The 144,179-nt window shown below is 40.2% G+C and overlaps 1 protein-coding gene and 1 pseudogene across 2 annotated transcripts in view; one reads left to right on the forward strand and one right to left on the reverse strand.

Moving 5' to 3' along the window:
* The first annotated feature begins 2,433 nt into the window (after positions 1-2,433).
* LOC114688135 lies at positions 2,434-50,454 on the forward strand (annotated as a pseudogene).
* A 74,741-nt stretch (positions 50,455-125,195) lies between these two features.
* LOC119088154 (zinc finger protein 431-like) overlaps positions 125,196-144,179 on the reverse strand; it is a 21,976-nt gene continuing 2,992 nt past the window's right edge. Inside the window, exons 2-7 of one of the 2 annotated variants that reach the window (XM_037206547.1) lie at positions 129,116-129,242; positions 128,661-128,721; positions 127,566-127,657; positions 126,417-127,397; positions 126,139-126,341; positions 125,196-126,059 (exon numbers count right to left, since the gene is read on the reverse strand). In XM_037206547.1, the coding sequence (XP_037062442.1) occupies positions 125,727-126,059; positions 126,139-126,341; positions 126,417-127,397; positions 127,566-127,657; positions 128,661-128,721; positions 129,116-129,242 (1,797 nt within the window). In that variant the 3' untranslated portion in view covers positions 125,196-125,726. Of the gene's footprint in view, positions 127,658-128,660; positions 128,722-129,115; positions 129,243-144,179 lie in introns of both variants that reach the window. The other variant, XM_037206546.1, reaches the window with a different exon arrangement.

A 144,179-nucleotide genomic window follows, 5' to 3' on the forward strand; every position in this document is an offset into this window, starting at 1 on the left:
GCTACCACTATAGCAATGTTGTGAACTTGGATTTCAAGACAACAGGGACTCACATCTCCCACAGCCCAGGACTTGGGGTTCACATGCCTCATGGAAGAAGATACCTTGAGCCTCAGAGGTGAGATTATCCAGAGGCCGACAGGCTTATTCTGGTCTGTAGAAGATAACAAGAGTCAGTTTCCTCCACCATAGACTTGTATGATCCATATGCCATTGTACACTCAGTCCTTAGATGTTTTTGTAACCCTCAAACTAAGGTCTCTGCCTCCTAAATTTTGTGATCACAGGGTTGGGACACCATATCTGACTTTGGTGACTTCTTATTCAACCTTACTGAGTATCATGGCATGAACATGTAGAAATTCAAAAGGTAAGATTTTAAAAGTAAATAAAAGAAGATTTATAAAAAGTAACCGTGGTGGTTGATCACACTGTATCCATAGTCAGGAAGCAGACAGTGATGAATGTTGGTCATTATTACATAATTCAGTACCAAATCCATGGTATGGAATGGGGCTATCACTTTTGGAAAGAAAAAGAGTCTTCTCATCTCAATGAACTTAATATACAAGATAATCTCTCATAAGCACACACCAGAGAATAACAGGTTCTAGATAAGCCCTCACAGGTATGGCTGGAGGAGTGTCCCCTGGCTGATTCTAGATCTTATCAAATTGAAAATCAATACTAACCATCACACAAAGTTCATAAAATTTGCTATGTAAACTGCATGTGTAGACAGGGACAATATTTTTTGGTGATATCTCAAAAGCCAATGGCCATGTTAGAGGGCAAAGTATATAAAAATCTTTTGAGTATAGACTTTCTCCTTTCCCAGATGTAAGCAGCAATTTGCTGAGAATCTCCAGGACAGGATTATGAACTCCATGTAGAGCAAGGCACAGTGCAGAACCCTTCTGACCCATGTTTTTACTTCATTAAATCAGAATCCTACCCAAGCCACCTCAGGAACTGACAGATGATCTTTTTTACCAAAGAGAAGGAAAGGGGGAGACAGAGAAACAGAAAGACAGAAGGAGAGAAAGAGAGAGAGAGACAGAAAGACAGAAGGAGAGAGAGGGAGGGAGAAAGGGAGAGAGAGAGGGAGAGAGAGAGAGACTCCTTAAGAACCCATTGAAATGGAACTGACAAAGTCAACAGAACTGTAATCATGGCTTTGTGTCAGTTCTTAAGTGTGGCTCTCCCTCACCAGACCACACTATCCAAGTCCTTTCTTTCTAATAATATCTGTGCTAAATCCATGATAAACATCTATTTTTAGCCAAGTGTGGTCACATGAGGGAGAGGCAGGTGGATGTCTGTGAGTTCTAGGTCTAGCCTCTCTACGATATACTGAGTTCCAGATCAGGGTTAAAAAAGTGAGATTGTGTCTCAAAACAGACTCACTCCAAAAAATCTCTATTTGATAAACTTTAGGGTTGAGAGAATGGGTTAATAGATAATTTACTCACCTTGCAACTCTCCCTTTACTTCTGCATTATAAAGCCAGTTGCAACAGTGCATGCCAATGCTTTTCAGGTAATTTAAAGGTAGAGAGGAGAAACCCTGCAAAATATGAATATGTGATAGCAAACTAGAGACCGTGTGTCTAATGTGCCGATGGGAAAGACCCAACGACTAAAGTTATTCTCTGAATTTTTACACCCATCCCATGACACACATGCACACCTTTCCATACCAAATGAACCAACCCATACAAACTGTCAGAAGTAAATATATAATAAAATTACAAGTTGTATGATGTGGGCACAACTTTTATTCCAAAACTTGGAAGGCAGACCCAGGCCAAATTCTCGGAGTTTGGGGCCAACCTTGTCTACATTCTGAGTTCAAGGAAAGCCACAAATACATAGAGAAAACCTGTCTCAAGATAAAATTCTAACTGATTTTTTTAATTTTATAATATAATTTAATTTTACATATCAGCCACGGATTCCCTTGTTCTCCCCACCCCCACCCCGCGCCTTCTCACCAGACCCTGCTCCAATTCCCATCTCCTCCAGGGCAAAGACTCCCCTGAGGATTGTCTAACTCTGATTTTTATTTACTCATCCTGAAATCCTTTTCCAAAGTGCACTGAGGTGCCCCAGCTTGACCTGAGCAGAGGTCCCTATGAACACCCAGTTTGCAGCAACACAGCATGAGGCTGTGTCTCTGGGTCTTTCATCTTTCACAGAACTGGTATTTTTATCTGACCATTCTCAAGTCTCACTAAATCGTTTTAGGAGAGACCACTTGAGCAATAAATGGGAGTACAGAGGCAGGAAGACCACTGGCAGTTTGAGGAAAGCATGTGTTATATGCTTTCACACACATACACACATGCACGCACACATGCACACGCACACACACACAGGCACGAGTGAAAGAAGAACAAAACTAAATAAAGAAGAGCACAGGAGATTCAGGACGATGTCATTTCCAGTGTCACCACTGGTCCCTGTCAAATTAGTCTCAGAAATGAACGTAGCCAAGCACGGTATGTAGCAGAGCCAGGCAGATTTTCTTGAATTCAAATCAGCTTGGTCTACATAGGGAGTATGATAATAAGACGTGTCTTAATAAAACACACACACACACACACACACACACACACACACACTCACAAATATAGTTTAATATAATTTTGCATTTTGTTTGTTACAGGATCTCATTAGAAAGTTCCAGCTGGCCTAGAACTCACTATCTATAAACAGCTTAATAAATAATATATATAGAATATTTTAAAATAAATTCCAGTAAACATTTTCTTCTATACCATTGGCTTATTATTCAAAGTACTGCAATTTTCTACACAAGATGGAGCTTCCAAGGAATTTCCTGTATATTTACTTATATTTCAAGAGAATTGGAAGTGGGAGAAATTTTAGTTTACATTCCTAGGTTGTTTTCTGCCATCCAATCATTCTATAAAATCAATATCAATTTTTCTTGAACTTTTTCTAATTTAAAAATATTTTAACTAGTTTGTTTGAAAATTGAGTTGTTTGCACATTTTGTTGTATGCTAAGATTCCAACTGTGGAGGCTGAAATAATGCCTATTAAAATAAATATTCCAGCTGCCAGTAACCCAATGAATTTTTAAGAATGTTTTCTAAAATAGTTAGAAATGTTTCAAGTATCATATTGAAATTTTTGTAATACTGCTCTTTTTTTAATTTTACTGGGATCAAAAAATAAAGGAGGTTGTTGACACACAATTATAGTATAATATGTTGTTCAATCAACACATTAACTTAAATAACTGTTATTGTATGTTACATGAAATAAAGAATGACTATACTGGATTACTGAGTTTTCTATTAATAACACATGAAGAGCAACACCACAAGGTTATGTGTGATATGATTGTATCAAACGTAAAATTAGCAGCATTCTCATATTTTCTTTCTAATGGGTAATAAATCATTTACTGTCTTAACTAGGGTGTCTATTGCTGTGAAGAGACACCATGATCATGACAACTCTTATAAATGAAAAACATTTAATTGAGGTGACATACATTTTCAGAGATTTAGTCCATTATCATCATGGTACAACATGGTGGTGTGCAGGCAGACATGGTGATGGGGAAGGAGCTGGGTATTGTACAACTTGACCCACAGGAAAAGGAAATGGTCTGGGAATTTGGGAGTGACTTGAGCATATATGAGACCTCAAAGCTCACTCCCACAGTGACACACTTCCTCGAACAAGGCCATATGTAGCTAGAGTTTTCCTGCCTGGCCCACAGTCAGGACAAATCTCTGACACCTGCCAGTCCCACAGCCGCTCAGACCCAACCAAGTAAACACAGAGACTTATATTGCTTACAAACTGTATGGCCATGGCAGGCTTCTTGCTAACTGTTCTTATATCTTAAATTAATCCATTTCTATAAATCTATACCTTGCCACTTGGCTTGTGGCTTACTGGCATCTTCACTTGCTGCTTGTCATGGCGGTGGCTGGCAGTGTCTCCCTCCTCCTTCCTGTTCTCTCAGTTCTGCTCACTGTTAGTCCCACCTATACTTCCTGTCTGGCTACTGGCCAATCAGTGTTTTATTTATTGACCAATCAGAGCAACACATTTGACATACAGACCATCCCACAGCAGCCATACCTACTGCAAGAAAGCTGCACCTCCTAATAGTGCCACTCCCTTTGAGCTTATGAGCACCAATTACACTTAGACTACCACAGGTACTAAGTATTAATGTTCACAAGGAAGTATGATACGTTCTCCTGTGTGAAAAAACAATGAACCCACAGTATTGAGAAAGACCAAAAGTATGTTTGGTTCCATACCATAATTTATAAGACCATGAAATTTTCAGTGGATCCATCCAAGGCCCCATTGTTGCTGGAGTGCTTCTCTCCAGGTTCCCCAAGCCCTGCAGTCCCACAATCCACTTATAAAATAATCACTCAGATGCTTATATTACTTATAAACTGTATGGCCGTGGCAGGCTTCTTGCTAACTGTTCTTTTATCTTAAATTAACCCATTTCTATAAATCTATACTTTGCCACGTGACTGGTGGCTTACCAGAGTCTTTACATGCTGCTTGTCCTGGCGGTGGCTGCAGTGTCTCTCCTCAGCCTTCCGCTTCCCAGAATTCTCCTCTCTCCTTGTCCCACCTACTTCCTGCCTGGCAACCTACTTCCTGCCTGGTCACTGGCCATCAGTGTTTTATTTATATAGAGCAATATCCACAGCACTTCCCCCTTTTTTCTTTTTTTAAAAAGGAAGGTTTTAACTTTAACATGGTAAAATTACATATAACAAAACAATTATCAAGCAAGAATTGCAGTTACAATATTAAAGAAAATGTCCTATCTATCTTATATTTGTGAGTTTAAGGTTTTATATCTAACTTATCTTTTCTCATAATTGAGGAAACTACAACTATCTAGTCTTCAACCATCTCAAAGACCTGAGAAGGAACATAAAGGTACCTGAGAAATGGTAGATGGATGCAAGCAACTTTCGGGAATCTTGCAAAAGTAGACCAAGAAAGCTGGCAGCCTGGACAGTCACCTAATGTTTCTCAGCATTGTTGGTGCATTCAAATTGGCTACAGGCCTAGAGTATCTGACAGACCATTTTCAGAAGCAGGAATTCTGAGAGACCATCTTACCCTGTCTTGGCAGAGTACAGTGGTTGCTTTCCTTGTGTCCCGCTTGTCCAGAAAGGACAGCATTGCATTTGTACTGTCAGCCATAAAGGCAAGGGCAGTTCTTTGCCCAGTAGGCCATTTTGTGCCAAAAAGACAAACTTCCAATGGAAATGTCTTAGAAGCCCAACATTCTCTCGGGATCAATTGGTGCAGCCAGGAGCAATTGTGTCTCATGTCAACAGAATTTTAAGTTATTTAAATGCCATTTTCTCTAGGTCTATTAAGTGTTTGAAGATTACCTATCTATCTGAAATATATCTATGTAAACCTAGAAGACTTAACTAACATGGCTACAGATATGATTATCATAGATGACTAATTATTAATCTATTTTTTAATTATCCATTACAATTTTAAATGAGTTACATAAACATAACCTCAAACAAGAATAGAAATATATATATATGTATATATATATATATACAGTATAACAAAATTAACTTCAAGTTTGTATCAATAAACTAAAATTTATACCAATGTAAAACATTTTAAACATAAACTAAAATCTATACCAATGTTAAACATTTTAAACAAGTTGTTCTTTAAAAGTAGGTTCATTAATCTACCCTTTTATCTTATCATCTCCATATCCTCCTATATATCTATATCATATCCCCTTTTCTTTTTTAGAAAAAGATCACATTTTTAATCAACCTGTTTTAAATAAAAATACTGTTTTTTTCTCTGTCCCACGCCAGAGGGCTCTTCTGATTTGGGACACAAGAATCTCTTAATCATTTTTTTTTAAGCAATATGTCTAGGTTTAGAGGGGGAGTGAGCCAATTCCACCTCTAAAGCCAGCTTGATATATTTGGGAATTTGGGCGTAGCATCTCTTACTACTTCCTGCTGGAGGGGTCGCTGTATCTTATGGGGGCGCAAAGAAAATTTTAGGCCTATGGGGTAGTCTGTGAGGCTGTATTATGTGAACCAGTTGCCTTGAAACCGCTAGATGTTGGATCATCTGGGCCATGGTGTCATCGGAGACCTTTGGGGGGGGGGGTCTTGGCTGGTGAAACCTGATGTATCTTAATCTGGAACAAATCCACAGCCTCTGGCTTTCTGTGGAAACAAAAACAGAACCTCTTTTCCAAAGTAACATATCCTTATATCCAAATTTTGAAGTCAAGGTATCTTTAAAATTTACATTTTGGCATAACTGAACAGCTTTTATAATCAAATGTTTTTCTTTAGTTACGAATATCAAAGACAACATAATCCAGATTTTATGTGTGATAGCCACCTTTACGTGGCTTATTACCTTTGCTGTTTTTTTTTAAACACTTTATTTTTAGATACTATTTGTTTATATAACGGTATATATATATTTTTTAAGCCTACGTACATTTTTACATGCATTATAAACTATTTCATCTGAATCAGTCTTATTGTGAACTTATTGCTTTAAACTGTAGCCTTTTAAGCCTGAAACAGCGCTGTGGCTGCTGGCTCCGCCCCCTTCAGCTTTTCAACATGGCAGTGGTACGTTTTCTCCAGCTCTGGGAGTCATTAAGTCTCAGAAATAGTGGGTCTACGCTTTTATCAAAGCAGCGTGTAGCCCAGAAACCTCTTTTTTTAAAAAAAAAAATACTAGTAAAGACTAAATCTACCACACAGCGTAATGTGCCGCTGGCAGAAGCCTCATGATAGATTATATGAAGTATTTGTCTTACATTTCACCCAGTGTAGGAATAATAGCAAGGTTGCTCCTTGTCTTCCAAATTGAACATAGTGGAAATAAGGCACTTCCGTGACACTGGTTATGTTTTCTGAGATGCCTGTTTTAATCCAATACCTTGCACAGGGTAATTTTATTGTACAGGTAACTGTTATTTTTCCTGTTTTTTCATTTCATGAGAAAAAGCCATGCCATTATTAATTCCAAGGCATTCTGATGTATTATTTGTTATTCATGGCCAGCCATATGTGAATCAGAAGCCTTACTATAATGAGCATAGTAAAAACATACATGTCTTTAGACATGTAAAAATAGCATAGTCAGGAACTCCACTATACCCAAGGCTGCACCTGATAACCAGAATTCAATGACATCACTCACTCAGGATAACCAGACACAGTCTTAGAACCCCATGATGTCCACTGGACAGTTTATAAGCAAAGACCAAGAGTAATGCTCTGCTCTCCAAATCTGGAGATATGCCACCTTGAACTTCATTGTGGCTGGAAAGTCTCACCCAGGATCCTCACTCTCTAATTAGAGACATCTTTTAAAGACTGGAACAGACCTTCAACCAAAATACTCTACATAGGTCAACGGTGCTGGAGGATGTCTTTCTGTACACTGTGAATATATGTTGTTCCCATTGGTTAATAAATAATCTGCTTTGGCCTATGGTAAGGCAGTTTAGGGGCAGGTGGGAAATCCAAGGAGAGAGACATGAAAGAGAAAGGCAGAGTCTAGATAGATGCCAGCCTGCTGCCTAAGGAGCAATATGCCAGCAGACTGATAAAGCTACCAAAGACATGTCCATACATAGATTAATAGTTGTGGGTTGAGTTAAACAATAAGAGCTAGCTAGCAAGAAGCCTGCCATAGGCCATACAGTTTGTAAATACTATTAGTCCCCTGAGTGACATTTTATAAGTGGCTGCAGGACCATAGGGCTGGGTGGGACAGGAGAAAACTTTTGACTACACAACAGTATTGGGGAAATAGGCTTAGGACCATAGCTAGGAATTCAGACTGTGAACCCTGTGTGATGGCCATCAGCACAATAAAGTATAACATTTGTTACACTAACTATGCAATCCACCTTCTTGTTCATGATGTTTCTCTTTTCCTAGGAAATGCCTTTCCAGACTTTCTTTTAGTCTGACTCAGAGGACCTGAGAATCCTGTTGTGACTTCAGCCCTGAGGAAATGGGCATAATGGGGAGTGCTTCTCTGCTACACTGGAGGACTGCTCTAAGATCATGACCAGTGGAGACAGCAGGGCAGCCATCAACTGAAACCACAGGGCCCTGGAAGAGGAGACCTGATCCTCCAGAGGAGGTATCATACAGGATCTGGGAACCCAAAACCACAGCTGGCAGGGTGGACAGACCCTGAGATCTGAAAGATCTGCAAGATCTCAGGTGATGAAGAAAACATGATCAGTAGATATGCTAAGATAAGGTGAGGGAAAGGAATCTAATAAGAATCTATCCCTAAACAAAGTACTGCAGAAAACTACTGAGTGTTGAGAGAAGGAGGATTAATTTTCCCAGGCAAGAGCCTCCCAGTTGGTTACCAAAAACAAAGTGGTCTGTCTTGTATTCATATATATATATATATATATATATAAAAAATAAAAAAAATATATGTATAAATATATATATATATATTACCAAATGAACTCAGCAGCTTATATTTAAATTTTTATGTGCATAGACATATAAAAGTAATAACAGAAAATAAGAGACAACCAATTTGAGATGGAGTAAGTGGGGGCCATGAAATGATTAGAAACAGGAAGGAGAAGGGAGTTGTTATGTGTTTATATTTTAAATGTTAATCATGGGAAATAGAACTAAATAGTGAATTTTCAAAAAATAAAATACAAATTAAGAACAAACAAAAGTGTTTAACATACTTAGCTATTGAGGAAAGGCAAATTACAACTTCTCTCTAATTTCATCTTACCCCAGTCAGAATGCCTAAGATAAAAAAAAAAAAGTGACACATGCTGTCATTGATATGAGGAAAAGAAACTCCATTTCAAGTCTTGAGGGAATGTAAACTGATGCAACCATTTTAAAAATCAGTGTGGCAGTTATTCAGAAAGGTCACTCTAGATATGCCATATGACCCAGCAATACCACTTCCATATATATACAAAAGGGAGTCCACATCCTCTTCTAGAGACATCTGCTAGTTCATGTTTATTGTGATTATATTTATAATAACCAGGAAATGGAAGCACCCTAGATTTGCATCAACTGATGAATGAATAATGAAAATTGTTAGTCATACAGGGTAATGTCATCCAGATATTGGGGGAAAAAATGAAACTATGGAATTCACAACTAAACAGATGGAGCTGGAAACAGTTATTTTGATAAAGGTAACCCAGACCAAGAAAGATAAACATCACATGTTTTCTGTCCCTGTGGAAGTTGGTGTTAAATCTTCAGATATGTGTTTCAATTGCAAGACCCATAACGTTCACGAAACTAATGAAGTGCCATGGCAACAGCTATGAATAGAGCAGAGATAGAATGCACAGATAAAAAAGGAAAAATGGACCAAGTGAAATTAAACTGGGATGGGAAGTGGAGGTGGGCTACCAGACGGTGAAGGGAAAGAATTAAATAAAGCCAAAGACCTTTTGAAAAAGACATGGAAATTGATTATACTTTAATATTATTAACATACACTCACACACAGAAAGTCACAAACATATGCACAGAAAAGAAAATAGAGAGAGTAGAGAGAGAGAGACAGAATTAAAATGGAGTTACTCTTAAACAGAGGAACAGTGCCCCTACTAGACAACAGAGGATAACACATAAAAACTCTGTGCTGTGTATAAGTTACTTCTGCTATAGTTCTTGCCAATTAGGTCCTAAACACCTCTGAAATATTACATTGTATTGTTATTGCTCTTGATTATCCTCAAGAACATGATGGTGAGACGCTATTGCTGAAGCCACCATATGCTTAAGTATAAAGCATGGTAAAATCAAACTGGAGCCAGGTGGTGGTGGCACACGCCTTTAATCCCAGCACTCGGGAGGCAGAGGCAGGCAGATCTCTGTGAGTTCGAGGCCAGCCTGGTCTACAAAGTGAGTTCCAGGAAAGGCGCAAAGCTACACAGAGAAACCCTGTCTCGAAAAAAAAAAATATCAAACTGGAAAAGATACAGAAGCTTTATCTCCATTGACTTGCTGTCATAGTGCTGGATCATGCTATGCAAGCATGTTATCATCAGCAAGGAGACAAGTTATCATCAGTCTTGCCCAACTGCAAGTGCTTCAAGCTACAATAATGACCAACCTGACAAAACATACCCACCAGTGCAATAGTAGCACAAATATGGGATAAAGCAACTTCTTCCTGACTGTATCTTAGTCCTTCTCCACAGGATACATACACATATCTGGTGCTACTATCAGACTAAGAATCTAAGGACAGACAAGGGCTTTAGGGAAGAATGTACTGCTATTATGCTGCTAAGGGGACAAAGAATTAAACTGACTTAAAATAATTTACCATTGTATCCATAGATCAATGGACCTCTCATCCCTCAAGTTAATGCTTCTAATTAAAGTAGATTGTGATTTACATGGTGATACATATCTGGCCAAAGTGCAGAGAATAAAACATTATTGGGCAATGCTCAACCTAACACATGTATATCTCAATCCCCTCCTCAGTCCCAGGGATCATTTTGGAAGATGTAGCAGGTAGAACACAAAGCCTCCCTTCACCATGCCCACATCTCCTGTGGATCTCACAGACCATCCTATCTAAATCTCTCTCCCCACACTCTGCTGCACTTGGGAGGCAGAGACAGGAGGATCTGTCTGGGAGTTCAAGATCAGCTTGGTCTACATAGCAAGTTACAAGAAGTCAGGGCTTCATAGAAAGAATGTGTCAATAAAAACAAACAAAAACAAAACAATGTCTTTTTATGCTATAGATGAAACTCAAAATGATTCTTTTAAGTCAGTAATATTAAGTGAAAAAACAATTTATTCACCCTCTCCTCATAGTAGCCAAAGTACTCCAAGTATTATACTTTGACAATATTACTTTTATGGATACAAGAGCAGACTAGTTCTATGAATCAGAACTTTTCAGAACATACTGTTATGTCATACAAATTACATTAAAAATTGAACAAAAAAATCCAGTCCTGTGTAAATTTATTCACCACACATATCCTTAAGTTTCTTTAAATACTAATACTGCTTTGGAAAGTCTCTCTCTCTCTCTCTCTCTCTCTCTCTCTCTCTCTCTCTCTCTCTCTCTCTCTCTCTCTCTCCCTCCCTCTCTCTCCTCTCTCTCTCCTCTCTCTCTCTCTCTCTCTCTCTCTCTCTCTCTCTCTCTCTCTCTCTCTCTCTCTCCTCCCTCCCTCCCTCCCTCCCTCTCTCTCTCTCTCTCTCTCTCTCTCTCTCTCTCTCTCTCTGTATTTATGTTTGTGTGTATGTGTTTGTGTTTATTTGTGTGTTTGGGGGTGTGTGATCCATGTGTGTTTGTGTGATGTGTATCTATGTGTGTTTGTGCATGATTGTGTGTCTGTTTATGTTACTGAGTATATTTGTGTGTATGTGTGTGTTTGTGTATAAGTTTAGTTTATGTTTGAGTGTGTGTGTATTTGTGTGTGTGGTATGTGTTTATGTGTGTGATATATGTGCATTTGTGTGTGCTTCATGTGTACTTGTGTATATATGTGTGAGAGAAGTGTGTGTGATGTCTGTGTCTGTTTGATGTGTGAGTGTAGGTACATGCTATACCTCATGTGTAAGGGCCAATGGACAACTTTCAGGACGTGGATCTCTCTACCATGGGTTCCCAGGAACAATCATATTGTGCTTATACAGCAATGTGCATTGCCCTGATGAGTCATCTTAAGATCTCATAAATACATGTAAATAAATGTAATAAAACAATTGCTGTCACCTAAAGCCTGTGTAAATATACTGTCTTGTGTGACTGCTTTTCAAGCATACTAGAACTAGATGGTTAAACTGATTCTCGGCTTACTATCTATATAGATTATTGATTGATCATTCTTTAAATACATATTATTGGTTACGAATATTGATTATTAAATGTGAATATAAATTATTGATACAAATATTGATTAAATATCAATATTAATTATTGAATCATTACCTATCATTCTTTCAGTCCTCTCCAGACTTTTAATTTATTCATATTAGTCACTATCCTAGGGAGATTTACCAATTCTTTTTCTTCTTCTTTTTTTTTTTACAATTCTTTTTATTTATTTATTTATTTTTAGCAAATACAATTTCTTTAATAAGTAAAGATTGAAACAACAAAACCCCATATTTTACTTATAACCATTTTCAACTATGTAACTAAATATTCCAAAGTAGCAATATTTAGTGTAGGCATAGGGCATGAATTTGGAATCTTGCTAAGGCTATTTTATTAATTTACAACTTTTTTTTTTTTTTTTTTTTTTTTTTTTGGTTTTTCGAGACAGGGTTTCTCTGTGTAGCTTTGCGCCTTTCCTGGAGCTCACTTGGTAGCCCAGGCTGGCCTCGAACTCACAGAGATCCGCCTGGCTCTGCCTCCCGAGTGCTGGGATTAAAGGCGTGCGCCACCAACGCCCGGCTCAACTTTTTTTTTTTACTTGGAAACATTTCCATATAATGTTTGACACAGAAATCATCAAATAGAAGTATACAATGTTGACAGGAGGCAGTACATTTATAATTTATAACCCCAAATGTATTTATAAATTACAAATGGAAAGATCTACAAATGAAATTATGAAGGTTCACCAAAGTAATTTAATCTGTGAGTTTCTCATTCATTTTTATGTCTTAATAATATTCTATTGTATGAATAAGCCACATTTTATTTCTCTCCAGTATTTGATAGCTATTTGAGTTGTTTTAACTTTTTTACTATTAGCAACACACTGCTTTAAACCTTCATGTACATGTTTCATAGGTGCACATTTTCAGTAGTTTAAGGATATATTCCTAAGGGTAGAATTGTTGAGTAACAGAGTAACAATGTTTTGCATTTTGACCAACCACCAAACTGTTTTGCCAAAGTGGCACACCATTTTACAATCTCACCAAATCCTTGTTTTTAAGGCTCTGATTTTTGTACAAAAGCATTCAATCATTCTGTCAGACCAAACCAGGAAAAGTAAGCTATAGTTCAGAGCTGTTCTATTCCATTTACTATGCAAAGCCATTCTTGGCATTTGCAACTCTCAGCCCTTTTGAGTATTCTTGCAGTGTTCACCTTTTCCTCCACCACTTTTTTTTTCTTCTTTTTTTTCTGGTTTATTTCTATCTATTACAAATGTATAAAAAATCCTCCATCAACGCTGCTGATAGCAGCAGAACCTTGAGAAATATACCTTTGGTTTGCCTCAGAAAAGGAACACATATTGCACTGTAAAGTTTATAAAATTGGCACAAAACATTGTGATAATGTTACAATATCAGTTTTAAGAGTTCAGTGACTAATGGGGAGCCGGTGGGGTACATGCAGAACTGTGAAAGCGATCTCACTTAGCCAGCTGTACACGTAGACTGTTAATCTACATTCAGATCATTTCTGAACTAAGACTATCATCTCAGATTATCTGTTGAGGTCAACCAGGAAACCCTAGAATATACCTTGATTTTTGCAAAAAACAAAATAGGGGGAGGGGTTTCTTCAGCATTTCAGTCCACGAGTAACAGTATCCTAACAGGCAAAGTGTTCTCTCACTGTCAACATAGAATGAACTGCTGCTGGAGGTCAACTTGGGCTTTAATTTGCATTAGCACTTACATGCATAGTAGTCCAAGTTGTTGACCTCATGACTTTAAAAAGTAACTCTAAAAAAGTAAAATGGTCCTCTGGGGAAGACTAAAGAAAGACATCCAGCCACAGTTGTAAAAAGTCTCATCAAAACAATATACCCTTTTATGAATTACGCCTCAATTAAAAAAAAAAGTAGCCCCAAATAAGAAGCAGCTCTGAAAAAGAAAATATAACTTAAGATATTTGAAAAAAACAAGGTGAATACAGGTTCAAAAATAATTAAGATACATTTTCTTAAGGCTACCTAGAATTAGGCTTTAAAGAATTCTACCATTTCAAGTTTACCACTAGTTATTAGATACCTATTTACAAACAAGATGTTCACCTTTTTTGTTCCTTTATCAAGAGAAAAATCTACCTTCAGACTATGAGGATGGTGATGGGGAGGGACTAGAAAACAAGATTCAAACAATCCCATACAAATATCACATTTTTCAAATGGAAGAACTCCAAACTGCACTAGAAGTTCCAATCACTAAGACACTTTCCATTGAAATGATTTAAGTACAACTACATGGCACCAAGGTTTAGGCCTAATATAGGCCTGACAACCAAGTCCTTGTTTTCTGGAAGAAAGGCCTCAAAAGTCCCACTCAATTCCACACAACAATACTTCAAAGATCAATTAGGTTTTCCTTTCCTTAATATTTTTGTTTTTGACTTCTAATCTTAAAGACTAGATTAAAACTTAGCTCATTTCCCAGAAGGCATTGCTTCCCTTTGCTCTATGAAAGAGTCCACCAAGACCTCTTCCTCAAAACCATCTAGCCCCCAGCCTCTAGCCTGTGCTTGTGATGCATCTTTCTCAACATCCTGAAAAGGTAATGTAGGTAAAATATGCTCATAAACATTAAAACTAGTTGTTAGAAAGACGTAACTAGCTTTATAATTTAAGTTTTAAAACATAAATACTTTCAGCATGATCTGCACTGACAATGATTGTCGAAGCCTAGAATTCAACATTTACAAATTCTCATTCACACACAAAACACACTATTATCACACAACTTGTGTCTTGAGAGAATCTTCTGCTTTTTAAATCTTTGGCCTCCCAGTCAATCCCAAGTTCAACCAACTTTTCCGAGTTCTGGTAGTTACCTGCACCACTGAGGCATTGCCACAAGACTTCTTCTCTTTTGAAACATCCTTTTTCTATAGATATTAGGATAGCTATGCCAGCTTGTTTCTTCTGTGGTATATGTTGGTGTGGGATTATCTATTGCTTGATTTTTCATGGATGTGTTTAGCTTCTTTGGGTTGAATTTTCCCTTCTAGGGCTTTCTGTAGGGCTGGGTTTGTAGACAGGTATTGATTAAATCTGGTTTTATCCTGGAATATTTTGTTTACTCCGCCTATGGTGATTAAGAGTTTTGCTGGGTATAATAGTCTGGGTTGGTATCCGTGGTCTCTTAGTGTCTGCATGAGATTTGTCCATGATCTTCTAGCTTTCATAGTCTCTATTGAGTAGTCTGGTGTTATTCTGATGGGTTTACCTTTATATGTTACTTGGTCTTTTTCCTTTGCGGCTCTTAATATTTTTTCTTTGTTCTATGTGTTTAGTGTTTTGATTATTATGTGGCAAGGGGACTTTTTTTTTTTTGGATCCAGCCTATTCGGTGTTCTGTAAGCTTCTTGTATCTTCATAGGTATTTCTTTCTTTAGGTTAGGAAAGTTTTCTTCTATGATTTTGTTGAATATATTTTCTGTGCCTTTGAATTGGTATTCTTCTCCTTCTTCTATCCCTATTATTCTTAGGTTTAGTCTTTTCATGGTGTCCCAAATTTCCTGGACGTTTTGTGTTACGACTTTTTCGTCTTTAGTGTTTTCTTTGACTGACGAATCTATTTTCTCTATCGTGTCTTCAGTGTCAGAGATTCTCTGTCCTATCTCTTGCAATCGGTTGGTTATGCTTGTTTCTGTAGTTCCTGTTCGTTTTGTCAGGATTTCTATTTCCAGCATTCCCTCAGCATGTGTTTTCTTTATTATCTCAAATTCATTTTTCAGATCTTGGAATGTTTCTTTCATCTGTTTAATTGCTTTTTCTTGGCTTGATTTGATTTCTTCCCATTTTTTTGTTCGTTTTTTTCTTCCATTTCTTTAAGGGAGTTTTTTATTTCCTCTTTAATGGAGTTTTTCATTTCCTCTTTAAGGGAAGTTTTTATTTCCTTTTTAAGAGAGTTTTTATTTCCTCTTTAAGGAAAGTTTTTATTTCCTCTTTAAGGTAGTTTTTCATTTCCTCTTTAAGGAAAGTTTTTATTTCCTCATTGAGGGAATGTTTTATTTCTTCTTTAAGGGCCTCTATCATCTTCTTAAAGTCATTTTTAGGGTTGATTTCTTCTGTTTCTTCTGTCATGGTATGTTTAGGTCTTGCAGGTGTAGAATCACTAGGTTCTGATGTTGCCATATAGGTCTTTATGTTGTTGCCTATATTTTTGCACTGGCGTTTACTCCTTTGTGCGGTGCAGGTGGTGTCTGTGTCTGTGTCTGAGAGTGCCTCTCTTGTTCTAATTTTTAGTCTTGGTTTAGTAGGGGTTCTTGGTTAAATTGGTGCTATTGGGCTGTTTCTTCAGGGACAGCTGATTTCAGTCGGTGAATTATATACTTCTGATTCTGGTGATCTGGTTTGGTGGCTGGGTAGCTCTTTCTTCTGTGTTCCCAGGTCACATTTTGTTCATTTGTCAACTCCTCAGCTGATCTTCAGACTTCAAACTGTAGGCATCTGAATCCTCTCCCAGATGGGTTTCAGCTGAGCAGGGTAGTCTCACCAACACCTCCAAGTTGTTGGGTTTCACAGGATCAGCAGTTGGGCCCTGGGTTGTCCCCAGACGGAGTGTCCAGACTCGCCCTGGTTCCGACCCACGGAGATAGCCTCTTCCCCAGGTGTTGGGGCTAGGGGTGTCCCCGTTCCAAGCTGCGTCTTCCCCTCTCCATCCCCGGACCTGTCCACCCCTGTGGCCCGCTGCCACAGGCCCACCTGAGTCCACTTGTCTCCGTCGCAGGGCCTGTATGTCCCTGTCAGCTGCCACTGGGTCTGTCTGCCTCTGCGGGAGGCCAACGGGCCTGTATGTCTCTGCCGGCTACCACCCCGGGCCTACCTACCTCTGCTTGTCACTGCTGCCGGGCCCATCCACCTCTGCGAGCTGCCACCGGGCCTGTATGTCTCTGCCGGTTGCCGCTGGGCCTGTATGTCCCTGTCGGCCACTGCCACCGGGCCTGTCCACCTCCGAGAGTTGCCAACCTGCGTCCGCCTGTCTCCGCCGCGTGGCCTGTCTACTTATGTGGGCCGCCGCTGGGCCTGAATGTCCCTGTCCGCTGCTGCCCCCGGACCCGTCTACCTCCGCAGGCCGCTGCCACAGGCCTACCTGTGTCTGCTTGTCTCCGCCATCTTGAATCTCTCCTTTTTTTTTTTTAAGAATTTTTTTTAAACTTTATTTTATGTGCATTGGTGTGAGGGTGTCAGATCCCCTGGAACTGGAATTACAGACAGTTGTGAGCTGCCATGTGGGTGCTGGGAATTGAACCCGGGTCCTCTGGAAGAGCAGCCAGTGCTCTTAACTGCTGGGCCATATCTTCTTTTTTTTAATTTAATGAAAAAAGGAGATATTGAGAGCTGCTGGTAGCAAATGGTCGTAGGAGTAACAACAGGGGACCAATAATGTTCAAAAGGCCAACCTAAGAGAAATAAGGGCTCTGGTAGAGGACTAAGCCGTCACTCTAGACGTGTTGAGGTTATGGCCTTTTGAATGAATTGGCTGTTTCTTGTTGTAAACTTCTTATGCAATAACACCTATGATGTCTTTCCATTACCATGCATATTCATAAAAATGTCATATCATGATTATATCTCAATATGATGAGCACATGTATCTGTGGGCGTTCAGGAGGATGACTTTTCATTTAGTTGTATAATTTTTATATATAGAAAATATACTAGGATATTTTCATAGCCAGATCCATTGTTCCATGGGACTCTAGACAAAAACTGCTTTGTTCCTTTTGCTCAGACTAATGCAGAAAAATAATAATCTCTCCTCTAAGACAAACTGCATGAATTTAGCTCATTTTTATCTCAGAGTAAGTTCAAACTAGATTAAAGGCCCTTGTATAGAGATAAGTTTAAAACATTACAGTTATGCACAAGGTCAGAGTCGCAGGTGTCTACCAAGGTTACTAAGACCAAACACCCTAAGAAAAGCCTGCCAATTCTTTGCTTGCCAAGTCTGCTGATAAAAAGCTATGTCTCAGAGTTTGTCACACTGGGCAGTGTGCCCGTCCCTCTGGTCCTGTGACCTTGGAAACTACTATAGTAATGTACCATAGTAATGGCTGTGCTCCTTATTGTCTATTCTAGGATTATTCTATGAACTTGAGGGTGTTGGAACTTTTCTCAGGATTGCAAGGAGTCTCCTGTTGGAAATGTAAAAAGTCAGGCAAGAGAGGAGATAAGAAGGAGAGCTGAAAGGAAGCTGTAGATTTAGATAAGAGGTAGAAAAAAGAGAGAAGAGCAGAGAGATTAGAGGCAGAGTTGAAGCTTTCTTAGAACTATAAAGTGATGGACAGAAAGAGCATTGTGTGAATAGATTTATTGATATACCTTCAGATAAGTATATTGATTCATATATAAGTAGATTTCCCAGCTGGTTGTAGATTCTTCTGAGGACTCTGGGAGGTTATTTGGGGCTGGACCCCAATAGCTTTCATTACCTGGGCATCTGCAGGGTGTTCCTGGGTCAGCTGCTCAGCCTTCTGAGGACCAGTGCTAAAGAGCAGAAGGGCCAGGAGCTAGATCCTGCAGCTGGAGCCCCTTTCACACTGGCCTATATGAGCAGCAGTCACTAGGGGATTGCTGGGAGGAGCTGGAGCAGGACAGGGCCAGGCTGCTCTCCACTCCAGATCACCTTGTCATGCAAAGGTGTTCAACAGTGTTGCTGGGGCACGTGTAGACACTTAGCACCCTGCAGTGTGACCTTGACATAGTGGGCAGTAAAGGCTATGGGAAAAGGCTTCCCCAGAGCTAGACCAGGGCTCTGTGCATCTGGACTCTAGTGTACTCTTGCTGGTCTGGTTGCTCCTCTTACTATGTGACTTTTCTGAAAATGCTCCAGTGGATGATGGACCAAATCTTCCAGGAGGACTTCTCTGAGGATGAGGTGTTGCTAGCTGTGGGGTACCTATGGCAGATGTCTCAGCTCATCCTCCTCACCCAAAAGGCTGCAGATCCCTTACTCATGCATTCCAGGCTCCTTGCATCAGGGCCCCTCTATGAACATCCTAGAGCTGTCCATTTGGTGACCTTTGAACTCCCATCTTTGCTGGAGGCAGTTGGGAGCACTAGAGCATAAAACCAGATCCCTGAGTCACATGTTCATGCTCACTGCTATTCAGTGGAACCTGGGAAGTCTGGGGTCCTCCTGAACTGCTCTTGCATCCTGGGATGGTGAGGTGGAAAGTTTGGATGTTTTTCAGAGCTGGTGTGACCACAGTTATCTGCCCTGAACACCTTGGAGAGAGCATATTGGTCTCTGCCAATCTGAAATCTGAGCCCAGTCAAGGCTAACTCCAAGGCAGCCCCTGTGAGTCTGTAGTGGCCTGCTTACAGGGAGGCAGAAAACTGTACTGGCCATGACCCATTAGGGTCCTTCCTAGTCAGAAGCAGGGCCATGTCCTGTGTCACTGGGGCTTTGGACACTTCAGGATAAGCTTTGCATACTTTTGTTTTAGTACACTAGCTGCTCTGTAGAGCCCCTGCCCTACATCTAAAGCTGGCTAAGGGGTGGAGTCTTAGGCAATGATTAAGCAGTGTGTGGCTAAGCTGTTTGATCCTTGCAAACCTGAAGCTCATTGCTAGGAGGTGGAACCTGCAAACCATGACTCATCCCTCATTTGTACAGGGCCACTTGTGCTGCTCCAGTCTCAATTTGTCAATGACCCTCCAACAGTCTGCTCCTCTCCATCACTCTGCTTTCCATTTCTCACCTCACCTCGACCTGAACACTCAGCTTTTCTTTCAGGAAAGCACTGCTGCCATTAGATTGTATAATAGTTCATTTTATTATTCCAAAACCTCCCAGAAGATTGAAGAAAATGTTCTTTGCTTGGCCATTACTGTGCAAGTCAGGCATAGAGCCACATTTATGAATTACCACTCCCTGGAGGTTGTCAGGAATATCATTGGTTTGAGGCTTAGTGGTGGCACCTAAGGACTGTCCAAAGGCCACTGGTTATCTTGGCTTCATCAGCCTTTGCAGGATATGTTGGATGAGCTGTAGACACTGAGTCAAGAAGTCCAGCACATTCAGTCCTTGCCCTGTGGGGACATCAAGGGACTACATGGTCCTCTTTCTCAGTCATAGGCTGATCTCTGACTGAATGCATGGCATCACATGTTTTGGGATCTGAGATCAGTGAAAAACACCAGAGAGAGCTGGCCAAGGGGTGGCTGTGACTGGCATCCCCTCAGTCTGCAGGGCATCCTGTTAGATTGCCATGGCCTGGGAGGGAAGTGCTGCAGGTTCTGAGTCTGGGTGTAACACTCTGAGTGAGGTCTGTTGTTGGAGCCCATGGTTGAGTGGCAGCATTGGCAACCTGAATCAGATCTGAGATTAGAAACCTGAAGCCAAGGTTCAGGGAACCAGAGGGACAGGAGGAATCTGAGGAGAGCAATGGCGTGGGACACTGGAGCCAGCTGTGGGACCCTGGACTAGAGTCAAGTGAGCTTAGTTAATCAAGGGTCAGCTACCACCTGCAGCATCAACATTGTCTCTGCCAACAGTGTGGAGGTCTGGACTTCTTTGCTGGAAGGGTTTCTCCTGTGCTGCATTTCAACACCTTCCCCCTACAAATTCCTCAGCTACCACTGAAGACTCAGAGCTCTGGCTGCTGGCTGCCTATACTGTGGTGAACAACATTCAGTCCAGCCCTCATCTCTCATTCCTCAAGCTCACATCAATGTCCATGTTGGAGATGAACTGTGAGGCAATGTCCTTGCAGCTGTAGTGGACTGCAGAGGCAGACATTTCTGCATCCTAGTACCAATCATGTTCACTGTGTGTGTGTGTGTGTGTGTGTGTGTGTGTGTGTGTGTGTGTGTGTAGGTGCCAGCTGGAGAGGCATGCTGCATCGATGTCATGGTCACCACTCCCACAGACTTTCTTGGAAATGACAATAATCAGGTGGGTCACCTAGTGCTCCAAGCCTCCTCTAGCTCCTTAGCCTGGTGCTAAAACACTTATTTGGGGGTTTTGTTGCTTTGTTTTGCACAAGTCCTCACTATGTAGTTCTGGCTGGTCTGGACATCACTATATAGACAAGGCCAGCCTTGAACTCAGATCTGCCTGGCTCTGCCTCCTGAATGCTGGGATTAATGGCATACACTTCCATGCCTGGCTTACCTGCTTTCTTTGCATGATACAGAGATGACCTCGTTGCCAAATGCAGTGTTGCATTGGTTGGATCATGCAGCTATAATCAAGCCAATGGTCTTGTAGTTGGCCTTGATAGGTTGTGGCTGTACCTGCACTCTCTGAGACATGTCTGTCCTCATTGTATGTCTGAGAACACAGACACTCTCAGCTTGTGCTACTGGTGAACATTTGTCCTTGCTTCCTGGCACATGTCTGCACTGTCCTGGTTGCCAAAGTGGGATCTAGTTCTTCTGGGTTCTTCTTCCTCCAGCCATCTCCAGCCCCCACTCCCACCCCCATCCCAGGTGTGTCCCAGTCTCACCTTGGACAGAGTCATATATCAGAATCGGTCTACGGCTAGGAGTGTCTCAGGTCCTAGATGGCCTTCCAGCTGTCCCTTTTGGATCCTAGTGGCTGTCACTGTGGGTACCCCCATCCCCAAAGAAACAGAATCTGGACAGATTTGAACCCCAGGCCTTCTTGGACCTATAAGTGATCTTGGGTACCTGGAGAGCAAGGGCCCCAGGGTGGCCAGGCCTTGTATGCTCACTTTCCCCTAAGATGATGATGAGGTTTTTGGCTGGTGTTTAAACAGGCTTCCACTTTTTGGCAACATCCAGGGCCTCTGCTGCCTTTTGGTTGCAGAAAGCTGGGTTCTTCTCCTCCACTAGTCAGCAGGGAGAAAAGAGGTAGGTGTCAGCGGGAAGTGTGTGTTTGTGAGTGGGTACAAGAAGGTAGGGTGCCTCCTTACCTTGGATGGCCCCAAAGGACAGCTGTAGCCTGAAGCCCTGCAGCAACAGTACTCACGCTCCCTGCATGGACAGAGCTGGTGGAGGGATGGCAGTAGACGAGGAGTTGGGACTTGAATAGTTCTTGCTTGAAAAGTTCAGTGTCCCTCCCTAATCCTCAGGTCCACCCTAACCCCAACCCTCCTGCTCTGGAAAGGAAGCCTTGCTGCATGGAAAGAAGTGGCAGGGTATGGCCTGGCTAGCCTAGCCTGGTCCAGGACTCCTGACAAATGCTATGGTTTCCTCTCCCCCTTCAGGGCAAGAGGCAGGGAACTGCTTTCCTTTGTGAGGATCTTGTGTCCTGAGCTGCTAGGACCACTGAGCTTTCTGCTCATCTATCCTTCTTGGTGCAGAGAGCCAGATGGACCTGGATATACTCTATAGACCAGACTGGCCTTGTACTCAGAGATTCAAGTGCCTCTGCTGCCTAAGTACCAGTATTACGGGCTTCACCCACCACCACCTCACTATGAAAGCTATTGTAATAAATTCCCTATCATCTATCTATCTATCTATCTATCTATCTATCTATCTATCTATCATCTATCTATCTATCTATCTATCTATCATCTATCTATCTATCTATCTATCTATCTATCTATACATGTATACATACATACATACATACATACATACATACATATATATGGAGAGAGAGGGAGAGAGAGAGAGAGACATTCATTTATGTATGTTCTGTTTCTCTAAGAACTCTAACATCTCAGGAAAAAAAAACAGCACTGTTTTCAACTTAGCCAGTGCCTTAGTTTGGACTATTGTTATGAAAAAACATGGAAGAAAAGCAGCTTATAGAAGAAAGGATTCACATCATGTTAAACTTCCATTAAGCAATCAGTTGCTGAGAAATGTCAGGGTTCAATTTGAAGAAGGGCAGGAACCTGGAGGCAGGAACTGAAGCAGAAGCTATGGAAGGGTGCTGCTTATTGGCTTGCACCTCTTATCTTTTTCAGCCTGCTTTCTTCTAGAACCCAGGACCAATAGCTCAGGGATGACACTTTCCTATTGATCTGGTCTCTAAAAATTAAACCATTAATCAAGACAATATTCTACAGACTTCACTATACTACAGGCCAGTCTTAGGAAGGTATTTTCTCAATTAGGATTCCCTCTTCTTAGATATGGATTTGCTACTCCTGGAAGTAAGGTCTTTGGTCTTAGTTACATTTCTACAGCTTTAGTAAAACACCACAACCAAGGAGACTTATAGAAGGAAGTGTTTCTTTGGATCTTAGAGATACAGAATTATTAGAGTCCTTCACAATCACAGCAGAGAAGCAGGACTGCTGGTAGGCAGCACAACTAAAACAGGAAGCTGAGACCGAGGTTCTTGTCTTGGACAGCAAACATGAAGCAGAGAGAGTGCACTGGAAACGCTTCATGGGTTTTGAAACCCTAAGTTCCAACCAATGACGTACTTCCTCCAGGAAGGTCAAACCACATAAACCACCAAACAGTGTCAAGAACAGGGTATCAAATATTGAGATGCCTGGAATATGAGTGGTATGCCATTCAAACTACCACAATGAAAGACTTCCTCCTTTTCATCTCCACCAAAGGACAATGAAAACAATCAATAATCAATCAATGATCAACAATTTAATGCTATTCACTCAGAGTTCCTTTTGGCAGCTTCTCAGCTCTCATTTTTCTTTCTAATGTGTCCTTGAAACTTTGCAATATATATGCAGTTAGAATCATATTTATGTAAGATGCAAAGAATCTAGATTATCCATTCTATACAGAGACTTCTTGTAACAGGACTGAGTTTGCATTGTTAAGCATGAAGAAACTAAAGCTGGTGCTTAGCTGGTTTCAGCATTATTTATTCATTTATAAGTAGAGTTGTGCACACATATTCAGGAAGTCTCTTTTCATCATTTAAACCCGTGTGGAAATACTCACACAAACACACCTAGAGATTCCAGTGTTTCTGTGAGTGTGTGGTATGTGTGTGTGTGTGTGTGTGTGTGTGTGTGTGTGTGAGAGAGAGAGAGAGAGAGAGAGAGAGAGAGAGAGAGAGAGAGAGAGACAGACAGACAGAGACAGAGACAGATATAAGACACAGAGAGAGGGATAGAGAGAGAGAGAGAAAGAATAAGATAAAACACAAATTTAATCAGTTTAACAATAAATATTGGCCAAAGGTTTGATATATATCTTAGGTTTAAGAGGACTCTTACAGAGTACCTGAGTACCCTATCACCCAAGTCTGATGTTCCATAACTACCTGAATTCTATGTTCCATGTCATCTGATAACCTTTTCTAGTGCTACTGGTAACAGGTTGGGGCCCTAGCCACCCCCCCCTTTTAGTTAGCTATTGCCTTGCTTGGTGACCTTGACCAGATGTCTTCCCTATGCTGATTCCCTGCCAGTTTCCTTCCTCCTGAATGCTCACTGGAGGTTCTTTGTTTGTGTATCCTGCATTTGGTGTAAACAACTTAGATGTAAGAATATAGAACATCAGTAGCAAACTTCTGCTCTCCAGGGTTCTGCCATTGTACTGTAAGCCTGTATTTAAGGTTTCCTCCTTCTTTCAATAAACAGCATTGGGCATTCTGCTGAGACTAATGACCCGCTGTTATTGTCTCTGTTTTTTGATCCACAACCCTATGCTCGGACATGGTGAATGGGTGGTGATAGCGTGGACGTTACCACTACAGTAACAGGCACACAGTTACTCATAGGGCCACACGCGCGTGCGCACACACACACACACACACAAACACACACACACACACACACACACACACCATTAAAAGTAAAAATAAAACATTATTCATTGCAATGAGATCATTTAAAGTTTTCCCATTTTATTATAATATATTATATTCACCATACTATTAAAAACATGTTTATAACACTCTTAGCCCTTTCACAGTCTCATATAATTTTTATAGCATCTTTTGTTTTCTCACAATTCTGTAATTCACATTTTCTTTATATTGAGTTTATGATGTCAAATATGATTGAAACTATGTCAAGTAACAGAGCATTCTGTTTTTGCCTTGTGGTCTTACCCATTTCTATTGTTCAAATTCTCATTGAGAATTTTCAGGAGGTATTTGGGGAAGATACATCAGCAGGTTCCATGAGCAACCATGCATAAGGTTGAAGAGTCTGATAAAATGAGTGTTGCCAGTGATGACAACTATGGCTGGCAGAGTGAAAAGATCTGTCTGGAGAAAGGTCCTACCATAAGGGGAAGTTTTTAATAGTCATCAAATAAATGACAACTGACATCAATTCCCTGATTTAAAACAGCTTTAAATAACATCACAGAAGTATTAAGATACATTATGTTATTACAACGTGGGAGAAGTTTCTTAAACCATTCTTTAACTATACATATACATAAACATTTATATATACACACATACAGATATATACATATGCATACATATATATCATATGCATGTATAAATATATACATGTAGTACTGAAATGCTCCTACTAAAGCCCTTGATCCCAGAATATTACCTGTTATATTTTTTACCTTCCCTATCTCTGGTCCATAGGCCACACATGATATCTGGTTTGTTGAAATTATTAATTTTTGAAGAGATGATTTAGAAATGATGCTTTGATTTAATATTCAAAATTCTGGAGGATAAAGTCCTGGGCCAGTGTCTACAAACTGTGCTATGTTTGTCCAAAAACAATATTGTTGGTTTGAACTCCTATGATAGATAAATCTTATTAAATGCTTAGCATTGGTGTAAATATTAAATGACACAGGATCCACTACAGCGAACACATTAATATTATAAATAGGCTAGCACATCCCCAAGTCAATAGACACCACATTCAGGGGTAGGTAAAGAGTCCACACAGTCATTCACTGTGCACTGTGGAGATGGGGGTCATAGATGGCTTTCCATGGCTTGATAATATTTGTTTGATTGATTTGAGGAAATGTACAGAAAAAACTATTTTATCTGAATTGAAGGGAAACTAAGTTTTGCTGCTTACTGGGGCTGGTGCATGGCCTCTGTTTAATTACATCTTCACAAGCTTTCTGTTTTCCTTCATTGCCTAAGTGTGGCTGTCCTGAAACTTGCTCTGTAGATCAGGCTGGCCTCAAACTCACAGATCTACCAGCCTCTGCTTTCCCATTGCTGGGATTAAAGGTGTGCCCCACCACACCTGGCTCTAAGCTTTTCTTTAGTTCCTTTGCACAAGTTGGAAACTTAGCTGAGTGGGATCTTGCCCTGATGTCACCACTCCCTTTATTCCTTTTTTTTTTCCTTCGAGACAGGGTTTCTCTGTGTAGCTTTGCGCCTTTCCTGGATCTCGCTCTGTAGACCAGGCTGGCCTCAAACTCACAGAGATCCGCCTGCCTCTGCTTCCCTTCTTAATACATCTATCTCCTTGAACACAGAATTTAGCTCTATTCCACTTCCTGGTGCTCTTTTCCTTCTCAAAATTTTTGTTTTGTAATTTACCCTGGTCAACTTGGTCCCTTTCATTTTAAATCTTCATTAGAGTCTATATTAGGCCATTTGGAGATTTTTCTGCCAATGGAATTAATCCAAAACTTTTTATTTTAGCCTCAGGAAGACTCTTTGGACAAGGGGGAAAGACAGCCATTCTCTTCACCAAAGTATCACAAGAACAATTTCTAGACAACATACTAAAACTCTTCTCTGAAACCTCTTGAGCCAGCTCCTGACATTTCAAATCATTATCAGCACTGTTGTCTTCCATGCTCCTACTAGTATGTCCCATTAAACAGGGCTTAAACCATTCTACTGCTTTCCAAATCCAAACTACCAAAGTCCAAATTCATCCAAACAAACACAGTCAGGCCTATCACAGCAATACCCCAGTCCTGGTACCAACTTCTGTCTTAGAGATTTTTAATGTTGTGAAGAGACACCATGACCACAGCAACTCTTAAAAAGAAAACATTTAATTGGGGTTGTTTGCTTACAGTTGAGGTTCCATCCATTATCATTAGGACAGGGAGCATGGATACATGAAGGCAGACATGGTGCTGGCTATATCTTGATCAGAAGGCCGCAGGAAGTCAACTAACTGTAACACTGAGTGAAGCTTGAGAAAAAGACCTCAAAACCTACACCCACAGTGACCCACTTCCTCCCATAAAGCCTAACGTCCACATCTCTTATAGTGCCACTCCTTTTGGGGGCCATTTTCTTTCAAACCACCACACCCATTGAATCAACTAAGCAGGACTCACATAGGCTCACATTGACAGAAGAGGCAAGCACAGGGTTTCTATATGACTTCACCAGGAAGTCTGCATATATGTTATGGCTGTTATCTTCATGTTTTTGTGTTATAATTTTTTTTTACATGTGCTTGAATTGGGTTTCAATGTATTGAATTGAGAAATTTGCATTTATATTCTTAGGGGATTTAGTCTATAATTTTATGTTGGGTCTTTGTGTTGTTTTGGTATCAGGGTAAATGTGGCTTAGTAAAGACTCATGAAATGTTCCTTCAGTTGCCAATTTGAGGAGCATTGGCATTGCTTTCTTTTTTAAGGTCTGGTATCATTCTGGACTGAGTCCATCTGACAGAATTCCATTTCCCCCAGCATAAATGAACCACCATTATCATCCAATATCAATTACCTAAGAAGCAAAATAAACTAGCTTATAATGAAGAACTTCAACAAGTTTAACAAAATTCTCATAGGCCTGTTGGCTCTGTTGGACTGTCCTGAGGGGATATGACTTACATCCTATCTAGTGTTTACACTTGAATGTGCTTTGACATAGTATTCTGTAATTTCTTAAAACATCCTCTCAATTTGTAGACTTCACTGCATTATGTATGTGCTCATAATAATCCAGATGTGGTTATGCTGTTAATTAAAAGCATCTGCAACATCAGTGTCCAGGATGATGATCTCTAAACACTCTTCAATAAGGTAGCTATTTGCCAGCAGTTTGGGTATGAGATTGATTAGCTCTTTCTAAATGAAAAAAGATGATAAGGACAGCAGTCATCAATCATGATCAACTGTTGAAGAATGAATTCAAAGTTGTTTGTGCCATGTTTTGGCCCATGCCTTTAATCCCAGAACTCAGGAGTTAAAATGCAGGCATATCTCTGTGAGTTCAAGTTGGGCTACATAGTGAGATCCTGTATCTGAAAGTTGTTGTTTGTAAATATCTAATATAAGATACAGGGACTCAAAATTAAAGAATTTAGAACACTTGCTAAATGTTTTTCATGTGAATAGTAAAATGATAATCACTTTTAAGTCATACTGAAGGAACATCTCCCAAAAAGCCTGAACAGAGAAATAAGAAGCATGTCAGGTTCAAAGAAGATTAAGATTTTCGTAGTGAATTACTCTAGTTGTTCCTACCTACCCTAATTAAAATAAATAAAAGTAAAAAGTTTGGTATTCTTAAAAGTATTAAGGAAATCGGCCGGGCGGTGGTGGCGCACGCCTTTAATCCCAGCACTCGGGAGGCAGAGCCAGGCGGATCTCTGTGAGTTCGAGGCCAGCCTGGGCTACCAAGTGAGCTCCAGGAAAGGCGCAAAGCTACGCAGAGAAACCCTGTCTCGGGAAAAAAAGTATTAAGGAAATCAAGTGCAAATAGTTATTTTGTTTTAAAATTTGTTTCTTAATATTATGGAAAGTCAGAAGTAAGTATTTCAAAGCAATTCCAACTATGATAATATATCAAAAATGTTGCTTATTGAGAGCAGCTCCTATTTTGGCTTGCGTGCATTTATTACAGCTTAAGAAGTTCTTCTAAGTCCCTATCCTGAAAGGCATTCTCTTAGCAACCCTCAGGAGCAGCCTGAGAGTTGGACTCTCAAATCCCCTATCTGGCACCAGAACCAGGAAAAGGCAGGGAGACAATTAAGGAGACTATCTGCAAGAAGGGTGGTGGTCCCCTGGGAGGTCAGCCCCAAGAAGCACCATCTGGAAGCATTCCAGAGAGACACTCTGCACTGGGGACTGTAGAGAGAGTGCTCACTGGTTGGATGCTGCAGAGCCTTTGAAAGGGTGAGTAGTCTGTTTTCTTGAGCCTCCTTTAAGCATTCTCTTTGTATAGTTTCTTCCCTCAGAATGGGTCCAACGGAATCTAGGAAGAGTGCTTACCCTGTAATAACGGATCCCAAAGAAGACAACCCAAGAGGAGACTGATAAATCAGGCATAGGAAAATGAACCTCTGAAAGGGAAACTGACTTGGAGGAGGAAGCAACAGAGTATCATAATCCCAAATGTCCCCCTCCACGAGAAACATAAAGAGAAACAAAGGAACCTCTGAGTCTCCTTGACTTTATAGGTCAGATTCAGCGACCCACAATGGCACGCAGAGATTTTATACCCTCCCTTCATGAGAGAATCCCGCTGCTATTTCCTTTGGGACATAAAAAAGAGGCAGCAAGGTACTACTGTAAGGATTTGATCCTTAATTACGTCATCAGCCTTCACCAGCTTCCCAGACTAAATAGAAGGTGAGCCCTCTGTGGGCTCTCTATCCCCTCTCCTCTCTGCTCCTTCCTCCCTTCGGCTCTCCCCTCTCTCCCTCCCCCCTCTTTTGTGTCTGTCTCTGTCTCTGTCTCTGTCTCTGTCTCTGTCTCTCTCTCTCTCTCTCTCTCTCTCCCTCTCTCTCCCCCCCCAATAAAGCTCTAAAAAGGTAACCATGGCTATGATTGTTTTAATCAGCACGCTGCTCCGACTGCATGGTCGCTGTGGGCGGCGACCAGCCACGAGGGGCAGCGCCGCGGCATAACCAACAACTACAATCTTATTGGGCTTCCTCTGCTCTACCTAACTATAAATCACTCCACGTGACCGCCTGAGAACGTAAATAAAACTGGTGGGGTTTGCCACAACAATCAGAGCTTCCAGCAAAATGATTCACAGGAAACAAAAGGGTTAACTTTCAAACTGCTTGTTCTCTGGAGCTGGAACCGCTCTTCATTTAAATAACAAAACAAGCTTCCCTAAGGGGCTATTGGAAAGCATTGGTTGGCATTGGCTACACTGGCCCAGACACTTAAGCTGGTTTGAAAACTCAAGAAAAGATTCCCTAACTCTCAGACCCAGCACCCCCCCTCCTCCCCCTCCCCCTCCTCTCTCCCCCCTCCCTTCTTCCCCTCTCCTCCCCCCCTCCCCCTCCTCCCTTCCTTTCTCTGTGGGGCGTTTACCCACCACCCCCACAGTTCCCCAGAGTTTTCTTGAGTGTGAGCAGCAGGAAATATTAGATAGAAGGATTTATTGCGGAGAATCTTGCGGAGATAAACAGAAAATAAAGGATAGCCTGGAGAGGGCCTGGAACCTATTCCAATGGCCGGACTGTCTCTGCCCCAGGGTTTTTATAGAGATGCCAAGGGGTGGAGCAAAAGACCTCCTCCCCCAGCACAGCCAAGTGCAGACCATCTCAGACACCTGCACTCAGGCCCATGGTCCTAGTCAGTCTCTATGTGGACCTGCTGGGTAAAGCCACAAGGAACCAGAAAACGGCCTCCCACACCTCTCCCCCTGCTCCTCTCCCCCGTCCCTTCTTTCCCCTCTGTCTCCCCTCTCTCCCTCTCCCTCTCTCCTTCCCTTTCCCTATCTCCTCCCATCCCCTGCCCTCCCCTCCCCTCCTCTCCTCTCTCTTTCTGGGTTAATTGTTACGACAGAGCTGTTTATTTACAAAAATCATGGCCCTGTCCAGTAACTTCCGGTTAACTCATTCAAACCAAGTCCCTGGGGGAAGGGACGCTTTCCCTATGAGTTGGAAAATTCTAAAGGTCTTTCGGTTTGATTGGAGATGTCCTCAGAACTGAAAAACCTTGCTGCATAGATGCTTACTCTCTTTGCATTTCCGCCTTTTTCTTCCAACTCTGACTGCCTGTCTGCATCTCCAACATTCCCTCCGCCCCCCTCCCGTCCCAGGTGGCTGGCTGGCCTAAACAGGCACCCTGCTGCTGCAGCCACTTAAGTTAAACTCTCCAGTTCTCATCAGCTCTAGAAATCTTTCCTCTTAACAATTTAAAAATAAAATTTCTCCCCTCTTCACTCATGGAACAGCTATTTTTGTTTCTTTACTGATTCATGATTAAGAGTCTTTGTTTCCATACTAAAAGAATTTCAACTCAAGCTTATTATTTTTAAGGCTAAATCTAGCAGGATGAAACATAAAGTTCTAAATTTATAGAGACAACTAACTTATAAATTGTTAAAAATAGGTTCACTAAAGTTGTAAACTATTAAAGATAACTAAACAATACAACTTAATGATTAATCATCTAGCTACTAACTTATAAACTGTTAAGGATAAGTTTACGTAATTTATAAACTATTAAAAATAATTAAAAACACAATGTAATGACTAGTCATCTACCCAGTAACTTAAACTATAAACTGTTAAGGATAAGTTTTACTTAAGTTATAGTCAATTAAAGATAAATAAAAGGATACATTTTGTTGCTTAATCATACTGGAAATGATCATATTCTCTATTCAAATCTATATCTATAAACATGCTAAATATTGATATGGTCAATTCCTTTCTTAGTTTCCTGGCATTTAAGAATGTTTAAGCTTCTCTCTACAGATAAAACTATGCCATGCCTTAATTGCTACCAGGGCTCTATTTTAATTATATATACTTTGGAATCAATCGCCTTGCTTTGATAAAAAAGGCAGAGTCTACCAAATTTACAGAAAAATTTTAGACCTAAATTTAACAGCCAAAGGCCTATACTGTTCCTTATGACAACTAAAATCTGTAGTCACTGCCTCCAGTAAAGCTGTGGTTATATGTAACAAACATCCTTCCCAAAGCTTCACCTGCCTTCTCAACTTCTCTCATTGAACAAAAATCAAGTAATTGGCCTCATTTCCTTGGGTTAATGCCAATTCTGAGAACAAGTTGTCTTGCTACCAGATCCCAAATAAAAAATAAGCTCACCATACAGGTTTCAAAGTAACTTATTCTCTTACAATGACTTCCCTCAATAATCAATCACTTATGTTTCTTGGCAAGTTAAGAAAATGTTTTAGGATGTAAAGTTTTTGTAAGGACATTAAGGTTTGAATAAGTGATTTATGGGTCTGAGATGTAAGATAAAAATAAAAGACTTAAGATATGGGGATATATAAAGGCTTAAATGTGAAAAATGCTTTGGGACAAGTTGTTTGGATATGTAAATGCAAGTTATGAGGGTCTGAGGATGAAAAGGCTTCGATGATGATGGGAAAAAGTGATTTGAGATGTATAAGGAAATGAAACATGTTTCAGATTTCTTTCTCTTGCTATTCTGCTGTTATATTGAGACTCCAAAGGTTCCTAGTTTTAACATTAATTAATAAAATTCTGATAAACTATTACTCTAGCACTACTACCATTATCACAGCCACAGGCTTGGGATTTTAAATTCTCTTTGGTTGTTTTTTTTTTTTTTAACTATGGATGCTTCTCATTATGTTGAGGGCATATGACTAGTCTACATTCATCCAATTTTTCTGGATAGAAAAAATGCTTTTAACCAAAATAAATTTTAGGTTTCCAAACTTTTATTACGACTCAAAATATGAGTCTCCTTGCCTCTTCTACAGCATAGATTTCAATACAGACTACATATAATAATGAACATATCTGAACTTTTTGTCTCTTTAAGAAGTTTCTTATAAGCTTCAGGAGTTCTAAACACACCAATGCCCGCAGGTCGAGACAGACTTCCGAAAAGTACTACCAAGCTGTGGTTTGTTTTCTCACCTGCCTATTTTTTTTTCTGGGGTAGTGGGGCCGGGGATTCCTCTCTCCCTGGCCTGGAATGCCCCTTTCTCATCTGCCAAAACCATGCACTTAAAAGTTCCAAATGTACACCTAAGTCCAAAATTTCCTCTTTAAACTTCCTTAATTTAAAGGAAATTTAAAGTTCTGCCCATTAATATATATTTGTTCCAGTAAATTCCTAACCATTGAAAAGGTTACATAGGCCCCATCATCTTCTCTGCCACAAGCTCACTGCAGCCCTGCACCCAGCCCTCCAGCTCACACTCCAGGGGCCCCCAATGCACTCTCCAGGCCATGTCCCAGCACTGACTGATCCATTTGCTGACTGCACCCTCCCAGAGCAGACCTTCCAAAGCTGCCTACACCTCTCACAGAGCCTGGACAAGTGAAACAGTCTGCTCTTGCTGGGCTTCCATGCATTCCAGCCTTCAGAAGGCCCGGCCTTGTGCCCCTGCCAGCATGGAGTAACCATGAGCAATTTCTACACCCCTTTGTCATTCTCCCCTGCTCCTATACTATAGAATTCCCCAGCTCAGTGACTGGACTGCCCTTAAAAATGTCCTATTACAATCATATAAATTCTGCCGATGAGCCGGGCGGTGGTGGCGCACACCTTTAATCCCACACTCGGGAGGCAGAGGCAGGCGGATCTCTGTGAGTTCAAGGCCAGCCTGGGCTACCAAGTGAGTTCCAGGAAAGGCGCAAAGCTATACAGAGAAACCCTGTCTCGAAAAAAAATAAAAAAATAAAATAAAATAAAAATAAATAAATAAATTCTGCCCATGGTCCTGTTATGTATATTTTATCAGACAGTCTCCATATGTACTTCTGACAATTGTTCTGTTATGAAAATCTTGCTGTGTATACTTTGAGACAAATTGGTACTGCCCCTTTTATAGCCAAATGGTTTACTATTGTTTAGTTACAAATTTGAGTTACGGGTCAACTTTAGCTACAGCCTTGGTGGTATAGATGCACACTGCTTTTCAGGTAACTCTTTATCTAAGAATGCTTCATTAAGCATTCTTAGTTACTCAAAACAAATTAATTAAAGATTAATATACAAAAGTGTATATTCTAAACAAAACTATTCTTTTTTGATAACTCAAACATAATATTTAGACACACTTAACAATATCATATCATACTATTATAGATTTTTATGTTACTCCTCTGCCCTTTCATGAGTCAAAATATTCTGGGATCATAAACAACTACACCTACAGGGTGTTTACACTAGTTCTCAGCTTGCCATCAATATAAATTATTCTTATTAATTTCAGAATTATTACAATATTGTTTGTCATTCTTCCAATCATCTTCAGACTTTCAAATTATCCACAGTACTCACAGCCCTTAGAGAGATTTACATGCTTCTTTTTTTATTAAAGAAAAAGGGGGAGGTTCCAGAGTCTGTGGGAGTATACAGCAGGTGATAACTAGTGTTGAGCAGGTCGATTCTTCAGAGAAATAACTCTCTGATGGGAAGCCCCACTTGGCAAGGCCGTGGGGTCACTGATTGCAAATGTCCTGTCGCTTCTGTCTGTAGTTTTTCTCATGTGCCACTCCATTTTTTCCCTAATAACAGCTGCCCGTGTTTCCTCCACTGCATGCAAGTATATCTCGTGAGTATATTCCATCTTATGGGCACATATATCTGTGGATGATTAGGAAGATGACTTCTTATTAAGCTGCATAATTTTGATGAATAAAAAATATATTAGGGTTTGCTTCATAACTTGATCTATTATTCTACGAGGACTGTAAGACACTTAAGCCCTGTTTTATATCACTAGCTCTGATTGGCATAAAGACAACAATAATTACTTCTCAGTTTTAAAACAAGCCACATACAATTAATTGATTCAAAGCCTCAAGAGCAAAATGAAGCTAGACTGAATGTCTTTGTAAATGGATCTTAAGTTAAAACTTTACAGATATGCACAAGGACAGAGTTGCAGATGTCTAACCAAGGTTATTAGCACAAAGCATCACAAGGTTCTATGCCAATTCTTCCCTTGCTCAAAGTCTGGCTGATAAAGACCTGACTCCCTGTGCAGTTCTCTCAGCAGTTTGTCTCACCAGGCATTGTGCTCCCAGTCTCAGGTCACAGTCTTACAGCAGGAACCTTGAAATCAGGCGTTGCCATGGTTACTCATCCCCCTCAGATGTGGCCTTTCCCCAAGAGGGAAAGCCTCAGAGAACCACTGCCCACAACAATAAAAATGCCACATATGCCATTACCTATATCTCTGATAAGACCAGACACTATGTAATTTGGGTTGGCTATAGTGGAGACAACATTTTCCTTACCTTATCTGGGCCATGCAGACAGGTGGATCCAGCAAGTACCTGGCCACAGGTCCTGAGATTGCCCCTACTGTGAAAACTGGAGAGAAAATGGGCTTCGTACTGGATACCAAGACTGCTGGGAAGGAGAAAGTGGCCTGCATGATTCTGAATGTCACAGAGGCTGAGGTTGATGTCATCGAAAATGAAGATGGCACCTATGACATTTTCTACACTGCTGCCAAGCCAGGCACCTATGGGATCCACGTGCTCTTCTGTGGTGTTGATATTCCCAACAGCTTCTTCACAGTCATGGCCACTGATAGAGAAGTCATAGCCATGGAGCAGGCCCAGGTAAATGCATGTCCTTTAGGTACTAGGTGACTGAAGAGGCCTATGTTCCAGTAAGTGCATGGCCTAGGCTTTAATCTTTTTGAATGCCTGATTTCTATAGGGAAAGGGGGCTGGCTAAAGAAACCCACCCTGACCCTGGAGCCCAGAACTAGGGCAAGATGGCTCAGATAAGGCCAGTGAAAGAAACACAGTTTGGCTCAAATCAGAGCCATCTCTGCCCCTGACCAACTGACTTGTGAATCCAACCAATCACAAAGCAGGACAGTAGAATCCTGGCCCTAGGGCCCAGGGCCAGGGAAAGAAACACAACCTGCATTTGGGACCTGAGCCAGAAAACACTTTATCCCCAAATCCAGAACCAAGGAAACATGCCTTGACTCTGAAACTAGTGCCAAAATAATATTCTTGGTCCCTAGAATCAGAGTCAGTGAAAGAAATGTGTCCTGACGGTAGAGGTAGTGTCAAAAAGCCAAGAAAGGCCAGTGAAAGAAACACAGTTTGGCCCTGAAATCAGGGTCATCTCTGTCCCTAGCCCACAAACCTGGCCAATCCCTGGGCAGAAAAAAACAACCAATCATGGGTTGACTCCACCCCTAGGACATCCTATATAAACCACACTGCCTGCTCAGTTGTGAGCTATTCTCTCCACCCTGGTAGAGGCAGCTACTCTCCTAGATTCCTCCTTCCCAAATAAATCTCTCTCTCAAAAGAGTTTTGGGTATGAAGACCTTCATTCACTGGTGCACGGAAGAACCTTGCTGAGACAACCCATAGTGGATTGAGCAAGGGGGAGCTGAACAGAAGAACATTGCTGAGATGTCCCTCAGTGGACAGAGCAAGAGAGAGCTGAAAAAGTAACACTTTTCTCCTGAGTGGGAGGATATTGCTACATTTTTGCAATTTCTTAGGCTAGAGAAGCAGAGCTCTGCTAGGAAGTCCCCTTAAGGGGGGGGGGGTGACCAAAGCTCAGCTGTAAAGGCTCTCCAAGAGAGAAGCAAGATTGCTATATCCTGGGGGGAGACCAGCCCCCATCACACCAGGTATAGCTTGACTTTCCTGAACAGTCAGGATACCCTGCATTTCCTGAACAGTCAGGATACCCTTCCCTGCTGAAGCAGTTCCAGGCCTGACTTTAATGAGAAGTCAGAATAATTTCCCTTCCAGGTTTGGGTTGCTTCTTTGCAGTTCCAGCCATCAGAGCTGTGCTAAACAGCTTTAGGTGTCTGGGACACCTTCAGGGCAGAGCTGCTCTGAGCAGCTTGAGGTGTCCAGGATACCTCACCCTCCAGGGCTGAACTGTCTCCTTGCAGCTTCAGCCATCAGAGCTGTCCGAAGAAGGAAGCTCAAGGTGTTGCTTTCCCTTTCCCCAGAATTGCAAAACTCACGTTTTGGTGTCAAAATCTGGGACCAGATCTACAGAGTTGCAACAAATTTACTTAAAATTTCATTTGCTGTCAGGAAAGGAGAAATCACAGAAGAGGTGTATATGTCTCTGGGAAGAAAGCTACACCTGAGATCATGGACAACAAAGATAGCACGGTCACTGTCAGATATGCCCACACTGAAGTCAGGCTTCACAAGATGCACATCAAATACATGGGCAGCCACATCCCTGAAAGCCCTCTCCTGCTCTGTGTGAACTACATAATAGTGGGAGCCTTTCTGCATATGGTCCAGGCCTTGTGTATGGAGTAGCCAACAAAAAATGCCTCATTTACCCATTGTCACAGAAGATGCAGGAGAAGGTGGTTTGAATTTTGCTACAGAAGGACTGACCCTCAAAAGTAGATATCAGCTGCATTGACAACAAAGATGGGACATGTACAGTGACCTACGTGCCCACCCTGCCTGGTGACTACAGCACCCTGCTCAAGTATAATGACAAGCACAAGCTACTCACATGTGAAGCTAGGATCTGTTGTTCAAATTTCTAAAGGTCTTTAAATAAAAATCTGATAGTTGATATTGGGGTGAAAGTTGAAAGATCAAGGAAGCAGAGCAAGCCACAGCCACCACCTCTTACCAACTCCTCAGCTTGAAAGAGCTCCAGCTGAGAGAGCTTACTTAGTCAAAAAGCCTTCAGCTAAAAGAGGCTTCCTCAGCCAAAAGCACCTCTAGTCATAAAGCCCCTATTTCCTGTATCCTTATGCCTTATGTAACTTTCTCCACCCACCCATCACTTCCTGGGATTAAAGGCATGTGTGGTTCCCAGTGCTGGGATTAAAGGTGTGTTCCAACACTGCCTGGCTCTGTTCTCTCTCCCAGACTGAGTCAATCTCATATAGCCTTTAAATTCACAAAGATCCAGATGGATCTCTAACCCCCTCCCCAAGTGCTAGCATTAAAGCTGTGTGCCACCATTCTCTGGCCTCTATGTTTAATCTAGCGGCTTGTTCTGTTTTCTGATCTTTAGGCAAATTTATTAGAATACACAATGTATCACTACATTTCCCCTTTTTTTTGTCTAAAATAATAAAGGAACATTATAACTAACATAAGAAAAACTAGATACAATAAGTACAGTAAGTATATACCATATATACAATCAATAATTACATTAACAATATCTAGACTATTGACATTTGACAGATTCAGAGAAAATACTCCATTATTTATCCTATTTGGTGAATCCAAAGTGTTGTACCTAATTTACTTTCTACTCTTCTTACACTTCTTTATATACTAATTAGTTGGTAATAATAACTTTCAAGGACTAGAAATTTGCATTACATTGTTAAATGAACTATATATTTACAATACCTTGAACAAGTTTAGAAATATATATACAGTATATTCTAATAAAATCAATCTCAAATTTGTATCAATATACAAAATTTGTATACAACATACAAAAATCCAATCCAATGTAAAATATTTAAAACTAGTAGTTGCTTTTTTTTATTTGTTTGTTTTTTGTTTTTTGGAGACAGGGTTTCTTTGTGTAGCATTGCGCCTTTCCTGGAACTCGCTTTGTAGACCAGGTTGGCCTCGAACTCACAGAGATCTGCCTACCTCTGCCTCTCTCTGCCTCTGCCTCCTGAGTGCTGGGATTAAAGGCATGGGCCACAACTGCCCAACCCATTAGTTGCTTTTTAAAAGTAGATTCAACCTTTTTATCTTATCATATTCATATTTTCTTTTCACAGTAGATTCAATAATCTACTCTTTTATGCTATCATTTTTTAGAGTAGATTCAATAATCTACCTTTTTATATATATCCTCTTTTTTTCCTTTCCTTTTCTTTTTTTCAAACAAGAACCCTGAATCTAATTTCCTTTGTTCAGCCATTTCCTGACTATTAACAATAACAACTTCTAATCAACCATCCTAAACAATGACAAATATCCATAACTTATTGAATGACCAAAAACCACCCACCCCACCTCTTGCAAATGTGGGTGTCATGTTCTTTAAATTACTTCCAGCTGTCTGGGGGCAAAGGCATTTTTAGGGGATCCTGAAAAGACATATTTTGAGTTAATTGTCAAGTCTTAGGAGAGGTAGCTGTATCATTGTTGTCCAGTCTCTGTATAATGCAAAAGTACAGGGCTTGTCTCAAGTTCTGGGCTAGAGTAGTCTGAGAAGCTGTATCATCTCAGCTAGCCATCTCAATATTGTCCTGAGCAGTTTATAGTCCAAAGCCAATCTTTTGGTGGTGTTTGTCAGTTTGGTGGTGTTATCATAGTCCTGAGGGAATCATCATTGAAGGGTCCCATCATCTTTTTGGAGAGTTCAAAGTCATGATTAGGCATGGTCATGGTTCACTATAGAAAATCTTTTTCTTGGGACAAGTTTTATGCATGATTTATTGTTTTTCTTCAGTTGTCTCATTTGTCCAGTGGTCTTCAGATTCCTTAGCCTCCATTCTCCTGAAAGACAAAAACAAAACCCTTCCCCAACCCTAACTTTGGGGAGGTTCCTAATCTAATTTTTATCAATTTTGATTTATAGTTCCTCCGATTTTTTGTTCTCTTCTATAGCTGTTTTATCATCCATAGCTGCATAGTTTTTTTTTTTTTTTTTTTTTTTTTTTTTTACAATAGGCATTAGGTTCTTTAATTGCTCTGGGAAGAAGTTTCTTCCCGGATGATAGGAAAGGACTAAACGGATTTGACATGGGAGGTTCTTCAAGAGGCTTCTCAGGGCATTTGCCAATGGCAAAGGCAAGGGATTACTTCATCCCTTGTTAATCTACATTCATCAGTACAGTGTCTACCTTTGCCAAACCTTCTGCATAATCTAGAGTGACGGGGAGTTCTATTGGGATTATTCCTTGAAAAAACATTATTTTTAGGAGTGCCTTGTTTACAGTCCCTTTTTAGGTGACCTTGTTTACTGCATTTGAAACATTTGACATTACTATTTTTCTTTAAACCTCTGGAAATCACCTCTCCTACCCAAGCATTATCACAGTCACGAGATTCAATATTTATTGTATCTTGGATCCATTTCTACAAGGGTGCTGATCTTGCCTTTAATGACCTAATTACCCTTTTGCATTGTTCATTGGCATTTTCAAAAGCCAGAGATTCAATTATTATCTGTTCAGCTTCTGAATTTGTTATCATCCTATTCACTGCTGAAGTCAGTCTTTGTAAGAAATCAGTGAAGGTTTCTTTTGGGCCCTGTATAACTTTTGTAAATGACTCAATTTTCTTTCCTACTTCTTTAATTCTTCCCCAAGCATTCAAGGCTGCTTCATGCAGTGTAAAGTCAGGGTGTGGTCATCATATAAATAATTGTCTTTGTATATCATCATAATCACCTTCTGCAAGAAGTTGATCTTGGTCAATTTCAATACCTGGAGCTCTACTCCATTGTTCAATGGTCTTAGCCTCATCTTTCCACCAGGTCCTCCATTGTAATTGGGGACCAGCCTCTAAAACTGCTGTAACCAAATCTCTTGAGGGATAATTCTATTACAAGTTGACCACAAATTTAACATCTGCTTCACAAAAGATGACTGGATACCATATGAAACTATTGCTTCTTTGAATCTCTCCTCAAATCTAACATTTGCACAGGAGTCGAGTCAGCTCTTACACAGCCTTAAGGATAGATATCATTTGGCAGTTCCTGTAAGGTTACTGGATAGATTAATGTTGGCTGTTTGAAAGACTTAGGCTGTTTCTCTGTAACCTTATAATGCAATGCTGAGATTGGTTCTCCTTTTAGGGTCTGAATATTTCTATGATCTGTTTTAACAGGCTTTCTAAAACTTTTATCTTGGCATTCATATTAACCTACTTTTTTAATGATAAAGCAGAAATGATCAAACAAATAATATTTATAATTAACATTACATAAATCCCATCAACATTAATTATCCTCTCATTTAATTGTTCCATTTTCAGACTGTCTATCATTGTATTATCAAACAGAGACCAAATACATTGTAAAAATGTTTCCCCTTTTTTAATGTGGGAAAAAAACTTTCTTTTAACTAATTCCTCCCTTTAAGAAATCCCAAGTGACTCACGAAATCTTCTTACAATGATGATTCAGATGATGGTGTGACAGGAGCCTGAGGAGTGGTCCTAGAGAAAGCCAAAACCCACTGGGAGAGGAAAGAAGTAAAAGAGTCAGCCATCTGCATAGGGAAAATAAGAAAAGTAGCTAACTCCTGCCGTTTTGAGAGCCCAAAAACCTATGATGTTTGCTGCAGAAGGACTACAACAAAAACTTAGCCAGCAGGATAGGGACTCTTGTGTAGATGTGGTGGAGATTCTGACCACATATAGCTCCAGACTGAGTGAATTCATACCCCAAAAGATGGATGCCAGATGTAACTCAAATCTTAAAATGGTCTTATAATAAAAAACCCAGAGCCTGATATTGGCGTGAAATCTGAAAGATCAAAGAATCAGAGCAAGCCACAGCCACCACCTCTGACCTCACCAACTCCTCAACTGGAAAGAGCTCTAGCCAAAGGGGCTTTAGCTGGAAGAGCTTCCTTAGCCGAAAAGCCTTCAGCTGAAAGGGGTGTCCTCAGCCAAAAGCACCTCCAGCTGAAAAGCCTCTAGGAACCTCTATTCCCTTGTCTCCTCACACCTTATATACCTTTCTCCACCTAGCTATCACTTCCTGGGATTAAAGGCATGTGTGCTTCCTAGTACTGGGATTAAAGGTGTATCCAAACACTGCCTGGCTCTGTTTTCTCTTCTGAACTGAGTCAATGTCATGTAGTCCAAGGAGACTTTGAACTCACAGAGATCTAGACAGATCTCTGCCTCCCAAGTGCTAGTATTAAGGTGCATGCCACCACTGTCTGGCCTCTGTGTTTAATCTGATGGCTTGTTCTGTTCTTTGAGCTTCAGGCAAATTTGTTAGGGTACACAGTATATCACCACAAGGATCAGCTGCCAACTTCCTTCTGGACATCAGTGAGACTGGCGTTAATACATGACAGTCAATATCAAGCCCCATCTGGACATGACAAGCCCTGTCTGCTGAGGAAGCTGCCCCAAAACCACATTGGCATTTCTTTCATCCTCTGAGAGGTGGGTGAACATCTAGTCAACATCAAGAAGAGTGGCAACCACATTACTGGAATCCCATATCCATTTTCATGATCCAGTCTGAAACTGACAATTTGTGCTTGCACCCAAGTCTATGTGACCAAGGCCGGTCAGAAGGCCAGACTTTAGAAATATCTGACTTTATTGTGGACACAAGAGATGCAAGTTATGGTGGCATATTCTTGGTGGTAGAATGATCCAGCGATGTGGACATCCAGATAGACTACCTGAAGGACATTGTCCACAAGGTATCCTACCTCCCCACTGTGCCTGGGGTCTACATCATTTCTAACAAATTTGTGGATGAACATGTGCCTAGAAGTCCATTCACTGTGAAGATCAGTGGTGAGGGAAGAGTCAAAGAGAGCATCACTTGGACCAGCCAGGCTCTATCTATGGCCATAGTTGGCAGTATCTGTGATGTGAACTTGCAGATTCCAGAAAACAGCAGTGACATATCTGCCCATGTCACCAGCCCCTTGGTCCATGTCACCCAAGGTGTCTGTGGGGAAGAACTCTCACTGTGTCCAATTTGTGTCCCAGGAGATGGGCATTCACACAATCAGTGTAAAATACCATAGCCAGAATGTAACGTGAAACCCCTTCCAGTTCACATGGGCCCTTTGGTGAAGGAGGTGCTCATAAGATCCAGGCAGGAGGCCCTGGCCTGGAGAGGGGAGAAATAGGCATCCCAGTTGAGTTCAGCATCAGGACCTGAGAAGCAGATGCTGAAGGCCTCTCCATTGTTGTTGAGGGCCTAGAAAGGCAGAGATTACATTTGATGACCATAAAAATGGGTCATGTGGTATTTATTATATTATCCAAGAGCCTGGTAACTATGAGGTGTCTATAAAGTTTAACCATGAGGCCATCTCTGATAGACCCTACCTGATGCTCATCATCACATCTAGATGGCACTCAATGCCTCACTGTTATGAGCCATTAGAATCAGGATTGACATTTAACCAGTCAGCATCCTTTGCTATAAGGCTGAATGATGCAAAAAGAAAGCTTGATGCAAAGGTGCATAAACCCTCAGGAGCAGTGGAGGAATGCCATGTGTCTGAACTAGTGCGAGACATATGGTTGGGATCCCTTTCAAAGCGCATGTTGGGGGGCCTGGCCAAACAGGGAAGGAATCTTGCTCTAGTGTCAGCCTAAGGTGCTGGGCTTGAGGAGGGTACTGCAGGTATCCAATCAGAGTTCTTCATCAAAACCACTCAAGCAGGCCCAGGGATATTATCTGTTGCCATTGAAGAACCACCAAGGTCAACGTGGATTGCCAAGGAATCCCAGAAGAGTACAAAGTTGAGTACACTCCCGTTGTCCCTGGAAACTACCTGACTGGTGTCAAAGATGATGGGCCCACCCACATCATGGGTAGTCCATTCAAGGCCAAGTTGACAGGCCAGTGTCTTGTCAGCCCAGGCTCAGTCAACAAGACCTCATCCATCTTGGTGGAGCCAGTGGGCAGGTCTTCAACAGAAACTGGCTATAGCATCATGCCCAAGTCATTCTCAGATACCAGTAAGGTGACCTCCAAGGGGCAGGGCACTCAATGGCCTTCATGAACCATAAGAGTTCTTTCCTAGTGGACTGCAGCAAAGCAGGAGTCCAATATGCTGTTAGTCAAGTAATGATCTAAGCCTTAGACAATCAGATTTAAGTCTTATGTTGCAACATGGGAGGTAATATTTCAAGACAATAGTCTGGAATATGGTCCTCCAAACAAAACAGCTACCATGATCAGATTATCTGTGCCCACTTGCAAGAGATCAACAGGAGAAGCCTGTGGACTGCTGACATTTCCTCAGAAGAGGGATTGAGGATGGTCATTAGACTCTCACTTGAGATTCCAGCCACTCTGTGAAGACATCTGCATGCAGTTCTGCCTTGATTACATAACTCATTGCATGTACATAACTTGATTTCACTGGGTCTATCATGATGGCATATCCTTAGGGTCTTGGGAGGTTCTAGAACACCTGTCTTGTAATATCCACACCCACCCCAACCTGTGCCATTGGGATGATTGGTTACAACAGCCTTCTCTGGCTTATTACAGCTGCATAGGATGCATCTTGGCATCAAAGTTCTTGGCCATGTAGTTTTGGAAGCCAGGAGAATACTTATACTGTTCACAAGCATTCAGATGGTGTTCAGATGCCCACGTCACTTGATGTTGTTCAGACCTTCATGTTGTGATAGAGAAGCCATGGAGAGGCAGAATGTGGTCAACAGATTCACAAAGCCATCCTCATCGACAGCCCAGGACTACCAGAGCTGTAGCTGGAAGTTTTCATATGTCCCCCTTGGCCTGCGGTCAGGACAAATCTCTCACCCACAGTCCCACAGCCTTTTATAAAATAATTGCTAGAAGTTTATATTAATTATAACTGTTTGGCCATCAGCTCAGGCTTATTCTTGACTAGCTCCTATACTTAAATTAACCCACAATTCTTAACTATATGCAGCCACATGTCTTGGTACCTTTTCTCAGTTCTGCCTTGTCATCTTGCTTCCTCTGTGTCTGGCTGGAGACTCCTGACTTAACCCTTCTTTTTCCCAGAATTTTCCTCATCTGCTTGCCCCACCTATATTTCCTCTCTGGCTACTGGCCAATCAGCATCGTATTTATCGATCAATCAGCAACACACATTCACAACATATAGAATGGCATTCCACAGCACAGAGCTGGTAGGAAGGGGGCAGTCTCTGTCATAGTCTACTGCCTCTAACAGCTCTCAGGCCTCACTGGAGATCTTTGTGCCACCCATAGCTGAAAACTCAAAAGTCTTAGGGGTCACTGGCATGCAGCAGTACTTGGTGGTTCCTAGTCTGTTAATTGCAATAATGTAAAGTATGAGAACCTCCAGCTTTGATCAGGGGACTTTTAACTCCCTGTTATTAGTGACACACAATGTAAATCATTCCAGTGGAGGTGAAGTGCAGTGCTAGTACTGAAACCTCATTAGTCCCTCGGTGCTTCCTTCCCACTCAGTGTGAAAACAGAGGGCGCCCAGAACAGCAGCTTTAGCCTTGACCATCTCTGACACATTAACAAACTAACCATCAGAAATCCTTGACTCTGGGTCTGCTCTTTAGGAACTTAGAGAAGCAAGATAGGCCCATTGCTGACCAGAAGCTCCCAGTTCCTGAGCTCCACTCCTGGAAGAGCCAGCCTGAGCCCCACATCCTCCAAGAAACACCCATCCCCTGCCCAGAACTCACTGCCTTCCCCATGACCACTTATTTCCCAGTGTCTGACACTGAGGCTGAAGGCCAGCTTCTTTCTACTTCTCTCTGGTCTCTTTATGCTCTCCATTCTCTCTCCAAAGCATCCTGCACAGTCTTGCAAACATGTTTATGGATTAATGGTAAAGGCACTGAACAAATGCCCCACTGGCATTTGGTGTTGTCACAACACTGGTGACATCATAGGAGATTCCAGGGCTCTCCAAGATACAATAAAATGTTTCAGAAAGAGACTGCTGATGCTATATTGTATAGTCCTTGACTCCCTGCTAACTAGCTCACCCCAAACTGACCTTAATACAAGGTATGAAAAGGCCAGACAAATATCTAGCCTAGATACATAAGTCAAAAACTAGGCCTCACTAGACCTCACTTCTGCTTCTCAAAAACAAAAAGCCATTAATCACTGAAGCTCCAGATAACAGGGACAAGGGGAACAGCAAGTACACAGGCTTAGACAAATAACCAAATAAGGACAAAGCCTGAAAACATCCAGGCTTGTCCAAGGATAAAAGATCATAACCCTGACCAGAGTCCAGCTAACTTTTAGTCAATAGACATTAATAACAATAATTGCCACCTGCACAAACCAATTATACCTAAGACAAAGTAACATCTTTAGGCACTCCCCAAAATTAGGCTTAAAAGGACCCCATCACCCCTTGCCGAGGTCACTGCCATTCTGACTTTTGGCTGGTCAGAGGGCCCCAGTATACTAGTAATATAAATGGTCTTGCCAATTGCATACATGAATGGTGGCCCTTTGTGGTACTTCTGCAGGACCCAGACAGGTGCCCTTTCAAGTAGACTCTCCAGGGTCAACCCTTGAGTATCTCCTCCTCCCAAAGCCAGAGAACTAACTCTGTGCTCCATTAGAAACATTTTATCTGTGGGGAGTTAACGGTTCATTTTCAAAACAGTGCCCAGGATTTACCTTTTTTCTTCTTAAGACCCATACTCTATAGGATGAGAAATAAAAGATCCTGAAAAAGTAGGTCAGGATGATGCAGTTGAGGAAAGATGCATCTCCTGAATTGAACAAGCCCCTGGGGAAGATCAGTGAACTCTTACAGTTGTGAGTCCGTCAAACCAAAGAGAAATCACATATGTAAAGATAAAAATTTTCCTGTAGAGCTTCAACAGAGCTCATGTCAGCCATAAAGCTGTTGATGACAATGTGAGGAGCTGTTGACAGGTTTTCCTGGAGCCACCTGAGCTGAGGTGAGTCCTCAGATGTCAAAGCAAACACTCCCAGAAAGCTTATGAAGGTCCAAATCTGCAATCAGGAGACTAAAGAAATGAACAGTGGCAAGTAAGAGACCAACCTGGGCTGTGTAGAGGCACCAGGAAGAAAAAGAACACACACACACACACACACACACACACACACACACACACACACACACACCAGTGCTCTGTCAATCAAGAGGAGAACATGATGTAGTTCTCTGCTGTGGTGTTTCAAACATCAACAAAAGCCAAATTCCCTAGTCTGAACCACTGGTGACAATTTCCATGCTATTTTAAAGGTGGCCTTGCTATTTCTGGGTACAGTATCTATTAGAACGTGAAAAGGACAGGCAAAGGGCAGTCATCAGGAGAGGCTCGGGGTTCATGCAACATAAAGTTTTATTTAAGCCACACCTCACCTTTTTACTTATCCTGAGAGGCCCTGTAAAGAGGAGCTGGCCCATGATCAGCCTGGAGTACATGTTCTCCAGATCTCTGGATTTTTCTTTTCTCCAATGTGTTTTCCTTGGAACCTAGGCCTGAGGAATGCTGCTTGGTGATCTGTTTGTTTTCAGATATTGAAGCCCTAACCCAGTAAAAGGTGTGACAACTTTATTTCTGAATATCATCTCGTAGAGTGCAGCAAGTTGAGGCTACACTGGAATGGAGGAGCAAAGCATTTGCCTCAACTGTTATGAAAAGTGTCTTTATTGTGAGTGTTACAGCTCTGGAGGGAACGGTATCCTGACTTACAGGGAATTCAGGCTGTACCTGAAGCTGGGGTACAGGGGTGGAGGATGGTCTCCGTGCAGTGTGTGTCAATCCTGGTCCTCTCCTAGAGAGAGCCATTACAGCTGAGCTCTGCTCAGTTCCCTTATGGGAACTTCCTGGCAGAGCTCTATGTTTCTCCTTCTGCTCCAGCCCCAGTTGTTACTTCTGCTTCACTCTGCTAAAGGGAAAATCCCTGCAGAAATGTAGCAATCTCCTCTTGCTCCAGGGGAAAAAAAAATATTACTTTTTTTTTTTCTACTCAGCCTCCTTAAGGGAACATCCACTGAAGAAGATTTTCACCCCAAACTCTTTTAAGAAATAGATTTATTGGTGGCGCATGCATTTAATCTCAGCACTTGGGAGGCAGAGGCAGGCAGATCTTTGTGAGTTTGAGGCCAGCCTTGTCTACAGAGTGAGATCCAGGAAAGGCACAAAGCTACACAGAGGAACCTTGGCTGGAAAAAACAAAACAGAAAAAAAAAGAAAAGAAAAAAGAAAAAAAGAGAGAAAGAAGGAAGGAAGGAAGAAAGGAAGGAAGGAAGGAAGGAAGGAAGGAAGGAAGGAAGGAAGGAAGGAAGGAAGGAAGGAAGGAAGACTTATTTGGGAAGGAGGCATCCAGGAGAGTGGCTGCCTCTGCCTGTGCAGGAAAGGACAGCTCACAACTGAACAGGCAGAGGGGCTTATATAGGGCTTCTTAGGGGCGGAGTTTCTTCAGGGAGAAGATTTTCTGCTCAAGCATTGATTAGTTTTCCTGTCCAGGGATTGGTTGGTTTAGTTGGTGAGGAGCAGAGTTGGCTATGATTTCAGGGCCATACTGTGTGTCTTTTACTAGGCATTTTCACCTTGTGCCTCCGATTTTAGAGGCAGGGAGTATTTCTTTCACTGGTCTGGTTATAGGGCCAAATTGTGTTTCTTTTGCTCAGGTTTCAGGTTCAGGGTGTGTTTCTTGGGTTTTGGGTTCAGGGCTAAAGTATTTCATGACACATCACACTTTCATGAACCAAGTCCCAATCCCAGAAGATACAGTTATCCACCCCAGCCAAATATACACAGAAAACCCTCTTGTATCTTCCTGTCACGTATCCCACATACCCGAAGAATCTTAATGTTCTTCCAAACACCCTGAGGTCCAGCTGACAAGGCACGGCACCTCCCCTCACAACACTTCACCTCAGCCCACCCTTGGCACTTGGGTTGTGTTCAGAAAGGGGACTGACAGATGAGACTCTGCTCAGCTGGTGTCAACGTTCAGAGTTGAGACTCACCCCTCTGTGGATGTCAACTTTCATCTCTACAGGGTGGGGAGTGTCTCCCTGGTCAGCTGGTTCCTTCTCCCTCCTTTCACACGCTTCAGGTGACCCAGAGGACAGCCTCCTCACCCTACAGGATACAGCTTTGCTTCAGAGTTGTCAAGTCTGCCTCAGAAGCCAGGGGGATATCAGCAGAGTTCACACTCAGGTGATGTGAAGATTCCCAGGTTATCTGCCTGTCACACTAGAGCCTTGCTGTTGCTGGAGATGACATGCAGGGCCAGAACATGGTCACCAGACTAAGCAAACCATCCTGCTTGATATCACCCCTGGGCTGACAGGAAGGACCCCTGCTCTTTACCTGTCCACTGCCTCTTAAAGCCATTCAGAATGTGAGCTGAGTAAATGTGTTACCTCTGCTTGTACATTTGCTTAGCAAAGAAAACTCCTGTACCCACAACATAACTTCTCATCTCGTTGGCTGCAACAGATTCCTCTTCTAAGTGCCTACTCTTTTGTAAAAAGCAACTTGTGCCTTCCATTTGCTCAAAGTCTCCTCTCATTAGTTCATATCTCCAGAGATTTTATTAAACCATTGGAAAATGGGCTAATGCAGACATCATCTGTGTTTAACTTTATTGAGTGATGTGCCCTAGCAACTACAGCCATTTATGTTACCTGCACTTTTATTTTCTAAATAAAATACAAAACAAAGCAGATGTGAGCTTTCAGAGATCTGCATTGACATCAGTTATAAACATCCCAAAAGAATTGTCTGCCCGGTCCTTCTCTGTATTTAAAAGAGGAGTCTGATGTGTTCTGTGAACATTTACCATTAAGTCTGAGCAAATTCCTCCTGCATGAGGCTTGCAGCCCTCACCTCTGGCTGAACTTTGGACATCCTTCCAGGAACAGAATTTTCTCAGATAACAACTTAAATAAAAATATGCATATAAAACTAAATTATCACAATACTTAAAATAAAAATGTTAGCCTGGTATCAACACTGTTACATGAACATCAGCATGTTTCCACATAGATAGGAAGCATTAATATCTGAAAGTGTGCATGTGCACAATGTATCCATACTAATTCCTCTGGTGGTTAATGAATGAACTGCCCCCATTAGAAATGTAACATCTGCTGAATGCACAGTGCAAGGAACACTGAACTTGGGATATTCTGGCACTTGTCATTCAAAGTATAAAAGATGCAACTTTGGACACATTACTGGATACATTAGTAAAACATTCACTGTATGATTGCTCTTGCAGAGGACCCAGCTTCTATTCCACAAGGTAGCACCCTAACTCCAATTCCAGGTGATATTATGCCATCTTCTGGTCTTTTGGGATACTGCAAAAAATGTGCTGTACTGATGGACATGCAGGCAAAATAGCAACACATATAAAATAAAAATGAAGATTTTTAAATGTGTCGAGTATTATGTTTTTACTGACACCCTCACAACCTATTCTCATGCATGGGTTCATGTGTTATGTCTTTTCTGGTAATTTTCTTCTTGTTGTATTTTGAAACTTGGTCCCTCTCTGTATTCCTGACAGTACTGGAACTCATGTCTGTAAACCCGCTGTCCTCAAATTCACAGGTATCCAACTGACTCTGCCTCCAGGAGCTGCATGAAAAGAGGGTACCACCATGCCCCACCTTTGGGGGTAACTTTTTTGTTTTGTTTTGTCTTTTGAAACAGAATCTCACTAGGTAGCCCAGACTGTCTCGAAACTTGCTATGTAGGCTAGGCTGGCTTAGGACACAGAGATCCACCTGCCTGTGCATCTCAAGTGTTGGAATTAAAGGCATGTAGCAACACATCTGCCATAACTGCCCATGTATTTTTATTAGAAAGAAGAGAAGCTACATTCATAGGCAAAAGCTTCAGCACTATGGACTTAACCAGTTAATTCTTTTATTTTTCAGATGGACTGTGAGGTGGGTTCCAGCCCCAAGTCAGACTCTCAGTGCTACAGTGACGAATCCCTCATTGGCATGAGGAGTCAAGGAATTCCTGCTCATTCACCTCAGTTCAAATTTGATTTTCTGTCTTACAGGTTGGAAAAGAAGTATATCTTATACTCATCAGCTTTGATTGTGGTCAGCACCATTGGGCAGCTTGTGCAGAATGAGAAGTAGCTGTGCCCAGGAGAAGGTCATGTTTCTCACAGACAGCATGGATTCAGTGAGCATGGCAGCTGCTGGGCTCCTGCAGTGTCTCCATGCAGGAATGGCAGAGTCTCAACACACTCAATAGGAAGGGCAGGAACCCACACAAGCTGAGGAGCAAACGCTCAGGCTTGTTCACTGTGCTGTGAACACATGACTGTGCAACCATGCCAACCTTGTGTCTTTTAAGACTTCCAGACAGTATATTTAGGGCTTGTTCTGTCTAACTTCCTATGATATGTTCTTATTCCCTGGCTTCTGTTAAAACCTTCTTCCAAAATATCTTCATACTCCAAGGCTCCCAGCAGGTGTGCATCCCAGCAAGCAGCCCAACCAACTTCCAGATTGGCCCGTGGTGCCCTCCATGCTGGCTCACACTGAGATCTCTGGCTGGAAGTTACACTCCCATGCTTTGCTCCCAGCCTTCAGGCCCTTGGTCATCAAGGAATGTGGCCACTCAGCAGTGTCTGGACCACTAGACACCCACAGTTTTCCTGGTGTTCCATGCTAGACTTTGGCTGGGGTCCATTCAGTCCATGATGCATTCCTAGAGCCACCTATTTTTTTTTTTCCTTTTTTCTTTGCAGTGTTGGGAATGGAAACCAGGACCTTGTGCATGGTAGACAAGCCTACAGCCCCACACTGGAAGATTCCAGGCAAGGGCTCCACCCACTGGCCACTCTATAAGCCCTTTGCTAGAGGTGTCTGTCTGGTGTTTTGTGTGCACTGTACATTAGCTCCATGGTCATGGCTGGTTCCTAATGTTTGGGGGTTGGGGTACAAACTCTCATAAGCTTCTTCTTTTGGGATCCAGGATAAAAGGTTGGCTACCTTATCCCAGACAGTCATAGGTTGTGTTTGTTTCGTGCCTAGAACTTGGCTCCTAACAAGTGGGAATTGAGGGTGCATTCAACTCGTTTATTGATGGCTTTCTGCTGAAGCCCACATTATCGCAGAAGTAAATACACCTGCCAGAGCCTGGGGTGCCATGAGATACGGCATGGGGAGAGGTTCAGTGCAGGTGGTAATATCTGGACAGCAGGAAGCCATCCCCACACCTCTAGGGAGCAGAATGGGCAACCACCAGCCCTGCTTGGAGAAGCTTCCAGTAAAGGGGATTAGGAAGATGTGATGTCATGCATGCTGGGCTGTGGGTGGCCCTCAGTCACCATTGCCCTGGCCTCCAGAGCCCACAAGTTCTTTCTCTGAGGCCCTGACCCTGCAAGAACCTGAAGAAACTCCGGAGCTGGCATTGTGAACAGTGTGTGTCCTGCACGTGGAGGATGAGAGCTGGAAGGGGCTCAAGGTCTTGGAGGGCACTGGTGGCATGGACTGCCCCTTCTGCCTGGGCACACACAAGGTGGTGTTTATCCTCATCTCCAAGGATTACACGTCAGTGGCACCTTCTGTCAGGCCGAGCAGATCCACATCCATGAACATTTACTGGAGCCCTGAGTGCTTGATCTCCATACCTGTGACCCTCAAGCCCAGCACTTTGAGCCCTTGAACCCTGTACCCTGAAACCCTGAGCCAGTGAGCCCCTTATCATGAGCCCCACACTCTATCCCCAGAAGTTCACACCTTCAAAGCCCTAAAGAAGCATAGCTACACTTTATTTTTTTGAAAAGGCTATTACAACCCATAACTACCTTCCTATCATGTGTCCAAGGGCAGCCATGGCCTATGGGTGAGTGCCACTAAATCTGCTGCAAGAGAATACTCCTTAGCTTAATTTTCTGTTTGGTTGGTTTGAGGTTTTGTTATTTATTTATTTTAAAATTTATTTTGTTCTTGTCAATGTTGTGATATTTGCTAAGGTGGTATATACTGAATGACCTTTTTTATTCCCTATTAAGTTAAATGACTGTATTTTTATGAATGAAAAAGCATCTATCTGTACACTTAAGCCCATCTTTTTATTCATATATTGTGTCATACCTCTGTAACCCCAAAATGCACAAACAGAAGTATTTATGTAAGTTTCAGGGGGTTGGGCTCACTTGTGACTTCCCCATCAGCCAAGGCTACATAGTACAATAGTGTCTTGGGGGGATATGGCATTGCCTATTCCACAGATACCTACCTTATGATAGAATCCATATCCATACTGTATCTCTAACTTCATATACTTAGCTAATCCTAAAATACAGTATATTACACACAAATGTATATGACAAGATCAAGCAGACCAGCTAATCAAAAACATACCTATATTTTCTAATACCTCTCAGGAAATAAGAATGTTCTGTTCCTAGGTCTCTGGGATGTCCAGCCTCTGGTTACTGGCCCTCCAGGAAGTGTCAAGCATGGGCTCCCCTCACGGCATGGGTCTCACGTTTGACCACTTGCTTGGCCACTGCCACAAGTTCTGTGCCACCTTTTCCCCAGCACATCTTTCAGGCAGGACAAATGGTAGTTAAAAGTTTTGTGGCTGGGCTGGTGTGGTGACTAGGTCAGGCTCTGTATTCTCCCATTCCTAGGAGTCTTCTCTGGATAGAACCAAATACAACTGGCAAAAAAAAAAAAAAAAAATCATTGAAATGATTCCATGATATTCTGCTCTACTTGCTATACACGTAGACCTATTATAATCATCATCAGAGAGGCTTCATCCAGCAAATAATAGGAGCAGATGCAGAGACCAGGGAGTGTTGCAGAAGATGGGGAGGAAGGATTGTAGGAGACAGAGGGGTCAAGGACACCACAAGAACACAGTCCACAGAATCAACTAACCAGGGCTTGTAAGGCCTCACAGAGACTGGACTGGGAATCAGGGAGCTTGTACAGGTCTGACCTAGGTCCTCTGAATATATTTTTTGGATGTGTAACTTGGTGTTCTTGTGGGACTCCTAACAGTGGGAGCAGGGGTGTCTCTGACTCTTTTGTCTGCTTTTGGGATCTTTTTCCTCATACTGGGTTGCCTCATTTTATAGCCTTGCTATGGAGTCTGTGCTTAGGCTTATTGGAACTTGTTATGCCATGTTTGGTTGATATCAATGGGAACCCTGTTCTTTTCTGAAGGAAAAAAGAGGAGTGTAGTGGATCTGGGGGAGATGGGGCCAGGGGACTAGAGGAGGGAGGGAGTGAAACCTGGGTCTGTGCATGATGGTATACAGACCACACTCTGATGATTTCTGAATGGATAGAGACCTAAGGGAGCAGCAGTGACACTGTTATGACAACAGAGGGGAGACAATGTCTCTCCCCTCTCCCCTCCTGCTTGCTGAGGCACATTCCAGGACCACCTAGCACTTATCCATTCAGCTTGAATTGCTGTCAGCCATGAACAAGTCTGTCTTCCTCTGCCCTTAATTTGTTCATTCAGCTGACAATTACAGAAATGTCTCCAAAGTCTCCACAGGCAAGGAGGGATATCACTTAAGACAAAAATTCAAAAAGGAGAAGACACTAAGCATGGTAGTGTGGTGACATACCTCTGATCCCAGCAACAGGGATCAGGAGTCTGAGGCCAGCCTGAGCTACATGAGACCATATCTAAAACCATAATAAAAATGAACCTGTCTTCTTAATGGTGGGAGGGTTGCTAGAGCAATCTGTGGAAACATGGCCTGGCTCAGCCCTGTGTGCTCTCAGGACATGGCTTTCAGATGTAGGATGTAGGAGTTGGGAAGCTGAAAGCTTTTTCTGTTTAATAGACCAACCTAGATTTCCTACAGAGGGAGGCAGATCCTTCCCTCACCACCCAGCACAACCAAGGCCATGGAGACACTTGCTGGGCCAGGGGCCATAAAGGCCTTAACTATAAGGTGGTAGAAACTCTCCTAGCTTGAATACAAGCAGTCAGTCAGAAGGTTATTTGACTCTTTCTAGTGGGAACTTCATAGTACCCTGGCTCACTTGAGTCTTACTGATAAGTAGGTAGTCTTACTGACCAGTGTGCTGAAGCAGACTTATTATCCCAGAGAGCCTGGCCAGGGAATCTGGGCCAAGGCCCAGGTATCTGAATGTCAACAAGACTGAGAGTCACATACATAGTCTGGGGACATATCACTTTTGTGCTGAAGTAAGGTATATCTCATTGTCTAGGAAGCCCTACTTACTTGTAAGAACAAAATGGATGCAGACTAGATGAGAATCCCTCATTCCTTTGAAATGTAAATGAACTTTTCTACTTGGGAGCACTCCAGAGATTCAGTTTATAAATTCCCTTGGAAAAATCCTAGGAAGGTACCTTGAGGAGGGAAAAAGCTGGACTTGGGGTTTGGGGATTTGTGGCTTGAACAGGTGAGTCTTTACTTTCTGTCTTTGTTTCTGTCTCTGTCTCTGTCACCCCCCCCCCACCTCTGTGTATGCATGCGTTTTGGTTTAGTTTGGATTTTTTTTTTTCAGTTTTGAACACCGTACCAAGAGCCTTGAACATGATAGACAAGTGTTCTACCACAGAGCTGAATTAGCATCCTGCTTCTCCTTCACCACATTAATTGGCCTTGGCATGATTCAGTTTCCCCATGGTTCAGCAGACAAGCTGATAAAACACATATGTCAGAGAACTGAGAGTCATTGCCGGAAAACTGTTGAGACTGGACTAGCACTGATATTTGAGGTCCCCTGTGCTCCTCTCTGCTGGATGACAGTCTGAGTGAAATTCTTCCTGGAGGGAGAAGCTTCCTTCAAGAATAAAGGAGGCTCAGAGAGGCAGGGTACAGATCTCAATCCCTGAACCCAGAAATAATGACATGGGAGGACAGAGCCTTGTCCCCAAGCCACTTCATGGCTAGGGAGGAAAGAGGAATGCAGCTGCTGCCTTGCACCCCAGTGGTGGCTGCTCTGATAATTATCGGTGCTGTCCCAAACCCCCAACCTGCCACCACACTCTGGGTCATCAGAGAATGTTTGCGAACTTTACTAGGTTTGCTTCTGACTAACATGGACAAGCAGGTCATACTTTAGTGAAAGGATCATGATGAGGAGGTGCCAGGGCATTAAAAAGATGGAGAAGATAGAAGACAGAAAAGATGAAACCTTCTTTGTTAGGTCTTACACAAACTTATGCCAAGCAGGTTTATTAAGAACTACAGCATCATATAGACTATTGAACAGGGGGAAATGGCTAAGGTCTGCAGTGAGCTAAGTCAGACAATGTCAGCAAAGAGAACTTGGGCTACCTCAGACACAGCTGCCTAAGAACTGATAACCACAGTCCAGGGGGAGGAGTTAGTTTCCCATAAACCACAACCTTGAGTCCTTTGAGACACTGGCTCCAGCCCTACACCAGCCTTGCTGCGTCTACTTCTGGTAAAGACAGAAATAAAGTTCTACTTGTCCTTTCCTCAGGGCCTCTGGGTAGGTCTGGATCCCCACATCTAATGCTCCATTTTGTAGTGGCTTCCTTTCCTATACTCCTTCTAGGGTTTTTAGTTACTAGTTATTTTTATTGTCATTGTTGTGCTAGGGATCAAACTTAAGGTCTCTTATATACCAAGTCCATACTTCACCACTAAGCTGCTTGCCTTGTCCCACAAAGATGGCCTCAATGGCAAACAATTTTGTTCTTTCATTTATTCATATGTTCCTTGAGTAATTTCAAAAATCCATTGGTACATAACATGTACTGCATATCCCACATACCCATTCCCTTATTCCTTTCCATCATTCCTTTTGACCAGTTCATGTTTTGTTTTGTTCTTAACACACCTAAAGGGACAATGGGAGGGGGATAGAGCAGAGAATAAGACAGACAGTCCCACCCCAACACTTACTACCTGAACACAAGCTAAATGGAAAGATTTCAGTTCTGAGGCTGTAACTATTCCCACAAGAAACTGAAATCATCTGTGCAAACCTTCCTACATGCCGCCTGACTCTAGGCCGTGTTTCGCTCAGGGAGACCAGCAGAGAACCTGTCTCAGACTGACCACCAGTCTGATACCACTGTCATCATCGCCTCTGTTTCACACACAAGAAATCTGAGTCATGGAATCTAGATTAGACAACATTACCCAGAGGCACAGCCACATCTGATGGGAATGGCAAAGGTCAGAAAGCCAGCACAGCTGCTTGTCAAAGACCCAGCAAACTGAGCTGCACGATGGCTGCCATGCCAGTTCTGCTTGTGATCTCCACCTGTTGCCTACTTGGGGACTTTTAATATTTGTACAATTTGGGGATATTGGATTGAAGGAAATTTTCTTTTGAATCATTTGTAGCCAAACCTTAAAATGTCTTATTATAAAAACAAACCCGGAGCCAGGTATAGAGGTGAACGCTGAAAGATCAGAGAAACAGAACAAGCCACAGCTAACTTCAGCTTGCCAATTCCTCATCTAATCTTGTCTCCTCAAACTGGATGCCTCTTTGTCCTCATCCAAATGGATCTCAGCTGAACTGTTGCTAAAAGCCTAAAAGATTAACAAGGCTCTAGTTCCTGGTCCTCACGCCTTATATACCTTTCTGCTTCCTGCCATCACTTCCTGGAATTAAAGGCTTGTGTCACCATGCTTGGCTATTTCCAGTGTGGCTTTGAACTCACAGAGATCCAGATAGATCTCTGCTCTGGAATGCTAGGATTAAAGCATGTGCTACCACTGCCTAAACTTATGTTTAATGTAGTGGCTGCTCTGTTCTCTGACCCCCAGATGAGTTCACTGGGGTGCACAATATATCAACCACAATCATTTATGCCTTTTCCCATGATTACTGCTTCTAAGCTTCCCAGGAAAGTCTTGAACATATTGTCCCTCCCACTTTTAGGGAGATATCTTTATCTACTTGAAGGTCTTTTTTATACCTTGGAGGTTGTGACACATAAAGAAGCCAGAAATCTCTTTATGAGGCTATGAGATTTTTTGAAATATCTGTCCCTGTACTTAATCAGGAACAAGATAGTCAAAACAAAGTAAACTTTAAAAGGTCAACAAGAGTCAGTGGGCCAGAGGAGTTGGCCATAGATCAGATTACAAGCCTCTTCCTACTATACTTCAGGCAATTAAGTGGCATATACAGCAAAAAAGTTAGATTAGCTGAAGTTACCTCTGCCTGACATAGAAACTTATATTGATGGGCAAATAATGATGTAGAAAGATGATAAAAGAATGAGATGTCAGGACCTCCCTTTCTTAGAAAAGTTAGCTCATGCAGAGCCACTGTTCTATCATATGACCAAAGAATAAAAGAATTCCAGGATTAGATATATAAACAAAATTTATAAAGACATAAAATGTAAGCATTTTATTATGCAAAAATTTGAATAATAACTGCAGCAGCTTTGGTCTGAGGATTTTTCTCGGGCACTCTGGCCACTAAGAGTTAATAATAGCACGTGGCAATCTGCCTGGGATGGTTTGGAGATTTTGTATTGGTCTAGCATCCTTAAAACACAAAAGCTACTAGCCTGACAACAGGCTGTCATATGCCTCTAGATTATTAAAAAATGCATTATGGAGCTGAGTAAAAATGGTTATAAAATATAACTGTTTATTAATGACAATTAGACTTGGGGAAAATAATTGTAAAAAATGACTGTTCTGTCATGGTTTATCAATGATGATTAAAAGATTTGCAAGAGGAAGTGAAACATGTCCAAACAAAGTTGATATGATCTATGTTTTGGAACAACGTGAATCTATCCCTGCTTACTGAATTCTGTATAAATAAAGAAACACTCTGGCCGTTAGTCAGTCATGCTACAAGATTCTCTGGGCCACAGTGCCTAACTCACTTCTTCCCTTGCTGACACCTTGCACCCTGTCTGAACTTGTCACCTGCTGAAACTGGCCCCTGGCAGCCCAGTTGGTCTATTGCAAAGCCAGCATTTCAGTCAAGCACTCGAAGCATCAGAAGTTGCCTGTACAGTGCTGTGTTAGTGAGTTTCTGTGCCTGCAAGATGCTGGGTATGGTCAAGGGCTTTGGAGAAGTCCTATTACTTAATTTTTCTAAGGACTCTACTGAAGAGTGATGTGTGCCCCCATGGTGGGTGGTACAAGGTGGTACAAGTGGATGCTCAGGAAAGGTGAGTAAGCAGCTGAGGGACAGAGGCAGCGCATGTCTAGTCTGGTTCCCAAACACTTTCTCAGAAGGAGAGAAACTGCATGGGGAGCTAGGCATAGGACTGGAGCCAGCTCTGGAGTGTGGTGTGTTAAGAGGAAAGACAGGAAGATGGTGTGAGGCAGAACAAGGGGATGCTGGAAGAGGGACCATGGAAGGACCTCTGAGGTGGTTTCAGGTTAATGTGAAAGAGCAGTGTTTTTCATTCTTATGACATTGCCTGTGGAAAGCAAGGAAGGGTGTCAGATATCCTGATGCTGACTTACAGGCAGCCATGGGCAGTCTGATGCAGGCACTGGGAACCAAACTTAGTTCCTCTGCAAGAGCAGCTTCCACACTTCATGGCTGAGTCATTTTGCCAGCACAGAGAATCATTTTCTATGGTGGCCATTGTCAGAAGCTAGGTTGTAAAATGCCAGCCATGGAGTGCTGTTGACAGGTCCCAAGATGAATCAATGATTTGTTCCCATGAGAAGACAAGAAAGGACAAAGGAGGACCTCTGCAAATGTGAACCCCAATCCTGAGTGGATGTAAGGAGGGAAGGCTGGCAGAGCATATGTGGACAGAATGTGTGTGCCCCTGTGTGTGTGGATGGAGGATTCTAACCTGGAGTGGCTTCTCTCATGGAAGAGAGACCCTCATCTATCCTTTAAGAATAGAAGGGAAGAACAGTGGGTAAATTGAGAGAGAGAGAGATTCCTAGGCAGTTGAAAAGTGAGGGGTGGAGTGGTTTAGCAGAGGAGATAACATCTTCCCCTTCATACTTCTCACTGTGATTGGCAGGTGTGCTTTTCCTAGAGCTTTCATAACACCTGAAGACAAGCTGGGGATTTACAACAATGAAGGCTTCCTGGGTCACAGTTCTTAAGAACAGAAGTCCCAAACAAAGGGCTTGCAAAGTGGGTTCCTTTTGGAGCCCAAGAGGGGAAATCTCCCGGTTTGTACATGCATTACTTGTCTCTGCTTACTCCTCATATGCTGTGTGCTCCATGGGGTTTGAGTCCAAATATCCATTTACTTTGTGTATATGTTCACACATTCATGTATGAGTTTGTAGGTGTACTATGGAGTATGTGCATGTGGTGATCAGAGGGCAACATCCACCTTCCATCATATTTGAGGCAGGATTTTCCACATTGTTGGTTTATGTACTTTGTACCCTGGGTTAGCTGGCCCTCCACCTTCTGGAGAGTCTCTTGTCCTACCTCTAGTCTAGCCATAGGAATAGTGCTGAGATTATAGATATGCTATTGGGTCTGGCATTTACATGGGTTCTTGGAAATCTGACCTCAAGTTGACAGACTTGTGCACCTAGCACCTTCTGAACCATCTCCCCTAGACAAAACTTCCTTCCATTAGGACATATTTATTATGTGTATGAGGAGAGGGTTGTATGTGTATTTCCACAGTGTACATTTGGATGTGAGATGACTAGCTGCTTAAGTTCTTGCTTTTGCTTTCTCAAAATTATAGACTGTGACCTGGAATTCAAAGTCAAATAAACCCTTTTCTCTCCTCAATTGATTTGTTTGGGATGTTTCATCACACTAACAGGAATGTAGCCAGTACAATGGGGAATCACATCAGCAGAACAATGGTATAGGAACAGACCAAGAAGTTTTGGAAGATAACAAGGATTTCAGTTTAATAAAGTGTAAGTTGTAAACCAAGTTGATCTGAAGCATTAGGAAAAAGTGGATAGTACTTTGTCAGACAAAAGGTGTGTCAGGGCAAGAAGTAAGAAGCCACAGTACCCCAGCCGGTGGAAACACTAGCTGAGAGCTATTGAGCAGTCTCTATGTGATATATGGGCACATGTGTTCAATATATTTCAAAGGTGTTCTTACTGTGCAGGCCTGTAATCCAAACTACTTGGGACACTGAGGTGAAGAATCAAAGGTTCAAGGCTTTGGGGGCTGGAAAGATGGCTCAGTAGTTAAGAATATTTGTTACTCTTCTAAAAGACTGGAGTTTGGTTATGAGCACCCATGTTGGGCAGCTCACAATTGCCTGTAACTCCAACTGCAGGGAATCCAATACCCTCTTCTGACCTCCTCAGGTAACTATGCAGGTACAATGCACACACACACACACACACACACTTAAATAATAAAATAATGATTTTTTTAAACCCAAAGCCTACCTGAGCTACAAAGGGAGGTTCTGTCTCAAAGTAAAAACTTCTTATGAAAGTCACCACAGGAGTTGGAGCTGGGTCTGTGGCTCCACTGGTAACTGCTTACCAAGGATGACTGAAGCCCTGGGTTCAATCACTAGCACCACATAAACTAAGTTTGATGGTGCTCACCTGCAATTTCAGCATTTTTGATGGGGGGTGGGGAAGCAACCATTCAAGCTCATCCTTAGCTAAATCAAAATTCAAGGCTAGCCTGAGTTACTTAAAACCCTATCTCAAAAAGTGCTTGAGATATAGCACAGGGATTAAATGCCTTCACAGGTGTGCCTTATGGTGATATATTGTATATCCTAGTACATTTTCCTGAGGATCAGAGGAAAGAACCAGCCACTAGATTAGACATAGAGGTTAGGCAGTGGTGGCATACATCTTTAATCACAGTACTTGAGATCTCATGCCTTTGCTTGGGAAGTACATCTGACTTTAATCCCAGGAAGTAATACAGAAGGGCTGAGAAAGGTATATAAGGTGTGAGGAAACAGGAACTCACACTCTTTTTTTTTAATATATATATTTTTTATTTTACAATACCATTCAGTTCTACATATCAGCCATGGGTTCCCCTATTCTCCCCCCTCCCACCCCCTCCCCTTACCCCCAGCCTACCTCCATTCCCACCTCCTCCAGGACAAGTCCTCCCCCGAGGACTGCAATCAACCTGGTAGACTCAGTCCAGGGAGGTCCAGTTCCTTCCTTCCAGACTGAGCCAAGTGTCCCTGCATAAGTTCCAGGTTTCAAACAGCCAACTCATGCAATGAACACAGGACCTGTCTCACCTATTCAGAGGGCCTGATCCAGCTGGGGGCTCCTCAGCCTTTGGTTCATAGTTCATGTGTTTCCATTCATTTGGCTATTTTTTTCAATAATTGAGTAAAACTGAAATTTATTGTATGCCACAGTCGTCCTAGGGACATCCATGCTATATATATATAGCCTCTATGGTTCTATGGGTTGTGGTCTGATTGTTCTTTATTTTATATCTAGAATCCACCTATGAGTGAGTACATACCATAACTGTCTTTCTGGGTTTGGGTTAGCTCACTCAGGATGATTTTTTTCTAGTTCCATCCATTTGCCTGCAAATTTCATGCTTTCATTATTTTTCTCTGCTGAGTAGTACTCCATTGTGTATATGTACCACATTTTTTTCATCCATTCTTCCGTTGATGGGCATCTAGGTTGTTTCCAGGTTCTGGCTATTACAAATAGTGCTGCTATGAACATAGCTGAGCATGTATCTTTATGGTATGAATCAGCATTCCTTGGGTATATGCCCAAGAGTGGGATGGCTGGGTCTTGAGGTAGTTCGATTCCTAATTTTCTGAGAAACCGCCATACTGATTTCCACAGTGGTTGTACAAGTTTACATTCCCACCAACAGTGGAGGAGTGTTCCCTTTGCTCCACATCCTCTCCAACATTGACTGTCATTGGTGTTTTTGATCGTAGCCATTCTAACAGGTGTAAGGTGGTATCTCAGAGTCGTTTTGATTTGCATTTCTCTGATGATTAAGGATGTTGAGCATTTCTTTAAATGTCTTTCAGCCATTTGTAGTTTTTGATTTGTGAATTCTCTGCTTAGCTCTTTAGCCCATTATTTAATTGGCCTGTTCAGTACTTTGATGTCTAGTTTCTTGAGTTCTTTATATATTGTGGAGATCAATCCTCTGTCAGATGTGGGGTTGGTGAAGATCTTTTCCCAATCTGTTGGCTGCCTTTTTGTCTTATTGACTGTGTCTTTTGCCCTGCAAAAGCTTCTCAGTTTCGAGAGGTCCCATTTATTAATTGTTGTGCTCAGGGTCTGTGCTGTTGGTGTTTTATTTAGGAAATGGTCTCCGGTGCCAATGCGTTCAAGAGTGCTTCCTATTTTCTTTTCTATTAAGTTTAGTGTAACTGGATTTATGTTTAGGTCTTTGATCCACTTGGACTTGAGTTTTGTGCATGGTGACAGAGATGGATATATTTGTAATCTTTTACATATTGACATCCAGTTATGCCAGCACCATTTGTTGAAGATACTTTCTTTGTTCCATTGTATAGTTTTGGCTCCTTTGTCAAAAACCAGGTGTTCATATGTGCATGGATTAATGTCAGGGTCTTCAATTCGATTCCATTGGTCCATATGTCGGTTTTTATACCAGTACCAAGCTGTTTTTATTACTATAGCTCTATAGTAGAGTTTGAGGTCAGGGATGGTGATGCCTCCAAGGGTTGCTTTATCGTATAGGATTCTTTTAGCTATCCTGGGTCTTTTGTTTTTCCATATAAAGTTGAGTATTTTTCTTTCCAAGTCTGTGAAGAATTGTGTTGGGATTTTGATGGGGATTGCATTGAATCTGTAGATTGCTTTTGGTAAGATTGCCATTTTTTACTATGTTAATCCTACCTATCCATGAGCATGGGAGATCCTTCCATTTTCTGATATCTTCTTCAATTTCTTTCTTTAGAGATTTAAAATTCTTATCAAAAAGGTCTTTCACTTGTTTAGTTAGTATTATCCCAAGGTATATATTATAATATTTGTGGCTATTGTGAAGGGTGATGTTTCTCTGACTTCTTTCTCAGCCCTTTTATCATTTGTGTATAGGAGGGCTACTGATTTTTTTGAGTTGATCTTGTATCCTGCCACTTTACTGAAGGAGTTTATCAGCTGTAGGAGTTCCCTGGTAGAGTTTTTGGGATCACTTATGTATACTATCATATCATCTGCAAATAGTGAAAGTTTGACTTCTTCCTTGCCAATTTGTATCCCTTTGATCTCCTTTTGTTGTCTTATTGCTCTAGCTAGAACTTCTAGTACTAAATTGAATAAATATGGGGAGAGTGGACAGCCTTGTCTTGTTCCTGAATTTAGTTTTATCGCTTTGAGTTTCTCTCCATTTAATTTGATGGTTGCTGTTGGCTTGCTATAAATTGCTTTTATTATGTTTAGAAATGCTCCTTGTATTCCTAATCTTTCTAAGACCTTTATCATGAAGGGGTGTTGGATTTTGTCAAAGGCTTTTTCAGCATCTAAGGAGATGATCATGTGGTTTTCTTCTTTCAGTTTGTTTATATGGTGTATTACATTGACTGATTTTCGTATGTTGAACCATCTTTGCATCCTGGGATGAATCCTACTTGGTCTTGATGGATGATTGTTTTGATGTATTCTTGGATTCGGTTTGCCAATATTTTGTTGAGTATTTTTGCATCAATGTTCATGAGGGAAATTGGTCTGTAGTTCTCTTTCTTTGTTGCATCTTTGTGTGGTTTGGGTATCAGGGTAATTGTAGCCTCATAAAAAGAGTTTGGTAGTGTTCCTTCTGTTTCCATTGTGTGGAACACTTTGAAGAGGATTGGTATTAGTTCTTCTTTGAAAGTCTGTTAGAATTCTGCACTGAAACCATCTGGTCCTGGGCTTTTTTTGGTTGGGAGACTTTTGATAACTCTTTCTATTTCTTTAGGGGTTATTGGTCTATTTAAATGGTTTATCTGGTCTTGATTTAATTTTGGCATTTGGTATTTATCCAGAAAATTGCCCACTTCTTCCTGGTTTTCCATTTTTGTGGAGTACAGGTTTTTGAAGTATGATCTGATGATTCTCTGGATTTCCTCACTGTCTGTTGTTATGTCTCCCTTTTCATTTCTGATCTTGTTAATTTGGGTGCTCTCTCTTTGCCTTTTGGTTAATTTGGCTTGGGGTTTGTCTATCTTGTTGGTTTTTTCAAAGAACCAACTCTTTGTTTCATTGATTTTTTCTATTGTTCTCTTGTTTTCTATTTCATTGATTTCAGCCCTCAATTTAATTATTTCCTGGCGTCTATTTCTCCTGGGTGAGTTTGTTTCTTTTTGTTCTAGAGCTTTTAGTTGTGCTGTAAATTCATTGGTATGGGATTGCTCCATCTTCTTTATGTGTGCATTTAGAGCTATGAATTTTCCTCTTAGCACTGCTTTCATAGTGTCTCATAAATTTGGGTATGTTGTACTTACATTTTCATTGAATTCTAGGAACTCTTTAATTTCTGTCTTTATTTCTTCCTTGACCCATTGATGTTTCAGGTGGGCATTATTCAGTTTCCATGAGTTTGTGGGTTTTCTATAATTTTTGTTGTTATTGAGGTCTAACTTTAAGGCATGGTGGTCTGATAAGACACAGGAGGTTATTCCATTTTTTTTGTATCTGTTGAGATTTGTTTTGTGTCCAAGCATGTGGTCAATTTTTGAGAAGGTTCCATGGGGTGCTGAGAAGAAGGTATATTCTTTTGTGTTAGGATGGAATATTCTGTAGATATCTATTAGGTCCATTTGAGTCATAACATCTGTTAGGTCCTTTATTTCTTTGTTTAGTTTCAGTCTGGTAGATCTATCTTTTTGTGAGAGTGGTGTGTTAAAATCTCCCACTACTAATGTGTGAGGTTTGATGTGCGTTTTAAACTGTAGTAGTGTTTCTTTTATGAATGTGGGTGCTTTTGTATTTGGAGCATAAATGTTTAGAATCGAGACTTCATCTTGGTGGATTTTTCCCGTGATAAATATGTAATGTCGATCCTGGTCTCTTTTGATTGATTTTAGTTTGAAGTCTATTTTATTAGATATTAGGATAGCTACACCAGCTTGTTTCTTAGGTCCATTTGCTTGGAAAGCCTTTTCCCAGCCCTTTACTCGGAGGTAGTGTCTGTCTTTGGAGTTAAGGTGTGTTTTTTATATGCAGCAAATGGATGGGTCCTGTTTTCTTATCCATTCTGTTAGCCTGTGTCTTTTTATAGGTGAGTTGAGACCATTGATATTGATGGATATTAATGGCCAGTGATTGTTAATTCCTGTTATTTTTTTTTTGGTTGTGTTGTGTTGTCCTTCTGTGGTGTATGTTGGTGTGGGATTATCTATTGCTTGATTTTTATGGATGTGTTTAGCTTCTTTGGGTTGAATTTTCCCTTCTAGTGCTTTCTGTAGGGCTGGGTTTGTGGACAGGTATTGATTAAATCTGGTTTTATCCTGGAATATTTTGTTTACTCCGCCTATGGTGATTGAGAGTTTTGCTGGGTATAATAGTCTGGGTTGGCATCCGTGGTCTCTTAGTGTCTGCATGAGGTTTGTCCATGACCTTCTAGCTTTCATAGTCTCTATTGAGTAGTCTGGTGTTATTCTGATGGGTTTGCCTTTATATGTTACTTGGTCTTTTTCCTTTGCGGCTCTTAATATTTTTTCTTTGTTCTGTGTGTTTAGTGTTTTGATTATTATGTGGCGAGGGGACTTTTTTTTTGGATCCAGCCTATTCGGTGTTCTGTAAGCTTCTTGTATCTTCATAGGTATTTCTTTCTTTAGGTTAGGAAAGTTTTCTTCTATGATTTTGTTGAATATATTTTCTGTGCCTTTGAGTTGGTATTCTTCTCCTTCTTCTATCCCTATTATTCTTAGGTTTGGTCTTTTCATGGTGTCCCAAATTTCCTGGACGTTTTGTGTTAGGACTTTTTTGTCTTTAGTGTTTTCTTTGACTGACGAATCTATTTTCTCTATCGTGTCTTCAGTGTCAGAGATTCTCTGTTCCATCTCTTGCAATCGGTTGGTTATGCTTGTTTCTGTAGTTCCTGTTCATTTTGTCAGGATTTCTATTTCCAGCATTCCCTCAGCATGTGTTTTCTTTATTGTCTCAAATTCATTTTTCAGATCTTGGAATGTTTCTTTCATCTGTTTAATTGCTTTTTCTTGGCTTGATTTGATTTCTTCCCATTTTTGTTTGTTTTTTCTTCCATTTCTTTAATGGAGTTTTTTATTTCCTCTTTAATGGAGTGTTTCATTTCCTCTTTTAGGGAAGTTTTTATTTCCTCTTTAAGGGAGTTTTTTATTTCCTCTTTAAGGAAAGTTTTTATTTCCTCTTTAAGGTAGTTTTTCATTTCCTCTTTAAGGAAAGTTTTTATTTCCTCTTTGAGGGCATGTTTTATTTCTTCTTTAAGGGCCTCTATCATCTTCTTAAAGTCATTTTTAGGGTTGATTTCTTCTGTTTCTTCTGTCATGGTATGTTTAGGTCTTGCAGGTGTAGAATCACTAGGTTCTGATGTTGCCATATAGGTCTTTATGTTGTTGCCTGTATTTTTGCACTGGCGTCTACTCATCTCTTCTTCTGTGCAGTGCAGGTGGTGTCTGTGTCTGAGAGTGCCTCTCTTGTTCTAAATTTTAGTCTTGGTTTAGTAGGGGTTCTTTGTTAAATTGGTGCTATTGGGCTATTTCTTCAGGGGCAGCTGATTTCAGTCAATGAATTATATACTTATGATTCTGGTGATCTGGTTTAGTGGCTGGGTTGCGCCTTCTTCTGTGTTCCCAGGTCACGTTTTTGTTCATTTGTCAACTCCTCAGCTGATCTTGTTTCTTCAGACTTTAAACTGTAGGCATCTGAATCCTCTCCCAGATGGGTTTCAGCTGAGCAGGGTAGTCTCACCAACACCTCCAAGTTGTTGGGTTTCACAGGATCAGTAGCTGGGCCCTGGGTTGTCCTCAGATGGAGTGTTCAGATTCGTTCTGCTTCCGACCCACAGAGATAACTTCTTCCCCAGGTGTTGGGGCTAGGGGCGTCCCTGTTCCAAGCTGCGTCTGCTTGTCTCTGTCCCTGGGCCTGTCTACCTCTGCGGACCGCCGACGGGCCTGTATGTCCCTGTCAGATGCCGCTGGGTCTGTCTGCCTCTGCAGGCCACCACTGGGCCTGTATGTCTCTGCCAGCTGCCGCTGGGCCTGTATGTTCTGCGCTGCGCTGGCCTGTATGTCCCTGTCGGCCGCCACTGCCGGGCCTGTCTACCTCTGCAGGAACCCCCCGCGGGCCTACCTGCATCTGCTTGTCTCCGCTGCCATGCCTGTCTACCTCTGTGGGCCGCTGCTGGGCCTGAATGTCTCTGCCGGCTGCCGCCGGAACTGAATGTCCCTGTTGGCCGCTGTCGCCAGCCCGTCTACCTCAGTGGGCTGCCGCTGGGCCCGTCTACCTCTGTGGGCCGCAGCTGGGCCTGAATGTCCCTGTAGGCTGCTGCCGCCAGGCCGGTCTACCACTGCGGGCCGCCTCCGCGGGCCTACCTCCGTCTGCTTGTCACCGCCGCCATGCCTGTGTACCTCTGTGGGCCACCGCTGGGCCTGTCTACCTCCGCGGGCCGCCGCCGCAGGCCTACCTGCATCTGCTTGTCTCTGCCGCCGTGCTTTTCTACCTCTGTGGGCTGCCGCCGGGCCTGAATGTCCCTGTCGGCTGCCGACGCCGGGCCATCTACCTCTGTGGGCCGCCATCGCAGGCCTACCTGCGTCTAGGAACTCACACTCTTTAGGCTGAATATTTCATAGAAGTAAGAACTAGTGTCTGGTTATTCTATTTCTCTGGTCTTTCAGCTTTCACCCTGATATCTGGCTCAGGACTTTCAATTAGTAATACTTTTAAAAATTCAAACAGTGTCTCACAGAGATTCAATACCACAGAAACATATTACCATCTCTGTAGGCAGAAGTTTCTATCCCACCACAATCCCAAAATACCCAGCAGCCACTTTCCAAAAAATTGACTCAGAGGCTTAATATTATTTATTAATGCTCAGCCAATAGCTGAGACTTATCACTAACTAGCTATTCCATTTAAATTAACCCATAATTCTTGTCTATTTTTTAGCCACCTTTTCTCAGTTCAACATTCTTATCTTGCTTTCTCTGCATCTGGCTGGCAACTGTGTCTCTTCCAGAATTCTCCTAGTGTGGTTGCCCTGCCTATACTTCCTGCCTGGCTACTGGCCAATCAGTGTTTTATTAAACCAATTCAACTGACAAATCTTTACAGTGTACAAGAGCATTCATTATTCCACAGCATTTTCCCTTTTTTATCTAATCAAAAAATAAGATTTTAAATTTAACGTAGTAAAATTACAATAACAAGACAGTTATCAAACAAGAATTACCATAACAATATCCAATTCATTTCATTTGACAAAATTAGAGAAAATACTTAATTATCTATCTTATCTTGGTGAGTCTAAAGTTTTGTATTATAGCTAAAGAAAACTATAATTATAACTATCTAGTCTTCAACTTCATCAGACCTCAGAAGGATATAATATTACCTGAGTAAACAGGAAGTACATTTCAAGCAACTTCTAAAACTCTAGAAATTGCAGAGACATCTGGCTGCCTGGGCAGTCACAGAAAGTTCTTTTGTAATTTTGGGGCATCCATCTTAACCCTATAGGCCTAGGATATCAGTCAGACTTTTTGGTGAAGCAGGAAATTTTAAGGACTGTGTCACCTATGTTGGCAAAGGTTGTCTGTCATTTTCTTTTGTGTCCTGCAGAATAGCTGACAGACTCTTCTGTGAAGAAGAAATTTTGAAGGACTGTCCTGCCTTGTCTTGGCAAAGTTCAACACTCTTTTTTCCTATGTGTCCTCCATGTCCAGTCTGCACAGCATCTTGTCAGCAGTCAAAGGCAAGAATAGTTTCTTTGCCCAGGGGCTAAACTTGCCACAATGAAAGCAAACTCTATAATCAAGAGCAATGACAATAGCCAAGTGTTCTGGGGGACTATGGGATCCCACTGTCCAACAACTCCAATAAAAGTCATCCATTCTTTGGCCTAGTAGTTTTATCTTTTAGCCTGTGGTGTGCAGCATGTTCAATGTCACAAAATTAATGTAAGATTACTTGATTCTGAAAGGATTTCCCTTAAGTACTGTTTACTGTTTTTAGAAAGGTTCATTTCTGCTGTTTTTCTTCTCTAAGTGCTATTTTCCAGAGGACACATCTGCAAACACAGATGCATCGGCTATAAAAAATCTGTAAACATAGTTAACTTTCTTGTTGACTGACTGCTGTGTACAATAGTAATGTTCTGGAAATATCTTCCTTTTTCTGTGGACAGTTTCTAAATGTAACATGCAGTAGATATCTCCTACTATAGAGACCTTAGTCATTGTTATGTTTAAGGGATGGAACTTTAATGACCAAAATCTTCATTCATCAATAGATTCCATTAGCAACCAAATTAACCATGAAGTCAAGTACAGAGAAATCCTCACTGCAGTGTTGTTTTAAATTCTGTAGCAGTTCATATGAGTTTGTGAGAATTGAATACATGGTGTGTAATGAAATAAACCAATTTATAAACACATTGTGTTAAAACAAGAAAATGTTTCCCCATCTCTTGAGATTACCTCCCTCCCAATGTGAAAGCATACACATAGCTGAAAATCAGAGCCTGTGTCTCTTTTGAAAATATAATCTCATTTTTCAATCTTTATGTCTATGCATGTCAGTGTGTGTGTGTGTGTGTGTGTGTGTGTGTGTGTGTGTGTGTGTGGTATGGTGTCATGTATAATTCAGAATATAGCCATAATTGCTTCTCTCATTCTATCATGAATATTCTGGGATTCTATTTAGTGTCATATGGCTTGGAGGAAAAAAACTTTTGTTTTATCATCCTCTATAATCCAGTTCATCTGTGCCCATCCTATTATATTTTGACTGATCCAAATCCTTAAAGAGATACATATTAGACTAAAATCCATATTATTTCCCTCAGGTTATGCAAAGGAAAGGAAAATCATACTCATGATTTCAGCCTTATATGTGTTTTTCTTTGCCAGTACTTGATTAGATCTTTGGTTATGTGTAATATGTTGGGATAAATAGCTATCAAATCAGGTATTTCATGAACATTATTAATTAGCAACATTTTTCTCTGTGTTTTCTATAGTTGCTCACTGTAACAGCAGCACAATTGGACACAGTGAATGACATCATCAAGAAGTTAGGACCATTGCTGAAATACCTGCAAGAGACTTGAAAACTCTTTTTATTTATTCAATGTCTTTTTTGTGATCCATTAATATTTAAATAAATGAATAAACATCATAGAGAAATACTTCATTACCCTATGTATGAAAAATTTCTATCTCCTTCCACTTTCAGAAGTCATCTGACAGATTACATTTGTCTATATATGGCCACTGCTCTTGTATTTTCCAATGAAATTCCATGTAAGTGAGCACATGTGAAGTGCATTTGTACCACTAGAGCACAATAAGCTCTGTATATGTGACATGAAAATGCATGGATACACAAATTGTATGAATTGTTTGTAAATATATGTATATACCCAATTAACATGATGTAACATTGCCAATAAAATCATTAGATATCTCCAATGCTGCCTTTTCTATATCTTCTTTGTCATGTAGACATTTTTGATACTGATTTATTTCTTAAGGACAAGGTTTCAAATTAATAATTACAGAATAACAGGTTTAATATACAAATTTAAAATATATCACTTGAGCTGTATCCTCTGAATACTTGTCCCAAGAAGCTAATAGATGATACCTGAAATAACTGGTAAAGAGGGAAATATGTTTGGAAAATGACCTTGAGTATGGACCATTCATTAACTCATTTTAATTTTAGAGTGTGTATACATATATGTGTAAGAGCACACTCACTTATTATCATAATATCATAAATGGAACCTCACTCTTCAAGGAAAGTTAATTATTTTCTATCAGGAATCAAAAATGATTACTAAGCCATAACTCTACTTAATGCATTTTTTGGTATCTCATGTGGGGCTCTAACATAACTCAATGGATGATACATAATTTACATTTGGTTGTTTTAAACAGATCCCAGGATTGTAGGCTATGAATGTGTTTTTATTCTTGTTTTTGTCTTCTGGGTTATTATGAAGGTTAGATACTTGTCTTTTCTCTCTGTAGGATGTAAATTCTTAGAATGATGGTCAAATGCTGATTTTATATTCTAGTCTCCTCCAGGTCTCTCTAGCTTTTTGACTCCTATATTCAGGTTGATGAGGTTCCCAGGCTCCTAAATTTAGGTTTGCTCAATCATAGACATTGTGGACATGTGGCACCAGGGTAATAGGTTATATGGACAGGAACATGTTATAGCAAACCTTAATATACTCCAAAGCCTGTAGGGATGTGGGTGACAAGGACAGCATCTTGTTGGAGACAGGATATGGAGTGGTTTCTTATTCCCAGTGTCACAAAAAATGGAGCAGAAAGAAAAGAGTTTGCATTGACAAATCTGTTCTATCAGAAATGAAAAGGCAGGAACCTGATTTCTGCAGATTCTTGGGGAGAGCGGGGACCACTGAATTCACCACTGTTAATTTTCAATGTCAGCCTCCTCTTACATAGAACAGAATTCTTGCCTGCCTCAATACTTTCCAGTATTAGAGATGCAGAAGAGGAAAGAAAATATTGTGTGTACTGGGAAAGGTACAGAATGACTTTTGGTTCTGCTTACCAGAATGCTGAGGAAGATTATCAACTGTGGTTCTCTTCTAGCCAGAAAGAAGTGTGATTCCCACTCCTGGGTAAGCATCTAAGAAACCTAAGGAGGCACAGATTGAGATAAAAAAAAAAAAACAAAACAAACAAACAACTGTAACCCAGAATTGTTAAAATTTTCATTGTTTTACTTAAGCTTAAATACCCTTAATAGTAAACATCATATGAAATGTTCTTTCATACATTTTAACAATACATACACTACTTAGTGAATCTTGACCCTCATCCAAGTATATGATAAAATCTTTTTGAATTTACATCCATTTGAGAATTTCATGCATGAACATTGTATTTACATAATGTCCATCCCTCCATCTGGTCTCTTCATCTCTTCCTACATCCTCCTCACCCCTCTTCAATTTCATGACCTCTTAAACTAAATCTTGTTTTTGTGTTTGGTTGATTGTGTGTGTGTGTGTGTGTGTGTGTGTGTGTGTGTGTGTGTGTGTGTGTGTTTGAAGGGCAGGGAGAAAGAGTACATTTAATATTGCTCATATAAGTTTGTGTTTAGAGATGAACAATTGGGACAAGATAAAACAAACCATTAATTATCTTATCCCTGGGGGAGACTGATTCTCCCCCTGAGTAGCCATTGACTGTCTTTAGCTCTTCATCTAAGTGTGGAGTTTTGTGAGATTTACCCATCTATAGTGGCAGTTCAATTGGTGCTGTCATTTTTAAGTCTCATTGGGGCAATTATATTGTTGAAATTTCAGGTGCAGCCTTCCTCTCATATACTGAAGACAGGACCTCCTAGAAATGTCCTGGTTCTCTGGCTCTTACAAGCTTTGTTACTACTCTCTCAGGAAGGTACCTAACTTTAGATATAGAAATTGCATTGGAGATGTACCAATTGGAGTTGTAGACCCTGCAAACACTTATTCTCTGTCTGGCTGTGGGTTGCTACATACCATAAGATCTCTGCGTGCAACAATATCTGGTCAGTCTAAAAATAAAAGTAATACCCAAGATATATACAGGGAGAGAGCAGACAAAAACTGGAACTACATTTATTTTATTTTAATATGTGTATTAACTTTATAAAATGTTATCTTGACATCAAGACTCAGAACAGATTTGTGCACCATGTCTAACTTGATGTTTCCTTATAATCTGTCGATCATGGTGGCTCTGTTTCAGTTAGGTACTATATGGCTGTGATAAAAATACCATGACCAAAATCTACTTGGAGAAGAACAAGTTTCTTTAATTTTCCTCTAAGAGTTTACTGCTGAGAAAATCAGAGCAAGAACTCAAACAATTGGGGACCTGGAGAGAGAACTAAAGTAAAGTAAAAAAGAATAAGCCACATAGAGATGGGAAATATATAGGGAGTCTGGATCCTATTGTTGATTTTGAATTGTTTGAATACTGATAAGCAAATAATAGCTGGTAAAAAAAAACATGGGCTTGTAAACTGTAGTGTAAAATCAGGATACTTTAGGAATGCCTTAACTTTTAAAAAAGAAGTAAGAAAATGTATTTGTCAAACGGAAATCAAAAAAAAATGCTTTGACGTTTTGTTTCCACAGGAGATGAGAGACTATAAATTCCTTCAGTGTTAACATGGATCAGGTTTGATCACATGAGAACTCCTGAAACTTGACAGGTGATATATATCAGGAACAATTACTGCTGATCTTCACAGAACATGGCAATTATCTCAAATTTTCTCTCTGGGACACTAAAGCTACTTTGTCCACAGACATCAGGAAGAAGTATGGAGAAAACTACACCCACATTCCCAAGTGTTAGGGGGTGTTGATGATTTCGGTTATTTGGTGGGTTATGGATATTTGTTATAATTTAGGGGATATAGGAATTAGGATGAAAAGACAACTATTAAACTCAGATATTTTACAAAGGCATGGACTTTGATATATTGTTATAATTATGAAGTTAATTTTGTTATACTGTATATATGTTTTTGTTCTTGTTTGGGGATCTTTTGTATTTTGATAAAAATTTAAGGTTATTTTTGTTACAACATATTGTATGTATATTTCTACTGTTGTTTGGGGTATTGTGCTTGTGCAGTTCATTTAAAAATGCAAGGTATAAATAAGAAATGAGGTTAGTAGTCAATGCATAATAATTAAACTTGTAGTCACATTAGATATGTGTTTCAGGTTAAATAGGTATATTTTAGAAAGATATATGACCTTCAAACTTTTAGGCCTAACAAATATGGCATTTAAAATGTTTTGTTAACTTATGGGTTTTCATGACAATGAGACACATCTGTTCCTGTCAGAACCAATTTACTTCAGAGATGATGGGCATTGAAGAAACTCCTTATGGAGTTTGCTTTCACTGTGGTAAGGTTTGCCACTGGGCAAAGAAACTGTTCTTGCCTTTGACTACTGACAGTGTGCTGTGCAGACTGGATATACACGACCCCCACAGGAAAGTGACCATTGAACTTTGCAAACACAAGGCAGGATGGTCCTTCAGGGTTCCTGCTTTACAGAAGAAACTGCCAGATATTATACAGGACACACAGGAAAGAGACTGTTGAACTTTGATAAAACAAGTCAGGACAGTCCTTCAGGGTTCCTGCTTCACAGAAGAGTTTGTCAGATATTCTAGGCCTGTATACAGTAGAAGGATTCCTTAACATTGCAGAGGAACTTTGGGTGACTATCCAGTCATATATCTCTGTCATTTCTGGAGTGTTTGGAAGTTGTTTGCAATTCACTTTTTGTTTACTCAAATAATATTATCCTTCTAGGGTCTTTGATGGTGTTGAAGACTTAGTTATAGTTGTCATTTTTCTTTGTTATGATAGGAAGTAAATTATGTATAAAATTTTGTAGTCACAAAGATGGTACAGTGCTTTCTTTGAATTTGTTAAATGTAAATGAACTGAATATTGTAAATTAATTCTTACTTGATAACTGTTTTTGTTATGTGTAGTTTTACTATGTAAAAGCTAAAGCTAGGCGATGATGGTAGCACATGCCTTTAATCCCAGGACTCACTTGAGAGGCAGAGGCAGGTGGATCTCTGTGAGTTTGAGGCCAGCCTGGTCTACAAAGTGAGTTCTAGGAAAGGCGCAAAGCTACACAGAGAAACCCTGTCTCAAAAAAAAAAAAAAAAAAAAAAAAAACAAATAAATAAATAAAAATAAAAAGTTAAACCCTTTCATTTTTAATTAGACAAAAAGGGGAAATGTAATAGAATATTTTTAAGGTGTTTTACTTTTGATTATGTTGCATTTGTTTAACTCTGTAAAGCTGTATTACTGTGCCTTTGTAAAACACCTGATAGTCTAATAAAGAGCTCAACAGGCAATAGCAAGACAGAAGATGGATAGGCAGGCTGACAGGCAGGGAGTATATACAAAAGGAGAAATCTGAGGGAAAAAAAGAAGTAGCCAGAGAAGGAGGAGGAATCCAGGAGCCAGCCACCCAACTACACAATCAGCCATAGAATAAGAAACAAAGTAAGATAAACAGGAACAGAATAGGAAAAGGCCAGAGGCAAAAGGTAGCAGGATAATTTAGGTTAAGGAAAATTGGCAAGAAACAAGCCAGGATAAGGCTTGGTATTTATAATTATGAATAAGCCTCTGTGTGTGATTTATTTGGGATCTGGGTGGTGGGCCCTCATAAAAGAGTAAAGAGTAAGAAACAACAGTTTTTGTGAGTGTGTGCTTCTGATGGGAATCTCTTTGTCACTTTGAGGACTGTAAGTGCAGGCATCTGGCTGGAAAGGAAGGACTAGGATCTGTTTTGTCTGGAAACCTCCAACCTAACACAGCGAGCACTCAAACAGATAAAGAAGTTGGCAGCTGCACCCATGGCAAAGTGCTGCTTATTGGCTTGTTCTTGCATGACTTGCTCAGCCTACTTCTTACAGCACCCAGGACCACCATTCCAGGATGCCACCACCCATAGTGAGCTGAGATGTTGGACATCAGTTGTAAGAAAGATCATAAGAAAAGAGACCACAGTATTTCCCACAGGCTAATCTGGTGGTGTCATTTTATCAACTGAAGGTCTCTCTATTCAAATGTCCCTTGCTTATGTCAAGTTGACACTAAAACTAGATAGGGCAGAAGCTTCCTCTTACAGTATTTCCATTATACTTAAGGAGTAGAACCTATCTGGATGGTATTTGAAATCATAAAATGAGCTTGAGGATAGAGATACCAGGTTGCACAGAAAACTTGAAATGTTTATCTCCATGTTTAGTTATCTAAGATTTATACCTATTGACTTGTAGGAACATCCTCCTGCATGTAAGGATGTGTGTGCTTTCTCCTTTCTCTCCTTCATAATTTCAGTAATGGGACTGCATGGCTTCAGGACCTTATATATGTTAGTGGTTGTTCATTCAAATGGAGTATAGCTAAGGAGGCACTTTTGATTATAATGCCAAATGTCACCTCAGTAAAGGTTAACATTTTATGAACATGTCTTTGATCATGCCTGGAGCTGTGGGGTCCCTAATTTCACTCATGGCTAGATAGTCTCATTCATAATAAAACCGATGAAACATAAGATCAGAGAGATGTTATTAATTTTTAGGCACTTTCATATATTGTATATTTGTAATATTTAATGCCAACTCCTCAACTTCTCCCACATTCATGTCTTTTCCCAAACTCATCTACTTTATGTCCTCTTTATTTTTCCCTAAAACAATTTTAAACCTCCAATTTTATATTGTCTCTATACTCTTGGGTGTGTGGCCATCCAATGGAGCATGGTCCACCACTTAGAGAGCACAACCTTAAAGCACACTGAATTTCACTATTGAGCAGATAAGAAGTGTCCATAGCCCCTCATATGTGGGTGAGACTTTCTGCCCAACTCCACTCCCCATGCTGGGATTATTTGTAGAATTTTGAGCTTACACATGTATTGTGCATGTCACAACTGTTGATGGTTTATATTTGTTTATATTTGCAACTGCTGTTTTGTCTGTAAAAACATTTTTTATTGTATTCAGCTACTTCCTTTGTCTCTTATAGCCTTTCTGCTCTCTTCTCTGCAATTATCTTAGAGCCATAGGAGAAAGGACTATGATTTATTGACATAACATTTAGGACTCTGCACTCCACAGCCTTTTATTTTCCTCATGATGACCAGCTATGGATTTGTGAGTTAAATCACTACTACCAAAGAAGCAACTCTAATGGGGACTGAGATTGCACTAATCTATTACATAAGTCATTAGGAGTTGGTTTACTACCACACACACATACATACTACTACATACTACTAAAAATAGTGATAGTTTTTTGCTTAAGACCTCAACCTATCTAGCTAGAGGCTATTGGCCCTGATAATGGTGCCAGACAAGTTGTCCATCTTGGGGATTGGACCTTAATACATTCAGAATGTAGTTGGTAACCACATGGATTTTGTGCCGCTGTTGTACCACTGGGCAAATCTTGGCAGGACATTTATTTCTGTAGCTCACAGGGTTACAGTGAGGTAAGGCTGATGATTACTTTTATTCTCCAGTAGTGTACATAGCACAATTGGAAGGAAACTTTCAGGTCTTTACCAGATTGACTTCTCCATTTCTGTAAGTCAAGCATATGTAATCTCCAAGAAAGGGGGCTGACTGTCAAGTTCTGGAGGGTAACCAAGATCAATGTCAATATCCTGTTAGGAATCTATGAGATCCACTGGTCAACAGCTCACAGATTATCCCACTTCTAGCACTATACTTGTATTTGTTAGACTATCGAGTCTAGTGTGAGTATCATCACCTGTTAGTGGATAATTCCATTTATACTCTTTTAAAATATGTATATGTATATATTTAGGCAGCTTCTACAGGAGTTGGCTTTCAAATGGCTTTTAAATAATTAATATTAGTTATCCTCCTAGTAGACTTTTCTATGCTGCCTCTCACTCCCACATCATTTAAGCTCTTTTTCCATGATTCCTCTTTTCCCCTTATATCATTGTTTTCTATTTCTCCTGACTTGAAATTTTGCCCATTTTCCCTTACTCATTTTCTCATTTCTAAGTCTATTCCAAGGGAAACACACTTATCTAGAGCCTTGAGTATCTGACTTAGTGTTGGTTTCAAGAGTTAGGATTCTATCTAGTACTTTGACCAATGAGCTGAGTTTATTAAAGAAGTAAATGCAAGAAAAGAGAGGTGACCAGGTAGAATAAGACAGAGTAGAAGATGAAAGATTGATTCAAAGTACATGCCATTAATAAAACATCAATAAGTACTCATAGTTGCTAATCAAATGATAGAAGGATCTGGACATACCACTTTTGACTAGATCTGGAAACTTTTTCATTCAAAACTGTAAATGGAATCTATGTATATGCATGTTCTATATGTCCAGTTGAAACCTGTGGGTGGTGCTCACTATACTCAAGTTCATGTCCTACCTTTTTACTCCCTACTGGTCCATGGGACTACACAAAATGGCAGAGTTCTTTGAAATAACAAAAAGAAATAGGATATTTGAGAAAAAATTGCTTGATCAAAACATCCAACATTCTACAGAAGTAAGTTCTGTGCACTATTTACTGTGTTGTTACTGTCAGAATTATCCTGTCACTCTACTTGCTTCATCTCACATACTGATAAAATATAAAAAAGCCTTACTAAATGTTTTCAATAATATATCTTACACAATGAATTTCTTAGTAAGTTGAGTAAAGAAAAGTTCTTTGAAATCAGTAGTTAGATCATACAAGCTCAGAGATTTACAGCTAACTACCAGTTCATAATGTATTGTCTAGAACAGAGATTAGATTCAGAACTTGAAGTTATATATCTTTAGTGCTTTCATCTTTATATTTCTGACACTTTTACTTGATGTTATTTGCTTAATTCTTTTCAGAGAATCTATTTCAATAGAGACTGAGATAAGTCTAGTGTCTAAGTGGATATTTGCACTAAGATATTTTTCATTTGACAGTGAGTATGGAACAATCTTTTGACCCAAGACCATTAAATGCCACGGTATTCTGCATAAGGGCCAGTGCAACATGGTGTCTGAGGCCTCATCTGGATCAACACATTTAGCTATCTGTCTATAGTTTTTTCATTAATTTAGAGCGTAAAATCCGTATAACCACATTTTACTTCCTTCTTCATTTATTGTTATAGTATTCTTCTGAGAACTCTTTTTCAAAATGCTGGCAGGATTTGTTAGAATTTGGTTTAAATGCTGTCTGTACAGAAATCAGTTAAAACACCAAGTTGGGCAATTGTGGCACATGTCTTTAATCCCAGTAGTCAGGAAGCAGAGGCATGTGCATCTCTGAATTCAAGGCCCTCCTCGTCTACAGAGTGAGTTCCAGGACAACTGGGGCTACACAGAGAAGCTCTGTCTCAAAAAAAGCAAAACAAACAAACAAATAAATAAAGGAATCAAAACATCAAGCATAAACTAAGAGAAGCATCTGAGTTGATGACCCCTTCCATCTATTCACAATTGAGAAAAATCTACTTCAAAAATATCTACTCTGTTTTTCTATTTTATAGTATTTGAATTCTACTTGGTATATTGTATGAATTACATATGTTTATGTTGCAGAGATCCACAGTCAATCACCAGGTAAAGCTCTAGGAGTCCAGTCAAAGAGAGAGAAGAGGGATTCTATAAGCAATTGCATCAGGATCATGATGGGGAAACATGCAGGGACAACCAAACAAAACTAAGGGAACTCATGAAATGTATCAATGGCTATGGAGCCTACATGGGACTGGACTAGGTCTTCTGCATGGAGAGACAATTATGTAGCTTGATCTGCTTAGAAGGCCCCCTGGCAGTAGGATCAGAATCCATCTGGTGCATGAGCCCACTACCTATGATGGGACACCTCTGTAGCCTTAAGGCTGGTGGAAGAGGCTGGGCTTGCCTCTACTTGATATGCCTCCTCATTGGAGGCCTTGCCTTCTTGTGGGTGGGAGTGGGGAGTGGGTTGGGAGGAGGAGCCTGAGGAGTGGAAGGAGGGAATAGGGGGATATTTGTTTGGTGTATAAAATGAATGAAAAAAATTTTAATAAAAAAAGCAGGGAAGGCCAGGTGGTAATGGCACATGCCTTTAATCCCAGCACTTGGGAGGCAGAGCCAGGCAGATCTCTGTGAGTTTGAGGCCAGCCTGGGCTACCAAGTGAGTTACAGGAAAGGCTCAAAGCTTCACAGAGAAACCCTGTCTCGAAAAATAAAACAAAACACAACAAAAAAGCAGGGAAAAGTTGATGTGCTGTACACTCTTATAGTATAGAAATAAAATCCTCAAAATGCTAAAGAATTTTGGGCCTTTTGTACTTTACAGAAACAGAAACAGAGGATCCAGTAGACATAAACATATTTAAATCAACAAAAGCTCAGATCAAGAAATATTTGTTATAAGCGCATATATAAAATGTTAAAGAGTGAAGCAAATTATTCTCACTAATTCATCTAAATGTCATATTTACTCTTACAGAATCTGAAGTAGTAAATCACTTAAATACAATAATCCCAAATGATGAATAAAAGATTTTTATTCTTAAGAAATAACAATAGAATCCACTAAAAATTCCAAATTTATAAAGTCTGATAAAAACACATATTGCAACATTCAAGAAAAATAATATAATACTTTTAAATTGTTGTTTAGAAAACTCATTTTGTTTCCCCATTATTGACTCAATTCACTTTGGCCTTCTACATAAAACAATTGTGGTGATTGGATAGAATTTGTTATTTCATATGTTCTTGTAACATCAAATCCCAGAGGAAAGGATTCAGGGTTTCCTAAGAATTATTTTATGAGAATTTCATCTATGTATCTCACTGTTAAAGTTTTGAAATTCTTATCAGAATTTTAAAGTACCTATCAGTATCTTTCATACATAATCTTAAGAGAGTAAGTTTCAAGTCTTTATAGCTTTCTGATGACACTTAGAAATTCTATTTTCTTCTATAATTCTCATGCATTTGAGTACTAAACATCATGAAAAAATTCAAATCATGGAATAATCTCTGTAGCTTCATGTTTGTCTTACTAGGTTTCTACTGTTTTGATACATCACCACCATCAAAAACAACTGGGAGAATAAAAGCTTTATTTTACTTTAGAGTTGCAGTCCAGCAAGAAGAGAAGTTAAGGAAGGAACTCAAAGGCACATGAACACTTATAACACATAGAGACAGTCAGACATACAGAGAGAGAGAGAGAGAGAGAGAGAGAGAGAGAGAGAGAGAGAGAGAGAGAGAGAGAAAGACATATGGAATACCACCTAAAAACAAGACTTTGATTATTGGCAAAGATGGAGATTCATACCAAGTTAATGGCATAGATAAGATCTTCAACATGATCATAGAAGAAAACTCTTTACATTAAGGAAAGACATATTCATGAAAAAAAAAAAAAACACAGAACACCAAATAGACAAGACCAGAAAAGAAAATCCTCAGGGCATGCTAAAACATTAAGTATATAACCAAAGAAAGAATATTTTAAGATGTAAGAGAAAACATGCAAGTCACATATGAAGGAAAATGAATCAGAATAACAGCTGATTTCTCAGTGGAAACTGAAATTCAGAAGAGCCTAGAGTAATGCATTCTAAGTCTTAAAGACTACAACAGCAAACCTAAAATAATATGCCCAGGAAAACTGTGACAATTGAAGAAGAATGAAAAACTTTGCATTACATAAACAGCCTAACCAAGTTATATGCAACAAACTAAGACCTAAGGAAAATATAAAAAACATTATTTCTCCCTGAAGAGAGGACTGGGCACAGTCAAGAGTGAGACACATATTTTGCTAAAGTAAAAAGTGAGGAGCTAGGGGCACATCTTTCCTCTCCACCTTCTATTCTTTCCCTTGTTTTATATATTTTAAATTTTTTTATCAGTGGATTCTGCTGGAATATCCACTTCAGATAAGCACTGGCAGGCTCCTATTGCAAATCATCCTCTGGTGCAATAAAAGGATCTTTCTACTGGCACTTGGAGGAGACCCGATCTGGTGTTGGTGTGGGCCCAGGGTTCTGTTTGTGTCTTTCTGCAGGACAATTAGGTTCTTCTTTGGGTTCCTGAGTGCTGTGTGCACCCTGTGGCTGCTGCTGAATTCCAACATGGCAGAGACCTATTGGGCCTTTGTGAAAAATTCTCCCCTTCTGATACCAGTGGGGATTGAGAGCCCAACACGGCCAGCCTTGGCAAGCATTAACATAAGCCTAGGAACTGTAGCCATGAGGTTGGATTCTTCAGAAGGTAATGTATAGTAACTGCTTTTTCAAGAATGTTTGAGAACATTTCACCCAGGAACCTTGGAGATTAAAGGGTTACCCTGACATTTGGTAGTATGGTCACTGACCTCCATTTGTTAATAATAGCATGCCAGATAAGCCTTTTCATTTTTGCAATCCTCTTCAAGTTGGTGTAGTACCTACCTTTTCAGGAATGGCTCTGTGCAACATTTATGGCCTCCTGAAATTCATATAGCTCCCTTTTGAAGATACCTTAAAATTTGTGAGCCTAAAATGTAGCCATTATAAAACCATTAGTTCTGCTCCTTGTGTGCATCTCTGTTTTTCTTTGTGGTTCTTAGTTGTTCTTTTTCAGAGCTGCCAGCTTAAGTCGTGCTGGAATCAAGAAAAATGAGCCTTGGTGGTTCATGTTCCTGAAGTTGTGTCCATGCCAGTGGACCATGGCAGTAATACACAGATGGTACTCCCACAATTCAGAAGAGAATTTGACTTCACTGTGGCTGTTGTTGCTACTACAGTGATAGCAGCTACCATTGCTACTGTTTCTGGGATTGCTATTTCATAGTTACTTACTACAGCTGGTGCAGTGGAGACCCTGGCAGCAAAAGTAGCTTCCACAATTAATGATGATGAATTTAATTCAGCTTGCACTACCAGTCCACGAAGGGCACCAACAAAGCTTTGTCCAAAGTGTTGCCAAAATGGTCACTGGTCAGCTGACTGTTCTAATGTCCCAAGAGACATAGGAACACTAGACGAAGACCATCCTCCAGTTGACTTTCTAGGCTTGGCCTACAGCGAGGACTGACGCCGCCTTGTTTCTGCCCCAGCCACTCCCATCTCACACAGGGAACCAATGGTAATAACAAAAGCAAATGGGTGCCCCATCTCATTCCTTTTGGACACGGGAGCTACCTACTCTGTCCTGAGAGAGTTTTGGGGGCCCACCTCTAATGCTCATCTCCCTATTGTCAGAGTTGAGGGACAGCCTTACATATCTCATCAGACACCACCACTTAATTGCATTTTCAGAGGCATCCCTCTCTCACACACACATTCTTAGTGGTGCCAAGATGCCCTGTACCTTTAATGGGGAGGGATCTTCTAGGTAAGGTAGGAGCGTCCATTTCTTTCACTCCATACATTCACCTCATCCCAGATGTGCCAGCAGCTCCTCTACTCCTCCTCCTAGCCATTCACTCTTCTGACTCTAACAATTCTTTTCCCCTGCTAGCCTCTCAGGTAGACCCAAAAGTCTGGGATACCCAAAACCCTTCTATTGCTAGACACCATCAGCTTGTTATTATCCAGCTACAAGATTCTGCCAGGTATATCACCCAAGCTCAGTATCCTCTCTCACTCCAGAGCCTAAGAGGACTTAAGCCTATCATTTCTGACCTTTGTAGGAAAAAGCTGCTCCACCTAAACTCTTCACCTTTTAACACCCCCACACTTGCAGTTAAAAAGTCTAATGGAACCTACCGCCCAGTTCAAGACCTCGGGCTCATTAACTCTGCAGTGGTCCCTCTCCATCCTGTAGTGCCTAACCCTCATACTCTCCTATCCACTATCCCTTCAAGAACCTCTCACTTCTCAGTTCCAGATCTCAAAGAAGCCTTCTTTTCTATTCCTCTCAGTCCTCAGTCTCAAAATATCTTTGCCTTCACCTGGACTGACCCTGACACTCACCAGTCCACACAGCTGACCTGGACTGTTCTGCCACAGGGATTCAGAGACAGTCCACACCTATTTGGTCAGGCTCTGGCCTCTGACCTGCTTTCTCTGTCTCTCCCTGGCTCTAAACTAATACAGTATGTAGATGACATTTTACTCTGTTGCCCATCCTTACAGGTTAGACAAACTAACACCTGTGCTCTCCTAAATTTCTTATCCAGCTGGGTTTACAGTGTATCTCCTTCTTAAGTTCAGCTGTCAACTCCCCAGATCAGCTATTTAGGTCTATCCATTACTCCAACTCACAAGGCTATTACTGTAGACAGAAAGCATCTAATCTAGTCCCTCACAGTCCCTTCTACTAAACAGGAGATTCTGTCTTTCATAAGGAATAGCTGGCCTTCTATGGTCTTGGGTTCCATCTTTTTCTCTCCTTGCTCGCCCCTTATACGAGGCAGCTCAGGGCTCACCACATGAGTCCCTCCTTCATCCTATCACTAAACCTTTCCAAAAGCTTCAGCAGGCTCTTCTTCAGGCTCCAGCACTCCATCTCCCAGATTTAACCCATCCCTTCTCCCTCTATGTAACAGAGAAAGAGGGATTTGCCCTGGGAACTCTAGGGCATCAGCTGGGACCCTCCTTTGCACCTGTAGCCTATCTGTCAAAGAAGCTAGACCTTACCAGTCAGGGCTGGGCACCTTGCATCCGTGCCTTAGCAGCTGCAGAGCTCCTTATTTGGGAATCAAAGAAGCTAAGCTTTGGGTCATCCATTACTGTTTTCTCTCACCATAATCTGTCCCATCTTTTAACTTATAAAGGCTTAAAAACGTTACCTCCTTCCCAAATTCTTTCTTTCGAGGTGGCACCACTAGAGGATGCCACAATTACTTTCTGGACTTGTCCACCTCTTAATATTTCAAGCCTCCTCCCTCAACCTAATGCTGACTATTCTCCTTCTCATTCCTGCACTGAAACCTTAGAGGAGCTGTTACCTCACCCTTCACACATACAGGAGGACATATTGCCTCAGGCTACTTATACCTGGTGCACAGATGGCAGCTCCTTTTTATATGAAGGGACCTGTAAAGAGGGTTATGCCATGGTGTCAGATACTGAGATAATAGAGGCACAGGCATTACTCCCACACACCACTAACCAACAGGCTGAGCTGATAGCTCTCACCCGTGCCTTCCAGTTGCTACAGGGACAATTTCTAAATGTTTACACAGACTCCAAATATGCTTTTCATATCCTCCTGTTCCACACTGCTATTTGGAAGGAGCATGGCCTTCTCACAGCAAAAGGGGGATCCATATCTAACTCAGGCCAAATAATGACCATGCTGGAGGCTTCCCACCTCCCCAAGGCTGTAGGAATTGTCCACTGCCAGTCTCATCAGACCGATAGCTCCATTGTCTTTAGGGGAAACAACTGAGCTGACCAGGCAGCCAGAACAGCGGCCCTCTAGGGCCAAGTCTCACCTCACCCACCACAGGGAATCAATACAGTACAGCCTACACCCTCACAGGGAACTCCAGACACTAGACAAATTCTCTCTTATCTACACCAGCTCTTTCATCGATAACAATCTTGCTCTGTCTCAATTCATAAAAGCTCACCTGCAGCCCACCTCTGAGGACTTATAGTTCTTAAGAACTATTACTGCCTCTTGTGAGATGTGCCAAAAAAACAGATCCCAATACCAAGTACAGGAGTCAGCCTTTTCCCACCCACCAGGCTAGAGGTTTCCTTCCAGGAACTGACTAGCAGCTCGATTTTACCCATATGTCCACTGTCAGGAAAGTTAAATACCTCCTCGTGATGGTGGACTCATTTTCAAATTAGATGGAGGCATATCCGGTTTCTAATAAGCGGGCTCAGACAGTTAGAGTCCTCCTTCTCTGAGAAATTATTCCTCGGTTTGGGGTTCCCATCACTTGAACATGATGAAAGTCCCCACTAGATGGTTATCAAAGGATACCAGTCAGAGTATATTGGAAAATTTTCCATGATTTTAGATATGCTTTTTCTTTTTGGACTCTTCTAAGACAGACATGGCTATCCTGAAACTCATTATGTAGACCAACGTGTCCTCAAACTTAATGAAATTGGCCTACCACTGTTCCCAAGTGCTGGGGTTATAGGCATATGTTTTTAAGCCCAGCTGAGATATGTTTTTAAATGGCCTATCTTTGAATCAGAGAATTAAAGGACATAATAAGAGTTTAGAAGGAACCAGGAATGTTTTGGTGAACAGTAATACTTCTTAAAATTATATAACAATAATTTAAACTGGCAAATCATTTGATATGATCTCAATAATTGGATTATTTTCTTTGCTTTTCTAGTTTCATTCATTTAAAAACTGCTTAACTAGATAAGCCCACCCTTCACCAACTGGAAAAAGGTAAGACCCCATCTCCAGACTGAGCAGAGAAGGTCCCTAGCCCCTAGGCCCAGGGGGCATCTTGTGTGCCCTTTCTCCAAGCCATTAGAGTTCCAGGGACCAGGCAGCTCCCTCTTCCCCACCCTCTCACCAAGAAAACAGCCCCCTGTGACACCAGCAACCACTGAAGTCATAAGCCCATCCTGCACCAACTGGGAACAAGTAAGATCCCCATCTCCAGACTGGGCAGACCAGGTCCCTAGCCCCTAGGCTCTGGGGGCACATTCTGTGCCCCTCCCCAAACCACTGGAGCCTCAGGGACCAGGCAGCTGCCTCTTCCCCCACCCGCTCACCAAACAGGTTCTACCATGCACAAATTGGACACAGCTGCTCCCTGAGACAGAGCCAACTGGTGTTCATTGTACCAAGTGCTGCTGCCTTAGACACAGAATCCATCAGCACCGATTGGATCAAGAGCTCCCATTAGACCAAGAATATCAATTGGACCAAGAGAGGCTCCCTCAGACATAGACAAAACTTGCATGAAGTGGAGGAAGAGATGAGTAGACAGCAGTTCAGATATACAGTCAACAACATAAAGACCAATATGGCACCATCAGAACCTAGTGATTCTACATAAGCAAGACCTGAACATTCCAACACAGAAGACACAGAAGAAATTGACCTTAAAAATGACTTTAAGAAGAAGATAGAGGCCTTTAAAGAGGAAATGAAAATTTCCCTTAAAGAAATGGAGAAAAGACAAACAAAAAATTGGAAGAAATCAATAAAACCCTTAAAGGAAGCCAAGAAAAAGCAATTAAAGAGGTGAAGGAAATAGTCCAAGATTTGAAAACTGAAATAGAGGCAATAAAAAAGATAAAAACTGAGGGAATGCTGGAAATGGAAAATCTGACTAAAATGAACAGGAACTACAGATTCAAGCTTAAACAACAGAATAAAAGAGATGGAAGTGAGAATCTCTGGCAATGAAGATATAATAAAGAAAATAGATCCATCAGTCAAAGAAAACAAGAAGCCAAAAAAGTCATAAAACAAAATATCCTAAAAACTTAGGATACCAAGAAAAGACCAAACTTAAGAATAATTGGGATATCAGAAGAAAAATACCAACTCAAAGGCACAGAAAATATATTCAATAAAATCATAGAAGAAAACTTTCCCAACCTAAAAAAGAAATGCCTATGAAGGTACAAGAAGCTTACAGAATACCAAATAGACTGGATCAAAAAAAAAAGAGCCCTTGCAACATAATAATGAAACCACTAAACATACAGAATAAAAAAAAAGTTATTAAGAGATGCAAAAGAAAAAGGTCAAGGAATATATAAAGGCAGACCCATAAGAATAACACCTGACTTCTCAATGGAGATTCTGAAAGCCAGAAGATCCTGGACAGATATTATGTAGACACTAAGAGACCATGGATGCCAACCCAGACTATTATATCCAGCAAAAGTCTCAATTGCCATAGACAGAGTAAACAAAAATTTCCATGATAAAACCAGATTTAAGTAATACACAAATCAAACCCGACAGAAAGTACTAGAGGGAAAAATCTAACCTAAGGAAGTTAGATTCACCCATGAAAACACAAGCAATAGATAATCCCACACTGACAAATACCAAAGAAAAGAAACACACAACACTACCAACAAAAAATAACAGAAATTAACAAACAGTGGTCATTAATATCTATTAATATCAATGGTCTCAATTTGCCTATAAACAGACACAGGCTGAAAGAATGAATCCATCCTTCTGCTACATACAATAAACACACCTCACCTTTAAAGACAGACAATACCTCAGAGTAAAAGGCTGGGAAGAGACTTTCCAATCAAATGGACTTAAGATTTAAGCTGGTGTAACTATCTTAATATCTAATAAAATAGACTTCAAACTAAAATCAATTGAAAGAGATTGAGAAGGACATTACATATTTATCACAGGGAAAAATCCATCAAAATGAAGTCTCAATTCTGAACATTTATGCCTCAAATACAAGGGCACGCACATTTGTAAAAGAAACATTACTAAAGCTTAAATCACACATCAAACCCCACACATTAGTAGTGGGAGATTTTAACACCTCACTCTCACCACTAGATAGATCTGCCAGACTGAAACTTAACAAAGAAATAAGAGACCTAATACAAGTTATGACTCAAATGGACTTAATAGATATCTACAGAACATTCCATCCTAATACAAATGAATATACCTTCTTCTCAGCACCCCATGGAACCTTCTCTAACACTGACCACATGCTTGGTCACAAAGCAAATCTCAACAGATATAAAAAAAATGGAATAACCTCCTATATTTTATCAGAACACCATGGATTAAAGTTAGATTTCAACAACAACAAAAATTACAGAAAGTCTACAATCTCATGGAAACTGAATAATGCCCAATTGAATAACTAATGGGTCAAGAAAAAAATAAACTAAAGATTTCCTAGAAATCAATGAAAAGGAATGTACAACATACTGAAACTTATGGGACAGTATGAAAGCAGTGCTAAGAGGAAAATTCAAAGCACTAAATGCCCACATAAAGAAGATAGAGAAATCTCATACTAGTGACTTAACACCACACCTGAAATCTCTCATCCAGGAGGAATAGATGCCAGGAAATAATCAAATTGAGGGCTGAAATCAATGAAATAGAAACAATGAGAACAATACAAAGAATCAATGAAACAAAAATCTTCTTTGAAAAAATCAATAAGCTAGATAAACACTTATCCAAATTAAGCAAAAGGCAGAGAGAGAGCATCCAAATTAACAAAATCAGAAATCAAAAGGGAGACATAACAACAGACAAGGAAGTCCAGAGAATCATCACATCATACTTCAAAAAACCTATACTCTACAAAATTGGAAAATCCTAAAGAAATGGACAATTTTCTGGATAGGTACCACATACCAAAGTTAAATCAAGAACAGATAAAGTATTTAAATAGACCAATAATCCCTAAGGAAATAGGGACAGTCATTAAAAGATTCCCAAACTTTTTTGGTTGGGACCAGATGGTTTCAGTGCAGAATTCTGCCAGATTTCAAAGAAAACCTAATTCCAATAACTCTTCAAATTGTTCAACACAATAGAAACAGAAGGAACATTAACAAACTCCTTCTATGAGGCTACAGTTAACCTGATACTCAAACCACACAAAGATGCAACAAAGAAAAAGAATTACAAACCAATCTCCCTCATGAACATTGATGCAAAAATACTCAATAATATATTGGCAAACTGACTCCAAGAACACTTCAAAAAAATTAGTCACCATGACCAAGTAGGCTTCATCCCAGGGATGCAAGAATGGTTCAACATATAAAAATTTGTCATTGTAATACACCATGCAAACCAACTGAAAGAAAAAAATATCACATGATCATTTCATTAGATGCTGAAAAAGCCTTTGACAAAATCCAACACTCCATGATAAAGGTCCTAGAGAGATCAGGAATAAAAGGAACATACCTAAACATAATAAAGGAAATTACAGCAAGCCAACAGCCAACATCATATTAAATGGAGAAAAACTCAAAGCAATTCCACTAAAATCAGGAACAAGACAAGGCTGTCTACTCTACCCATATTTATTCAATATAGTACTTGAAATTTTAGCTAGAACAATAAGACAACAAAAGGAGATCAAAGGGATAGAAATTGGAAAGGAAGAAGTCAAACTTTCACTATTTGCAGACAATATGATAATGTATATAAGTGACTCCAAAATTTCTACCAGGGAATACCTACAGCTGATATACTCTTTCAATAATGTTGCAGGATACAAGATTTACTCAAAAACTCAGTAGTCCTCCTGTATACAAATGATAAAATGGCTAAAAAAGATATCAGAGTATCACCACCCTTTACAATAGCCATAAGTAATATAAAATACCTTGGGGTAACTCGAAGCAAGTGAAGGTGATTTATAATAAGAACGTTAAGTCTCTGAAGAAAGAAATTGAAGAAGATATCAGAAAAATGAATAGATGTCCCATGCTCATGGATAGGTAGGATTAACATAGCAAAAATGGCAATTGTACCAAAAGCAATCTACAGATTCAGTGCAATCCCCATCAAAATCCCAACATAATTCTTCAGACTTGGAAAGAACAATACTCAGTTTCATATGGAAAAACAAAAAAACCCAGTATAGCTAAAAGAATATTGTACAATAAAGCAACTTCTGGAGGCATTAAGACCTCTGACTTCAAGCTCTACTATAGAGCTATAGTAGTAAAAAACAGCTTGGTACTGGCATAGAAACTGACATGTGGAACAATGGCATTGAATTGAAGACCCTGACATTAATCTGCACACATACGAATACTTGACTTTTGACAAAGAACACAAAACTGCACAATGGAAAAAAGGAAAGCATCTTCAATGAATGGTGCTGGCATAACTGGATGTCAACATGTAGAAGATTGCAAATAGATCCATATATGTCACCATGCACAAACAAAACTCAATTCCAAGTGGATCAAAGACCTCAACATAAATCCTGTTACACTGAACCTGATAGAAGAGAAAGTAGGAAGTATTCTTCAACACATTGGCACAGCGATCACTTCCTAAATATAAACCAGTAGCACAGACACTGGGAGCAACAATTAATAAATGGTACTTCTTGAAACTGTGAAGCTTTTGTATGGCAAAGGACATGGTCAATAAGACAAAATGACAGCCTACAGATTGGGAAAAGATCTTCACCAACTCCACATCTGACAGAGGGTTGATCTGCAGAACATAAAGAACTCAAGAAACTAGACATCAAAATATCTAACAATCCAATTAAAAAATGGGCTACAGATATAAACAGAGAATTCTCAACAAAAGAATTTCAAATGGCTGAAAGACTTTTAAGGAATTGCTCATCATCCTTAGTCATCAGGGAGATGTAAATGAAAATGACTCAGAGATGTAGTGGGTAGCCATTCTAGCTTTGATCTGGAAGTTCCAACACCCATTGAGGCTTTGGTAACTGTCATGCCTACAAGGCAGGGCTGAGAGAGGACCCTGAAGACTTGAGATCAGGGTGTGCTGGCTCTCTTGATTCCTGGACCCTGGACGTTGGAGGTAGACCAAACAGTGTTCTCCAGAGAACCCCGCTGAACTGTGCTACATCTTTCACAGACCCTGTTACCTATCCCTTCACTTGTAAGTTACCCCACAAAATAAACCTCCCTTTTAACTACATGGAGTGGCCTTAATAATTTCACCAATAACTGGCACCCAACGTGGTGAAAATTCCCAAGGTCTGAATGGCTCCCACCCTCAGCCTCCTCCCCAGTTGGTGTGCACTTGAAGCTGCAGGGTACCGCCTGCAGAGCTCCGTAAAACCAGGAAAAACCTATAGGGTTCCATTCCTGAAAAGGAGCTAATCTGGTCTCAGGTTCATGGCAAGTTCAGCCCCCAGACCAGCAAATCCACTGTGAGTGAGGCATTCCTCCTCCTCCCTGAGTGCCAGCTCCCTTCCCTAGTCCGAGGCTTCCACAGTTTCACCTAGTTAAAATAGATATGGCACTGTCCCCGGCAGCACCCTACTTAGGCACAGAGAGGGCTTGGAGCCGTGCCTGCTGGCAGATCTCCTGTCTGTAGAGGCAGAGAGGGGTTTAGAGAAGCCTGGAACTCTCCTTACCCTGAAGCTCCAGGGAGTCACCAGAAGAACTGCCTACTGCCTGTGCTCACTCTCCCACCAGCCAAGGCATTCAACAGGACCTGCTTTGGAGCTATTCCAATGCCTCCTGCTGGCTGAAAAGTGCTACTACACCCCCCAAAACCATGGAAAGGTAAGATAGGCAAACCAGCATCTTATTTCAAGTAAAAGTACTTGATAATTTTACACCTTAAAACTAACAAATTTTGAGTAATTCCTGTAATATGGCTGACAACATTACCTCACAAGAATTTAAAAACCTTTTTGCCTGTATGATGAAATACATTTTCCTGCGAATATATGACCTTCCTAAAGCATACCTGGCCTGGACCATTTTGGCATTCATCGTAATAATTCACACAGTGTTCAAAGACTGGTTTACTAATAAGAACAAAAATGAGTCATTATTGGGACTGATACAGGCTTTAAAAGATAGCAATGAAGGTTTACATAAAAGATTCTCTCTCTGGAATCTGCTAATCAGGATTTACAGGCTTTAAAAGATAGCAATGAATACTTACAGAAAAAGATTCTTTCTCTTGAATCTGCTAATCAGGATTTACAAAACAGGCTTGTACCCAAACTTGATTTTATTGATAATAAATATGAATATTTAATGGATAGAACACTAACTCTCCAGAATGAAGTTGTGGCTACTCAGACACTATATAAGGAAGGAAGATTATCATTAATTGATAAGATAAGGTCCATGGAATCATGTGTTTCTGAAGAACATAAAAACTTCCATGATTCTATGAGAAATCTGGAATCCCTTGCAAGAGAGGAGGTTCACTCCCTAGAACAGATCCTAGGTACTCACCTGCAAGTCCTGGAAGAAACATGACAAAGGACCTAATAAGTAGAAGGGCAAGGCCATACAGGTTGCAACATCTACAAATGGCTCTCATACAATGGCTTATCCTGTCATCATCCATGAAAAGCCAGCAGATGATACATACTCTGGACCATATATGACATATACATTACAACCAATTTCAACAAGGGATGTTAAAAATATAAAGGAAGCAATAGTTAAATATGGGATACACTCCACATATGTAAGACAGATGTGAAATTTGTGGTCTACCACACATAGAATCATTCCAGATTCCTGGCATCAGTTAATTTCAGCTGTTCTAGAATATAGCTAGCGGTTACAGTGGAAAAGCTGGTTGAGAGAAGAAGCAAGATATTTAGAATAACAAGGTAAACTCAGAAGTTTTGTGATCTCCCAAGATCAAATACTTGGTGAGGGATGTTTCACTGACAGGAATGTACAAGTCAATTATGATGAGTATACAATATCCCTATGTCATACAGCAGCTCTAAATGCTTGGGGAAAATTCTAGAACCTGGAAAACTAACTGAGGTATACACAAAGATATTTCATGGACTGCACGAACCCTCCACTGATTTTTTTTTTTTACAAAGGTTGAACACAGCTATAACAAAAGCTGTGTCAGATAAAGAGTTAAGAAAAGTATTAACTGAGTCCTTGGTGTTCAACAATGCTAATACAGAATGCAAAAGAATACTTACACCATTAAAGGTCAGATCAGCACCTTTGGAAGAATGGATTCAGTAAACTAATGGTGTTGAGTCTCTTAACTACAATAATGAGGCTTGGATAAATCCCAGAGGTGAAAGAAGGCCCTGTAGTACCAAATGTTTTAAATGTGGTACACCAGGTCATATAAGTAAAAACTGTACATGGGGTGCTCCTAGAGGTAATACTACTTCTACAAATAGCCCAAACAGGAGACCCCAACCTCTTGGATTATGTAGAAAATGTGGCAAATGCCGACATTGGACCAGTGAGTGCAGATCAAAAATAGATATACAAGGCAAACCTTTACTGGCAGGAAACGCCTCAGGGGCCTCTTGCAGGCCCCCAAATCAAACATGATACAAACATTTCCAGCCACTGTGGAAGAAATTCTTCTCCAGGACAACTGAATAAACCAATGCCTAATGTAAAAACCAATACTGCAATGGATGATAAAACATCTCTGATAGATGAATCACAATATCCAAAGAATACAATAAAACAAATATTTTGGCAGATTTCTATAAATGAACAAAGACCAAAGCTTAAAATTTGAATTAACAGCCTGGTTCTGGAGGGCCTGATGGACACAGGTGCAGATGTGACTATACTTACACCGAAATCATGGCATCCGAATTGGCCCTTCAAGAGGTAGATGTCCAACTTTTAGGGATTGGCACCCTATCTCAGATAAAACAGAGTTCAAGATGGGTTGAATGCATAGGGCCAGAAGGACAGAGAGGAAGGTTGAAGCCATATGTAGCAAATGTAGCAGTAAATCTTTGGGGCCGAGAACTGTTACAACAGTGGAATACCCAGATTAAAATTCCTACACTCTCAAAAAAGCTATATAGATCAATGCATATTTCTAGGAATAATATCATAATATGTTATAAAAAATAGTTACCAACCATTCAGGCTGTACACAAACAAAGCACAACTGCTGTTGAACTCTCAGAAGTACCAACTGCCTTACCTTTAAAATGGCTAACTAATAAACCTGTCTGGGTTGGACAATGGCCCTTGACAAAAGAGAAACTACAAGGTTTAGAAAAGCTGGTTCAAGAGCAGTTAAATTCTCAACACAATAAAGAATCTACCAGCCCTTGGAATTCTCCTGTATTTGTTATTTAAAAAAAAAAAGTCTGGTAATTGGAGAATGCTGACAGATCTGTCAAAAAAATTTTTTATGTTTTTTCCTGAATTTCCTATTCTCTCTGTTTCATCATCCCGACCAACATGATTTATTCCAGTAGGTATTTGGTTATTTAGTTGCTTTGAGTAGGGGTTTCCTCTACAACTGCAGGAAAGGTTTGAACTGGATTTACTGAGGGGGCCTGCCTGAGGCCCCTCTGGGAGTTTCCTGAAGCCCAAGGAAAAGATTACCCTACTTATCCCTTGTTGATCTAAATTCATTTGTCCAGTGTATTCCCTTACCACACCTTCTGCATACTCCAGAAGGAAGGGGCATTCTGTTGCCAGTGTTCCTTGAAGAAACATTATTTCTAGGAATGACCTGTTTACAGTCCCTTTTCAGATGTCCTTGCTTTCCACATCCAAAACATCTAACATTTCTCAAACCTTTTGAAATTGCTTCTCCTACCCACATATTGTCATGGTCATAAGCCTCAACATTAACAATATCTCTAATCCATTCTTCCAAAGGTGCAGATCTTGCCTTTAACGGCCTGATTTTTTTTTTTTTTTGCATGCTGCATTTGTGTTCTCAAAGGCCAAAGATTCAATTATTATCTGACTAGCCTCTGAATTCGGGACCATTCTCTGTACTGCTAAAGTCAATCTTTGTAAGAAATCTGTGAAAGATTCTTTTGGGCCCTGTATAATCTTTGTAAATGACTCAGTTTTTTTTCCTGGTTCCTCAGCTCTATCCCATGCATTCAAGGCTGCCATATGACATAGAAATAGGATTTGGACATCATATAAACATTGTGTTTGTACTGAAGCATATTGGCCTTCTCCAATAAGCTGATCCTGGCAGACTTGTATTCCGTTATCCCTCCATTGTTTTTCTATATTTTTAGCCTCGTTATTGAACATTTTCCACTGGAGATTTTGTTCAGGTTCAAGAACAGCCTGTGCCAAATCCCACCAGTCCTTTGGTAGAATCCTATTACAAGTTGACCAGGTGTTTAACATTTGCTTTATATATGGGGAATGCATGCCATAAGATGCTAATTGCCTCCTTAAATCTTCATAAGTCTAACATTTCAATTGGAATTCAAGTATTTTGTTCATTCTCTTCACCAGGTAGCTGCTGTATGGCTACCGGATAAATTAAAGGTGATTGTGTGAAAACTGGCTTTCTTTCTGTAACTTTATGATCCAATTTTGAAACAACTTCACTGTTAATTCACTGTTAAGTTCACTGTTAACTTCTGTCTGAATTTGAATTTCTCTATAATTCATTTTTACAGGATTAACAAGTTTTTCTAAGACTGTTATCCTGGCACTTAAATTGACTATCTTTTTAAATAGTAAAATGAGGATAAGAAAAGTAATAAACTGAATAATTCGATCAATATTAATCTTCTCATATAGTTGTTCCATTGTCAGGGTGCCTAAAATTTCAAACAAAGCCCATTTTTTTTCAATGTACACATAAAGCCCATTTTTTTAAATGTAGAAAAAAATCTCTTTTAAATAGATATGTTAATTGACTTACCAAGTCTGCATAGAACAGTAGAAATCCGAAGGAATTTCAAAACAGCCACCTGGTGTTTGAGGTGTGAATCCAGAGAGAGAGAGAGAGAGAGAGAGAGAGAGAGAGAGAGAGAGAGCAAGAAAGCATAGCCGCTTGAGTCGAGTCAAGCCTTAGCTTTACAGGCAGGGGCCCTGTTCGGCAGGGCAGGCCTGAGTTGTTTGTAGCACCAGCTTTAAGCAAGTAGCAACAGCTGCGGTTCAGTCAGACCTGGGCCAAAGCTAGGGAGCCGGGCCACTCAAGCCAGAAACCGGACCTGCCACCAAGCCAAGCACAAGCGTTTTTTAATGGATTCTTGTCACGTTGGGTGCCAAATGTAGATGTAACCAACCGTCTTATTAAATAAAAAACACAGAACTAATGCAAAGAAGAAAGCCAAGAGGTCAGAGCTAAGAGCTAAAACCTTACCCTTCCTCCTACGGTGGTCCTACCTCTCCAAAACAGAGCTACTTCCTGTGTGTCTGTCTTTTTATAGTGCTTCTGTTTTGCCTTCTCATTGGTTGTAAACCCAACCACATGACCGCCTCATCATGGCCTGTCTGTATAGATCTCCAGGTTTTCCATGATTGGTATTGAGATTAAAGGCATGTGTATTCAATACTGGCTGTATCCCTGAACACAGAGACTTACCTAGCTCTGCCTACCAAGTGCTGGGATTACAAGCATACACCACCACTACCCTGCTTTCCTATGGCTTGCTAATAGCTCTGACCCCCGGGCAACTTTATTTATTAACATACAAATAACATTTTAATACAAATAAAATATCACCATAGAAAAGATCTCTGATTTGATTCAAAAAGGTAAACTAAGACTTCACCAGTTGACAGGAATGGGCCTAGCAGAAATTGTAGTACTTTAACTAATGAGGAAATTTCATCACTATGGAAAGATAATAAATACTGGAAGAGAGCCTGCAGTAACTTTTTGGGAGGTATTAATAACCATTATCCCAAAAGCAAGAGAATAGAATTCATAAAGAAGACTGAATGGGTCCTTCCTCACATTGTATGACAAAAACCAATTTCTGGAGTCCTCACATTCTATACAGATGCAAATAATTCAAGGAAAGCAGGATACAAATCAGGAGACTTAAGTAAAGTGGTACAAAGTGGTACAACTCTGTACAAAAGGCAGAACTGTATGCCATTCTAATGGTACTGATGTACTTCACAGAACCCCTCAATATAGTCACTGACTCTCAATATGCAGAGAGTTGTTTTACATATTGAAACTGTTGAATTTATTCCTAATAATACAGAATTAACTTCATTATTCATATAATTGCAGGAAATCATCAGAAAAATGGAACACCCTATATATATAAAACACATATCAGATCCCATACAGGTCTGCCAGGACCTTTAGCACAAGGTAATGATGAGATTGATCAGTTACTAATAGGTAATGTGCTAGAAGACTCAGAATTTCCTAAGAAGCACCATGTAAATAGCAAAGGTTTGAAGAAGGATTTTTCCATCACTTGGCAACAAGCTAAGGATATTGTGAAAAAAATGTCCTACTTGTTACTTGTATAATCAAACTCTAATACCTGCAGGGAGCAATCCAAAGGGTATACAAAGAACTGAAATATGGCAGCTAGATGTGTTACAGATTGCAGAATTTGGAAGATTAAAGTACACCATACCATTGACACCTATTCAGGATTTCAGTGGGTAACTCCTATGAGTTTTGAAAAGACTGATTCTGTGATTACACACCTATTAAAAGTTATGGCCATCATGGGAATACCTGCACAAATTAAGACAGACAATGCCCCAGCATATGTCTCCAATAAAATAAAATTGCTTATTACAATATAAAGCATGTTACAGTTATACCACACAATCCCACAGGCCAAGCAATCATAGAAAGATCCAATCAAACTTTAAAGGATATGCTAAATGAACAGCAACAGGTAACAATGATTCCATGGAATAGATTGCATAGTGCTTTATTAACTTTGAATTTTCTCAATGCTGATGAGAAAGGAGCAATAGCTGAGGAGAGACATTGGACAACAGACAAAACTGAGCTAAACCAACCAGTTTATTTCAAAGATGTGTTGTTCTCAGAATGGAAACTTGGATATGTTCTACGTTGGAGAAGGGGTTTTGCTTTTGTTTCTGCAGGAGAAGAAAAGCTATGGATACCAACAAAATTAATAAAAATTCGATTTGAACAGGAGAAACCCCTTGATGAGGAGAAGTAAAAGCTCATCCACCAATGTGACATCTCTACAAGTTGTAAGAAAAATTTAACAATCAAAGGTTGGGGTAGGGTTCTGTTTTTGTCTTTCCAGGATAACAGAAATACCCATCTTCCAGAAATCATAAGGCTTTGGATATCCAGATGTTTACAGCAGAAAGGAAGAATCTATTGATAACAATCTACATAGGGTAGAATCTCTTTGTCTAACATCTATATCCCTATCAATCTAGAAAAGTTGTGGTTCCAATTCAATTATAAACCAAGCTGGCTTTGTAGATGGAACTGGCTCACTCCTTCTATAAACCCAAACATATTGCTAAAAGAAAAGGTTGAGAGATTCTTCAGTTCCATACCAGAAGAGTCCTCTGTTGTGGGACAGAAGGGAATCAATCAAAAGGGACCATTGTCTTCAAGATTCTAATTCTCTCCATGCTTACTCTTGATTTCTCAGAATTCTTTCTTACATCTCATGTCATCTTTAAATCCAAACTTTCCATTTTGATAAAAAAATAAGTTTTTCTGATAGCAATATCTGACGTCTCCAGAAGGAAGTTGGGGCCCCAACAACAACAACTCTACCTAATCCATAAGGATGCCATGGCAATCATCATCATACTACACTTCTTGCCAGAATTTCAGATAATCTTACCCATTACTCTGAGACTTGCTGTGGAATCTACAGTTAGTCTAACTGAGATTTAACTATCTGAGCTTTCTTACAGTACCCAAAAAAGATACCACCACCCCCTAAACAGCAGGAAGCAATTCTAAGAAAAAGACTCCCCTTCTCCCTAAGGTTTCATATTTCTCAGGGTTATGGATGATGGTTATAGGGTTGGGGTGGAAGAAAATATTAAACTCAGTATTCTCCTTAAGAAAAGAGAAAGTGCCTCAAAAAAGGGGGTGGGGAGAAGAAATGGAATGGATAGGTATAAAGTATTATGGTAGATTAATGTATATACTAGTAGACAAATTTAGTAAAATAGCAGCCTTAGATAATTTGCAATGTTATGGCTCTATGGTGATAATTTATTTGTATTAAAATGTTATTTGAATGTTAATAAATAAAGTTGCCCAGGGGTCAGAGCTATTAGCAAGCCATAGGAAAGCTGGGCATTGGTGGTGTACACTTGTAATCCCAGCACTTGGTAGGCAGAGCTAGGTAAATCTCTGTGTGTTCACAGATACAGCCAGCATTGGATACACATGCCTTTAATCTCAATAGCAACCATAGAAGATCTGGAGGTATATACAGACAGGCAGTGATAAGGCAGTCATGTGGCTGGGTTTACAACCAATGAGAAGGCACATCAGAAAGTCTATATAAAGACTTTAAGACAGGAAGTAGCTCTCTTTCAGAGAGGTAGGACCACCACAGGAGGAAGGATAAGGTTTTAGCTCTTAGCTCTGACCTCTTGACTTTCTTCTTTTCATTGGTTCTGTGTTTCTTATTTAATAAGACGGTTGCTTACATCTACATGGATTCTTATACGTTGATACAAATGCAAACTACTTTTATATTCCTGTTTAAGATAATTTGTATATTGATAAAAATGTAAATTATATCTGTCATAATGTATGTATGCCCTACTTCTGTCTAGGATATTCTGTATATTGATATATATTTAAGATTATTGTCATATTGAATATTGCACTATACATTCCTACCTCTGTTATAAAATCTTGTGTATTATCACAATTTTGAAGTCATTGTTCTTTACCATACATTTGTTTATAGACTGTTTACCTTGTTTACATGAAGCCTTAGTCCTTAGGTTATTTAGGTAGATAAGACTTCCAGACTTATAGTCACCTTTGCTTGTCATCTCTATAGTTATGTAAGTTAGGCTATCCAGATTTACAGATACATAGGTTGGATGGACAGGTAATTGCTGTGGATATCACTCTATATAAATAAAACACTGATGGCCAATGACCAGGAAGGAAGTATAGGCGGGACAAAGAGAGAGGAGAATTGGGGAAACAGGAAGAAGGAGGGGAGAGACTGCAGCCACCGCCAGGACAAGCAGCATGTAGAGACTCTGGTAAGCCACCAGCCACGTGGCAAGGTATAGATTTATAGAAATGGGTTAATTTAAGATAAAAGAACAGTTAGCAAGAAGCCTGCCACGGCCATACAGTTTATAAGTGATATAAGCGTCTGAGTGATTATTTTATAAGTGGATTGTGGGACTGCGGGGCTTGGGGAACCTGGAGAGAAGCCCTCCAGCAACAAATGGCGCCCAACGGCTCGAGTTTCCACCTTAAACCTGAGAATATTTAATAACCAATTCTAAACAGAGCCAAAACCAGGTTCCTGCTTCTTGTCTCATACGGGCAGCTAGATGCGGCAAAACGCAAGTTTGGACACTGGCGGGTTCCTGGCGGGTGCGTTTGACCGGCAGTATGGCGGAAATGAGGCATCTACCAGCGGCAAATTAAGCTGTGTGGTAGATTTAGTCTTTACTAGTATTTAAAAAAAAAAAAAAAAAGAGGTTTCTGGGCTACACGCTGCTTTGATAAAAGCTTAGACCCACTATTTCTGAGACTTGATGACTCCCAGAGCTGGCGAAAAACGTACCACTGCCATGTTGGGAAGCTGAAGTGGGCAGAGCCAGCAGCCACAGCGCCGTTTCAGGCTTACAATGGTACAGTTTAAAGCAATAGGCTCAAGGCTCAAGGTAATATAAAACATAAGCCACATAAAGATGGCTACCACACAGAGAATCTGGATTATGTTCTCTTTGATATTCATAACTAAAGAAAAACATTTGATTACAAAAGCTGTTGAGTTATGCCAAAATGTATATTTTAAAGGTACCTTGACTTCAAAATTTGGATATAAGGATATGTTACTTTGGAAAAGAGGTTCTGCTTTTGTTTCCACAGAAAGCCAGAGGCTGTGGACTTGTTCCAGATTAAGATACATCAGGTTTCACCAGCCAAGACCCCCTGAAAGGACTCCGATGACACCATGGCTCAGATGATCCAACATCCAGATCGGTTTCAAGGCAACTGGTTCACACAATACAGCCTCACGGACTACCCCATAGGTCTAAAATTTTCTTTGCGTCCCCATAAGATACAGCGCCCCCCTCCAGCAGGAAGTAGTAAGAGATGCTACGCCCAAATTCCCAAATATACCAACCTGGCTTTAGAGGTGGAATTGGCTCACTCCCCCTCTAAACCCAGACATATTGCTTTAAAAAAAAAATGGTTAAGAGATTCTTGTGTCCCAAATCAGAAGAGCCCTCTGGTGTGGGACAGAGAAAAACCAATATTTTTATTTAAAACAGGTTGATTATAAATGTGATCTCTTTCTAAAAAAGAAAAGGGATATGATATATAGGAGGATATGGAGATGATAAGATAAAAGGGTAGATTAATGAACCTACTTTTAAAGAACAACTTGTTTAAAATGTTTTACATTGGTATAGATTTTAGTTTATGTTTAAAATGTTTTACATTGGTGTAAATTTTAGTTCATTGATACAAACTTAAAGTTAATTTTGTTATACTGTATATATATATATATATATATATATATATATATATATATATATATTTCTATTCTTGTTTGAGGTATTATGTTTATATAACTCATTTAAAATTGTAATGGATAATTAAAAAATAGATTAATAATTAGTCATCTATGATAATCATATCTGTAGCCATGTTAGTTAAGTCTTCTAGGTATACATAGATATATTTCAGATAGATAGGTAATCTTCAAACACTTCATAGACCTGGAGAATATGGCATTTAAATAACTTAGAATTCTGTTGACGTGAGACACAATTGCTCCTGGCTGCACCAATTTGATCCCGAGAGAATGTTGGGCTTCTAAGACATTTCCATTTGGAAGTTTGTCTTTTTGGCACAAAATGGCCTACTGGGCAAAGAACTGCCCTGCCTTGATGGCTGACAGTACAAATGCAATGCTGTCCTTTCTGGACAAGCGGGACACAAGGAAAGCGACCACTGTACTCTGCCAAGACAGGGTAAGATGGTCTCTTAAAATTCCTGCTTCTAAAAATGGTCTGTCAGATACTCTAGGCCTGTAGCCAATTTGAATGCACCAACAATGCTGAGAAACATTAGGTGACTGTCCAGGCTGCCAGCTGTCTTGGTCTACTCTTGCAAGATTCCCGAAAGTTGCTTGCATCCATCTACCATTTCTCAGGTACCATTATGTTCCTTCTCAGGTCTTTGATGTGGTTGAAGACTAGATAGTTGTAATTTCCTCAGTTATGATAAAAGATAAGTTAGCTATAAAACCTTAAACTCACAAATATAAGATAGATAAGACATCTTCTTTTTTTTTTTTTTTTTTGGTTTTTTCGAGACAGGGTTTCTTTGTGTAGCTTTGCGCCTTTCCTGGAACTCACTTGGTAGACCAGGCTGGCCTCGAACTCACAGAGATCCGCCTGCCTCTGCCTCCCGAGTGCTGGGATTAAAGGCGTGCGCCACCACGCCCGGCTAGGACATCTTCTTTAATATTGTAACTATAATTCTTGCTCGGTAATTGTTTTGTTATATGTAATTTTACCATGTTAAAGTTAAAACCTTCCTTTTTAAAAAAAGAAGAAAGGGCAAGTGCTGTGGATATCACTCTATATAAATAAAACACTGATGGCCAATGACCAGGCAGGAAGTATAGGCGGGACAAAGAGAGAGGAGAATTGGGGAAAGAGGAAGAAGGAGGGGAGAGACTGCAGCCACCACCAGGACAAGCAGCATGTAGAGACTCTGGTAAGCCACCAGCCACGTGGCAAGGTATAGATTTATAGAAATGGGTTAATTTAAGATAAAAGAGCAGTTAGCAAGAAGCCTGCCACGGCCATACAGTTTATAAGTGATATAAGCGTCTGAGTGATTATTTTATAAGTGGATTGTGGGACTGCGGGGCTTGGGGAACCTGGAGAGAAGCCCTCCAGCAACAGGTAATCTTCAAATACTTCATGAACCTAGAGAATATGACATTTAAATAACTTAGAATTCTGTTGAGAAGAGACACAATTGCACCTGGCAGCAACAATTTGATCTCAAGAGAATGTTGGGCTTCTAAGACATTTCCATTTGGAAGTTTGTCTTCTTGGCACAAAATGGCCTGTTGGGCAAAGTTGAGCCCTTGCCTCTACTGCTGACAATATAAGTGCTGTCCTTCTGGACAAGTAGAACACAAGGAAAAGTGACTTCTGAACTCTGCCAAGACAGGGTAAGATGGTCTTTCAGAATTCTGCTTTTGAAAAGAGTCTGTCAGATACTCTAGGCCTATAGCCAATTTGAATGCACCAACAATACTGAGAAGCATTTGGTGACTGTCCAGGCTGCCAGCTGTTTCTGTCTATTCTTACAAGATTCCCAAAAGTTGCGTGCATCCATCTTCTATTTCTCAGGTACCATTTTATTCCTTCTCAGGTCTTTGATGGGACTGAAGACTAGCAGTTATATTTACAACTTTATATATATATAAAATCTTAGATAGAACATATTAAGTATTAGATTCAGGTTCTTTAGGATAGGACACCTTTTAGAATGATCTTGTAACATACCATTTACCTACGCTCTAGACCACTCTGGATTTTAGTATGTGTTTCTTGCTTGTTATTGTTCACATTGGTTGTATTTCCATCTTATCTAGGTCATCATCCCTCATTAATCCTGGACAATACTTGATAATCATTCCCTTATATATAGTCTGGTACTGGGTTAGAACCTTCTTATTTAGACAAAAGGGGAAGATGTAGTGGGTAGCCATTCCAGCTTTGATCTGGAAATTCCAACCCCCATTGAGGCTTTGGTAATGTTTGCTCCTACAAGGCAGAGCTGAGAGAGGACCCTGAAGACCCAAGATCCAGATGTGCTAGCTCTCTTGGTTCCTGGACCCTGGACGTGGGAAGTAGACTGAGCAGAGTTCTTCAGAGAACACTGCTGGACTGTGCTACACCTTTCCCAGACCCTGTTACCTATCCTTCCACTTGTAAGTTACCCTACAAAATAAACCTCCCTTTTAACTATGTGGAGTGGCCTTAATAATTTCATCAATACTGAGATACCATCTTACACCTGTCAGAATGGCTAAGATCAAAAACACTGAAGACAGATTATGTTGGAGAGGATGTAGAGCAAGGGGAACACTCACTCCTCCACTGTTGGTGGGAATACAAACTTGTACAGCCACTTTGGAAATCAGTATGGCAGTTTCTCAGAAAACTAGGAATCAATCTTCCTCAAGACCCAGCTATACCACTCTTGGGCATATACCCAAGGAATGGTCAATCATACCAGAAGGATACATGCTCAACTATGTTTATAGCAGGATTATTCATAATATCCAGAAGCTGGAAACAACCTAAATGCTCTTCAACTGAAGAATGGATTAAGAAAATGTGGTACATATACACAATGGAGTACTACTTAGCAGAGAAAAATAATGGCATCATGAAATTTACAGACAAATGGATAGAACTAGGAAATATCATCCTGAGTGAGGTAACACAGACTCAGAAGGACAAACATGAGATGTACTTACTCATAAGTGGATATTAGATGTATAAAACAAAGTATAACCAGACTGGAACCCACAGCTCCAGGGAGGCTAACAAGCAGGGAGAACCCTAGGAAGAACACATGGATGGCCCAGCAAAGCAGAAATAGATGAGCTCTACATAGGCAAACTGGAGGTCAGGGGGGTAATGGCAGGGAAGGAATGAGGGATGAGAACTTAAGGAAATGGGAGGCTTCAGCTGGAACAGGGACAGAGTGTGAGAGCAAGCAAAGAGATACCATGATAAATGAAGACATCATGGGAATGGGGAGAAACAGAGTGTTAGGGAAGTTCCCAAGAATCCACAAGGATGACCCCACCTTAGACTACTGGCAATAGTGGAGACATTGCCTGAACTGTCCTACTCTGGTGATCAGATGGCTGAATACTCTGTCATCATAGAGCCCTCTTCCAGTGACTGATGGAAGCAGATGCAGAGTTCCATGGCTGGGTTCCAGGCCAAGCTCCAGGAATCCAGTTGATGAGAGAGAGGAGGGATTCTATGAGCAACAGATATCGAGACCATGATTGGAAAAAGTACAGAGATGACCAGCCAAACTAGTGGACATGCATGAACTATGGACCAATAACTGAGGAGTCCCCATGAGCCTTCATCCAGTGACTGAAGCAGAAACAGAGATCCATGGCTAGGCACCAGGCTGAGCTCCAGGAGTTCAATTGATGAGAGAGAGGAGGGATTCTATGAGCAAGGGACAATGAGATCATGATGGAAAAATGTACAGAGATTGCCCCAGTCAGCATGGTGTTAACAGGGGCGAACCACCTGCGGGAGAGAATGAAAGGTACAGGGGAGATACGAGAGAAGACATCAAGACAGTGTTCTGATCAAGCTGCAAATTTTATTCTCCTCAGCAAGGCTTATATAGCATGGGAGGGGGCAGGAAAGAGGGATGGGGTGCACGACGTGCCATATGTGCAGGTGAAGGACTACGTGCAAGTCGTGAGGCTGCTAGGTGATAAGGCCCCTGGTCAGGGCCCATTGTTCTGTTGCTATGTTACCTGACCTACCTGACTTGTTCTTTTTCTTTGGGGGCATCTGGTGTAGGGCAGGAGCTTGTTCTCTGGCCTAGCTAGTACTTTTCCATGGTTCATGTTTGGTCCCTGACATCTCCCCCTTCTATACGTATAGCAAAACAAAGAAAGGAGGCCCAAATATTTTTGCCATGACAGGGGAGGGGTGACAGAGGCTCTATCCCTGATAAGTTCCATTGTTGACTGTCAGTCCATGTAGGCGTCCCCACATGCCCCGAAGGAAGCTGGAACGATGCAGTTTTTTACAGGGGGTGGGTTTGAATTCGGACGGAAAGAGTATAGGGTCTGCATAACTGCCATGCAATAGAGCATGTCATCCAGGGCCCCCAGGATGGTGGAGCACTTTAGTCTCCCTGCCTTCTGCAGTCCCGGCTGCCCCCTCAATCCCCTATTCAGTGGGCTCCAGCTCCCAGGCACAGGTGCATCCTCCCCTGAGCAGAGGGGCCTGTGCTGATACGGAGCCTTTATCATGGAGGTCCAGGCGATGGTAATGAACCTGAATTTGTTTTGCCTGAAGTTCGGCCAGCTGACCGGGAACAAATCAAGTTAGTTGAGACAAGGCCCAAGGGCCAAATGTCAAGACAAAATGAGGCCAACCAAATGTCCCAGAAGGGATGGCAGGAGGGTGGTTAGCCAGGGAGATGCAGAGAACCAATTTTGGAACCAGCCTAGCTCTTGATCTCTTTCTTTTTTGCGCTTCTCTAAGCCTTTGTGGACCTTGGCCATGCTATCTCTTGCTACTCCTGTGTGATCAGTATAAAAGCAGCACTCTTCCTTAAGAGCGGCACACAGACCTCCTTGCTGTAAAAAGAGGAGGTTGAGCGCTCGCGTTTTGAAGGACTACCTCTGAAAGGGAGGTGAGGGAGGATTCAAGGGCGGAAATGCCTCGCTCAAGCTGCGCTATATCTTCATCTATGGAAATTCTAAGATCTGAATAATGTTAATTAGATAAAACCAGGGAAGTTATACCAGTACCGGTCCCTGTAGCCCCGACCCCCAGGAGGACAGCCAAAGTGACTACAGTCTCGGGTTGGGGCATCCTCCGCTTTCCTCCCTGCAATAAATTTTGCAATTGTGGCAGTCTGACCCCACCCCCAGAGGAGAAAAAGAAAATTTGTAAGTGGGAGATATAAACTGTAGTCAGGTTGTATTCCTCCCAGTCCTTCTTGGCTTGTGGGCGCATCGCCGGCGTGATCTTCTGAAGCTTATAAGAACCTTCTTAATAGACAAAATCTTAGACATGTTAGCAATATAACAGTGGTGAACTTATCAGAGCAAAATTATGAGTCCTTGGAACCTCAACAAAACATCAGGATAGCCAGAGAATGAAATCTGAAATGTGTCATTTATATATCTCTCAAGTCTCATATATATTTTGACAAAAATTAATAAAATACATTTAAAACAGTATTATTAGTTCTAATCATATTTCTATAAGTTTTGATGAAAAGTTCATCAAAAGTATCTGGAATTGTATCAATTTATTTATATTTAAGGCTCAATATTTAAGAATCTAGGGCAAATAACAGCCTGTATTTAGACTGCCAGCTTTAGAGCTCCTTTGTCCTGCAGCTGCCAATATATGGTGTGACCAGGCAATCCAGGATTCATAAAGGCAGGTCAATGTCCTATAAAGACATGTATCCTCCTCCTGACATTATGAAAACATCAGGACCTTTTTAAATATCAGTGAGGAGATCATAGAGGCTTAGGTGTAACTTTGTGACTTGGCCTGGTGGTGATGAGGAATACTTGTAGTGGGGGATATAAAAAATTAAGCACCAATTCTTAAGAGCTCTTGAAGTATATGTAAGGCGGTTGTCTATATATGAGCTCAAGGCATTCCTAAAATTAAAAAGCAGTGAAAAAATGGTGTATTATTTTTTATTTTATAACCATAAATCGTAAGGATATTAAGCCTGGTGGGTAAGCTTCCATAGGGAGAGAATTTATAATTGTTGGACAGACATAAGGTGTCAGTATATCCTGTAGAGCTATTTGCCATTCTATAGACTCACAAGTTTCATAGTTTGATATAAATATAATATCATCTGTATAATAAATGTATTTATTGTAAGATATATGTATATACATACATATAGGTTGGGGGACTGTGAGGAAGCTATAATTGACACTTAGTTTTGATAGTTAATCTGTATATATAATGAGGAACTTTGCTCAATGAATGAGTCCTGGATAAACAGAACTCCCATTTCCTACTCTGTATGTCAGCTTTGGCCTCCATCATGGCAGGGTGAGTAGGCAAGCTAAAAGTGAAATGCTGACAATCTTTAGGTTGAGGAGGGATGGTAAAGAAGCAATCTTTTATATCTATGACAATTGTTTTTATTATTATTTTGATTCTGGGGATGGCCCTGGGAGATGGCAAGTCAGGCTGTGAGACTTTCCTTGGCTTTAATAAATTTTATTTAATTTTTTAAGGACCTGTAACAGTCTATAAGCCTGATTTTTCTAAATAAAAAGATATTGGGGTGATTTAGGGGCTGGTGGGGGACTTTATTTGCCCAATATTTAAGTTTTTCCTCCACCAGACAGGTAGCAATTATAATTTTCTCAGCATTTAAAAGCCATTATTTGATCCAGATAGGAGCATTATATTTTCCTGACCTTCTGGCTACATTATTAGCCTGTAAGAGATGAAGAAGTAATAGTCATCTTAAGTACTTGGCCAATCTTTTTCTGAAATATAAGAAACATCTATGTTTATGTCTAGCAAGCCAATTATCTTCTTTCCCTGTATTTTAAGTGTTTAGTTGTTTGGAATATTTAATTTCCTGAACCCAGAAGGCCATATCACTAGAATCCACACCAGCAGCTCTCTTAGGCACTGCCCTGTATGAATCTGAATTGTTCAATGATCTTAATCTCTCCAGTAAAGTCAGAATCGCACATCCCTAGGACAACCTTGCACAGCCGAGGAGCTACAGCCTATAATTAGTCCCAGTGTCCCTTCTGAGAAGGTCCATAGACTTTTGTATTAAGGTATACATAAGTTTATTTTTAAAGCCTATATATCGATCTCAGGCCTCAATAAAAAACTTTTCCATAGATCTAACTTAGGCATACATCCTCAATATCTTTAAGTCACTTATTGAGATTTATGTATCATTTATAACATATCTAGATGTTTATATGTTATATTTCTCTACCCCAATTACTTGCATTGCATATGTAATAAATTATTTCTTAACGTTCTTAAACATTCTTTATTTCTAATCCTTTATGTCCTATAAAAACTTTACATCTAAAAGCATTTTTGTATTTAATTTATCAGGAGATATAGGTGATTGATTACTAAGAGCAGCCAATGTGGTGAATTCCTTTAAACAAAGGAACAGTCAAAGTTTATTTTGAAATCTGTTTGGCAAGCTAACTTTTCTATGAATTTGGATAGCAAGGCAAATTATCTTTTAGGCCTGGTAAATGGGGATATAATCTAAATGATCTCAATGCATAGTTTGGACAAAACCCTGGCAATAAGGGGTATGGTAGTGTTGTCCAAAGGTTAAACATTTTAAATGCTAGGGGGCTAAGTAATGAATTGATTATATGAAATTCAGCATACTCAGCATGCATATAAATATGATTTTGCATACATTAGAAGATTTGATCATTTATGATGATTAACCCTTAATTTGTATCCTAATAATTATCTCTAATAGCTTATAGCTTAAGTACAACTTATCCTTAACAGTTTACAGTTTAGGTCAGCCAATCAATCAACAAGTTTTATTTTTTAATTAGCTTTAATTAAAGTAAACTTATTCTTAACAATTTATAAGTTAGTTGTCTTTATAAACTTAGAACTTAGGTTTTATACCTGTCAGCTTTAGCCTTAAAAATATTAAGTTATTTTAATATAGAAACAGGAACTCTTATTTAAAATATAGTATATAAGGAGAGTAACAATTTAATAAATCCTTTAAACTGTATCATGAAATGAGATAAGCACAATAAAACAGTAAAACAAAGGAGGATTTTTTTTTTGTAGCAGCTACACCCAGTCTGTATCAAGCCAGATAGCCACCTGAAATGGCAAGGTGAGGAGAAGGGTGGAGACTACTCACAGGCAGAAGTGAGCTGAGATGCAGTTAGCAGATAGGTTTAGAGGGATAAAGGCAGATGTTTAGGATTCCAACCTCCAAACATCTTTGGGTGTCTGATGAATCCACACAGGTCATAGTAGGGCGTCCCCTAAGCAGGACCCGTTTTTTCGGTGAGTTATCTGAAGTTCTTGTACTTGGCCAAGACTTTTGTAAATTACCAAGAACTTAAAAGTCATCCCAGAAAGAGGAAAGAGAGAGAAAAAGACACTTTTTTAGGAGAGCTAGGAGTTGCCATTAGTTTTCAAACCGGCTCTGGCTGTGGCTCTTGCATTGTTATTTAAATGATGGCTGCTGGAGTGAGCTCCTAGTTAGCAATTTAGAAGTTTAGGCTCAAGTTTGCCCTCAGATCCATTTAGTTTTAGAAAAAAAAAAAAAAAAAAAAAACCTATTTGTAGGAGGACACTGCTGCTACTGAGAACATAGTGAACTTCATTCGCTCTAGTTTACACTCTCAGGAGGTCTTGTAGTGTGATAATATTGTGTTACCTTCTTGTAAGACCCTGAAAGAAGTAACAGCAGGTTTCTCCCTAAAGGGAGGGGTTAGAATCTCTGCCAATTATCATAGTCTGATGGTAAATGAATTTCATAAGGTTGGCAGCTTTTAGGGGTCTCCTAAATCTTTTTTTTTTTAATAAACCTTTAGGATATCATTAACATCAATTGTCCCTTCTTGGAGAAACCAGGGACAACAGTCCTCTAAGTGACTTGAGTCTTTTATGAACCCTTATCCCTCTCGTCTTGAGGGCCTCTTTAATGCTCTTAATGAAAAGATCATGGGAAGAACTTCCCTGTCCCATGGTTAAGTCTAAGTTTAGACTAACCTCATCCTTCCCGCTCTCCTCCTCAAGAGTCGGGCAGTCTCAACGGATAATCAGCAAAAATACCCCCATCAGACGTATGGACTTTCCTGGAAAAGGATGTTCAACTCCCAATGAGGCGAGCGTCAAGCCACCACATTGGGCGCCAGTTGCCCCGGCCAGCGGGGTGTCAACGGGGGCGACCCACCTGTGGAGAGAATGAAAGGGACGGGGAGACACGAGAGAAGACATCAAGACAGTGTTCTGATCAAGCTGCAAATTTTATTCTCCTCAGCAAGGCTTATATAGCATGAGAGGGGGCAGGAAGGAGGGAAGGGGTGCACGACGTGCCATACTGCAGATGAAGGGAGGCATGCAGGTGAAGGATTACGGGCAAGTCATGAGGCTGCTAGGTGATAAGGCCACTGGTCAGGGCCCATTGTTCTGTTGCTATGCTACCTGACCTACCTGACCTACCTGACTGGTTCTTTATCATTGGGGGCATCTGGTTTAGGGTAGGGCCTTGTTCTCTGGCCTAGCTAGTACTTTTCCATGGTTCATGTTTGGTCCCTGACAAGAGATGGCCAGCCAAACTAGTACAAATGCATGAACTGTGGACCAATAGCTGTGGAGCTCCCATGCTACTGGACTAGGCCCTCTGGATGGGTGAGACAATTCTTTGGTTTAAACTGTCTGTGGGGCCCCCAGGTAGTGGCATCAGGATCCATCCTTGGTGCATGAGCCGGCTTTTTGGAGCCCAGTGCCTATGTTGGGACACATTTTGGAGCCTTGGTGCAGGAAGGAGTGGCTTAGATCTGCGTCAACTTAATGTATCAGGCTATGCTGACTCCCCATGGGAAACCTTGCCTTGGAGGAGGTGGGAAGCTGAGATGAGTTGTGGGGGAAAGCTGCAGGTGGGAAGAAAGAGGAGGGGGATCTTTGGTTGGTATGTAAAATGAATAAAAAATTTCTTAATATAATAAAAAATCCAACAAAAAATGCTTAACTATGTTTGTGTTTTTACCTGTGCCATGTTGTCTATGTTGCAATGAGAGGACAACTTAAAGATGTCTATTATCTACTTCTCCTCTGTGAGTTTTAGAGATGAAATCCATAGTGTTGTTTGGCTGCAAGTAAATTCAATGGCACTTATTTGGGTTTAAATATTATTCATGTATGTGCTGGTGTGGGAGTGTGCATATGCCACAGTCCAAGTGAAGGAAATGAGAGAAAATTTTCTAGGAGTATTCTGGGTTTCTTCAAAATTGAATTCAGTTCATCAGGCTAAGCAGCAACTCTGTTTACCAACTGAGAAAAATCTCTGGCATTCATTTGTGGTTCTGAAAAAGTGTTATAAAAAAGTTTAGTCCCCAGAATAAACTAACACATTCCAAAAGAAAGTGAAAGCAGTATATTATTTTCATTTGCAAATAATATTTATTATTCAAACTGTCCTGTTTTCTGCTCTTCTTGGATAAAAGTATGTTTATCATCTGAAAAGAAGACAATATTTTAGTTATATAATGTTTCAACTAATCTTATTTGAGAATCAGTGATATGTCTCAGTGGGAAAAGTCTGTGGTATGTGAGACTGGCAATCTCTTCTTGATCATCATATGAATCAGGAAAAAAAGGAGACCCTGCAAAGGTGTCTTCAGGCTACACTTATGTGTCATGGATCAAAAAAACATAATCATATCACACACAAACACACATACACACACACACACACACACACACACACACGTAAATGCATACACACAGAACAGAACTTCTTTTTAAACAAATCTCATTGATATTACATTATCTGGCATCTCTGGATAATTACCTTAGAATGCAGTACTTCAAGATGAAGTGTCAAATGGATAACTAATGGGGATATGAACACATATAGAACTTCAAATTATATATATATATATATATATATATATATATATATATATATATATATGTATATATATATATCCATAGCACATCAACCTATGTTGTGAAATATACAGCTGATTGCTGATTATCCTACATTATTACATCTCTACCAGATATATGAAAATGCAGCTTTGGAAACATAGGCATTTAACATTTTTTATATTTTCTACTATTAAGCATTTTAACATTAGCATTATTAAAACATGCTAATAAAATAGTATATGTCAGAAATACGTTATCTATACTTGGACTTGTACTCAGGAGGAAGACACATTAAGATCATTTACCTGAATAGGGTTTTTCTCTTGTGTGAATTACTTCCTATTTTCTGACATCAAGATGATATATGAAGGCTTTAAAATACTTACAGAGTAAGAGACATAGCCAAGAAATTAAGAGAAGTTCATTCCCAGGATGAAGGTCAGGTTTTTGAAAACTTCCAGTAATATGTGCTAAAAGGAGATTCAAGAGTCTAAAGAGGCTAAACTTCTTGGAAACCAGCATGCACATACCCACAAAAAGACACACTGACATCACATAATTAAAATTAAAATAAATATTTAAACAATCAGATTTTCACTCAAGAATGTTTTTCTCTTAAAGCATTTATTTCTGTAACTCTGGTGTTGAAGCATCAAGGCTTATTTAGTTTTTCTTCATCATGAACTGGTTCATGTAACAGAAAGCAGGCATATAGGCTTGCAGTAAGAGAAACCATTCTTTCTCAGTTGGTGGTATCATTTGGTGTGGGATCCCATTTTCAGGTTTCCTAGTGGCTTTACCCAGCAGGTCTGTATACAGAGAATGATTGGACCAAGGGCCTGAGTACAGGTGTCTGAGATGGTCTGCACTGGGCTGTGCTGGGGGGAGGTCTTTTGCTCAACCCCTTGGCATTTCTATAAATACTCTAGGGCAGAGACAGTCAGGGCTCGTTAGAATAGGTTCCAGGCCCTCTCAAGGTTATCCTGTATTTTCTATGTGTTTCTCCCCACTCTGAATCCTTCTATCTAATATTTTCTGCTGTTCCTACTCAAAAGCACTCTGGGGAAATGCAGGGGTGGTGGGTAGCCCTCCTACAGAATGACACCATGAACACAGACTGAAGACAAAGGAAAAATAATAATAGTAGTAGTAATAGATAGATGGTGATGATAGATAGATAGATGATAGATAGATAGATAGATAGATAGATAGATAGATAGATAGATAGATAGATTTGAAAGTTCTTGGTTAAAGTCAGGAGTTAGGTCCTGCCAGTTGAATAGTGACAGTCTAGTGTTGAAGTAAAAGAGAAAAATTAAATAAGGCAAGGGGTTTTATCCTCGAGAGAAAAGAGAAACAGACTGGAAGAATATCTGATGCTGTAGCACAAAATCTCTTTTATCAATATTTCTATTTTTCTATCTCTTTCTCAATTTCTATCTATGAAAATTAAGGAGGGTAGAGTATACTAATATAGTGCAAGAAAAACTCAGAAGTGTAAAGTAGTATTGAAAAAATTTACTTAAGATAAATTAGGCAACTAGACAGAGAAACTGAGTCTTCAGTCTTCTAACTTTGGGGGCCATGAATGCAAACTGGGGGAAAAATTATTTTCTTTGAGCTTTACCAGCAGAAAAAAGCTCTTCTTTGAGTTTATCAGGCAGAAAAAAGAATCCTACAGAAGCTTTTGGCCTGGGGACAACTAAAATACTAAGTCCAAGTAGAAGGAGAAAGTAATTCTACCTGAAGCAAAATAAGGGGGAATAAGCAAATGTTAGAAGTTTTGGGAATGAACTTGATGGTCTTTCTATCTCTTGGGAAAAACCTTCATAAAATCTCTCTTAAAAACCTTAATCTTTCTCTCTGAAACTAAAAGCTCTCTTAATCTCTCTCTAAAAAGCCTTTCAGAACTTTCTGAGTTTTCTTTCAGTAAAGGACAAAAGAATAATAAAATCTCCTAGAGATATTAGTAATTCACCTGTGATTAGCTCTAAGAAAAAAACAAAGACCTCTTGAGAAAAATGGGGCATGAAAATACTAAGCAAGTCTTTGAAGAATCACTTGTAGAAAGATTGAAAAATAAAGGGTTTAAGGTGGAACTACAAGTATAGAGGTTCTTAAAGTTTGTAGAGGAATTGTGTCCTTGGCTTTCTGATTATGGGATATATATATATATATACCTGGAAGTGAATTGGAGTTGAAATGCAAAAATATTATGGAGAACATGGGCCAAAAAAGATTCCCATGAAAGCCCTTGGCCTGTGGGCATTAATTTGGGATAATTTAGATCCAAACCCTGAAAAATAGGAAGAATCTTTTCCTAAGGTTCTGAGGCAGAGACAAAACCCTCTGCTCTGCCAGCAGAACCCCCAAACCCTTGAACAACACCATTTAAACAGGGTCTGGTTTCTCTTGGCCATAAAGCTAAGTTTAAGGAACAGAAGTCTTGGGAGAAGACAAAGGAGGAACTGAAAAGCTTGAAAAGCCTAGTAACTTCTCTCACTCAAAAAAATAGAAACTCCCCAAGTCTCTCCTCTTCTTCCCTCTGTAGGGGTGGAATTAGACTCACCTGGGGAGGCATCTTTTAGAATGGAAAAGCAACCTGTAATTCACATAATACAGAGATCCTCTGAAGCAATTCGGACCCTCTCTATCAACACTACATCTCCTCTTCAAGCTAGCCTTCAGGAAGCTGCTAGTATGGGGGAAGAAATTCAAGGCTTTCAAATGTTCCCTGTCTTGGAAGAGTAGGACAGCCAAAGTAATATTATAAGAAGGCATGTTCCAATTCCTTTCAAATAGTTTAAGTAGTTAAAAACAGCATGTAGTTGTTGCTTGGAGGGCTTCTCTCCAGGTTCCACCAAGCCCCGCAGTCTCACAATCTACGTATAAAATAATCACTCAGACACTTATATTACTTATAAACTGTATGGCCGTGGCAGGCTTCTTGCTAACTGTTTTTATATCTTAAATTAACCCATTTCTGTAAATCTATACCTTGCCACGTGGCTGGTGGCTTACCGGTGTCTTTACATGCTGCTTATCCTGTCGGTGGCTGCAGTGTCTTTCCCCCCCTTTTTCCTGTTTCCCCAATTCTCCTCTCTCTCCTTGTCCTGCCTATACTTCCTGTATGGTCACTGGCCATCAGTGTTTTATTTATATAGAGTGGTATCCACAGCACTCTGTCCTTTCTGGACAAGCGGGACACAAGGAAAGTGACCACTGTACTCTGCGAAGACCGGGTAAGATGGTCTTTCAAAATTCCTGCTTCTAAAAATGGTCTGTCAGATACTCTAGGCCTGTAGCCAATTTGAATGCACCAACAATGCTGAGAAACATTAGGTGACTGCCCAGGCTGACAGCTGTCTTGGTCTACTCTTGAAAGATTCCCGAAAGTTGCTTGCATCCGTCTACCATTTCTCAGGTACCATTATGTTCCTTCTCAGGTCTTTGATGTGGTTAAAGACTAGATAGTTGTAATTTCCTCAGTTATGATAAAAGATAAGTTAGATATAAAACTTTAAACTCACAAATATAAGATAGATAGGACATCTTCTTTAATATTGTAACTGTAATTCTTGCTCGATAATTGTTTTGTTATATGTAATTTTACCATGTAAAAGTTAAAACATTCCTTTTTAAAAAAAAGAAGAAAAGGGGAAGTGCTGTGGATACCACTCTATATAAGTAAAACACGGATGGCCAGTGACAAGACAGGAAGTATAGGCAGGACAAGGAAAGAGGAGAATTGGGGAAACAGGAAGAAGGGGGGAAAGACACTGCAGCCACCGACAGGACAAGCAGCATGTAAAGATGCCGGTAAGCCACCAGCCACGTGGCAAGGTATAGGTTTATAAAAATGGGTTAATTTAAGATAAAAGAACAGTTAGCAAGAAGCCTGCCATGGCCGTACAGTTTATAAGTAATATAAGCATCTGAGTGATTATTGTGAGACTGCGGGGCTTGGTGGAACCTGAAGAGAAGCCCTCCAGCAACATGTAGTCAATATGACCCAACTGTTCTTTTCACAACAGCATTGTTAGAAAGCCTTGCTTTAGAAGTTTAGTCCCCATGTTATTGAAAACAAATGTCTCAAGCATTTCTATCTGGTAGTGACTATCTGCTGTGGAAAAGTGAGCTTGTAGAATAGTGTCAGGCTATAGCTGAAATAAATTGGCCATCACTTTTGATAGGCTTGCTGGGGAAGGCCCTTATCGAGAGATGGGTCAACAGTTAAATTTTGATATAGTGATGTATGCTCAGGTTAATCCTGCTGCCAAAAGAGCTTGGAATACACATCCATCATCAGGAAGACAACCTGAGGGCCTGATGAGTTATTATAAGATTTTGTTTCCAGATCAATGCAAATGACAAGCAGGTTAATTACCAGTTAATAAGAAGTTGGGCTTTACTTGTAAAACAACTTTTATATGAAAACACCAATATAGCATGCCAGGCCATAATACGTATGCCCTCTTAGAAAGAAGGGAAACATTTCTGACTATATCCAACTTTGTTCTGTAATAGGACCATCCTACAATCAAGGGGTAGTCATAGCTGCAGCATTACAAAGAAAAATGGTTAGAGAAGTTCTGTACCAGCAAAGACATCCTAATTCCAGACAAGGGAAAGATACTGCACCTTCTGGAGTTTGTTTTGGGTGTGGACAAATTAGACAATTATTAGAAGGTGCCCTGGCAAAAGTAGGGGGCTTGGGATCAAATAGAGAGCCTGGGTTATGCCCAAGATGTAAAAGAGGAAAACATTGGACTAATGAATGTATGTCAAGGGCAGATACCCAGAAGAGTCCATTTCAGGGAAATGGACAGAGGGGTCCACCCCAGGCCAGAACAAGATAGACCTTGGGGTAATTCAGCAGTCAATCCTCTGGCAAAGAAATATATTCAAGACCTCTATAGAACAACACCAGGTAATACTGGATTAGATCTCAGTTCTTCCATCTATACTATTCTGACCCCTGAAATGGGAATGCAAGCCCTCCCTACAGGTGTTTATGGACTTTTGCCACGGGGTTCTGTGGGGTTATTGTTGGGTAGAAGTTGTACTACCATGCAAGGAATTCTAGTTGCCCCTGGAGTGATTGATGCTGACTATATTAGAGAAATAAAGGTGATGACTCATTCACCCACAAGAATTTCAGAAATAAAGATCGGTCAGGGACTTGCACAGTTAATCTTACTTCCTCAAATACAAACAAAAAATTCAATCAAAAGAGATAAGAGAGGAGAGGCTGGATTTGGTTCATCAGATGCCTATTGGCTACAAGCCATAGAACCACAATGTGCAGAACTTATGTTAGTCATAAATGGTAAAAGTTTCTCGGGTCTGTTAGATATAGGCGCAGATATCTCTGTTATATCTGCTAGTCAATGGCCTGCTATGTGGCCAAAAATGGAGACTATTACACAGCTGCAAGGGATTGGCCAAACTCAGTGTCCTGAGAAGAGCAGCAATGAGCTCTCCTGGGGAGCTGAAGAGAGTCATGAAGGGAATTTTCTGCCATACATTGTCCATCACTCGCCTGTAAATTTGTGGAGTTGAAATGTTATGAGCCATATGGGAGTATATTTACATCGTCCTGATAAAACTGTCTACAAACAAAGAGTTCCTGACCAAAAGTTAGCAGAAATGTCATCTTTAACCCCTAAAGAAAAAATGAATAAGGAAGGTATGGAGGATTTTTAAGAAGGGTCATTGAGCAGCCTGTACTCCATGCAGATCCTATAACTTGGGAATCTAATAAGCCTATGTGGATAGATCATTGGCCTCTAACAGAAGAAAAAAATACAGACTGTCCAGCAGTTAGTACAGAAACAGCTGGATGGTGGTTGTATTGAACCTTCTAATTCTCTCTGGAATTCTTCTATTTTCATGATCAAAAAAAGAAGTTAGGGAAATGGAGATTATTACAGGATTTGAGAAAAATTAATGAGACCATACAACCAATGGGAGCTTTGCAGCCTGGATTGCCTATCCCTACTGCCATACCAGAAAATATAGATAAAACTATGGATTTAAAGGATTGTTTTTATACCATTCCTTTAGTTCTCCAGGACCGTCAAAGATTTGCATTTAGTGTTCCCTCAGCCAACTTTAAAGAACCCATGAAAAGATTCCATTGAAATGTTTTGCCCCTGGGAATGGTTAATAGCCCAACAATGTGTCAGAAATTTGTAGCTCAAGCTATCCAAAAAGTTAGAGAGCAAGTTCAGCTGGCTTATATTATTCATTACACGGATGATATTTTGCTTGTGCATAAAGACAAAGAAATTTTGCTTGATGCCTTAGGACAGCTTCAGCACTGTCTTACTCATGCAGGCTTAATTATCACTCCAGAGAAAGTGCAAAGACAGTCACCTTTTCAATATCTACAACATGTATTTTACCCTAAGGAAATAAAGCTTCAAAAATTGGAAATAAGAAAGGATGAGTTAAAAACTTTAAATGATTTTCAGAAATTATTGGGGGATATTCAATGGTTACACCCTTATTTAAAACTATTTGCTGGTGATTTGAAATCTTTAAGGGGTGTTTTAAAGGGAGATAATCATCCTAATTCACCCAGAGAGTTAACTGAAGCAGGTAGACAAGCTCTCTTGCAAGTTGAAAAGGCTATTCAAAACCAGCAAGTACATTACATTAATTATGCTCTACCTCGGTATACATATATTTTACCCACTAGACATGCTCCTACAGAAGTATTATGGAAAAACAATCCTCTCTTATGGTTACATCTTCCTGTTTCACCAATCAAAGCATTGAATCCCTACTATGAGTCTGTAGCTTGTTTGGTACAAAAAAGCAGAATTGAATTTAGACATTATTTTGGTAAAGAACCTATGGTAATTAGTGTTCCTTTTACAAAGCAGCAAGTTGATTGGCTTTTTCAAAATAGTGATTCTTGGACAATTGCTTATTCTGTTTTCAGGCCAAATTGATAATCAATTCCCATATGATCCATTGTTGCAATTTATTCAAATGCATTCCTTTGTATTTCCTAAAATCACTATGAAAGACCCCGTAGAAGATGCTATGCTAGTTTTTACTGATGGATCTTCTAAAGGAAAGGCTGCTTATGTTATTAATGGAAAAAGTTATGTAGTACAAACAACTCCAGCTTCTGCACAGATAGTGGAATTACAGGCAGTGAACATGACATTCCAGGTTCTTGTAGACAGGTCATTTAACTTATATATAGGCAGTCAATATATTTATAGAGCTCTTCAAATCATAGAAACTGTTCCCTATATTGGGACTAACAACAATCAAGTTAAAATGTTATTTCAACAAATTCAAGATGCTTTTCATAAAAGAAACCTGTCATGCTTTGTGGGCCATATTAGAGCTCACTCCAATCTTCTTGGTCCTTTAGTGAGGGTAATGCAATGACTGATAAGTTAACAAAGATAGTAGCATTATCCCAAGTGGAACTGGCTCAATGGTCATATACTCTTCATTATCAAAATAGAAAAACCTTAAGAGAACAACTTGATCTTACCAAGGAAGCAGCTCGAAAAATAGTTAAATAATGTAGGGCATGTCCAAAATATTTTCTTGTCCCTCACTTAGGGGTAAACCATCGAGGTCTTCCTAATCATCTATGGCAAATGGGTGTCACTCATATTGCAGAATTTGGCAAATTAAAATATGTATATGTGACCATTGACACTTATTTACGATTTTTAATGACTAGTGCACAATCTGGGGAAGCTACAAAGCACGTAATTACACACTGAAGTGTTTTTTGTATATGGGTATAACAAAAACTATTACAACTGATAATGGCTCTAGATATAGTAGTAAAGCATTTCAGCACTTTTGTACCCAATGGAAAATTGAACATAAAACAAGTATTCCTTATAAACCTCAGGGACAAGGTATTGTAGAAAGGGCTCATAGCAGTCTTAAAATACAGCTTCAAAAACTAAAAATAAAAAAGGAAGAAATTTGCCCTCAATCACCACATAATGCATTAAATCATGCTCTTTTCATTCTGAATTTTTTGAATATGGATGTCTGTGAGCAGTCTGCCATGGATAGATTTTGGCACAGTGGTACCCAAGTGACTTTTGCTCAAGTGAAATGAAAGGATCCCTGCTCAGTGTTATGGAAGGTTCCCAATCCTGTGTTAATATAGGGTCAAGGACATGTTTGTGTTTTTTCACAAGAGGAGAATGAAGCTTGGTGATTAATGGAGCATTTAGTAAGGAGCATGGAACTAAGGAAGGTCAGCTCCAATGACATTCCCATAGAGGAACTAGAATGAAAGTGAGTGAATTAGTGTTTCAGAGGTTTTATCACTGGTTAGTGCAAAATGTAAGGAAATGGAGTTTGGAAATATGCCACTTTTTGGCTTTATGGCTCCTTTGGGGAAATTCTTTATATCATCTAATAGCTGTGTAAGATTTTTGCTGAGGGATTTACAGCTGTTCAATATGGTCATTTCACCCTCAGCCTGAAGCAAAGCTTTTCAGTAGAGCAAACCAGAAGTCCTGCTGTAACAGAAACATTTGTCTAAATTGAAGCACTTAGGGGAGCTATTATGAAGTGGGGTGAAGGGACAGCCTCTAGTTAAAAACCATTTACCACTGAGAATGCATCTCTGCTGGTTCCAGAATGGCTGAAAGAACTCAACAACTTTGGGGGGTGGCTTCATCCCAAGAATGTTACAGTCCCCTAGCAACAAGTGTTACAACTCCATATCAACAACAGTCACTAAATCCCAGTGTTGTATATCAAAGATGACTAGAAACTCTAAACTTTAGAAATGATTTGTGCACTTCCTGTTGTGTTAAGAGAGTCTTTCTAATACTTCTATAGTATAAGTTTGGTAGAAAACTTTTAGGTGTTTGCTAAGTTACATATATGCTAATAGATGTATAGACTGTCTTTAAGACATGTAGTAATAAGTATTAAAAAGTAAAGACATGTAGTATATTTGCTAAGGTAGTCCTATAATAAGCTTGTATAAAGTAAAGATGCTAGTTGCAAATGTAAGTTTAAATAAGAATGTAAAGAGTAAATATATAAGTAAATGTAAGTTTAAAGAAGAATGTTAGAAGTAAGTATATAAGTATATTTGCTAAGGAGTTTCTTTAAGAATATTAAAGAAGCTTGTAAGAAGCATAAATGAGTATATGTTGACATGTTATATGTGAGTTTGTAAAAAAGTGTAAATGTTGAGTGTGAGTGTATGCTTAATGTATATGGTAAAAAAGTGTAAATGTTTGAATGTAAATCTATGTTTAATATATCAAGCTGGCAGTCTGAGCATTTTCAAAAGCTCCAGAAGCTGCTAAGATGCTAAGAATTGCAGACACCAGAACCTGTACGACAATCACAGAGAAGCACCTGCAACTGAGACCCATTAGAAAATCAATGCAGCAAAGAAAAACCTGAGCTAGGGGCAAAATACGGCGCAGTTTAAAATGCTACTGTAACTAAAGATGTCTTTGGCTGGAGAATGAAAGCTGCAGAGATACTTGTTTGAACTAAAATTGTTAGCTGCAAAAAGTTTTTGCTTGTAAAACATTTCTTCATATTTGGAAGGCTGGTACCATAATTTATTATTTAAATTTTGGTACTTATGAAATGAACAAAAGTGATTTCAATGCAATGCGATGACCTAGGAACTGTTTTCTGGAATTATTTGTGTTAAAAAAGGTAAACTGTTAAATGAAGAAATTTATTGTTTCTACCTAGGCTTGAGATGCAGTTTTGCATATTCATATGTGCTTTATTAACTGTGGTGATTCATGAAATGTTATATGTTAAAAATGGAGCTTTTAATGGAAATGTTTATGTAAAAATGGAATTATTTATGAAACTTGTGTTTAAATGGAAAAGTTTAGAATTTCTTCTAAGTATGTTTAAGATTTTGTTTAAAAAATTATAAAGAAAAGAGGGAGTAATGGGTGAATTAAGGTTGAGTGTATTGATATTAATCCACCCTGGTTTGAAGTTAATGAAATATTTAAGTTTGATGTGAATACATCAGAAGTATTTCCTATGTTATCTTAGCAAGAAATTCAAATGGTTCTGTTAAGACTTTGATTTGAGATGGAAGATTGACAGAATTGTAACTATGTATAGCAAAATTTGTTAACCTGTTGATGTTACTGATGATACTAAAGGATTCTTTAAGTTTGCAAATACATTAAGAGATTTTGGGTTAGAAAAGGCTGGATGCAGCTAAGACTGCTGTAGTCACCTTGGACCCAATCCAAAAAAGAAATGTCATCTTTATTATTCTCAATTCCCATACTGAAAGAAGTGACAGCTATGGAGATTGCTATGAACTAGTAATGAGGAGTTGTTTTTTATATATTTAGAAAGGGGGACCTGTGGGATCCCATTTTCAGGTTTCCTAGTGGCTTTACTCAGCAATTCTGCATAGAGAGGATGATTGAACAATGGGTGTGAATGCAGGTATCTGAGATGGTCTGTACTCGGCTGCGCTGCGGGGGACATCTTTTACTCCAACCCTTGGCATTTCTGTAAATATGCTAGGGCCGAGACAGTCAGGGCCTGTTGGAATAGGTTCCAGGCCTTCTCGGGGTTATCCTGTATTTTCTTTCTGTTTCTCCCCACTGTGAATCCTTCTATCTAATATTTTCTGCTGCTCCTACTCAAGAGCACTCTGGGGAAATGCAGGGGTGGTGGGTAGCCCTCCCACAATTTGGGAAAGGTTAGGTAATGCTTGCCCTGCTGGACGAATTATGTCCCTGGGGGTGAACATGAAAGTTCACATCCACACACCATTTCCAGGTCTCACTTTCACCTACGTGCCACAGGTGGAAGATGTGAATTCTTAGCTTCCTGCTTTAGCTGCCATGTTTGACACTTGTTGCCATGCCACTTTCATGGTGATCCTGTATCTTTCTGGACCCAAGGGCCAACTGTTACAAAAGTTGACAAATTCATAATGTTTTATCACAGCAACAGAAAAGGCACTAATACACATCAAGTTTTATACCTGGATGCCTTAATTTCATGTAATTGAAGAGAACTGTGGGATAGAAAGGGTTTAGCTCATCATTTAAATTCATACGTTTTTGTCCATATGAGTTTGAAGGGGCAAATAAAAAAAGAGGGACATCATAATGCTTGAACAGATTGGTGACACTTGTCAAATATTTTCTCCAGAGTAATCTTGTGTAACTGAATGTAAGTCTGTTGGGTAAAGATCTTACCAAACTCTTTATGGCCAGATTTCCCTCAGTATTAGTTTTTTTTTTAGGCCCTCAAAGACTACTATAAAATGAAAAGACCTTAACAGACAAATTACACATTAAGTTTTATTCTTGTATAAAGACTAATATAAAGTGCAAAACTTTACCACATTCACTACATTTATAGGGTTTCTCTAAGTGTGATTTTTTTCTCATGATTTCAAAGACTGCTGATTCATGCAAAGGCTTTACAATATTGATTACAATCATAGGCTCTCTCTCCAGTATGTGTTTCTTTATGCCTTCAGAGACTACCTGCACATGCAAAGGCTTTACCACATTTATTACATTCATAGGTTTTCTCTCCAGTATGTGTTCTTTCATGTACTTGAAGACTGGTCTGTTGTGAAAAGGCTTCACCATATGGATTACAATCACAGGATTTCACGCCAATATGTGTTCTTTTATATATTTGCAGACTATTGGCACATGTAAAGGCTTAACCACATTAATTTTATTCATTGGGTTTCTCTTTAGAATGTATTCTTTCATGTGTTTAGAGAGGACTGTGGCATGAAAAAGCATTATCACATTGATTATATTTGAAGAGCTTCTCACTAGTATGAGTTCCTTTACGCATTCAAAGACTACTGGCACATCCAGGTTTTACCTCATTGATAACGTTTATAGGGTTTGTCTCTTGTATGTGCTCTTTTATGGATTTGGAGGAGGTGATTGTGTTTTGAAAAGGCTTTATCTAATTGATTAGATTCATAGGGTTTTGGAGCTAGAGTTTTCGTGTCTGGCTCACAGCCGCTCAGAGCCAACCAAGTAAACACAGAGACTTATATTGTTTACAAACTGTATGGCCATGACAGGCTTCTTGCTAACTGTTCTTATATCTTAAATTCATCCATTTCTATAAATCTATACCTTGCCATGGGTCTCGTGGCTTACTGGCATCTTCACATGCTGCTTGTCATGGCAGTGGCTAGCAGTGTCTCTCTGACTCAGCCTTCCACTTCCCAGAATTATTCTCCTCCTTATCCTGCCTATACTTCCTCCTGCCTGGCTACTGGCCAATCAGTGTTTTATTTTTTAACCAATCAGAGCAACACATTTGACATACAGATCATCCCAGAGCAGGGTTTCTCTCCAGTATGTTATTTTATGTATTTAAAAATGACCTTGAATTGCAAAGGCTTTACCACACTGATTACAGTCTTAGGGTTTTTCTGCAGTATGTATTCCTTTATGTATTCCGAGATTGTTGAGACATAAAAGTTTTGCCACATTCATTAAATTCATAGTTTCTGTCCAGAATGCAGTCCTTTTGTATTTGGACATGACTGTGTCATATAAAGGCTTTATTACATTGATTGCATTTGTAAGGTTCCTCTCCAGTATGAGTTCCTTTATGTATGCAGAGATTACCACCACATGCAAAGGCTTTATCACATTGACTACATTCATGGGGTCTCCTCTCTAGATGTTGTGTTCTTTTATGTATTTGGAGATGAGTGTTGGGAAAAGCCTTTATTACATTGATTACATCTGTAGGGTTTCTCTCCAGTATGTGTTCTTTCATGTCTTCAGAAACTATTAGTACATGCAAAGGCTTTACCATATTGATTACATCCATAGGGTTTCTATCCAGTATGTGTTCTTTCATGAATTTAAAGGTTATTGTGTTGTGAAAAGCCTTTATTACATTGATTACACTTGAAGGATGTCTCTCCAGTAATGTGTTCTTTCATGTCTTTGGAGATAACTGTGTTGGTAAAAGGCTTTATCACATTGATTACATTTGTAGGGTTTTTCTCCAGTATGTGTTCTTTCATGTCTTCGGAGACTATTGGAAAATGCAAAGCCTTTACCACATTGATTACATTTGTAGGGTTTCTCTCCAGAATGTGTTCTTTCATGCATTTGGAGAAGACTGTGTCGTGAAAAGTTTTTATGACATTGACTACATTTGTAGGGTTTCTCTCCAGAATGTGTTCTTTCATGTCTTTGGAGATGACCGTGTTGTGAAAAGGCTTTATCACATTGATTACATTTGTAGGGTTTATCTCTAGAATGTATAATTTCATGTCTTTGGAGACTATTGGCACATGCAAAGGCTTTATCACATTGATTACATTTGTAGGGTTTTTCTCCAGAATGTGTTCTTTTATGCATATGAAGATGAATGTGTTGTGAAAAGGCTTTATCACATTGATTGCATTTGTAGGGTTTCTCTCCAGAATGTGTTCTTTTATGTCTTTGGAGATGACTGTTTTGTGAAAAGGCTTTATCACAATGATTACATTTGTAGGGTTTCACTCCAGAATGTGCTCTTTCATGTTTTCGGAGACTACTGGAACATGCAAAAGCTTGATCACATTGATTACATTTGTAGGGTTTCTCTCCAGAATGTATTCTTTCATGTATATGGAGCTGACTATGTTGTAAAAAGGCTTTATCACATTGATTACATTTGTAGGGTTTCTCTCCAGTATGTGTTCTTTCATGCATTTGGAGAGTATTGGCACATGCAAAAGCTTTATCACATTGATTACATTTGTAGGGTTTCTCTCCAGAATGCATTCTTTCATGTATTTGGAGACGACTGTGTCGTAAAAAGGCTTTATGACATTGATTACATTTGTAGGGTTTCTCTCCAGTATGTGTTCTTTCATGCATTTGGAGATAACTGTGTTGTGAAAAGGCTTTATCACATTGATGACATTTGTAGGGTTTCTCTCCAGTATGTGTTCTTTTATGTCTTTGGAGAAGACTGTGTTGTGAAAAGGCTTTATCACATTGATTACATTTGTAGGGTTTCTCTCCAGTATGTGTTCTTTTATGTATTTGGAGACGACTGTGTTGTAAAAAGGCTTTATCACATTGATTACATTTATAGGGTTTCTCTACAAAATGTGTTCTTTCATGTATTTGGAGACTAGTCCCACATGCAAAGGCTTTAATACATTGATTACATTTGTAGGGTTTCTCTCCAGAATGTGTTCTTTTATGCATGTGAAAATTACTGTATTGTGAAAAGGCTTTATCACATTGATTGCATTTGTAGGGTTTCTCTCCAGAATGTGTTCTTTTATGTATTTGGAGAGTATTGTTTTGTGAAAAGGCTTTATCACATTGATTACATTTGTAGGGTTTCTCTCCAGTATGTGTTCTTTCATGTCTTTGGAGACTACTGGTACATGCAAAGGCTTTACCACATTGATTACATTCATAAGGTTTCTCTCCAGTATGTCTTCTTTCATGTCTTCGGAGTCTAATGGTACATTCAAAGGCTTTACCACATTGATTACATTCATAGGGTTTCTTGCCAGTATGTGTTCCTTTATGTATTTGAAAATGATCATGACTCGTGAGGGCTTTACCACACTGATTACTCTCACTGATTTTCTTTCCAGTATGTGTTTCTTCATGTATTTGGAGACTAATGTTGTGTGAAAAAGCTTCATCATATTGAATACAACTATAGAGATTCTCTCCAGTATGAATACTTTCATTATTCTGAAGATGACCGTAATATAAAAATGCTTTTGCACATTGAGTATATTCAGAGGGTTTCTTCCCAATATGATGTTCTTTGTACCTGTAAAGATAATTGGCACATGTAAAAGCTTTATCACATTCAGAACACTGATGAATATTTATAACAGTATGAATTCATTTTATAATTTTGTCTAATTTTTAAGACATATAAGACCTTAAAGTTTATATTCATAGTGTTTCCCTTCATTTAGGGCTGTTTTGTGTTTTTGAAGGTATCTGTAATGGTAAGAGCCTTTATTATAGGGTCCACATTTATAGAATCTTTTGTCTGTATGAGATTCTTCACATATTTGAAGAGAACTGGAAGAACTCAAAGCTTTAAAACACTTATTGCACTCATAAGTTTTCCAATAGTGAGAGTCATACTCCACTTGCAGAGTGAACCAGGACAATAGACATATTTATGCATTCCAATACTCATAGAGCTTTTCTCCAGTCTGGGTGTCTTGATGTTTTCCCAATGAAGTTGGAAAATCAATTAAATTTAAACTTGTATCACACTCAAAAATTCTACTCAAATTGGGGACTATTACTTATCTTCTAATTATTCTGGTTGTGTGAGAGTTATGTTGCATCTGTCATATGCTCATATGGCTTGTATCCAGAGTAGTACATGATATACTGATAAAGGAAAACAAACAAATAAAATGTTTCCACATTGCATTCACAAAATTTGACTTTCTGTTCCTCATAGATATATACTTGGATATATACTTATCACCTATTCAACATATATTCCTTTTACAGTATCTGAGTGGCATGAAATTAAACAGATTGGCTGTTCAACAGCAGAGCTATCATGGAGCTGTAATTAAAATGGGAATATCAGTGAAGGCATTGTTTCACTGTGTTCTTTCTTAGAGGATGCCTTGAAAACACATATCAGCTACCTGGCATTGAGGTATTTGGTTTTGTGAAAATTTAACAATCATCAGTACACTTTAAACTGTGCTTATTTACATGGTCGCTTTTATTTAAAACTTCTGGGACACATTAAAATTTCTCCATAGGCACATTTGTATCAGCTAGCACATGAGAAGTACCTTCTAATTCTTCCAGAACTTTGACAGTGTTCTTCAATATCATGGTCTTCCCAACTGTAGCCTAAAATACAGTACCAGAAAATATATCATATATCATGGGAAACTGTGAAAACTTAAGTTATTATCTACAATGAACCTTAGAACAATGCCAGATTTATTCATCTCATTCTTCTTTATGAATTTAAATTACAAAAGTGTATCAATAAGTAAGGAAGAGTTTTCGCCTTATTTTAAAATGTGATAAAAAAAATTTCAGTCATAGCCATGTGGTGGCGGTGCACGCCTTTAATCCCAGCACTCGGGAGGCAGAGCCAGGCAGATCTCTGTGAGTTCGAGGCCAGCCTGGGCTACCAAGTGAGTCCCAGGAAAGGCATAAAGCTACACAGAGAAACCCTGTCTCAAAAACCAAAAAAAAAAAAAAAAAAAAAAAAAAAAAAAAAAAAATTCAGTCTTACCTACAGCAGTAAGGTTTCTGTAAGTCTCCCACATTACATCTTTGTAGAGATTCTTCTGGGAAGGATCCATCAAAGTCCACTCCTCCCAAGTGAAGTCGATATGCACATCATCATAGGTCACTGCAGTCTAAAATATTCCATACATGTGTACAAAGAAAGTGTGATACTGACAGTATGGTGATGTATACTACATTGGCAGTATATTCATATAATTCTGGGGCTCCCACAGTTATTCCATGACACAAAAGTTCTAATCATCAACACATTTTAGAAAACAAAAACTCAACAATGAGGTTCACATCTGTCATTTCTAAACATTTTGTCTAGGATATAGCCTTGCAGGAGAAATGCCTATAAAGAGATATAAAGAGGGGCTGGAGAGATGGCTCAGTGGTTAAGAGCACTGGCTGTTCTTCCAGAGGTCCTGAGTTCAATTCCCAGCAACCACATGGCTCACAACCATCTGTAATCAGATATGGTACCCTCTTCTGGCCTGCAGACAGACATGCAGACAGCACACTGTATACATAATAAATAAATGAATGAATCTTTTTTTTGTTTGTTTGTTTTGTTTTTCAAGACAGGGTTTCTCTGTGTAGCTTTGTGCCTTTCCTGAATCTCCCTCTGTAGACCAGGCTGGCGACAAACTCACAAAGATCCTCCTGGCTCTGGCTCCCAAGTGCTGGGATTAAAGGCATGCACCACCAATGCCCAGCTAGGCTCACAACCAACAATCTTTTTTTAAAAAAGAGAGATATAAGAAAGGCAAGCAAACAGATCAAAGTACACATTAGAGAAACTGAATGAACAATTACTAACTACAAAAAAGATGGGCAAGTTGGGTGTACTGACTCAAGTCTTTAATCCCAGCACTCACAAGCAAAGGCAGGAGAATTTAATTGAGTTTGCTGCCAGCCTGCCTACGCAATGAATTTCAGGTTAGCCAGTTACATATTAGTAAGACCCTTTCTCCCCCATAAAAATAAATTGTACAAGAAAGGTAGAAAGAACTCACAGGTTTCTATGGAAGTTTCTACAAAGAATTATGCATACACTCCAGTTCTGTTTTGATCTTCCAGAAACCAGTTTAAATTATAACAATACTAAGATCTTACTAAAAGGGAATGCATGTTTAAAGTTACAAGTGAACAGATGAAAACATTAGCAATGTAAATGTTGACCATAAAAATAACAGAGGACAATAGAAATGGCTCAATATTTAAGAGCTCTTGCTGGACTTACAGACAGTTGGGCTCATCATAAATGGGGGCCTACAACTATCCATTACTACAAGTTCAGGGGTTATGAAACTATTTTCTGATTGCTGTGAGAACCAGGCACACATGTGGTACATATCCATGCAAAAGATGCACATTCCTCAAAAGAATTGAAAACCAACATAATAGGTAGGAAGAATGTCACACAGCTGCAATTGAATGACTCAGAGGGCTCACACAGTTTTAATGTCATGAGTATGCCATCCTGGGAAAGAGAATGATACATTCTGCCATAATTAAAAATTCAAGATATGGGTGAAGCTCAGCAAAACAGCATATGCTTGACATGTAGAAATACCTATACAACAAGACCATCACCCAATAATATAAAAACAAAAAAGCCCAGGCATGATGGCCAACATTTAATCACAGGACATAAGAGCCAGAATAATTTGGATCTCTGAGTTTAGGTCAGCCTGGTATACAGAGGTACTTTCAGGACAGCCAGGGCTGCACAGAGAAAACTTCTCTTAAAAAACAAAACAAAACAAAAACCAAAACAACAACAACAAAATAGACAAAAACTCAGGTTACAAAATGACTTAGCACTGAATATCAATTGCTTCAACTATATCTTATGGATTTAGTGATACCATGTATAGCAGTGGTATAAGACATGACAGCCAGACACAAAGAACATGAGCTAAGGATAAGGGCTGTGGAATGCTCAGGTGACTGGGCTGTACCAGTGCCTGTGCTTGCGCCCATCTGTGCTGGCTGGGAAGATGTCTGTGTGACCATGCTGTGGTATGGGTCTGGTGGCTTGCTCATTGTGGACATTGTTGTTGGGGTTGGGGAAACAGTTGCAGTGTCATTCTCCTGAGTCTCAGATAGGACTATGCTGTGAACAGTTTTCCTCAGGGTGGCTGTGGTTGGTGAAGAGGTGTTTGTAACTGCCAAACTTGTCATGGATAAAGGTTTGTTTGTGTCAGTGACTTTGTCTAGTGTTAGTGAGAGTGGAGTTAAAGTTGACTTCTCAGGAAGAGTGGGTGTCCCAGTTCCAGATGATGGGATGGTATCCTCTTGTGTACTTAATGCTGTTGAAGGTATTGTCATGGTCCTATCTGTTCTTCTGAGGCCTAGAGACACTGATGATCGTATTCCAGTGTTGGTGGACTTCGGTGATAATAGAGTTGTACCTAGAGGCATGATAACATTAGAAATTGTCTGTACTGACTGGAAAGGTGTCTGTGTGATTATGCTGTGATGTGTGTCTGGTGACTTGCTCATTGTAGGGGTTGTTGCTGTGGTTGGAGGTATAGCTGCATAAGAAATGGATTGAGGCTAAAGACACTCAAATTCCTTCCCCAGTGAGGAATTTCATCCAGAAAGACTCTTCCTACTAAAGGTTCCCCAAGCACCCAAAAGAAAGCCACCAAGGATAGAGAAGTATTCAAATACACTATCCTATCTGGGAGGGTTATCATTCAATTGAAAACATCCTGAACATAGGCTTATGATCACCCCATGATCAAAACGCATTTAGTCTATCTTCAATGATCCTCATAGTCTTCAACAGCACCTACAATTTCAAATGTTCAAGGTCTCTTTGGACACTCAGGTGATTCCTTGACTCTGACATCTTGTAAAATCAGAAAAGAAGTTACATCTTTCCAACATACACTGGCACAGAATACCTATTACCATTCCCAAAGGGGAAGTGGAACACAGTGAGTAAAGACTGGACCAAGGCAAGACTGAAACCCAGCAGAGTAAACACCAAATCTAGCAGCTGTCTCAGACATATGGGGCTTCAGTTTCAAAGCTTAGGTGTCTCATTTTCCTGAAATTTCTCATATATCTCTTGGCTACTTCCATTCCCTATATGCAGCGCTCCATGGCATATGTCTCACAGCTTTGGTATCTCAACATTTTGTGGTCTCAAAATGCAACATGGGCTTCATGCTCAAAGCTTCAAGCAATGAACTTTCACAGGATCCTTACTGGGGCTCTGACTCTGCCAAATATAGATGACTGCAAAAGTGCTAAACTGAAACCACAGATCAGGAATCTGTGACAAGAAATTTTGATTCTTTCTTATTTCCATAACCAGCACAAGTTTGGCTTCTTAATTGAGAGGAACTTTGCAGAGTTTGGACAACACTTGCAGCAGGTTTTGTATGAAGCTGCTTCCTGGGAATAGGAATCACTTTGCCTAATCCTCTCATTAATTGAAGCTTAACATGATACCCTTAGGGTACCTAGATAGGCTTTCTTCTCTTTAATGGTGATCTCCTTGAAAATTCCTATATGTTTCAGCACATGACTTCCATCTGGAACTATCTTTTCATTGTCACTGGTTTCTGAAAAAAATATTACTCTTTTCACTGTAGACCTGAATGTGTCATCAGTAATAAGCAAGCAACAGATTCAATATTCCATCTAAGAAGTCAGCCCATTACTTTTTAATTTGGCCTTACTCAATTTCTCAGGGCAAGGGCAGAATAAGGAAGATTCTAGGCCAAATAAGACACAAAAGACCTCTAGCTTAATGTTCCTAGAGTCTACTTCTCACTAAAATCTATGACCTTGCCCTTCTCTGTGTGCATTACTCTCAATAGTCTCAGCTTCCTCATCCTACAAGAACAGCCTATTGAGCTCTGTGTATAGTTTTCTATGACTTTTGTCATTTAAGTCCTGATATCTTCTACATTCCTCTAAAGGACAACATTCCCAGATTCTTCCCAGCAACACAATCACTTTTGATGTTCCATTTTTTGTTCTAACTTGCTTCTCTGCTGCTGTGATTAAGTCCTCTAATCAAAATCAACTCGGGTAAGTTTATTTAGCTGATTCTGCCAGGTCACAATCCATCATTGTGGTATAGAAAATGAAGATTAAAACCATGGGCAAACACTGTTTCCTGGCCTTCTCACTTGCTTTCTCACTGTCTTGTGCTCAGCCAGCTCTCCTATCCATCCCAGGTCCACTAGATTAGGGATATTGCCAACTCACTGGAAGAGCCTTCCCACATCAATCATCAACACAATCTCTTACAGACATAGCTGTTCCTGACAATTATGAATAAACCAGCTTTGAACATAGTTAAGCAAGTATATTTGTGGCAGGATGGAGAAACATTTGGGGGATATATGCCCAAGAGTGGTATTAGCTGGGATTTGAGGTAGATAGATTCCCAATCATCTGAGGAACTGATATATTAATTTCCATAAGGGCTGAACAAGTTTTCACTCCCACCAACAACGGAGGAATGTTCCCCTTGTTCCACATCCTGGCCAGCATGAGCTGTCACTTGTGTCATTCATCTTAGCCATTCTGACAGGTGTAAGATGAAATACCAAAGTAATTTTGATTTACATTTCATTGATTGCCAAGGATGTTTAACATTCCCTTAAGTGTTTTTCAGCCATTTTAGATTCCTCTATTAAGAATTCTGTTTAGGTATGTACCATATTATTTAATTGAACCATTTTATTTGTTGATGTCTAGTTTCTTAAGTTGTTTATTATTCTGAGTGAGGCAACTCAGAACCACATATACAAACATGATATGTTATTCACTTATAATTAGACATTAGCTATCAAGTAAACAATACCAACAATATAATCCACAGACCCAGAGAGGATAAGCAACCAGGATGGTTGTGGAGGCAGGGGAATGCATGGATCTCCCTGGGAAGAGGAGATAAAATAGATTTTATGGGTGGACTGTGGGCAGGAACAGAAAATATCAAGAAAGAGAAGGAGAGAGGGAGAGAATATAGGAAAAAGTGAGTGCAATAGGAGAGCTATTAGGGGGTGATATGGAAACTAGTATGGTAGAATCTTTGTGGAAGCTATCAGGGTGATTCTAATGAGGACTCCAAATATTTGAGAATATGGAGCTTGAACTAGCCATATAAGGCTCCCAGTGGTGGGAATGGGACACCAGCCTAGCCTCAAAAATGTTCAACCCACACTTACCTTGTCTGCAAGTTATTCTGGGGTAATGGTGTCTTGGAATTTGTGAAGTAATCAACCAATTAATGAACTAACTTGAGGCCCAAGATCAAAGAGGGAGCCCATGCCCAACACTGTTTGGATGAACGGGAACTAGAAGTTTGATGGCTCAGAGAACTAGGGTAGAACCAAATACAACTGACCAAAAAGAAAAAAAAAAGTCAATGAATTGATATCTAACAATATTCTATTATCATAGATTAGTACCCAGTCCAATTGTCATCAGAGAGGCCTCCTCCTGCAGCTGAAGGGAGCAGATACAGAGATCCTCATCCAAATATTAGCTGGAGCTCTGAGAACCCTGCATAAGGGTGGACTGTAGGACCCAGAGGTGTCAATGACACCAGGAGAACATGTCCACAGAGTCAACTAGGCAGGGACGAACGGGGCTCAAAGAGACACATGCAGCAACCATGGTCCTGCATGGGTCTGTGCCAGGTCCTCTGCATACATGCTGTGGTTTTTTTTTTTTTTTTTTACCTTGATGTGTATGTGGGAGTAAGGGTATCTCTGACTATTTTCCCTACTCTTAGATCCTATTCCTCCTCCTGGGTTGCCTAAGCCAGCCTTGATATGAGAATTTGTGCTAATCATACTATAACTTGCTGTGTCATGTTTTGTTGATATGCCTGGGAGATCTGCCCTTTAGTGAAGAGAAATGAAGGAGGAGGGGATTTAGGGGAGAGAAGTACAGAGAAGGAGTGGAACAAGGGGAAACTGTATTCTGGGGTGTATTGTGTGAGAGAAAATAAATTTTAATAAAGAAAGGAAGTAGAGGAATATGGACACAGTGAGGCAAGATTGGACCAAGGCAAGACTAAAACTCAGCAGGGCAAACACCAAATACTGTTGCTCTGTCTCAGATGCATGGGGCTTCATTCTCAAAGCACTTAGATAGCTTTAACACTGCAACTTTTCATACATGTCTCTCCTTTGCTACTCCCACTCCATGTACGCAGCTTTCCATGGCAGAAGTCCCATAGCTTGGGTATTTCAACATCTGATGGTCTCAAAATGCAACCCAGCTTCATCTTCACACCTTTATGCAATGAACACTCATAGCCTCCACACAGAGTTTCTGACTCTGACAAAAACAAAAGTGTACAACAGTGTTAAACTGATGCCATGAAAGAAATCATGACCATTAAATTGTGCATCTTTCCTGTTTCCAGAACCAGTACAACATGGGTGAGTCCTCCCAAATTTGGCTTCTAAGATGTGATGGACATTCTTCAAATTGCTTTGTAGCAGACTCTGTAGGAAGTTGCAACCTAGCACTAGAAATCACTTTGCTCAATCCATCTATAAATTAAAGGTTTAGCTGGTGGGGTCTTATACATAGGGCTGACAGGCAAATACTGTAAAGCAAGGGAGTTCTCTTTAATAGTAACAGGCTTCGTGAAAGTTCCTGCTGGCTTCAACAGTGGACTGTCATCTGAAACTACATAGTGCTATTTTTCAATTTTTTATTAAGAAATTTTCTATTCATTTTACATACCAACCACAGATACCTGCACCTCCCTCCTGCCATCACTCAGCCTCCCCCCCACTAACTCCCCATTCCCACCTCCTCCAAGTCAAGGTTTCCAATGGGGAGTTAGCAGAGACTGGTACATTCAGTTGAGGAAGGTCCAAAGCCCTCCCTTCTGCAAAAGGCTGCCCAAGGTGTCACACCTGAGGCACTGGGCTCCAAAAAGCCTGCTCATGCACCAGGGTTGGATACCTGGCTGGGGGCCCAGAAAACAGTTCAAACTAAATCACTGTCTTCCATATCCAGAGGGCCAGGTCTAGTCCCATGGTGGCTCCTCAGCTATTGGTTACACAGTTCGTCTGTGTCCACTAGTTTGGCGGGCATCTCTGCATGTTTTCCCATCATGATCTCAATGTCCCTTGCTTATAGAATCCCTCCTCTCTCTCATCAATTGGACTCCTGGAGCTCGGCCTGGGACCTGGCCATGAATCTGTGCATCTGATTCCATCAGTAACTGGATGAAGGCTCGATGATGACAGTTAGGGTATTCCCTAATCTAGTTACTGGAATAGACCAGTTTAAGCACCCTCTCAACTATTGCTAGTAGTCCAAGGTGAGATCATCCTTGTGGATTCCTGGGAACTTCCCTAGCACCCTGATTCTCCCTATTCTCATGATGTCTTCATTTATCATGGTATCTCTTTTCTTGCTCTCCCACTCTGTCCCTGTTCCAGCTCAAACCTCCCATTTCCTTATGTTCTCATACCCCATTCCTGGCCCAACCCCCCGCACCTTCACTTTGCTCATGCAGATCTCATCTATTTCTCCATCTCTGGGCTACCTATATGTCCCTATTAGGATCCTTTTTGTTAGCTAACTTCTCTGGAGCTGTGGGTTGTATTCTGGTTATCCTTTGCTTTATACATTAGTAACGTTCTATGCTTGAACAGAACTGATAGAATCAGACTCACTATGTAGGTAGAAAGTGAATTTATTAGAATATCTCAATGTCTGTGGTCTAGCTAGTCCAACATTGGCTATCAACCAATGAAAAGTTGAAGAATTCAGTACTTCTTCAATCCATGAGGCTGGATGTCTCGAATGGAGAATGGAGAATTCCTAATAATTGGGCTCTAAAGAGAGTAAATGAATGACCTTCCTAGGCAAAGAGAATGAGCTTCCTTCTTCAATATTCTTATATATATAGGCTGTCACCAGAAAGTATGGCCAAGATTAAAGGTGGATCAAATTACCTTGAAGATCCAGATTAATGAAGGGTCTTCCCATTTCAAAATTTTAATTAAGAATAATCTCTCATAGGTATACCCAAGTGCTGTCAGCCACAAAATTATGAAGTGGGGATTCAGCCATCATTGACAAGTCCCACCCACTAGAACTGGGTGCTCTGGTGGAGGAGTTACAAGTCTAAAAGCAAGGTGTTTTGGAGTTATTGCCTTTTCAATGTATAGGCTGTTTCCTGCCGTGAATTTCTTGTGTGAAACTGTAGCTTTCTCATCTGTTACTACCATGGAATTCATTTCACAAGAGTTTCTAGCAGTGTAATCTATCATTATTGGGCACAATTTCCCCTATTCATTTGAGGTATATTGATAGCTTCCCACAGTTATGTGTGAAAACAGTTACACAGGCAAAATTTTGAGACATCTCAGACATTCAAGGACAAAGTATGAGCATACTGTTGATTTGCAACCCTTAGGTAGATAGAAATGTACTCTGGCTTTACCTCACCTGAAGATAAAAAAAAACTATCCTGAATTAACCTCACTAACCCTAAACTCTTAACTCCTTATACTTACTTTCACCTCAGTTTATTGACACAAGACTTTAGCTTAGAGATTTATTGCTTGTAAACACTGAGATATAGTGGAAAATGTAATCAGCCATTTGCTAGTACCTGGAGATGAGTAAACTTTCCCAAGAACCCTCTGAGGACCTGTCCCTCCATGGCCAGAGGGGCTAGAAGGTGTCAGGTTCTGTTTCTTGTACAAATTAAGCTTAATTCTATCTTGATTCTGCATCTTTAAGCAATGGGTGTAATCTTTAGATCTAAGGAGTTCCTTTTAAGCAACTGATTATAGCAAAAGTGCTACAGCAGACCAAAAGCTGCACATTCCTCTACTGCTTAGGCAGGTTACCTAGTAACCAAGGATGCTTACCCTGCCTGTGGAAAAATGGCTCATGAGAGCCCTTTGGAAGCAGAGCATTGTGGAAAAGACTGTTTTACCTTATTCATGATTTTCACTGATTAATAGATTTTTTTAACTTATATGTAGCCACACTTAGGAATGTAGTTTGAGCACAGGAATTCCTCCCTCAGACTTCTTTTGTGGATTTAATTCGTAGTTGACCTCACCAGAAAACTTTCACTAGCCACTCCCATCTGGTGTCATAAGTAAACCTGATAGTTATTGATCTGTGTATGAATTTGAAGCCTCTGCTTGCATTGGCAAAGAATTATTGGTTTTTTTTTTTTTTTTTTTTTTTTGGTTTTTCGAGACAGGGTTTCTCTGTGTAGCTTTGCGCCTTTCCTGGGACTCACTTGGTAGTCCAGGCTGGCCTCGAACTCATAGAGATCCGCCTGGCTCTGCCTCCCGAGTGCTGGGATTAAAGGCGTGCGAGACCACTGCCTGGCCGAATTATTGTTTTTAAATGCATGTAGGCCAGGACCCTCGCTGTAGAGATGAAGTTTACTTGGAACAATAAAAAGATGGACTGAAAGAGCACGGTGTGAGTAGATTCATTCCTCTCCCCTCACTTCTAGTTTTCCTCCACTGGTTGTAGTGTCTCCTTTTAACTCAGATAGTCTTTAAGGCAGGCCCCTAAAAGCTTTTGTTATCCTTACCCAATTTTTGTACATTAGTTAATTCCAGAGCTAGTCAGTTTGGGCACCAAAAACAGTCATCACAAGAGGCAAGACAGAAGATCTGAGAAAGATTTCTTACCTGAATGAGACAAGGAGAATGTGGGAGTCATTTCCAAAGCAATGCTTTGCCTAAGCAACAGAAGCATGGGGATTTTACTTGGGAGTCTGTAAACATTCATATACAGTTCTGCTATTCTCACACTGACAATGGAGGGAGAATATAAATACAGAAAACACAAAGGAAAAGTCACCTATCAGCACTGTGGTCACTGCTCTTAGTTGGATGGCTCTGCTGAGCTACTGTAACCTAAGAACAAGGCTTCTTTTGCCTCTGAGCAGGCAAAAGTTCAGAAGAAGGCCACAGCTGCTTCCACACAGGATCATTTTAACAAGGAGTTCATTTTAACAAGCCCTGGCTGCTGTCTGTCTCAGGACTGTGACATTGCTGTAGAGAATTCCATTAGTTCCTTCTTCTAACTTTTAAAAAAATGTTAGTTACATGGGTATTTTGCCTGCATGTGTCTTTGCACAGTACCTACAGAAGCCAGAAGGGAGCAAGATATCTCTCGGCCTGGAGTTATAGCAAATAGTTAGCTACCATGTGGGTTCTGGGAATAGAATTTGGATCCTCTGAAACAACATCCAGTGATGTTATCTACTGAGTAATCACTCTAGCCGCTTCTATTACTTAAATTTTATTCCTATACATTTTAATTAAAAGATACAGCATCACTTTCCCCTTGTTCTCTCTTCACTCCATCCCTTTTCCAATGTTTCCCTTCCAACTTCTTCCTTGTCAAGTATGTATGAGTAAGTATGCTGAAATACATGGAGGTAACCTGCTGAGTCTGTTTTTGTTGGTTGTGTATGGTTGCAGGGCTGACGACATTGTAATAGAGAACAGTAAGGAAATGTACATCAGTGACACAGAAGAGGAATCAAACCTGTATGGTGAAGATCACTATTAAAAATGTGTTTCAGTAAGAGGCCTTGCAGATGTCCATGAATTCATATCCAGGTTCTTTTCATTTTGAGCACCAAACAGGGTGGTGAAGTAGTCTCATTTCTATTACACTGATAAAATAACCTGACTCAAAGTAACTTTGGGGGAAAACATTCACTTGATTCATAATTTTATGATACATCCCTATCAAACAGGACTTTTCCTGCCATGGTCCCCAAAGTATGATAGGTTAATAATAACATAAAACACTCTCAACTTCTTAAATCCCAAAGTCTTTAAAAATTCCAACATTTAGTAAGTCTCATAAATGTATATTCTGAAAAAAAAAAAAAAGACTAAGAGCCCACAGTTTTCAAAAAGGGGAGAACAGGAGAATAGCAAATAATCAATCACATTTAAGGACACCAAAACCTAACAACTTCCTGTATCACACGTACAAGTTCCTGAGACTCTAATGATATTCTAGGCTCTCAGAGACTGTGGAAAAGCTCCATGTTTCAGGCTCTGCCATCTCTAGCACACACAGCTTGCCTACCACCCCAGTTCTACTCCACAACTGCAGCTCTCCTTGGTCATCCTACAGTCCAAGAACCTACCACCCCTTCAGGTGTCCACTGTACTCACTGACCTCTCAGGGCCTCTCCGCAGGTGTTTCAAATCTGTTACAGTGTCATCAGCTCTTCATGAGCCCTTCAGTCTTGGATTGCGCAAGATACCGAGGCAGAAGAATCCCAGCAAATTACCAAACTGTCTGGGCTCTGCCCAGATATCAAGCAAAGGTAGTATCTATTCCTTCGGTCTACTGTATGTGGATTCTACTTTTACCTGACAGCTTACTGAATTTGAGGGGACCTAAAGGGGTAAAGAATAAACACAGCAGACAGGAGGAGACATGAAGGAGATGGGAAAGGACAGAAGGAGACAGGAGAGGACCTGAGCGTCCCCAGGGCACTGGAGGTGCTTCAGTTCTCTGAGTCCCAGTATCAGCTCCCTGAAGTCTCTACTGTCTGGTCCATCTAGTCCTGACCTGGAGATGGTGCACTGATGGAGCCTGGGAAGTGCTCCTATTCTAAGCCTTGCAGTTACCATTTGTACCTCAAACCAGCTTGGCTTGCCCTCAGTCAAGTGACAAGGACACAGAAATTTGAGCAGGGAAAGAACAGAAAGATATTAACCCTATCCAATCAGCAGCCTGGCAAAGTCTTCTCCACATCCTCTACACTCACATCCTGAGACCCTGTCACCCTAGAAATGTTGTGAGCCTGGATTTTAAGGCAATTGGAACTTAAATCTCCCACAGCTTCGACCTTGAGGTTCACATGACTCATGGAAAAAGACACCTTAAGCAGTGGAGGTGAGATTATCCAGAGGCCCACAGTCTTGCTCTGGTCTGTAGAAGATAGCAAGGGACAGTTTCCTCAGCCCACCATAGACTTGTCTGTTCCTGGGGGCCTGCCTCCATACACCATTGTACACTTAGCCCTTGGATGTTGTTGAAACCCTCAAACTCTAGCCTCTGCCTCCTAAGTTTTGTGATCACAGGGTTGGGACACCATATCTGGCCTTGGTGACTTGTTACTCAACTTTACTGAGTGCCATTGTGTGAACATATGGACACTCAAAATGTAAAATTTTAAAAGTCAATAAAAAGAAGTAACCAAGGTGGTTGATTACACTGTATCCATAGTCAGGAAGCAGATAGTGATGAATGTTGGTCATTATTACATAATTCAGTAACAAATCCATGGAATGGAATGGTGCTATTAATTATAGAAGGCAGAAGAGTCTTCTCATCTCAATGAACTTAATATATAAGATAATCTCTTAAAGCACACCTCAGAGCATAACATGATCTAGATAAGCCCTCAGAGGAGTGACTGGAAGGGTGTCCCTTGACTGACTCTTATCAAGTTGAAAATCAATATTAGCCATCACACAAAATTAATAAAATTTGCTGTGTAGACTGCCTGTGTAGACAGTGACACTATTCCTTTTTTAGTGATATCTCAAATACCAATGAGCCATGTTTAAAGACAAAGTACATAAAACATAGGAGTATGGACTTACTCCTTTCCCAGATGTAAGCAGCAATTTGCTGAGAATCCCCAGGACAGGATTATGAACTCCATATAGAGCAAGGCACAGTGCAGAACCCTTCTGACCCATGTTTTTACTTCATTAAAACAGAATCCTACCCGAGCCACCTCAGCAACTGACAGATGATCTTTTTACCAAAGAGAAGGAAAGAGGGAGACAGAGAGACAGAAAGACAGAGAGAAGGAGAGAGAGGGAGGGAGGAAGGAGAGGAGGGAGGGAGGGAGAGAGAGAGAGAGAGAGAGAGAGAGAAGAGAGAGAGAGAGAGAGAGAGAGAGAGACTCCCTAAGGACCCACTGAAATGGAACTTACAATGTCAACAAACTGTAAACATGGCTTTTGGTCAATTCTTAAGTGTGGCTCTCCCTCACAAGACTACACTATCCAAAAGTCCTTTCTTTCTAATAATATCTGTGCTAAATCCATGATAAACATCTATTTTTAGCCAGGTGTGGACATATGAGGCAGAGGCAGGTGGATGTCTGTGAGTTCCAGGTCTAGCCTATCTACTACATAGTGAGTTCCAGGTCAGACAGGGTTAGAACATGACATTGTGTCTCTCCAAATGATCTTGTTATCAAAGAGGAGAGACAGAAGCAGAGAGACAGAGAGACAGAGGAGGGAGGGAGGGAGGAGGGAGGGGAGGGAGGAGAGGGGAGAGGAGAGAGAGAGAGAGAGAGAGAGAGAGAGAGAGAGAGAGAGAGAGAGAGAGAGACTCCCTAAGGACTCATTGAAATGGAATTTACAAAATCAACAGAACTGTAAACATGGCTTTGTGTCAATTCTTAAGTGTGGCTCTCCCTCACAAGACTACACTATCCAAAATATCACTCCAAAAACTCTTCTTAGTAAACATCAGGACTAAGAAAGTGGGTTAACAGATACAGTACTCATCTTGCAACTACCCCTTTACTTCTGCATTATAAAGCCAGTTGCAACAGTGCATGTCTATAGTCCAATGGTTTAAGGCAAGATAAAAGGCAGGCAGCTGCCTATGACTCTATGTGTATAGAAATTAAATAAACACAGATCTCACGACTTTCAACTCAAAGTGACCCTTAAACTGTTGTTTCTAACCCTCTAGCTACTGATATTTCTCTAAGAGAGGCTCCATGTTCTAGAGCTCTCTCTGCAAAGGGAGGTGATCTCCTGCAGATCCTGCTATAGCTCTGCAGCCTTCATGCTCCCTTGTGTTTTCAGGCAAACCCAGCCCCAGTGATGCCACACAGAAAACACTGTAGAAGAATAATTTAATGTCTGATTCCAACCACATAGATTATGTCACAAGATGTGGCATCTGCCCTATCCACCTGCCCAAAACCATGCAACCTGAGATACTTCTGCAGCTCAGAACTTCCTTTTGTCCCCTGAAACTGACCTTCACTGAATCACACCATGGTAGCTGGCAGTAGCAGAAAGCTAAAAGCATTCTAATCATGTATTGCTGAAGAATGATCCCCATCACCCTCTTTCTACCATTTTCTAAACTGTCTGTAACATTTATAAGACAAACCTGAAAGGGAAATGTAACATCCAGAACTTGTAGAAACCAGACCTTCAGTTTTCCAATCAATCTGTCTTCCCAGATTCCCACTGTCACAGAAGCAAAGCCTATGTGTGTACACTGGACAGTGATATTACAAGCATCATAGCCTCCCATGCCAGGGTGGCAGAGCCTTCTCTTCCCCAGGGAATCCACACTCCCTGGATCAGTAAGGATCAGAGGCCAAGGGCCACTGCCCAGGTTACTACAGGGACCAACAGAAACACAGTCTGGCTCATGGTCTATCCCAGTCCCAGCAGTTCAGACTCTGACAGCTCAGCCAACCTGCTCTTCCTGGACAGTGGCCCCCACACTCACCATGGCATAGCTATGGTGTTCATTAGAGCTCCCTATATCAGAAGCAGAGGAGAATCCCAAAGAGAAATTGAAAGTCACCTCCCACTGGTGCTACTGATGGCTAAGTCTTCCCAAAGCTCCTCATTAGTTAGGACCACCCCGGTGGATCTCAGGACATTAGCAGTTACCCTATTGGGTGAGCAGAGAGATCCAATGACTCATACAGCACAAGTCTTCCCAGCTCTGCCCTTCCACACTAGGGTTGGACAGGTATCTAGTCTGAGAAACTTGTAGTTTAGAGAATATTCCATTCTCTAGAGCACTTCCTATTCCTCTTTCAAGGCACTGGGTCCTTTGCATGCACATTCCATTACACACTCAATGTCCAGTGAAGCCAACCCTTTGCTTCAGAGCTGGGAGGTCCTGACGCCAAACACAGGTCACATTCAAACAGTAACTGTTGTGAAAGCAGAAACAGGTCATGGATTAGAACACAATGAAGGGTCTATGGGAGGGCTTGGAACCATGAAAGATATAGTGGAAATGAGGAAATAATAATCCCATAAAATTATGTT

Source organism: Peromyscus leucopus, chromosome 6, assembly GCF_004664715.2.
Source record: "Peromyscus leucopus breed LL Stock chromosome 6, UCI_PerLeu_2.1, whole genome shotgun sequence".
NCBI lineage: Eukaryota > Metazoa > Chordata > Mammalia > Rodentia > Cricetidae > Peromyscus > Peromyscus leucopus.